The 144179-nt window shown below is 39.4% G+C and overlaps 2 protein-coding genes across 6 annotated transcripts; both read right to left on the bottom strand.

Moving 5' to 3' along the window:
• Positions 1–4964: 4964 nt before the first annotated feature.
• On the bottom strand, positions 4965–17280 carry C2H5orf47 (chromosome 2 C5orf47 homolog). The gene is made up of 4 exons (XM_058306345.1): positions 16944–17280; positions 7881–7969; positions 6396–6495; positions 4965–5036 (listed from the first exon to the last, which is right to left on the bottom strand). The coding sequence occupies exons 1-4, from the start codon at positions 17278–17280 to the stop codon at positions 5032–5034; spliced, it is 531 nt and encodes a 176-aa protein (XP_058162328.1). The 3' UTR covers positions 4965–5031.
• Positions 17281–49830: 32550 nt separating this feature from the next.
• CPEB4 (cytoplasmic polyadenylation element binding protein 4) lies at positions 49831–116190 on the bottom strand. Of its 5 annotated transcripts, XM_058282354.2 has the most exons (11): positions 114720–115984; positions 96630–96711; positions 78642–78683; positions 77637–77687; positions 66996–67019; positions 65076–65249; positions 60240–60329; positions 59742–59860; positions 58213–58327; positions 56783–56964; positions 49831–54269 (listed from the first exon to the last, which is right to left on the bottom strand). In XM_058282354.2, exons 1-11 carry the CDS (start codon positions 115842–115844, stop codon positions 54042–54044), a joined length of 2232 nt encoding a protein of 743 aa, XP_058138337.1. In that variant the 5' UTR covers positions 115845–115984; the 3' UTR covers positions 49831–54041. The 5 variants fall into 5 exon arrangements, with proteins under 5 accessions (XP_058138337.1, XP_058138341.1, XP_058138340.1 ...); XM_058282358.2 differs by lacking the exon at positions 78642–78683 and having other exon boundaries at positions 114720–116190; XM_058282357.2 differs by lacking the exon at positions 66996–67019.
• Between the last annotated feature and the right edge of the window lie 27989 nt (positions 116191–144179).

The raw sequence follows: 144179 nt of genomic DNA, 5'->3' as shown, positions 1-144179 counted from the left end.
TAAAGAAAGGGTGAAAAGACAATATGCTCAATTTAAAACAGGTGGCATTTAGGTAACTGAGAAAGGGACTAAAGAAAATTCAAAGGTACATGACCAGAGATTAGAAGTAGAATAGAAATTTAAGGGTCATACACTCAGAAGGGTAACTGAAGTTATAAAAATGGCTGAGTTATCTCAGAGTGAATATGTAAAAAGAGAGTAGGACCGGACAATCAGCAAGATGGCAGCAGAGTAAGGCGCTCCCAGAGTCAGCTCCTGCTATAGGGCGGTTAGTAATCACCCCGAGCTATCTAAAGCACCTGTCTGGGGGAGACCAGAAAAGCATCCTGCAACATCCTTGAAAGAATGGAAGGAGGAGACTGCCCACCTACAGAGCAAGTTTGTAAGTAGAGGCCACCTCGGAAGCTATTCTGTGGCTGGAGTTGGAAGCTCCATTTCCCAAAAACGGGGGATAGAGAGACAGTTGGCCACTGAATTCAGCTGCTGATTAGTAAATTCAGCTGGCTAAAGTATAACCCTAAGAATAGCTGAAGTTTGAAACTGTCCAAGTCAGAAAGAGATTGGTAGCCACCATCTTGTCTCTTCCCCCAGCATGAGGGGAAGCTGGGCTGCCTGAAAAATCACAGAGACGGTATGGACAAACTTCTTTCACCCAGATTGGACTGCAGCTACTAGGCTTCAGCCCTACCTCTAGCAGGGAGGAGGTTGGCAGGTCCTGCACCTGCTTCTTTGGGAACTGCAAGTACATTCAGCTGACACAGACTGAATAGTTGGAAGTCTACAGGGGCAACTATGGTCATTTTGGACCAGCATGGCATAGATTACTACCCACACCTACAGCTCCTTTTCCACCCCAGGAAAGGGGAAAAGGGGCATGAAATTCATCAGTCTCTCTGGGCAACCAGAGTTTAGGCCTGCATGACTTGGATTATTACACATGGCTGTGGCTCTGTCCCCACCCTGGCAAAGGAGAAAGTTCGGAGAGCTTTATAGGTCTCTGGGGCAACAAGGGCAGCTTAAGCCTCCACAGCTTACAGCACCAACCACATCCTTGGCTCCTACTGTACAACCAACAAGGGAGAAAGGGTAGGAAGCCCTAGGAAGCCCTAAACTAAACAGAAAAACTGCACCCAGAATAAATACACTAGTAAGCCAGATGACAAGACACCAACAAAAAACTACAATCCACACCAAGAAACAGGGAGATATGGCTCAGTTAAAGGAACAAGATAAGCCTCCAGATGACATAAAGGAGTTGAGGCAACTAATCATAGATGTTCAAACAAATCTCCTTAAAAAATTCAATGAGAAGGCTAAAGAGATTAAGGATATTAAGAAGACACTGGATGAGCACAAAAAAAATTTTAAAGCATATATAGAAAAATAGTAGATTTTATGGGAATGAAAGGCTCAATAAATGAAATTTTAAAAACATTGGAATCTTATAGTAGCAGATTGAGGAGGCAGAAGAAAAGATTCTTGAGCTTGAAGAAAAGGCCTCTGAAACTGAACATAGAAAAAAAACAGATGAAGAAAAGAATAGAAAAAATTGAACAAGGTCTCAGGGAACTAAATGTTAGCAAAAGACATGCACACATACATGTCATGGATGTCCCAGAAGGAGAAGAGAAGGGAAAAGGGGCAGAAGGAATATTTGAAGAAATAATGGTAGAAAATTTCCCAACCCTGTTGAAGGGCATGGATATCTATGTCCAAGAAGCATAAGGTAGTCCCATCTAAAAAAAATCCAAATGGAACAACTCCAAGACACATACTAATCAGAATGTCAAATGCCAAAGACAAAGAGAGAATTCTGAGAACAGCAAGACAAAAGCAATGCATACTATATAAGGGATACCCAACATGATTAAGTGCTGATTTCTCACCAGAAACCATGGAGGCAAGAAGAGAGTGGTATGATATATTTAAGATACAAGAGAAAAACTTCCAGCCAAGAATATTATATCCAGCAAGACTGTCTTTCAAAATTGACGGTGAGATTAGAATATTCACAGATAAAAGAAACTGAGAGAATTTCTAACCAAGAGACTAGATTTTCAGGAAATACAGAAGTATGTGTTAGAGCCTGAAAACAAAAGACAGGAGAAAGAGGCTGGAAGAAAGTCTAGAAATGAAGATTATATCAATAAAAGTAACTGAAAGTGTCAAAAGAGTGGTAAAAATAAAATATTACATATAAAAACTCAAAGAGGAATAATCTTAACCAATGATGTAGAAAACTCAGAAAACTGCAACTCAGTATTAAAAGAAATTTTAAAAAGTCTAAATAACTGGAAGAATATTCCATGCTCATGGATTGGAAGACTAAATATCTTTAAGATGTCAGTTCTACTCAAATTGATATACAGTTCAATGTAATCCCGATAAAAATTCCATCAGCATTTTTTTAAATTGAAAACTCAATTATCAAATTTATTTGGGGAAGCGGACTTGGCCCAGTGGTTAGGGCATCCATCTACCACATGGGAGGTCCGCAGTTCAAACCCCAGGCCTCCTTGACCCATGTGGAGCTGGCCCATGCGCAGTGCTGATGCACGCAAGGAGTGCTGTGCTATGCAGGGGTGTCCCCCGTGTAGGGGAGCTCCACGTGCAAGGGATGTGCCCCATAAGGAGAGCCGCCCAGCACGAAAGAAAGTGCAGCCTGCCTAAGAATGGTGCCGCCCACACAGAGAGCTGATGCAGCAAGATGACACAACAAAAAGAAACAGGGATTTCCATGCCGCTGACAACAACAGAAGTGGACAAAGAAGAAGACACAGCAAATAGACACAGAGAACAGACAACCGTGGCGGGGGAGGAGGGCAAGAGAGAAATAAATAAATAAATCTCTAAAAAAAAATTTATTTGGAAGGGTAAGGAGTCCTGAACAGTCAGAAATATCTTAAAAAGGAAAAGCAAACCCTCATCTTCAGACTTTAAATCATATTACCTAGCTATAGTGGTGAAAAAACAGCATGGGACTGGCATAAAGACAAACACATAGACCAATGGAACCAAACTGATGGTTCAGAAACAGACCCTCACATGTATAGTTGTTGGCCTCCGCTGCGGCACTGCAGGCAGGTTGCTGCAGGTGAGTCGCTGCCGGGGATCGGGCCTACGCCACGGCCGGACCGGGGCGGCAGCGGGCGGCTCAAGGCTTGGGGGACGCGCGGTTCGATGGAGGAAAAACCACGGAGACGAGGTCTATGCGCAGGTCTGATTTTATTCGGGAAGTACATGGGGTTTTATAGTGTCATGGAGGCGGGGAGGTTGTGGGAGGGGCATGTCCGCGGGGCAGCTGAGGATTGGCTGCAGAGGCAAGGGCGGACCTGCGGTTTATGACGTAAGCCATTGATGGCAGAGGGGGTTGTTTCCGAGGTTGTGCCGGGGCGGATACGGGATGAGGGCAGTTGAAATGAGGCTGGGAGAACAGCGATCGGCTGGGAGGGGGAAGATAACAGTGGCTGGGAGGAGGGGCAGAGGGAGGCAGCAGCACAAACTGCTGCTGAGAAGGGCCATAATACAGGGAGGTTACGAGGAACAGGCGGGCAAAGTATAAGGAAGCGAAAGGCAGGGTGGGAGCAGGGGACATATAGTCAAGTGATTTTTTGACTAGCTTGTCAAACCCACACAGCTTGTGCAGAACAGTCCATTCAACAAATGGTGCTGAAAGAACTTGATGTCCATAACCAAAAGAAGGAAAGAGGACCCCTACTCAAAATATATCCAAAAATTAACTCAAAATGGATAAAAAAACCTAAAAATAAAAGCAAGAACCATAAAGCTCCTAGAAGAAACTGTAGGAAAATATCTTCAAGATATTTGTAGGTAGGTGGTGGATTCTTAAAGGAGATAAGAGGAGGACTGAGATGGACTACTGATGTTTAATGTGTGTACAAGTTTTAACTAGCTTTACTGTAAAAGTGTGGAAAGTATAGAGTTGATGGTAACACATTATAGTGAATAACAGCTGGCTTATAAAAAAGAATGTACCTAAAAAGGGTAGTGTCTAGGGATTGACAGAATGCTAGAGAATAATCTAGGAAATGAATAGCACAGTAAACCAAGAGGTGGATATGAATTGTGGTTGATTGTACAGATGCAAGAGTGCCTTTGTGAGCTACAGCAAATGTACATCACTACTGCAGGGTGGCATGAATATTGAGAAGCATGGGAAAAATACAACCGGAATAACTTATGGACTGTGGTTAGCAGTAATAATATATTATTCTTGCACCTGTGCCAAAGATGTATTGTGTTGATAATGAGACAGTATGGAAAATGTGAGCCAAATGTACACTGTGGACATGGTAACAATCAGATGATATTATCTGTAGCAAATGTTTCACCACAGTGTGGTGTGTTGATAGAGGGATGTTGTTTGGGAATTCTGCATGTATGCATGATTGTTTTATAAGTTTACAACTTCTGTCATAAAGAATATATTTTAAAAATAATAATAAGGTGGATTGGGGGGAAAATACACCAAATATAAGATAAGGACTATAATTAGTAGTAAGATTTTGACAATATTCTTTCATAACTCATAACAAACGTCTCACAGCAATGCAAAGTGTTGGTGGAGGGTTGATGTGTGGGGGCCCCTGTATGATGTTATGCATGTTTGCTTTGTAAGTTCACAACTTATACTATACACTTATTGCTTATGTATGTTCATATATAAATTATATAAAATAATTATAATAGGGTGGGTTGGGGGAAAAATACTTTGGTTAGTAGTAATATCTTGACAATACTCTTTCATCATTAAAAATGTTTAACAACAATGCAAGGTATTGGTGGTAGGGTGAGTTATGAGAGTCCTATATGGTGTTATATATGTTTCCTTTGTAAGTTCACAACTATTACTATATACTTATTGTTTATGTATGTTTATGTATGAGTCATATTTCAATAAATTTTTTTAAAAGGGAAAAATGAAAAAAAGAGAAGGGGGAAATAGAAACTTTATCATTGTTAACAAAATGGATTCTTACCAGTAGAAGATAAGGTTCACCTTGTACAATTTTAGTCTAGGAATAAAATGTATAAGGAAAAAGTTAAATAAGCCTCTAGTACAGGTTTTCTTGATAATAAATACATATTAAGGACTAAAAGTTATAATCCTTTTTAAAAACAATTATTAGCTTAAAAACATTTTTGTAATGTGATTTAAAATTGTAATGCAACATAATGAATAATGCTTTTCTTCATAAGATCCTATTTCTGGAAAACACAGCATATTATTTTAAGTTGTTACATAATCGATATAAGGGTAATCTTTTGCTGAGAAACAGAAGAAACTGACAAGTTCAAGGTCATGCAGTGATTAGAATTAGCACTCAGAACAACAAGTGTTTTGCAAGTTGTTCTGCCTATTCAAACATCCTTTTCACTTAAGAAATCTGACTGCTTTTCTTTCTCCTAATCTCCCCTCCACATTGTCCTTCTTAGAAATGAAATTTGCTCTTCACCTATGTATAAAATTAGGTAAGAAAAGTGAAATAGAATATCACTAATCTGAACATTGGACTGGTTTATATGCCATTATTGCAAAAAAGTTATGCTATTACAGAGATATTACATGAACAGCAATTAGCTTCTAGTATCACAGAGCTTACAAAATAGCTTTCTATTTTAATTATGTTATAAAAATATTCTTCACCAAATTAGTATACTGAAGGTATACAGACTGCCAAATGTACTAAGACCCACAGAAACATTCATTATGGCAGCATGTACACTAGGACAGGCATGTGAAGGAAAGAAAATAGCTTATCTTGATTTATCAATTCATGTACCATTGCCAGCTACATAAATTTTGTCTAACCTAATTGTTTAAGAATCCAGAACTTCCCATTATTTTAATAAACATACTGGACGACATCTAATTTTGCTCTGGCCACAATATTAAGTCTATATTGATGCAGCTTTAGAACACAGCTTAATTTTTCACTTGTTTTCCACAAATAAAATGATGACATCAAAGCCTATTTTATTAAATACATTAAGTTGGAATGCAGTATACATGGAGAAGAAGTGACTATCTGAAGTGACATAGAATTTATTATTTTATATAGCAAAAAATATGGATGTTTTATAATTAAAAGTGGGCATTAAAATACACATTTAACAGAGAAGTGTGTTTCTTTTGCTCAAAGCATTCCAGTCAACATGCACCTTCTGTAATCCTCCATTTATACCTACTTACTGCTTTAAAATGTTTTGTGCTTTTAATTATGACGAACAGTTTTAATGTGGTAGCTCATTTCTATAGATTTGTATAATGAATGTGACAATTAGAAAAATTACTGGTGTAACATGATCCAAGGGTAACTTAACTATTACAAAAGTCAATCTTCTTCAATAAAATAAAAATTGTCTTAACTTACTTTCACTAGATAATTGTTGGCAATTCAGTCTGAGTCTGTACTTTTCATTTTCTTCAAGCATTCTAGAAATGACTTTGTATACTCTATTCCATACTAAATCCTTCAGAAGATAAGCACAGTTAAGGAACACTGAGCAGAGAAGTAGGAGGCAATTGGGAGTGACTCAACTGTGTCACAATGTCAATTGATATAATCATTATAAAGTAATATTAGCACTCAGAGAACTCAAACCTAAATCTAATTGTTTCCCCCACAATCACTGAATTCTCTGATCTCTTTTTCCAACTTTCCTAGGAGTTCCTTCCTATAGTATTTAAATTAACCATCCACATCCTTTGTAAGGCAATGTCTATACAATCCTACCTAAATGATTCTAACACATTCAAATTTGTTTTAAGAGGTAATAAAAATAGGGAATTTCTATTCCAATGTACAAACCACTGGGCGACAAATTGATTTTTAATGTATTTTATTCTAATAAAAATTAAACATTTATCCTAGGACATACAATAGCAAAATTATTGGAGAGCATAAATATAATAGAGTAGAAAGAATGAAGACTGTCAGACCACATAGATCTAGGTTCAAATTCTGACTTTGCCACTTACCAGTTGTTTGACTTTGAACAAGTTTTTAAATCTCTTCTAGGAATAACTTAAAGCACTGGATTATAAGAATTAATGAAATAGATATGTAAAGCACTTAGCCCAGTGCCTCACATTCAGTTTTTAAGTAAATATTGGCTCTGGCTCTTTCTTCCTCACCCAAGAATTGGTTCTTAAGAATATTTCTTAGTACTGTGGGAAGATTAGCTGTGCACTCAAAATACACTGGCTGCAAAGGAACATTACCTTAAATGCTATTTTATGGATTAAAAATCAAACTCAAAACTCAGAAACAATACAATTTTATGTGTCATTATCAACAATTTCTTTAAACTGAAGTATAAAAATATACAGTCATAATCAAAGATTAGTAAAGCAAATGACCTTTAATATTTTTAAAATATTCAAGTTACCATGACATTTGGACCACCAAGCAGTAAAAATAGTTCAGCAATCAAGGTTACAGCCTTGTCAGCTTTCCTTCCAGAAACCTAATATTCATCCCTTGTCTTTGAAAAGAGCAATATGACACCAACATTATTCTTTTCTGTGAAATCCATGATTTTCTTCCTATACTACATTACCTATCACAATTTTTCAAATTCTATGTAACACATATCACGCTTTGAAAAATCTTCCAGTGGGTTACATTTTGATTAAAATGTGTGTTATACCTTCAAACACTGGAAGGACTATTCTTTATGGTTAATAAATAGTTTCAAACCAAGTTCTATTTCTGCTAAATTACTTCCATTTTCTCATTTCAGTAAACTATTCAAAAGAGAATTATTTTCAATGTCTTGGGTATCTTCACACATTTATATTTAGAGAAAATGATCTAAAATTCAAATATTGCCCATTCTTCTTTACAATAATATACCTTTTTCTTTTTCGTCTTCATTATTTTGGAAGCTTCATTCCAAGGTATGGGAAAATCAAATTTTTTAGTTATATTCTTCTGTGTTAAACCTAATTTTTAAAAAAGAGAACGAGAAGGTGAAATGTCAAGATTAGCACATATTATAAAGGATCCACTATTCCAAAATAGAGACTATTGTAATTGTCTATCGAGCTTTCTTTGGGGGCTTTTACACTTATTGGTATATTTCCTATCATTAGATAATACCAAGTTACCAATTAGCTAACAATATGCAGAAAAAAAAAACAAAAAACTAGAGATGAACAATCTTGGAAGTACCTAAGAAATCATCTAGTTCAATCTCCCATGTTTTCTGATTTGAAAAGTGAGACCCCAAGATATGGTTCTTCTAGTCAGCAACAGATGAAACACATACCAGAAGTCACATCTTGCCTCAGTTTATATTTCCAGTTTCCATTATCGCCCCAGCTCCATATATACATTATGCAAAACACATTCCTCAAATATCTCATCTTTACTTCTCCCAGGGTTTCAATACACTGCTCTATCTGGCTAGAACCCATATGTTTGCATGTATATGCATACACACATGCACACGCCTCTCCTGCCAGTTAAATTCCTACCTACCCCTCAAGAATCAGTGCACATGTCACCTCTTCCCTACAGTCTTTCCTCAAACACGTACAGTCCCACACACAGTGCTGGCTCCAGTAATGCCTTGTTCATAGCACTTCACTTTTGTATCATGTTGTTTATGTTTCCTCCACTGGTCTATGACCTCCTGGAGGGGAAAGGTCATGTGTTTCTTATTCATCTTGTATCCACACTACCAGACACAAAGTAGGTACTAATAAAAATTTGCCAGAATGACTACACTTCCTCTATTCACTAAACCATGCTATTAGGACCTTCCCAAATGTTAATAAGTAGAAGAAACCTAAGGGCTTGTATGTCCAAAGACAAAAGCATAAAACAATGATCATGTGCTCCCAAAAAGCCTTCATGTTTATTTTCCTTTTGTCTGGAACATTCCCTTTTCTTTCACCCTTCCCCATCTCACTCCTGCCCTGCACAATGCTATACTTAGCTTTCTTCTACTCATTCAATATTTACCCTTCTGGGGGCCCTCTCTAATCTCTTAAAGCCCCCTAGGCTCATAGTTACAGCAAGATTTCTCACACTGTTTGTCAAGTGTGTTTTATTCTGCACTAGATATCCAGTATGCTCTAGATTGGCATTTACCAATTTGTGAGAAACATGCCACTAATCTGTGTGATACACAGACACAGCACTAAAAAGCACTAATTCACTTGGTGAGAAATTCATTCCCTTTCCAATTCTTTTGCATTCTTCTGATTACATCCAGGAGAAAGTCTCAGTTTGGTACTTTTATGTCATTAAGACTTAAGTGGCCATGGCAGTTGCTGAGGGCAGAGAGTAGGAAGAAGAGATGAGATGTGGGAAGAGATGAGATGTGGGGGCATTTTCAGGACTTGGAATTGTCTTAAATGGAAGATGCTGGACATTATATATTTGCCATAACCCACTGAATGTACCAGTGGAGAGTGTAAACTACAATGTAAACTATAATCCATGCAGTGCAGCAGTGCTCCAAAATGTATTCACCAAATGCAATGAATGTGCCACAATGATGAAAGAGGTTGTTGATGTGAGAGGAGTGGGGGGGTAGGGTATGGGGTATGTGGGAACCTCTTATATTTTTTAATGTAACTTTTTTGTGACCTATGACCTTAAAAAAAAAGACAATTTAATAAAAAATTAAAAAAAATAAAGACTTCTCTAAGATTTGCTCATCTCCCTTTCTGACTACAATCTTAAGCAGACAACCTTTAGCAAACAACCTGTTTAGCTAGAATTTAATAGTGTTCTTTGCCTTTATTAGATTTGTTATGACAAATGTTATGGATTTTCCACTGAAGTAATGATACAAAGAGTTCTAAAATGAAATTTAGTTGAGAAAAATGCATCTATTTAAATAAAAATATTTATTAAATGATATTGCATATGATATGCAGGCATGGCATAGAAAAATAACCCAAGTTTGGGAAACTCTGTTCTTCATATACCTATATCTATCCTTTCCTCGAAATACCTATAACCTTTGGAATACTATACTTACATCATTCCCAAATATTTCCTATTTGTAAATCTTAACTAATCCAGATATATACTCCTGGAGGATACGACCAGAATCAAGTCTATCTATAATTACTTAAGGATCTAAATATGTCAAGAAGCATATCAGGTGTGAAAAAGCAAAAGGACAATATTACTTCCTCCATTTATTTTGTTTATACCTCATAGAGGCCAGCTGCGGTGTTATGTCATGGATTTTGTCCCAATCAATATTTCATATCTTTCCCTTTAGTTCTCTGCTTACATTTTTTGATCCAGTCAAATGATAGTTCTAGTTCTTCCTTAATCATTGCCCAACACTGGCCCATACTAGCTGCCTTGTTCCCACTTTTTTCCACCTGTAATCTCAGTTCCATGTGTAAATCTCATTCTTTTAAAATTAGTTTGGGGAAGCAGACTTGGCCCAGTGGTTAGGGTATCCATCTACCACATGGGAGGTCCGCGGTTCAAACCCTGGGCTTCCTTGACCCGTGTGGAGCTGGCCCATGCACAGTGCTGATGCGCGCAGGGAGTGCCATGCCACACAGGGGTGTCCCCCATGTAGGGGTGTCCCCCGTGCAAGGAGTGCACCCCATAAGGAGAGCCGCCCTGCACAAAAGAAAGTGCAGCCTGCCTAAGAATGGTGTCACCCGCACGGAGAGCTGACACAACAAGATGATACAACAAAAAGAAACGAAGATTCCCGTGCTGCTGACAACAACAGAAGCAGACAAAGAAGAAGACGCAGCAAAAAGACACAGAGAACAGACAACTGGGGCAGGGAGGTGGCGGGGGGGAAGGGGAGAGAAATAAATAAATCTTTAAAAAAATAAAAAATAAAATAGTTTGAATGCTTCTTTCACAACTCTGAAGTTTTCCCTAATCCTATCACCCCAAACTATTCATTACTTTCCAAAACATTGATGTGTACCTCTACAATAGCACTCATCATCCTCTATTACATAAATATATAAATTATGAACAAATCTCCAAAGTTCTGAAAGGACAGGGATCTAGTCCTGTTTGAAATGTCAGCCGGATTTGCCTGCCCCTGGATCTATTATCAGCTGACAAGTTTATCGTCCAGAGGTTCACCTGTCCCTGATACCTTCACTCCATCAATCAAAATTATTCAGTAAGCTATAAAATGACACTCTTCAAGGTATTCCACATTCTAATTCAAAATTTATTTTTCATTCATTCAATAACTATTTAATGCATGCCCACTATAGGCTAGGCACTGTACTAATTGCTCACTCCCTCCAAGCACCCTCTGCTTAGTGTGTCAACATTTACTAAGCACTTTGTGCCCGACACTATGCTAGGCGCTCTGCATGCATGAACTCACTTAATCCTAGAGCAACCCTTTAAGGTAGGAACTATTAGAATGGTTAACAAACTGGGCCAGTATTAGACAGCTAATAAATGGCAGCCAAGATTGTATCCTTCTGATTGCAAAGCCAATGCTCTTGATAATCTCTACTGTGTCACTAACAATTTCATGCCCCTTGATTTCCTACCTCTATGTCTGTCTTCTCCTGAACAATCAAAGCCCTCAAAGGTTTCTCCTAAAGCACTCAGAGCTAATTGTTTCTATTCCCATTATTCATGTATAAATTCTTGAAAGCAGAATATTTGTCTGGCCCATCTGTGTCACTAGCACCTGACCTAGTGTCTACAATGTGACAGATATTAAATAAATGCTGTCCAATGAATAATTAATTCACCTTTGTTCCCTCCACAGAGAGCCAGGCAAAATTATTTGAGTGCCTGTTTAAAATAATATTAAAATTAAAATACATCCAAGACTGTGTAAAACCTAAGCACTTAAGCAATATACAGCTTAGTTTAAATATGTCTACTCCATGATCCCTTTTCCTTGACAATATCCCTGGTTTTATAAACACTGCAGAGTGGTCACTGAACTTAATGGCTCCATCACCAGCACTGTTGTACAGCACAGAAATTTCTAACTTGGTTTCCAAAAAAAGTACAAAAGGAAAACAAAGTAAAGCACATGTAAGAAAATAAAAGAGAAAAGTAGATTTTAATAACGAAGAACTAGAGAAACAATAGGTCTAATTAATAAATCAAAATCCTTTTTAAAAAATTAACAAAATACACAAAACACTGGCTAATTCGATCAAGAAAAAGGGATAAAGCACATATATATAAAAAAGAAATGATGAGGGGGAATAACCATTAAAACACAGGAAATTTTTAAAACCAGAAGACACTATTTTATAGACCTCTAGGTTAATAAATGTGGAAACCCAGACAAAATGGATTATTCCCTGAAACATTAAACAAGTATCCCTGAAACTTAGACTAATTTCCATAGAAGATATGGTGACATTTATTGAGGAATTATGCCACAAAAAGCACCAGTCCCATAGGGCTTTTCAGAGAAATTCCTCCAAATCTTCAAAGATTGGATAGTTTCCCAATATCTGGAATAATTAAATACAGAGCATTAAAAAGCAAAGTTCCTAATTTCTTTTATGAAGTATAACATTAATACTTTAGCCAGACAAAGAAGTACAAAGAAAGAAAAACTACAGACCAATATCTCTAATGAATGATGCAAAAATTCTAAACAAAGTATTAGCAAAGAGAATACAACACAATATTAAGAAAATAATGCAGCAAAACTAAGTAGGATTTATTACAGGAATGCAAGATTGGTTGAATATAAGGAAATTCATTTTAAATCACAGACCATATTAATAAACCTAAAGAAAATACATGATTATAGAGTTTAGAAAGTCATTGACAAAATTCAACATCTATTCCTGATAAAAACAGAGAAAAAAATAAAAATTGAGGAATACTTTCTTAATATTTTAACTATGTATGCCTTAATCCTACAGCCAGTATCTTATTTAATGGGGAAACACTAAAGGTATTTCCACTAAGATCAGGAATGAGGCAAGAATGCCCACTATCTGCACTACTGGCCAACACTGTATTTGAGGTATCTGCCAATGCAATTAGACAAAATAAATCAATTGGAAGCGTAAGAATGGGAAAATAAAATTATCTCTATATGCAAATGGCATAATAGTATATGTGGAAAATCATGAGACTCAATGATAAAACTAACTCCAACAATAAAAAAAATTCAGTGAAGTTACAGGATCTAAAATTAACAAAAACCAATATGCCAAGCAAAGGAAGTCAGTCACAAAGGACATATATTGTATATTTCCATTTATAAGAAATGTCCAGAATAGGCAAATCTACAGAGACAGAAAGTAGATTGTTGCTTGCTTAGTCTTGGGGGAAGGGAGTGGTGATGAGGGGGAATGGAGAGTAACTGCTAATGGGTATGGAGTTCCTTTATTGAGGTGATGATATTATGTTAAAATTGATTGTGCTGACTGCTGCACAAATCTGAATAAGCTAAAAACCTTTAAAATGTGCACTTTAAGTGAATTATGAATTATATCTCAATAAAACTTTTTTAAAAGCAGTTAGAGGGAAGCAGATTTGGCTCAATGGGTAGAGCATCCACCTACCACATGGGAGGTCCAGGGTTCCAACCCAGGGCCTCCTGACCTGTGTGGTGAGCTGGCCCATGCGCAGTGCTGATGTCCACAAGGAAAGCCACGCCACGCAGAGGTGTCCCCCGCATAGGGGAGCCCCATGTGCAAGGAGTGCGCCCCATAAGGAGAGCTGCCCCACACAAAGAAAGTGCAGCCTGCCCAGGAATGGCGCCACACACACAGAGAGCTGACATAGCAAGATGATGCAACAAAAAGAGACACAGATTTCCGGTGCCACAGGCAAGAATTCAAATGGACAGAACACCACACAGAGAGCAGACAACAGGGGAGGGAAAGGGGAGAGAAATTTTAAATAAATAAATAAAATAAAAGCAGTTAGAGGCTCAAAAGGGAGGCAAAGACTTTTTGAGGTGATGGAAATACGCCACATCTTGAATGTAGTAGTGCTTACTAGGGTGTATGAATTTGTGAAACCTCATCAAAATGTATGTAAATTAATCCTCAATAATGTTGATTTTTTAAAAATCAATAGGCTTCATACACACAGACAATAAACAGGATATACTAGAGAGGAAACCCCATTCACAATAACAAAGAAGATTAGGAATAAATTTAACAAGAAATATGCAAAACCAAACCAAATTCAAAAGCCCACTCAAAGAATTATACACCACAATCAAGGGGGTTTTATCCCAGGTATGCAAAGGTGGTTCAACACAAGAAAATCAATTAGTATAAAACCACATTAATAAACTGAAGAGAAAAATCACATAATCCTCTTGATTGACACAGAAAAGGCATTTGACAAAATACAGCATCCTTTCTTGATAAAAACACTCCAAAAGATACGAATAGAAGGAAGTTTTCTCAACCTGGTAAAGTGCATTTATGAAAAACCCATAGCTAGCATTGTGCTCAACAGTGAAAGTCTGAAAGCTTTCCCACTGAGATCAGATAAAGACAAGGGATGCTCTAAATATAGGGTATGTATAACATAATGATTTTGGTGGTAGATTAAGAGTGTAGTTACTAGTATAAATACGTTTTTCTTTTACAAAGCGTTAAGAATACGGTAATACAGAGAAAATCACAACTAATGTAACTTATGGTAATATATGTAATATTTTTGCAACAATGACAAAGAAGATATATCAATTTAAGGAAAAACAATTAGGAGGGTACAAGGGATTTTTCCTTCTGGAGTAATAAAAATGCTTTAAAATTGACTGAAGGTAATGACAGTACAACTCTGTGACGAACCTGAGAGCCACTGAGTGCACACTTTGAACGGACTGTACAAAACATGGGGATATATAACACAGGGAATCCAGTGGTGAAAGATAAACCGTGGTTAATAGGACAAGTATGAGAATGTTCTCTCATGAACTATAATAAATATATTAATACAAGGTGTTAATTATCAGGTGGGCTGGAGGGAAAATACACCAAATGTAAGATATGGGCTATAGTTAGTAATAATATTGTGATGATGCACTTTCATATTTTGTAATAAAAGTTTCATTACAATGCAAGGTGTTGGTGATGGGGAGATGTATGGGAGCCCTGTATGACAATATGCATGTTTGCTTTGTAAGTTCTCAACTTTCAACATACACTTATTGCTTATGTATATTCATGTATGAATGCTATAATTCAATCAAATTTTATTTTAAAAAAGAATTATGCAAAACCTATCTAAGGCAATTTATAAAATTTAAAACATTCCCAAAAGACACAAAAGTGGATTGAACAAATGGAAAGACATCCTCTGTTCTTAGATAGGAAGACTCAACATTTTAAAGGTGTCAGTATGCCTTAATTTATTAGTCCAATGAATCCAAATAAAAATATCAGCAAACTACAGTACCAGATAAATAATAAAGTTGGATAATTGAAAAGATTTGCATAGCCTCAAAGTATCTCCCCCAAGATATGTATTAACTACAACTAGAAAAATAGTAACTTTACTGTGGGGAAACCCAGTAGAACCAACTCAACCAAGTTTTGAAGGTTCACATCATCAGTAAAAAACATATCAATATCATAAATATGACACACGAGTATTTTTGCTAAAAATTCATAAACTCATTCCAATCATGAGAAAACATCAAACGCAAATTTAAGTGTTCTACAAATTAAGTGCATTCCTTGTCATGAAAAATAAGGAAAGACTGAGACATCTAGCAGACTGTCATCAGACTAAGTAGAAATAACTACGTACAATGTGGGATCCTGGAAAGGATCCAGAAATAGAAAAAGGACATTAGTGGGAAAACTGGTTAAATTCAAGTAAGATTTATAGCTTTAGTAATAGTACTATACCACTATTAATCTATTACCTTTAATCATTGTAGGATAGTTATATAAGGTGTTAAAGGAAGGAAGATGAGGAGCATATGGCAACTACTATTGGCTCAACTTTTCTAAGTGTAAAATTAGTTCGAAATTAATTTTTTTTTACAAAAAAAAACAAAACAAAACAAAAACAAAAACCCTCAATGCTTCCCCTTAAGATAAGGGGAGCTTTGGGGCGAGATAAGCAAAAGCATCAAAGGCTTCGGAGACCTGGCCTCTGACCAAGCAGTTTGTAACTTCGTACAAGGTCTTTCCTACATGGGGAATATCTGTCCCCTGCAAAACCCTGTCTTTTTGTTGTTGAAGACTCAACCCCAAAGTCTCTCTCAGGTTGGGAGGTAGTGTCAGCATTCTCCTCACTCTTAAACACCACTTCTGATGAGTACTCTTGCGCCTAGCAGCTTCCCACCCTTCTCATCTTCATTATAATCAACCACTGACTCCCAGGCATTCATTAGCCCACAATCCCCGGAGACTTGAGCATCTGGCTGACTTCTCCATGCCGAGGCCCCATCACTGCAGGAGACTTAGATGGCTCCGTCCAGTACCCTCTCCTCTCAGTTCTCTGGCTTATCCCAAATGGCCTTTTCGTTGCCACTTCAGCCACTCTTTCCCAGGGCATGCCTCGAAACGAATTTTACTTTCCGCCCCCAGCACACGGTCTGAAACCCCGGCAGGACGGCTGCGCCTGGAGGACGGGGTGACTAAGTCGGATGAAGAGAAGGCTTCATCCAACCACGGCGCGTTCGAGCCACTTGCTGGCAGGACGGCTTTCGGGGGCTAACCGGGAGGAGCGCGGTGTGGCTGACGCAAAGGCCGACTGTGGGCAGAAAATGCAGGCGGCTGCCTGGAAGCCCGCTGGAGCAGGATCGCGGGCAGGAAGGGAGTGTGAGAGGCTGCCTGGCTCCTGGGGAAGCGGTGACTCCACCACCAAGGCAAGATGGCTGACGGGGAGGACGCGCAGAGGCGGCGGGGCGCGCCGCCGGGAAGGCTGCCTGACAGGAAGGCGCCCCGCGGGAGACAGCTCCGCCCTCACCGGCCTACCCCGCCCTCCTCCCCACGCCACCTGCACGCGCCGCGGGGCTGGGCCGGCTCCGCGCCCTCGACGCCCTCAGCTGCGGGGAGGCAGAGGCCGCGGCGGCGGCGCTGGCGGCGGCGCGGGCCCAGGGCCGAGAGCCGGAGGGCGGCTCCGGGGTGGGGCCCCGCTCCCCGCCGCCCGGGGGCCCCGCCGCCGCCGCTTCCCGCGAAGACTCTTGGCTGCAGCCGGCCCCGAGCCCGGGGCACCAAGGGCCGCGAGCCCGGCGACTGCCCAGCTGCAAAATGCCGCCACACTGGTGGGAGCCGAAGCGGGTCACGTAGACAAAGCGCGCCGCGTCCAGCTCCTGCTCCCGGCCCTCCGCCATGACGGCCTTCATTCAGCAACCGTCGCCGCCGCGCGTTCCCTCAGCTCCCAACCGAGAGCACGCGGCGCAGGGAGGGGCCGCGGGGGGACGGACCACTGTTAGGATGGGGGGTAATTGCTGAGCCGGGGACCAGAACATTGTAGGTGAGTGGGGCGGTGGAAAGAGGCAAGCTGAGGGCCCGACCACACTGAGGGCACTGGGGGGGGGGGGGGGGGGGGGACTGATAAGCTAGGGGCCAGACCACCATGGAGGAGTGGGGGTAAGAGGGCCAGACCCCTGTGCCGGAGTGGGAGGAGGGCCAAGCTGGGAGCCATGCTTGGTTAGGGTCCTGGCGCCCTATTGCAGAAAAGTGGGGTGACCTTTGCTGCGAGAGGGCACAGGCTCGGGCCTTGACCTGGTGGATGCTGGTGGTGGGCCATGGTCCTCAAGAGACACCTCTAAGAGAGACCTTGCCCCTGGGGCCAGACCTGGTCCAGCTACTGACCGCTGGGGTTATTTCAGTAAGCCACTTTTCCTTTCTCAGCCTCAATTTCCTCAGATGTAATCTTGACATAATTGGATTATTAAGATAACCGCAAATAAGGCGTATTCATTATCTAATTCATTGTAGGAAGTAGTTCCCTTAGGCTTAATTTTCATTTAATGTTTACTGAGCATATACTCTGTCATGGACATGTCATAGCTTCTTTACATTTATACCTTACAAAGAGCTGTCCTGTAGATTAGCTCTTTAAATCCATACAGCATTTAGCAGCGGAATTTGGGCTTCAAAATTTTGGAGTGACTTCCTCAAAGTTACGTTAGGCAGTGATGGAGACATACGTTTTTAAAGTAAATTTTTAAAAATTGAACCATGACATATGTAGAAAAGTGTGCAAATCATCAGCGAACCGAGTATTTTTACAGTGAATTTGATTCCACCCAAGTGAAGAAACGGCACACTGCAGAAGCATCTCATGTCATCATCCAGTCACAATCCCTTTTCTCTCTTTCCTGATTTCAAACTCTACCAGTTGGATTTCCCTATTGTGTTTGACTTCTTTCACTCAAGTTACATATATAAGATCCATGTTGTTTCATGAATTTATACATCATTTGACTATATCACTATTCATGCAGTCTACTATTGATGGACATTTGTTTCCAATTTGGGGCTGCTAGGAACAAAAGATATGCATATCTTTTCTTGAACACCTGTTTCTAGGATACATACTTTGTCTGAAATTGCTTAGGGTATACATGTGTTCAGCTTCAGTAGCTACTGACAAACAGGTACCCAACATGGTTTTACCAGTTTCTGCTCCTACTGGCCAAAAATGAGAATTCCAGTTGCCCCACATGTTCAGCAAGACCTGACATTGTCAGTCTTCATTTTAGCCATTCTGATGGATATATCATTGCATTATTGTCATGTACATTTCCTGATAACTAATGAAGTTGACCTCAGTCACCAGTTGGATTTTCTCTTCTTTATTTAAATTTCTTGTTTATTTTTTGATGGAATTCTCATCTTATTTCATTCATTTAACGAGTTGTTTTTTTTCTGTAAGTCAGTCATTTGTAAGTTGTATGTATTACAAGTGTATGCTCTCATCTGTGGCTCACTTTTTTCCTCTTTCATTGGACTCGTTAAGTAAAAATTTTTAATTTTAATGTAATCCAATATACCCATGTTTTTCTTTAGAAATACACTTTTTGTATTTGGTTAATCTTTGCCTATTCCAAGAGATTTTCCTCTGTTATCTTCTGAAGCTGTTATCTTCACATTTCATCTTCAATCCACCTGCAATTGATTTTTATGAAAACTTATTGTATAGGGGGTCAAGATTAATAATTTTTTTTTCCACATGGATATCCAGTTCTCACTAGCTAGGACCTCCAACACAAAGTTGAATGCAAATGATAATAGCAAACATCCTTGTCTTGCTTCTGATTTCAAAGGAAAGTTTCAATATTTTACTATTAAATTATAATGTTTCCTGTAGGTTTGTTTTTTTGTCATATTCTTTATCACATTAAGGAAGTCCCCTTTATCCTTTGCCAAGAATTTTTAATAATGAATGGATGTTAAATTTCATCCAGTCCAATTGCTGTATCTATTTAGATGACTATATGATTATACTACTTTATTCTGTAAATGTGGTGAATTATATAGATTGATTTCTAGTGTTAAACCAACCCTGCATTCTGTAATAAATCCTACTTACTTGTGACATATTATCATTCTATATATTTCATATTATCTCTGGGTTTGATTCATTAATGTTTTGTTTAGAATTTTTGCATCTACATTCTTGAGAGAGAATGGCCTATGATTCCTTCAGTATTTGGTAGGATTCGCTGTTTGTTATGTTGTATTATGAGAAGCTCTTTAGTAGTTGTATGATTCTTTGTATTTTCTATTTATTTTTTGGTTCACTTTCAGTCAGTTTTGTTTTTCTTGGAATTTTTCCATCCCCTCTATATTTTAAAATTCAGTGGTGGAGGACAGCAAGATGGTTGCAAAGTAAAGTGCTCCTAGAGTCAGCTTGTGCTACAGGGCAGTTAGTAATCACCCAGAGCTACCTAAAGCACCTGTTTGGGGGAGACCGGAAGAGCACTCTGCAACATCCTTGAAAGAATGAAAGGACAAGAGTGCCCATCTGCAGAGAAGACTTGTGAGTAGAGCGCTCTACACCATGGAGGCCAGTGCCCATCCTCCACTGGTGGCACGGCCTCCTTGGAAGTTATGCTGCAAGTGGAATTGGACACTCCACTTCCAAAACGGAGGAGGAAGAGAAGGTTGGCCACCGACTTCAGCTATTTTTTTTTAAGATTTTAAAAATTTATTCCTGTCCCCTTCCCCCCGTTGTCTGCTGTATCCATTCACCGTGTGTTCTTACGAGTCACTTGCATTATCCTGCAGCACTGGGAAACTGCATCTCTTTTTCGTTGCATCATCTTGCTGTATCAGGTCTCTGTGTGTGTGGCACCACTCCTGGGCAGGCTGTGCTTTTTTTCACATGGGGCAGCTCTCCTTGAGGGGCACACTCCTTTTACAGGGGGACCCCTATGCAGGGATGCCCCTGCATGGCATTCCTTGCATGTGGCAGCAGCACTGCACGTGGGCCAGCTTACCACATGGGTCAGGAGGCCCTGGGGATCGAACCCTGGATCCCCCATATGGTAGATGGACACTCTATTAGTTGAGCCATGACTTCAGCTATTGATTAGTAAATACGGCTGACTGAAGTATAACCCTAAGAACAGCTACATTTGAACCTGTCCGGGTTGGAAAGAGGTGAGTAGCTGCCATTTTTATTCTGTCCCTGGCATGAGGGGAAGCTAGGCTGAGTGAAAATCACAGTGATGGTAGGGACTGGCTTCTTCCACTCAGATTGAACTGCAGTCTTGGCCTATGCTTCAGCCCACCTCTAGCAGGGAGAAGGCTGGCAGGACCTGCACCAGCCTCTCCAGGTAACTGCAGGGACATTCGGCTGGCATACACTGAATAGTTGGAAGTCTACCGGGGTAACTGCTGTCATTTTGTACCCGCATGGCTTAGACTGCTGCCCACACCAGCAACTCCATTCCTGCCCCAGGCAGGGGAGGAAGGGGCATGAAGCTTATCAGTCTTTCTGGGCAATTAGAGTTTAAACCTGCATGACTTGGATTATTACACAGCTGTGATTTTGTCCCTACCCCTGGCAAAGGAAAAAGTTGGAAGAGGCTTTATTGGTCCCTTGGGCAATGCAGGCAGCTTGAGCCTCCACAGCTTACAGCGCCAACCACACCCTTGGCTCCTACTACACAACCAGCAAGGGAAAAAGGTCAAGAAAGCTCTAAACTGAAGAGAGAAACTGCACCCAGAATAAATACATCTAGTAAGCCAGATGCCAAGACACCAACAAAAAATTAAAATCCACACCAAGAAACAGAAAGATATGGCCCAGTTAAAGGAAAATGATAGACCTCCATATGACATAAAGGAGTTGAGACAACTAATTATAGATGTTCAAACAAATCTCCTTAATAAATTCAATGAGAAGACTAAAGAGATTAAGGATATTAAGAAGATATTGGATGAGAACAAAGAAGAATTTGAAAGCATACATAGAAAAATAGCAGATCTTATGGGAATGAAAGATGCAATAAATGAAAATAAAAATACACTGAAATCATAATAGCAGATCTGAGGAGGCAGAAGAAAGGATTGGTAAGATTGAAGAAATGGCCACTGAAAGCAAACATAAAAGAACTGATGAAGAAAAGAATGGAAAGAAATGAATAAGGTCTCAGGGAACTAAAGGACAGCAAGAGACATGCAAACATGTGTCATGGGTGTCCCAGAAGGAGAAGAGAAGGGGAAAGGGGGAGAAGGAATATTTGAAAAAATAATGGCAGAAAATTTCCCAAGCCTACTGAATGGATATCCATGTCCAAGAAGCACAAGGTTCTCTCATCCAAAGTTAATCCAAATAGACCAACTCTGAGACACATATGAATCAGAATGTCAAATGCCAAAGACAAAGAATTCTGAGAGCAGCAAGAGAAAAGCATTGCATAATGTAAAAGAGATACCCAATAAGATTAAGTACCAATTTCCCACCAGAAACCAGGGAGGCAAGAAGACAGTAATATGATATATTTAAGATACTGCAAGAGAAAAACTTCCAGCCAAGATTCTTATATCCAGCAAGACTCTCTTTCAAAAATGAGGGTGAGTTTAGAATATTCACAGATAAACAGAAACAGAGAGTTTGTGACCAAGAGATGGGCTTACAGGATACACTAAAGGAAGTGCTCCAGTCTGAAAAGACAGGAGAGAGAGGCTTGGAAGAGAGTCTAGAAATGAAAATTAAATCAGTAAAAGTAACTAAAAATCTTACAATAGTGGTGAAAAGAAAATATGAAAGATAAAACCCAAAGGTCAAAATGGGTGAGATAAGAACTGCTTTTATAGTAATGACATTGAATGGTAATGGGTTAAACTCCCCAATCAAAAGACACAGACTGGCAAAATGGATAAGAAAATGTGAGCCACCTATATGCTGTCTGCAAGAGATTCATCTTAGACCCACGGATACCAATAGATAGAAAGCAAAAGGCTAGAAAAAGATATTCCAGGCATTCAATAAGCAGAAAAAGAAAGAAAGGAAAAAAAAAAAAGCCAGAGTACCTATACTTATATTAAATGAAATAGTCTTTGAAAGACATTAGTAATTCACAATCTGAGGAGGAAGTCAGGGGAAAAAATTCCACTTACAATAGTGACCAAAAGAATCAAATAATTAGGAATAAGCTTAACTAAATATGTAAAACTCTTATATTCAGAAAACTACAACTCATTGTTAAAAGAAATAAAAAAAGACCTAAATAATCAGAAGAACATTCCATGCTCACAAATTGGAAGACTAAATATCATTAAGACGTCAATTCTACACAAATTGATATACAGATTTGATGCAATCCTGATAAAAATTCCACCAGCATTTTAAAAATAAATGGAAAACATTATCAAACTTATTTGGAAGAGTAAAGGGTCCCAAATAGCCAGGAAAACCTTAAAAAGGAAAAACAGACTTTAATCATATTACCTAGCTACAGTAGTAAAAACAGCATAATACTGGCATAAAGACAGACACATGGACCAATGGAGTGGAATTGATGATTCAGAAACAGACCATCACATCCATGGTCAAATGATTTTTGACAAGACTTTCAAACCCACCCAGGTCAGACAGAACAGTCCATTCAACAAATGGTGCTGAGAGAACTGGATATCCATAGCCAAAGGGCAGAAAGAGGGCCCTTATCTAAAAAATTAACTCAAAATGGATCAAAAACCTAAATATGAAAGTAACCATAAAGCTTCTAGAAGAAAATGTAGACAAATATCTTCAAGACTTGGTAGGTGGTGGATTTTTAAAGGAGATAAGAGGAGGACTGAGATGGACTACTGATGTTGAATGTACGTAAAAGTTTTAATTTTATTGTAAAAGCGTGGAAATGTACAGAGTTGATGTTAACACATTATAGTGAGTAACAGCTGATTTATAAATTGTAATGTAGCTGAAAAGGGTAGTCTAGGAATGTAAATGGCAACTGAAAGAAACCTAGAGAATAATCTAAGGACTGAATAACAGTATACCCAGAGGTGGATGAGAATTGTGGTTGATAATACAAATGCAAGAGTGTCCTTTGTGAGCTAGAGCAGATGTACATCACTATTGCAGGGTGATGGGAATGTGGAGAAGCATGGGGAAAATACAACTGGAATGATATATGGACTGTAATTAACAGTAGTAATGTAATATTCATGCATCTATGGCAAAGATGTACTGTGTTGATAATGGGGGCGTATGGAAAGTTTGCCAAATGTACACTGTGGAATTGATAATAGTCTGATGATATTATCTCATAATCTATAACAAATGTTCTATAAAGATGTGTGTTGACAGAGGGGTGTTGTATGGGAATCTTGCACATGAGCGTGATTGTTTTGTAAGTTTACAACTTCTGTCATAAAAATGTACTTAAATAATAGGGTGGGTTGGGGGAAAATCCACCGAATGTAAGATAAGGACTATAGTTAGAAGTGAGTTTTTTTTTAAGATTTATTTATTTATTTCTCTCCCCTCCCCCCCCACCCCGGGTTGTCTATTCTCTGTGTCTATTTGCTGTGTCTTCTTCTTTGTCCCCTTCTGTTGTTGTAAGCGGCATGGGAATCTGTGTTTCTTTTTTTTTGTTGCTTCATCTTGTGTCAGCTCTCCATGTGTGCAGTGCCATTCTTGGGCAGGCTGAACTTTCTTTCACACTGGGCTCTCCTTACGGGGTGCACTCCTTGCACATGGAGCTCCCCTACACAGGGACACCCCTGAGTGGCGCGGCACTCCTTGTGTGCATCAGCGCTGTGCGTGGGCCAGCTCCACACGGGTCTAGGAGACCCGGGGTTTGAACCACGGACCTCCCATGTGGTAGACCGACACCCTAACCACTGGGCCAAGTCCGCTTCCCTGTTTCATATGGTTTTGTTTTTGTTTTCTAGTAAGTGCCAGGGATTAAACCCAGGACCTTATACATGCGAAGCAGGTCCTCAACTACTGAGCTGCATCTGCTCTACTTCATTAGAGGTGGTGTGGACATCACCATCCCAGAATCATCAGGATTGGGGAATGAACGATGGACTAGAACGATGAACTATGGTATTCTGCTGTAGACTTATTGTGATTCTCGCAATGGAAGAACTGACTGATGTGGAGGCAGTGGCCACTGGAGGTTCTGAGGGGAGGGAGAGGGAAAAACAGATGTAATATGGGGGCATTTTTGGGACTTGGGGATTGTCCTGAATGACATTGCAATGCCAGATACAGGCCATTATATATCTGGTCATAACTACAAGATTGTGTGGGAGAGAGTATAAACTACAATGTAAACTATGGTCCATGCTTAGTGGCAATGCTCCAAAACATGTTCATCAATTGTGACAGAAGTACCATGCTAGTGACGGATGTAGTTTATGTGGGAAAATGTGCAAGGGGTAGGGAGCAAGGCATATGGACATCCCCTATATTTTTTATGCAACATTTATGTAATCTAAGCATCTTTTGAAAAAAATAAAAATAAATGCTGTGTTAATTGGCTACACATTTAGAGTTGTTATATCTTCTGTTACTTTAGCCCTTTTATCATTAGGATATAGTTATCTTTATCTCTACTTTTATAATATATATTTAGATTAGTGTCTCATGACATACATTTTTCAATCTTTTACTTTCAACCTTTCTGTATCCTTATGTTTATGATGTCTGTTGTAAGTAGCATATAAATTTTTAAAAAACATTTTATTTTGAAATGATTTCAAACTTCCAGGAAACTTGCAAAAATAATCATTTAAAAAGCTATATAGAGAACTACAATATACCTCCTATCCAGATACCCAGACATATCAACTTTTAATATTTTGCCACATTTGATATATCTTCTTTCTAGCTAGCTCTCCTATTTTCAAAAATGTTTGAGAGAAGATTTTATTACTCCTCTACAACTTTATACTTCTGGGCATATTTCCTAAGAACAAGGATATTCATTTCTAGAACTAGAGTAAGTATGGTTATCAAGTTCAAAAAATTTAACATTGCTATAAAGAACACAGTCTATATTCCAAATTTTTCATTTGTCCCAATAATGTCCTTTTGGACATTTTCTCCTGCCTTATTAGAACCAGTCTGGAATGATGTATTACATTTGATTGTCATTGTCTCTTCAGTCTTTTTTTTCTTTATTGTAGTAACATATATCCCACATAAAATTTCCCATTTAATCTACTTTCAAGCCTACAATTCAGTGGTATTAATCATATTCACAGTGTTGTGCCACCATCACCACCATCCATTATAAACATTTTCTATCACCCCCAAACAGAATCTCTGTACCCAGTAAGCACTAAATCCCCATTCCCTCCCATTTCCACCTCTGGTAACCTGTAATGTACTTTTGTCTCTATGAATTTAGACATTCTAGTTGTTTCATACAAGTGAAATCATACATCTGTCCTTTTGTATCTGCCTTATATTTCATGCAACATGATGAGTTCAAGTTTCATTCATATTATAGCATGTACCAGAATTTCATTCCTTTTTATAGCTGATAAAATATACCACATTTTGTTTATCCATTCATCTGCTGATGGACATTTGGGTTGTTTCCAACTTTTGGCTATTGCAGATAATGCTGCTATGAACACTGGTGTACAGATAGCTCTTTGAATCCCTGCTTTCAATTCTTTGGGGTATATAACTAAAAGTGAAATTTCTGAGTCATACAGAAATTTAACTTGTCCTAAGTTTAACTTGTTGAGGAACTGCCCAACTATTTTCCACAGCAGCTGCACCATTTTACAATCCCATCAACTATGCACAAGGATTTCTCCACATCCTCACCAAAACATTTATTAGCTTCTGGGTTGTTGTTTGTTTGTTTGTTTGTTTGTTTGTTTAAATAATAGCCATCCTGGTGGATGTGAATTGGCATTTCATGATGGTTTTGATTTGCATTTCCCTAATGGCTAATGATGTTGAGAATCTTTTCATTTGCTTATTAGCTATTTGTGTATCTTCTTTGGAGAAAGGTCTAGGCAAGTCCTTTGCCCACTTTTAAATTGGGTTGTTTTTTTGTATTAAGTTGGGGTATATAAACAGATAGTCTGCATATTAAACCTTTATCAGATATATGGTTTCCAAATATTTTATCCCATTCTATACGTTATCTTTTTTAACTTTCTTGGTAATGTCCTTGATGCACAAAAGTTTTAAATTTTTATAAAATCCAATTTATCTGTTTTTTCTTTTTTTGACCTTACTTTTAGTCTCAAGTCTGTCTCCATTGCCTAATGCAATGTCCTGAAGTTATTTCCCTGTGTTTTCCTCTAATATTTTATAGTATTGCTCTTATTAGTATGGATCTTATTGATCCATTTTAAGTTAATTTTTTGTATGTAGTAAGGGATAGGGGTTCGCTTTCATTCTTTTGGATGTGGATGTTCAGTTTTCCTAGCACCATGTGTTGAAGAGACTCTTCTTTGTCCAATTGAGTGGACTTGGCGCACTTGTCAAAAATCATTTGACCATGGATGTGTGGATTTACTTCTGAAATCTCAATTCTGTTTCATTGCTCTACATGTCTGTCCTTGTGCCAGTACCACACTGCTTTGACTACGTATTTATGTAATAAGTCTTGAAATTGTCAGTTGTGAGTCCTCCAATTTGTTCTTCTTTTTCAAGAAGTTTTGGCTATGCAGAGCCCTTTGCCCTTCCATAACGAATTTGGTTATTGGCTTTTCCAATTATACAGAGAAGGTTGTTAGAATTTTTAATGGGACTGAGTTAAATCTGTAAACTGTAAATGCTTTGGATAGTATTGACATCTTAATTATATTAAGTCTTCCAATCCATGAACACAAGATATCTTCCCATTTATTTAGTTCTTCTTTAATTTCTTTCAGCAGTCATTATAGTTTCCTGTATATAAGCCCTTTACTCCTTGGTTAAATTTATTCCTATTGTAAGTAGAATTTTTTATTGGTTTCTTTTTTTGTACTGTTCATTGCTGGTACATAGAAATTCCAGATTTTTATGTGTTGATCTTGTACCCCTCCATTTTGCTGAATTTCTATATTAGATCTAGCAACTCTGTTGTAGATCTTTCAGGATTTTCCCTATATATAGGATCATGTCATCTGCAAATACTGCAAATACTGCAAATATTGCAAAAAATTACTTCTTCCTTTCCAATTTGGATGCCTTTATTTATTTTCTTTGACTAGTGGCTCTGTCCAGAACTTCCAGTACAATGTTGAATAGTAGTGGTGATTCATGCTACTGTGCTGGAGTTGTAGTTGGTGTTGGGGTTTAAAATATATTTAGGGGATCTGAATCTCTGGACTGACAATGTGATAGCCAGGCCCTGAGCCTCAACAGACTACAGCACCTACAATCTGATTTATTGGACTCACCTCACTCAGCTAAGATGGAGTTGAAGAAGGACAACCACCACACCATGGAGCCTAGAGTGCCTACAACTGAAAGCGGGAGGATTGCATCCAGTATCCATGTGGAACCTGAGCCTCCCCTTGACATAGAGGTGCAATGGACACAACCAATCCAATGTCCACAGAGAAAAGGTGGCATTGGAGTGGGAAAAGTGGACATGGTGGCTAATGGGTATGGGGAATGGCAGGAAGAGACAAGATGTGGAGGTGTCTTTGGGACTTGGAGCTGCCCTGGATGGTGCTTCAGGGGCAATCACTGGACATTGTAAATCCTCACAGGGCCCACTGGATGGAATGGGGGAGAGTATGGGCCATGATGGGGGCCATTGACCAGGAGGTGCAGAGGTGCCCAGAGATGTACTTACCAAATGCAATGGATGTGTCATGTTGATGGGAATGAGTGTTGCTGGGGGGGAGTGGTGGGGTGGGGGTGGTGGGGTTGAATGGGTCCTCATATATATTTTTTTAATGTAATATTTTTACAAAATCAATTAAAAAAATAAATAAATTTAAAAAAAATAGTGGTGAAAGTGGACATCCTTGTCTTGATACTGATCTAAGGAGGAAAATTTTCAGTCTTTCATAAATTTCTTAAGAAGTGTTCCTTCCTCTTCAGTTTTTTTGAAGAGTTTGGGAAAGGTTGGTACTGATTCTTCTTTAAATGGTTGGTAAAATTCACCAGTAAACTCATCTGGTCCTGGGCTCTTCTTTGTTGGAAAGTTTTTTTATTACTTTATTACTCCAATATCTTTATTTGTTGGTGTGTTGAGATCTTCTATTTCTTCTTGAATCAGTTTAGATAATTTGAGTGTTTCTAGGAATTTCTCTATTTCATCTAGGGTTCTCTAATTAGCTGGTGTACAGTTGTTCACAGTATACTCTTATAAACATTTTTCTATTTGTGTGTTTGGTAGAAATGTCCCCTCCTTCATTCATTTGTGATTTTTGTTGTTTGCATCCTCTTTCTTTTTGTCAGTCTGGCTAAAGGTTTTTTTTATTTTATTGGTCTTTTCAAAGAACCTTTTTCTATTCTCTGTCTCATCCATCTCTGCTAAAATCTTTATTGTTTCTTTCCTTCTGCTCATTTAGAGCTTAGTTCGCTCTTCTTTTTATAGTTACTCTGGGTATAAGGTTTTTCTACTGAAATGAGAAGTTTTCTTCTTTTTTAATGTAAACATTTGCTTACATTATGGATTTCCCTCTGAGTATTGCCTTTGCTGTATCCCGCAAATTTGGTATGTTGTATTTTCATTTTCATTTGTCTCAAGGTATTTCCTAATTTTCCATGTGATTTTTTTTTCCCTTTGGCCCATTGGTTAAGAGTGTTTTGTTTAATTTCCATATATTTGTGAAATCATTATTTTCCCTCTGTTATTACTTCTAGCTTCATTTCATTATTGTGGGAGGAAATACTTCATGCGATTTCATTATTTTTAAATTTATTGAGACTTGTTTTGTGACCTAACATATGGTCTCTCCTGGAGAATGATCCATGTGCACTTGAGAAGACTGTATATTCTGTGGTTGCTGGATGATATATTGCATGTGTCTTTTGGGTCTATTTGGTTAATGGTATCATTCAAGTCCTTTATTTCTTTATTATCTTCTGTCTAGATATTTTACCCATTAGTGAAAATGGTGTATTAAAGTCTCCTGCAGTCAATGTAGAATATCTCTTTCTCCCTTCAAATCTGTCGATGTTTGCATCATATATTTTTGGCCTTGTGGTTAGGTACATGTATTAGTCAGCCAAGGGGGTACTGATGCAAAGTACCAAAAATCTGTTGGTATTTATAAAGGGTATTTATTTGGGGTAAAGGCTTACAGATATAAGGCCCAAAGAATCCAATTCAAGACTGCTTTCTTACCAAAGTCAGTTGCCACATGTTGAAACAAGATGGTGGGCTCTCCTTCCATCTTCCTCTTAAGGCTCTGTGGGCCCTAATTCTTCCAATGTCAGCTGCAGGCTGGCATAGGCTCATCTCTCAGGACTTCCAATATCACTTTGGAATAGGGCTCGTTTCCTTTCCAGGTTTTCTCAACTGCTCAGCTGCAAACTATCAGGCAAATGGCTCGCTCTCTCCGGGGCCCCAGGATCAAATACAACAGAGCTCTCTCCTCTTCTGTCTTCTTCTTGAGTGACTGCCCCTTCATATCTGTATCAGCCCACAGGGGGGCAGGAAATCAGCCTGAGTGACATCCTACTGACATGGTTGACTCAAAAAGCCCTAAATTGGTTTTATCAAGTAAACTTAATATCTTTGAATTTAATACAGTCAAAAGGTATCACACACAGAGGAACAGACCAGTTTACAAACATAACCTTTCTCTTTTTTGGAATTCATAAATAATATCAAACTGCCACAGTGCATATATGTTTATAATTGTTAGATCTTCCTGATGAGTTGACCATTTAATCAATATATACCATCATTCTCTGTTCCCTTTAACAGTTTTTTACTTAAAGTTTATTTTCCGTGATATTAGTATAGCCACCCCACCTCTCTTGGTGACTATTTGCATGGAATATTTTTTCCATCTCTCACTTTCAGCCTACTTGTAATTTAAGGTGAGTCTATTGTAAATAATATAAGGCTGGGTCATGGTTTTTTTTTGCCATTATGCCAATCTCTGCCTTTTGAGTGGACATTTAAAGTAACTACTAGTAATACAGGGCTTTCTTCTAACATTTAAAGTAACTTTTGGTAGCATAGGACTTTCTTCTGCCATTTTGCTATTTGGTCTTTGTAATTCTTGTACTTTCTTTTCCCTTAATTCTTCTATTACTGCCTACTTATATATTTATTTTACTTTCTGTATTGTACCATTTTGAGTCCCTTCTCTTTTCCTTTCATGTATATTTTTCAGATATTTTCTTTGTGGTTATGATGGGGCTTAATTTTAACATGCCAAATCTATAACAATCACATTTGATTTGACACCAACTTAAATTCAATCGCATTCAAAAACTGTCCCTATATCTTTTCATCCCCCAACTCTTTGTAGTACTTATTACAAATTATATCTTTATAGATTGTGTGTCCAAAACAGAGATTTATCATGACTTTTTATGCATTTTCTTTTTTGATCCTGTAAGAAGTAAAAAGTGGAGTTACATACCAATAATACAATAATATTGGCACTTATATTTACCCCTATCATCATTACTTTACCAGAGACCTTTTTTCCTTCATGCAACTTCAATGTATTGTCTAGTGTCTTTTCCTTTCCTTCTTAGCATTTCTTATAGGAGCTGTCTAGTGGGGATGAACGCCCACAGCTTTTATTATCTTAGCCTGTGTTAGTCTCTCCTTCATTTTTGAAGGACAATTTTGCCAGGTATTAAATTCTTGGTTGGTAATTTCTTTATTTCAGCCTTTTAAAGATGTGATACCTCTGCTTTCTTGCCTACATGGTTTCTGATGAGAAAATGACACTTAATCTTATTGAAGCTCTCTTGTATGTGACATGTAGCTTCTCTCATAGTTTTTACAACTCTCTTTGGCATTCAACGGTTTGATTATAATGTGTCTTGGTGTTTGGTCTCTTTGAGTTTATTCTGTTCATTGAGCTTGAATGTGTATATTCATGACTTTTCATAAATGCAGGAGGTCTTCAGCTATTATTTCTTTGAATATTCTTTCTGCCCCTTTCTCTCTTCTTCTCTTGAGACTCTCATAATTCATATATTGGTACACTTGCTGGTGCCCCACAGATATCTTAGGTTTTGTTCACTGTTCTTCATTCTTTGTTCTGTCTGACCATCAGACAGTAATTCCAATTTTTTTTAACTTCAAGATCACAGGGTCTTTCTTTTGCCAACTCCAATCTAATGTTGCATACCTCTAGGGTTTTGTTTTTTTTTTTTTATTTCAGTTATTGTGGTCTTCATCTCTGGTTCCTTTTTAAGATTTCTATGTCTTTATTGAAATTCTCATTTTGTTCATATAACCTTTTCCTGTTATTTTAGTTCTCTGTGTTTTCCTTTCACTCTGTGCATATGTAGGATAAGTTTTCAAAAGCCTTTGGTATGTCTAAGATCTGTCTTCCTCACTGATGGTTTCTAATGGCTTAGCTTGCTCCTTTGCACAGGCCATCTTATCCTGTTTCTTTGTATGTCTTGTAATCTTTTGTTAAACACTGGAGTCTTAATATTTCAATGTGTTATTAATATCTCTGAAATTTAGTTACTGAGACATCTCTGCAGTAAGGTTGTATCTAGCAAGTGTTAAAACAGGAATTGCCTTGAATGCCAGGAGGTAACAAAAGGAAAACAAGAAAAAGAAAAAAAAGAAAAAGAAAAATCTTCTCCTAGTCTTTGCATATTAGTCTGTATAAGTATTCTCTGTCGGATCTTAGCCAGCCTAATGATGAGCCTAATGAACAGTTCCAGGCAAAGGCATAGAGCCCTGTCCTGTCTTTTCAGAGAATGCTCTTGTCCTGGGCATGTGCACAAGGCCTTATGAGTTTCCCCATTTACATTGATCTGAATGTCCTTCCTGTAGGAAATTGTCTTTTATCGCAGTCGCAGGTACTCTATTGTATGTCTTAAAGTCAATAATCGTTTGATGATTGTTTTCCTGTACACTTTCAGATTCACTGTGAACTGCTTCCATGTAAAGAGCAAGTTCTGGGTTGGTGAGTCAGAAATGAGTATCCTGGTTCAGTCTTTTAGGCTGCCTTCAAACAGAAATGTGCAGACATGCATACATGCATCCCAGGATGCCCCTAAGGAGTATTCTGCTTCCTCCAGAACCAGGACCAGGAGCCTGGAAGTATGGACCAGCTCTGAACCAAGCTGGGGAGGTTGTAGGGGAAAGGCCAGCAGAGGTGACACAAGGTTTTCCTACTGCTTTTAAGCTGTCTTTTTCTTGATTCATCTCTCTCCCAGTTACTGTAACCATTTAACTGTTTCTGACTAAGACAGTTCTGCCAGATTTTGCTTGTTTAAAAATTCTGTAGGGTGATAAAGCACTAGATCATATTACTCTGCCATCTTGTTGACATCACTACTAAGCAATCAGCATATAAATTTTTTGTAATTCTATAATATATTGTAAGCACCATGAGATGTCAATATTATTATTTTATACAATATTCATTTAGATTTACTGACATAGCTATACTTTCCATTTCTTTTCACTTATTCCTACATATCCATGCTTTCAAATGGAATCATTTTCCCTCTTCCTGAAGAGGAGCCCTTACTTTTTAGTACGGATCCACCAGTGATGAAAATCTCTTAGGTGCTCAGTCATATTACTGCTTCTTTGAAAGTAATGCATTTTTTGCCTCTGCCTATTTTTCAGATTTTCATCTGGGTTTTTTTTATTTCAGCAGCTCTATAGATGTGACTAGGTATGTTTTTCTTTGCTTCTATCCTACTTGGCTTTTTAGTGTTCCTTGAATGTGTGACTTGAAATCATTTGTCAGTTTTAGTATATCCTAAGCCATTATTTCTTCAATTATTACTACTCCATTCTTTCTCTTCCTTGGAGACTCCACAACACATATGCTGTATCTTTTATCTCTGCTCCATGTATCTCTTATGGTCTTTTTTTTGTAGTTTCCTTCCTTGTTTCTCTTGATGCTTCTGTCTGGTTATTTTCTACTTATCTAAATACCAGTTCATTTATCCCTCTTCAGTACTATCTAATTTGCTATTAAGCTCATCCATTGAGTTTTTAATTTCAGTTATTATGTTTTTAATTTCTGGGATTTCCATTTTCATTTTGCTAATATTCTTCCTCAGAATTTCTTCAAAATATTTTCTAGAACATCTTGATCAGAGTTATTTTAAAGCCCTTTATGTTAACTGGAATATTTTTCTTCTCATTTTTTTGATTATTTGATTTTTAATTCTGATGTGCTGGGGAATTTTTTTTAAGTTAGTGTCAGATATTATATAATAAAATTATAGAGATATTTGAGGCACTGGATGATATTAGCTTTCTCAAGAGAAAATCTACTTTTGTTTCTGGAAGGCAGTTAAGGTAGGGGAAGTTTATTTTACTCATATCTAGGATTGAGCTGATATACAGCTGGGCTTCAGTCTGTATCAAGGCTGGTGTGTATCCTGTTTAGTTTTATTCTTTAAAGAATAGCTTTCCAGGTGTCCCAACTTAAAGTCTGGGCTGTTTACTGGGGCCCCTCCTTGGTGTCCCTGCACTCCAGTTTCTGTCCCTTAATCCCCCTGAGACTGCCCAAAGCTCTGCTCAACCCCTCTGCCTCTAGGTTGCCATTCACAAATCAGCCAGTGCCTGATGGGAGAAAAGCTGTGCTAACCTTGAGTTACCTCAGTGTGTTTTTTCTCCCTGAAATCTTGGCCGCCTCAAGTTCATACCACATTGGTAGCTGCCAAGTTCTTATAAACAGATTTTTTTTTTCTTTGTAATCCAGTGTTTTAGTTTATCTTGGCAGGAAAGACAACAAATCTGATACAAACTAGCTCCCCCTAACCAGAAGAGCAGGGATGGGACAAAGTAGGGAGCTGAGAAGATGCAAGCTTCTCCCTCAAACCTATTTTGGCCTACCTAGGTGGACCAGTCACAGAGCTCATTTTCAATGTCCCTGTTAACCGGGACATTCCCTGTGCTCCACGGAATTCAGCAAGATCCAAGATCCAGCAACCACCTGGTTGCTGGCAGGACAACCAGGTGGATGACAGGGGAGACTGGTGGGTGAGAGCAATCATCCTAGGTTGCTCTCCAAGGCAGCCCTGTTCCCAGCCCCTCCCTCACACACGCCCTTGACAATGATCTGAAATCAACTCTTTTATTTAGTGGTTTTATGTTTATTGAGTGTCATCCTTTCCGCCCAACACCCACAATTGCTACATAAAAGCAGGGACCTTGTCCCTTTTGTTTCCCACAACATATACCCAGGCAGCTCACAGAGTGCCTGTCACACACAGCGTTCCACATTCGTTTGTCAAATAAATGAACAAATAACTGAATAAGTGGTCTGACAAATTACGAAAGGGTAAAAAAAATCCCTTCTCCTACGCAAGGACTGTCTCTTCCACATAAGACCTTTGTAAACGGCACATTTCCTCCATTCCTGACCTTTTCTCTCTTCCCAGCTCCATCCCCCCTCCACATGCAGCCGCTGCTCACATTCTTCAGACCCTATGTGAGAAGAAAAGCTCACCCATCCCCAGGTGAGGCTCGCCACTTCTTCCCTGCTTGTGTCTTTGGCATTTACCAGGCAGATGGAGGTCTTCTCTGGTCTGTCCTCACTGCTGGAGAGGTGGTGTCTGAACTTGAGTCTGGAGAATGAGGGTGAATGTGAGTGTTCCAATTCCAGTTTGGGTCTGACTATTAGCACAGCTGATTCTCTTTACTATATCACCTACTAAAGACAAATACTAATTTTCCTTGGCTATGCATAGCCCATGCTCCTGTGAAGAAGCTATTTCTCCTTCAATCGTGGTCCGGGTCTGACCTTTAAGAACACTCTTCTTGGGAAACGGACTTTGGCCCAGTGGTTAGGGCGTCCGTCTACCATATGGGAGGTCCGCGGTTCAAACCCCGGGCCTCCTTGACCCGTGTGGAGCTGGCCCATGCGCAGTGCTGATGCGCACAAGGAGAGCCGTGCCACGCAAGGGTGTCCCCGCGTGGGGGAGCCCCACGCGCAAGGAGTGCGCCCCGTAAGGAGAGCCGCCCAGCGTGAAAAGAAAGTGCAGCCTGCCCAGGAGTGGCGCCACCCACACTTCCCGTGCCGCTGACAACAACAGAAGCGGACAAAGAAACAAGACGCAACAAATAGACACCAAGAACAGACAACCAGGGGAGCGGGGGGAATTAAATAAATAAATCTTTAAAAAAAAAAAAAAAAAACACTCTTCTTGGGAAGCGGATGTGGCTCAAGTGTAAGGCCTCCGCCTACCATATGGGAGGACCCAGGTTCAATCCCTGGGACCTCCTGGTGAAAAAGAAGAGAAAGCGTGCCTGCACAGTAAGCCAGTACCATGTAGTGAACCGACTGCCCACACAGTGCCTACACAGTGAGCCAGGGCCCACGCGTTGAGTCAGTGCCTGTGCAAGAGTCACGCCAGCAATGTGATAATGCAACAAAAGAGAGACAAGGGGAAAGTGAAGGTGAAGCGCAGCAGAGACCAGGAACTGAGGTGGTGCAATTGACAGGGAACCTCTCTCCACATCAGGTGCTCAGGATCGAGTCCCTCTGAATCCTAGAGGAGAAAAATGAGAAGAGAAGACAAAAAGAGAATAGATACAGAAGATCACACATTGAATGGACACAGACAGCAAAAAGAATAGCAGAGCAGGGTGGAGGAGGGGAAAATAAATAAATCTTTCTTAAAAAATTTAAAAAATCAACAGTTTTCTCCTGTCCCTTATCCCACCTTTTGGTGTCATTTCTTTTTCTCTCTCTCTCTCCTTCCCCCCCTCCCCCCATTGTCTGCTCTCTGTGTTCATTCACTGTGTGTTCTTCTGTGTCCGCTTGCATTCTTGTCTGGCGGCACTGGGAAACTGAGTCTCTTTTCTTTTTTTTTTCCATCATCTTGCTGTGTCAGCTCTCCATGTGTGCAGCGCCACTCCTGGGTGGCCTGTGCTTTTTTCACATGGGGTGGCTCTCCTTGCAGGGTGCACTCCCTGCATGTGGGGCACCCCTACATGGGGGCGCCCCTGTGTGGCATGGCACTCCTTGCACACAGCACCACTGTACATGGGCCAGCTCACCACATGGGTCAGGAGGCCCTGGATATCAAACCCTGGACCCTCCATATGGTAGGCGGATGCTCTATCAGTTGAGCCACTTCCACTTCCCTTGTTACCATTTCAAAAGAAACCATATGTGATGTTAACTGTGTTTCTAAGGGATGGTACCAGCTCCCCACCTCAGCTCTCACCAGCTTCTCTTGACTCTAGTCTTCTAATAAAAGGCGGAGAAGACTTGCTGGTTCTTCATACCACTTACAGAGATCTCCTGGGGCTTCCAGTCCTCTCATTCACAAAGGGCCACAAATGGAGACAGTTGACATTATCTCCATGAGATTATGTGATAGCCTCAGAGATCCACAGATAGGTATGAGAATAGAACTGAGCCATCGTATACACACCTTTACATGCCAGCTCCATCATCACTGCCCTCACTGGTAACTCAGAAAGAATCAGGTTTTTTTTAGGAGGTACAGGAGATTGAACCCAGGACCTCTAACATGCAAAGCAGGTGCTCAACCAGCGAGCTACACCTCCTCCCCAGAAACAATCCGATTTTTAAAAGCAAGTCCTTTGATTTCTTTCTACCACCAGCCAGTCATCAGCCCTCAGTACCCGTGTGCGTGCCACCTCCATTGTCCACTGATACCGCGCAGTCTTTCTCTACTTCTGATCCTTGCTCTCACTACTTGAAAGCCCTCTGTGGCTCCCTGTTGCTCTAAGGACAAAATTAAAGCTGTTTAATGGGTCTGGATCTGGTCCTACCTGCTTCTCCAGACTCATCCCAGCTTTGCCCTTGGCCTCAGCACTGCTGAGCCCCTTCCAGTTCCTCAAAAGTTTGGGGTCTGATTTCATCTTTGAGCCATTGCAAACAGCTTTCCTACCTGCAACCATCTTCTCCTTGCTTCAGCTAATTTCTTCCCATCCTGCTGAAGCCAGTTTACATGCCCTTTCTTCCCAAAGCCTCCCCCCTTCGGGCCCATCCCCAGGTGGGTTACTTGCCCCTTATGTGCTCCTATGGCATTGGATAGCATCCCAGAATAACACTAAGTACAAGTTATAATCATCCATTTACAGGTCTGACTCTCCAGATAGACAGCGAGTGCCAGGGCAGCAGGGACCCTGTCTTCTTTGCTCTTCATGGATGGGATTTCTTGCTTCTGTCTCCAGACGCTGAGCTTGATGAGATCAGGGGCAGTGTGCATTTTTTGGTTTTTATTGTTTTCTATTGACAGTTATATCCCCAATGCTGCAGCAGAACACCCGACTCATAGCAGGTCCTCCATACATATTTACCAAATGGACGAAGCGGACTTTCTGTCTCTCGGGGCCTCCATTTCTACCCCTGTAGAACGGGTTCCCATTGTACATACCATCCTGCATACCACTCCCTCTTACTGAACACATTCCAGGATCCTGATCCACCCTATGCGTTTGCGTGGAGTATGTGATGCAATTCCCACAGCCACCTTGTGAAATAGGGACTCTTATCCCACAGGGGTTATATCAACCTCGCTTTACAGAAAAGGGAGCAGGGGTGCAGGGGAGGTTAAGTAGCTCAGTCCAGGCCACAGCAGAGAAGTCCTGGACTCAGCGTCGGTCACACTACAGGACAGTTGTCTCTCTCCTCCCCTAGGCTGAGGGTCTCCTGGGCAGAGACAACTGAACAGAAGAGTGAAGAAATCCGCGAACGGCTGACTTGTATTACGGAGCCTCTTTAGTTGCTCAGCTAACCTCATCCACCAGGTGGCAGTCACAGATCCCAGATCAACTAGTCTCTCTTTTTTTTTTTTTTCTCTTCCATTTCCCTTTTTGTCCTTTAAAAACAAGGGGGGAGGTGAGGGGCGGACAAAAGCTCAGTTTATTATTACTAAGGAGTAAGTAGCCTAAATTCACAACACTACTCTGGTTGGGTTTCTTGGACATGGCTCTCAGAGGAAGTGGGTTTTAAATCCTTCCACCCTTTGCTCAGTGAGAGCAGGGGTCCAGGCTGCTGGTGGTACCAGGGCGTGTGGGGAAAGCAGGGAGTGCTTGGGTGGTACATGGCAGAGAAGGACCCGGATCAGTTATGTAGGACGTAATTCCAGCCCACAAAAGAGATGGTCTGTTCCTCCCTCCCGCGCCCCTCACCAAACAGCTGCAGGAGCTGAGAGGCAGCCCCGAAGGAGACGTATTTCTAGTCACAAGTTCCCCTTGGCCCCAGCAGGCGTGGGGACATCTGGTCCCTCAAGGAGACCTCCGTGGATGACTGTCAGGAAAGGGCCTTCCCACCTCATCTGCTGAAACGCTGCCCCTTAACCCTCTGCTGGTTCCACCACACACTTGGGGCAGCTTCCACCACGCCCGAGCATGAAAGGGGACTGATTCCAAGGCGGTGGGGACACTGGGGGGGGGGGGGGGTCGTGGTTCCCAAGCCTCCGCAATGTCAAGAAGACCTCAGGACTTCTTGGAGAAGGGATGAGGCCCAGGCTAATTCCATGGGCAAGGGTCGGGAGGGCTATGGCTTTTTAAATGAAGAAATGAGATATATTTTTTACTGTTTGTATTAAGCAAATAAATCCTTTTAAGTCCTTCCAATGCAATGTCATATACTTATGCTTTTCTCAAGAAACTACAGGACTTGTCTTTTTAAAAAAAAAACAGATTCTCTCTGTGTTACTGGCCAGGGCCATGATAGTGGAGCTGGCATGTAGAGGTGTGTACATGCTGGCTCAGTTCTATTCTTGTGCCTGTTTGTCCATAATCTCATGGAGAGAGGCAATGCCCCCTGTCTCCATTCGTGAGCGAGGAGCCCCAGAGCCCCAGGAGATCTAGTCTAACGCTGAGTTTTCTGGAACCAAATGGATGGGGGTCACAAGCAAGACAGTTCTCTAGACCTGGTAGAAGAGAATCGAGCATTTTTCTCCTCCACCTCAGCCTCTGACCACTGCACCAGCAACACACACACACACACACACACTTTGGCTCCTTTTTAAAAAAATCAGCTCCTATTTTTTGAGCCCCACCTTCAATATTAATTAAGTTGTCTGCGTCATCATTCCTATGTCATCTTTCTTCCATAATTCCCCCCCCCAATTAGGGTAATGCTTAATCAGAATTAGAGTCTTGTTCAATGCAAGGAATCACGGTTTGTTGAAGCAGGGTCTTGTGTCCTTTCAAGTAAGCAACGAAGGTCAGTGAGGTTCCACGGGGCAGCCAGGGGACGGGGGTAAAACTCCCTTTGTAATCGATACCCTCCTTGTCAAGGTTCCGGGTCTCGGCAGGACCGGAACCAGCAGTGTTTCCTTCTGACGTACTCAAGGTCTTGCCTGTGCTGACGTGTTCCTAGGCAAAGGGATCGTTTCACCTTGGTAAATTCTCCTGACACGGGGGGGATTTTCTTCCTCACTCCCCGCGTTTCCTCCAAAATGTAGCCCTAATATGGTGACCTCCCCCCACCTGCTGCCCTCATCCTGGTCTGAGCCACCGTCAAGCTCCAGAAACCGCTGCCATCCCTTCCCAACCGGTTTCTCTGCTTCAACTCTTTTTCCTCTGAGATCTATTCTCCCTATATTAGTCAGCCAAAGGGGTGCTGATCCAAAATAACAGAAATCGGTTGGTTTTGATAAAGGGTATTTATTTGGGGTAGGAGCTTACAGCTACCAGGCTATAAAGCATCAGTTCCTTCCCTCACCAAAGTCTATTTTCACGTGTTGGAGCAAGATGGCTGCCGACGTCTGCGAGGGTTCAGGCTTCCTGGGTTCCTCTGGGCTCAGCTCCTCTGTTCTCTCCACGAGGTCAGCTGTAGACTTTCAGGCGAACAGCTCTGTCTCTCTCCCTGGGACTCCAGCGTCAGCATCAAACTCCAACATCAAAACTACAACATTAAAAGTCCTCAACTCTGTCCTTTGGCATACCTTTATCTGTGAGTCCCCACCCAAGAAGGGGTGGGGACTCAGTGCCCTACTGGCACAAGAGGTTTACCTGATTACTTAATCAAGGAAACTTATGAATCCAATATAATCTAATATACCCAGAGGAAAAGATCAGTTTACAAACATGATCCAATATTTCTTTTTGGAGTTCATCAATAATATCAAACTGCTACACTCTCCAACAGAAACAGTCAAGGTGAACTTCTCACAGCACAGATCAGATCGTGTTCCTGCCTGGTGGCTGCACTTCAGTGGCTCTCCATCTAACTTGAAAGAAGCCCAAGGTCCTACCCTGGTTAGCAAGATTCTGCCCCACCTGGTCCATTGGACCTGTCTGAGCTCGTCTAGTGACCCTCACCCCTTGCTCCCTGTGCCCAGCCATGCCGCTCTTCCCTGAAAATACCAAGCTCAGGCTTGCCTCAGGACTCCTGCATGTGCTCTTCCCTCTGCCCCAAATAGTTTTCCCTCAGATTTTGACGTGGCTTGTTTTTTGCAAATCAACTGAAATCTCACCTGTCAGGAGCCTGACCTAGTCAATTAAGGTTGTCCCACTCCCAGTCTCCACCTTATAATGCAGTTTTTATTTTCCTCGTATCAGCACAATAATTTCTTGTTTATGTACGTGTTTCCTTCTTGACTGCCCGATCTCCTCTGCCAGAGTGTAAATGCCAGGAGGACAGGCGGACTTTGCTGGTCTTGTCCCCACAGAATCCCCAGAGCCTAGAACAGCACAAAAATTAGTTGGATGAATGATTGAATGAATGAACAAACTCCTTTGTCAATTCTCCATTGCAATGTTCCTTTGCAGATGGCCACCTTTGGCTAAACAGGCATCGAGTTCAAAACTCAGGTTAGCAGTTTTGTGAGTAACAATAATGCTTTCTCTTTGCCAGGCGTTATCTCCTGAGATCTTCCCGATAACTCCCCATGTTGACTATGGACACCACATTTCATTAGGGCTCAGAGAGCTGAACCCACCTGCCAAAACTGCAGTGACTCAGCGACGCACACACCATACCCCCAGGAGCTCAAACTTAGGTCTCGGTCTCTAGAGGAAATGCCAAGAGGACAGGGACCTTACCAGGCCTGCCCCTCTGGTGGACTCAGGGCTCGACCACTTGTTGAATAAATGAATTAATGAATGACTGAATAAATGTGTAAACTCTTTGATATAATTCCCTCTCTGGGGCGAAAGCAAGCTGTACAAAATAGCAGACTGGAGCCGCTCAGCCGTGTCTGGGCAGGAGCCACTCTTCCCAAGTCCTCCCCTCCTTGCCTTTGGGGGCCGGCTTAGGAGCAACTTCCAGGTCCCGGGGTCCACGCACAACCACCTGCAGCCCACCCTCGACCCATACGGGCCTCTCCCACCACCTTTGTTCACTCTGTCCTCTTTTTAGTCCATGGTCCAAAAATCAAAGACATTCGAAGTTCTTGCTGCTCAAGTGTGTTCCAAGAACCAGCGGGGTCAGCTTCTCAGCTTCGCCTGAGAGCTTGTTAGAAATTCAGAGTCTCAGCCCCCCCACATCCCCACATACCCCCACACTCACCCCACCACCACCACCACTCCCAGAGCTCTTGTTTCAGAACCTGTATTTTAACAATAAGCTCAGAAGAACTTTTTGCACATTGGCATTTGAGTGCTCCTGGTTACTTCTATCAAGCATTCTTATCTTCACCTTGCTTGAGAAATGCCCGAGCCTCTGGGCCCCATTAGCTGCCCGGCCCTCCGCCTGAAGCAGAGAAATCCTGTGGGTGGCAATTTTGAGAGGAGGTATGGGAAAGAACTAAGGCTGGAGATCCTATCAGTCACTCAGTCAGCAAATATTAAGCATTCCCTATGTGCAAGGCACATGGTTGGCCCTAAGGACACAAAGATGATAAAGAAAATATTTGTACTTCCCACTCCCCTCAAGATAAATCAGGTGAACAAATTACAGAGAGAGATAATTACACATTGTAATAAGAGCTGTTAAGAAAGAAAGCTGTGGCGTGCTGAGATGTCAGAAAAACTGGTTTTAGGGGGCTTTAGAAAGAAGAGTGCTCTAGGAAGTTCTGAGGAGGTGAAAACGGGGATCCAGCTGTCTTGAGTTGAGCTGAAAGGGCAGGGGGAGTGGAGCAAGAGTGGGCAGATAACGTCACTGAGGAGTTACTCTGAGCTGCTGCTGGGACAGGTTTGCAATAGAGGTAATAAAAGTGGTCCCTTGGGAGGGACTGGAGGGTACCATCACGAGAGAGAGGAAAAGGAGAGGAGGTTGGGTGAAAGTCTGGGACAGATCCTGCAGGGCCCTGGGGGCTTTGGGAGAATGGCTGGATTTTATCTCCAGGGCCATGGAAAGCTGCTGGAGGGTCTTAGCAAGTGAACCGCCTGTCCAGATTTCTGAGACATACCAGCTGCAGGGGGAGAAAGCCTCACCGTTGTCCTGGGAGGTGAATCTCCTTCTCCCCTCAGTGCAGAGATGGCAGGGTTGGGGTTGGATGATTTATGTACTATCCAAGAGAGGTGAAGGAACTTTCCCGAGATAGTGCCGCCAGCATCTGCCAGATCTGGGACCCTGATACTAGTGATACTGAGAGCCTAAGGTCTTGAGAGCCAGAGTGCTTTTTTCATGGTTACCTCATTGAATCCTTACCTCAGCCCTGTGATGTAGTTATTATCATTTGCCCCTTCTGACAGAATCACAGAGGTTACCTAATGGGGTCAAGGCCACTCAGCCAGTTCGGGGTGGCACAGGGTCATGAAACCAGGCATTGTTATTACAACATAGCCCTGTTTCTTTGATGGTTAATTTCATGTGTTTCCTTGGCTAGGTTATGGTTATTTCCAGTTGTTTGGTTAAGCAAGCACCGGCCTGATTGTTACTGCAAAGGTATTTCGTAAATGGATTTGCATCTACAGTCAGTTGATTGCATCTATAGTCAACAAAGGAGATTGCCCTCAGCCATGTGGGGAGTCACCCTGCCCCTGCACTTGGAGATCTTAAAACCCGGACGGAAGATTTAGATCAGGAAGAAGAATCGGCCTTCACTTCAGTCAGCCTGCTTTCCCTGGGGGAAGGTGGACTTGCTAGACTTCAGAACCACATTTATCGGCATTTCCAGGCTTAAGGCCTGATGATGAAGTATGGGCCCATGGCTGCAGGAGCCCATTCCTCCTGAACAATCTCTCTCTCTCTGTATATATAGTCCATTCTGATTCTCTGGAGAACCCAGCCATGAGGATACCTGTCTGTTTGGGGTTTTGAGGCCAGCTTTCCCTGACTCCAAAACCCGAATCCTTTACACACTGTGCCTGGGTCCACCGTCACCTACAATTCGCCCTTCCCAAGAGCAAATGGAGAAATAACTGAGGAACTGAAAAATCGTATTTCCTCAAAGACAGCGTAACTGCACCGTCAGCTGAGGGACACAAGGCCTAACCTCCAGCGCACTCACGCGCCCCACCCCTGCGCTTCTCTCCCCAAAGGCAAAGATCCTTGGCTCAAACATAAGTCTCCGGAAAAGCAAAACCCCTGTGGAGTTCCGCCGCAGTGCCTGATCCCCCACCGTGGGAGGAGTGTCCCTGTTCCTAAGATGGAAGGAAAGATGGCAAGGATGGGGCCTCGGTGGCAGCGCTGCGCTTTCTCTGTCACCATGGCAACTGTGGGAGGCTGGAGGGGGGTGGGAACTGTGTGGACTCCCAGAGGGAAAATAACAAAGGAAAGCGGCATCCGTGGGTCCATACCTCGAGGCGCAGTGGCTCGGTATCATTGGGGACTGTGGCCTGCATCACCCGAACACAGGGCCTGGCATTGTGTCAGGGCATAGATACTAACAAAACAATAATGATGTACTTCCTCCACGGCAGACTGTGCTGCCATCAGAACCAGATTCAGACATGCAGAGACCTCAGCTTCTGAAGACTGTGGATCCAGCTCCACTTTCCATTTGTGATTCAAAGGATGATACATTAAATTACAAAACGTGAATAAGGAAACCCAGGAAACCCAAGAACGACTGATTTCTTTCCCCCTCATAGGTAACTACATCACTGCAAAGCTGCCTTGCCTTGGGGACGGGGGGGGGGGGGGGGGGGGGGGGGGGGGGGGGGGGGGGGGGGGCGTGTGGAAGGCCATCCCTGGATGGGGGAGGGCTCCTGGCTGAGGAACACAATTGCATTTGATCGTTGAATTCCACTTTCCTTCTTTCCCCCTCCTCTCTGCCTTCTCCCACTCTCTGACACCTCATACAGAAGGCTGCTGATCATGATGTAAGTAGGGCACCCTAAGGGACTAGATCTGAGTCCCCTTTGCATCTCATTCAATTTTAGAATTTCAGGTTCAGTCTTGTTCAATCTGAATTTGGGGGTTGACAAAGAAAACACAAGTTGCTGACGACTGTTTTTGGCCATGGCCTTGGTGGCTGCTTCAGAAGGACATTTTGCTGAAAACCCATGTTCAAACATTCTGAGTTGGTTCTTCCAGGCTTCTCCAGCATCACATCTGTTCAAGAGCAGCTGTTCGGGCTGCGACAGTGATCAAGGCTGTGCAATACTGAGTTCCATGCTCTAAAAATACTCTTCTTCCCTTTCTTTCTTGAAAAAAAAAATGTGTGTGTGTGTCAGGAATATAAATTCTCTGCAGAAATCTATTTTAATGCTCTGACATCCCACTCCAGAAGCAAAATGTTCAAGTGCTGTTTAAAAATTCACCAGGACACATCGGCAAGAAAGCCTCCCTTCCTCCTATGAATTTCAGGACTATTTTTGTGAGATTAAAGAGGCTGTGCAGAGTATCAAAGGATGAGATGCCTGAGAAGCGATTTGATTTTCTACGTAGAGCATGTTGTTCAAATATAGTTCCACAGAAGAGATAAAGTGCATTCTCCTTGGTAGGATTTTCCTTGAATCTCAAAAACAAATTATCTGATGTATGCATATGTATCTATACCTCTCTAGGCTATCTACTTCTGTATCTGTCAGTCTGACATTTACATCTATCGTATTTATCCAACCATCCATCCTTCTTGGAACCCATGGGATTTTGGTTTGTTGAGCCACTTTTTTTAAATTCCCTGACAACTGGGGACCACGTAATTACCACAGAGGGACAATGGTATGATGGTTAAGGATATCATTGTCAAAAACAACAACAACAACAAAAAACAACTAAATTTTTAGATGTGTTTGTAAAATTACATGTATCCTTTCGGTATAACTTCTTGGTGATTTCTTAGTCAGTGCAAGGGAAAAATGAATTTTAGTGAAACTTCTCCTTTCGGATTGGAAACTTATAAGGGGTTTGGTGAAACAGGACCTGGAGTCGGCATGCTTGGGTCTGAATGCTAGATTTGCAGGCTGGCTAACCTAGCTGAACCCCCCCTACAGCCTATGGACCTAATAACAGTACATACCTCATATGTACTGTTACGTATGTTTGTTGAGGTTGAAATGAGGGGAAGCCTGTGGCACCATGCCTGGGACTTTGTAGGCACTCCATGAATGCTAGTTATTGTCGTTATCCTCACACCCAGCACTGATTGTGTTTCTGGAGTTCTTGGGTTCACAGTACTGGACACAAGGGCCCTCCTTTTTCCTTGTATCCTGATGTGTGTCTTTCCCTGGTTGACTGAGTCAAAGAGAAAGGACAGACACTAAGAAGTCTATAGCTCCTCAAGGTGAAATGGAAATTACATTTCAACTCCCTCGCCCTGACTACTCCCGAAAAGATATGGCCAAGCCTGGCCACCAAGCCACAGACACAGGTTTGAGGGGGGCCAATAGGACAGCCAGCTGGGGTTGGCAGAAGTGAAGGCCTTGGCCTTGGCTTCCTCACCTGGCCCACCGCTATCCAACTCCATGACCTTGAGCAAATCACTTAACCAAAAATCAGTTCTTAGGGAGCAAGTAACCTCATTCCAGGACTCACAATCAAAACTTAAAGTTTTTCTCTTGCAACTTCTGCTTTATGATCTTATTTCTATTGTTTAATATACTATACTCTGGTACCTTGCACCAGGATTAGGCTTCAGAATGAAACTTTTTACTTTTAAAAGCAAGTTACCCAGCTTCTCCAGAAAACAGTTCTGCATTGTAAGGGTGTTGGGGGCTAACCCTGCTGAGGTGTCTGAGTACCTAACAAACAACAGCAATTACTCCTTTTTGCTTCCAGAAGCAAAACATTCCATCGCTGCAGAGTCAGCTGATGGATGAGGCCATTCTACTTCCCCACAGCAAGTTGTTAGAATCAAACCTTCAACCCACAGTTACACACGTAAGTGGCCACTTCAGTTTTCCCTCAAACGTGAGAGGTTCCAATAAGGAGGCTACAGGCCTCCACTGAATCCCACCTAAAAACTTTTGTGCATCTTCACAGATTTATACCTCCACCTCTCCAGTTTTTTTCTTGGGTAAATAAATTTATTTCAGAATAATTTTTAAAGCCACAATTGCCTTTAGTAGGTTTGAGGGAATCATTCTGGGGTACATTCAGTTTTTTTCTTCTTACTCTCTTTTGGTGTTGGAGGAGAGTGGGAGAAGAGTTGAAAATAATCTCTTTAAAATGGTGACATTTGCTTGATCACGTTGACATTTTTATGGTATCAAAGCCCTGCTTACTGAAATAGAAATCCAATGAAAAGGATAAAGAAAGCTCAAGCTTAGCTTTTGGCATTTGTATTCGCTGATTCACCACCTCCACCCCCCATATCCCCACAGACAGCTTTTCACTAACACTTAATCAGATTATACGCAACAGAAAACACTGATAGTTTGCTCACACACTGGATTTGGACGCTACTGTTCATTTTTAGCTTCCTCAAGACAAACTGTACTTTTCCAACTCTGATCACCACCATGAATCATATAGGACACTTTTCCCAGACAGCCAACAATGACACCTAATTTGACTAGAGAAAGATCAGAACTTAAAATATTCTGACAAGATTCAAAGCATGCCAAAACAAAATGTTCTCTAATAAAAAAGACCGAATCAGTGTTGCTAGATAGAGTTCATAGTAGGGCGCAATGATCATTTTCAGAATTCTTAGGTTCCTCAGAGCATGGGATGGTCATAGTGGGGGAGTCAGGGGTGGGGACAGTGGGAATTTTTCAAAGGAAAATTTTGAAAGCAGAAAACGAAATGAGTCATCATAAAGGTAGACAGCAGATCATGGGATGGCAGATTCAAAGCACAGGTTGCTTGCTTGCCTGAAGTGGTATTTGTGGCACTCACGCGCACGAGAAATAAGGGCTGGTCTAAACCAAGGAGTGGTATGATCAAAGCAGCTTTGGAAAATGATGGTTCATTCTGCAGAGTAACTTCTTTTTCTTTCTCCCCGGGGTGGGAAAAGAGAAATGGGGAAGAGATGAATTGGAAAGGGGGAAGTAGTTAGAAGCTAGGCAGCTGGCTAGAACCCCAGAAGGTTAAGCATGGACAATGGAAACAGCTTAGGATATGACCAAGACAGGATGGCAACGAGGGCGTCTGCAGAAGAATGCACGCATTTATTACAAAACCTGGGGTCCTATGGCCTCCTGACGAGCAAACGTACTGAAATGTTAGAGCTGTGTTTGTGTTCCATGGGCTCCTATGTTACCTGTAAAAAGAATCTGTAGTCACAAAAATTGGGAGGAGAAAGTAATTTAAATAAGTAAATAGGCGTCTTTACTGTAGAACTTCTTAAAGCGTTAATAAGCTAATGTGCCTGTTTTGACTTTCAAGAAAGAAACCTATCGTAATGAGAAACAGGATGCCTTACTTCCTAAGTTTATTTGATGACAGGTTTTTTATTTTTTCCTTTTCTTGTGGAAATTGTTCCATAAAGATCACATTTTGAGAGATATAGATTAGGGGATTCTTCATGTTCATTATTTTGCCACTACTGCATTCAGAAAAAAAAATATCCCTCAAATGTTTTAACTCACTTCATTGACACTCTCCATATTCAGTTTTTTAAAAATCAGCAATTTACTTTCCCTATGACTTTTAATCAGAATTTAAGTGAGTGTTTCTCAAACTTAAGGAAAAAAATCCCTAAAAATATATTACTTCTGAACTGGGTATGGATGCAAACCCATTACCAAAAGAGGTAACCTGATTGTTAAGGAAATAACCTGATAAAGAAAGGTGCAGAGAACTTTATTATTGGGTGGGTTTAGGTGAACCACCAGTGAGTAAAGAAATGCATGCCCAATAGCTTCTCACAACCCTCTCTAAATTCACTATTTTGTGATTTAAAATACCCAAAGTATTGTACCTATGCATTACACAGGAGCCTAGGTACATCAATAGTTGATATATCACTTGTCTAACATAAACATATCCTGAAATGAGGAAAGGAAAAAGTAAATCTATTCATGCCTTTCCCCACCCCACCCCCCTTTTGAAATACTGAGACCATCCCAGAAAGCCTGCTGGTATTGAGGAGTGAAACCAAAGGCGACCCAAATCTCCAGGGTCCCTGGAGCTTCCTCAGGGACTTGGCCCTCTCTTTACTTTTGAATATATGTTTTGGCTGTTGTCAGATAAAAGAAAGAGGGGAAGCTGTCCAACCAGTGTCCGCGACCTGGTGCTCCCAGGAATCCTAAGTACTGCTGCTTCAGCCCTTACCCTCATTAATCCCTAGGGCTGAAGAGCTGCATGTTGGAGAAGACAATTTAGAAGCGAAAGACCTGTATGTGCCATGTGTCTCAGGACAGGAACTGCTTCTTCTAGCTTTGAGAACACAGCACCCACAGTTCAAAAAAAAAAACAGCAGAATTTAAATATGACAAAACAGGACATACTGAGGCAGCACTCTATTTCAGGTTATTACAAACCCTTAAATTAAAAGTATGAAAATGCAATTTAAAATATAAATATTAACACATCACACTTGGTAGGCCATACAGTTAACAGATCAAATCAAAAGCAATACTTTCAGTTCACACACTAGAGCAATTATAATCCCAGAGGCCACATCCTATAAAGTTTGGCTCTAGGAAGGAACTGGGGGCTGAAACTCAAAGAGGTTTGTTAACCAAGATCCTCATGTGGACTGGCCAGAAATTGAGGCTCTTCACTGAAAAAGACTCAAAGCCAAACCTCCCAGATATTGTCTTTCATTATTAAAGAAACATCTGCTCCCTTACTTTCATTCAGCATGTGGCCTTAAGCAGGTGACTGAACACTCAGATCCCTGCTCACATACCGAAAGCCACAAGCAAAAAGAACTCTACAGGGCAGCATGTGAAGAGTTTGGGCCAAAGAAACAGCAGCCCACCACCATGTACAGGCTTATTTATAGTAGCAACACACTTGCCACTAGTACTTACATGACTGAACATTTTTTTCCTATCATTTTGTACTGCCTTGGCCCAAAAGTATATTCCTAATACTTTTTAAACTTTATATTCACGTCCACGGAAGTAGCATCTACTTATGTAGAAAATACACAAGTATATTAATAGAAATTTGAGTTAAAAGTTTTATTCATTCAACATCTCACATTACAAATATTTAAAAATTATATGCATACTGGTATAAATAGTCATTTGCAAACTATTTAATAACATTAATTTTCCACTAGCACTTCAACAAATGAACTCTTAAAAAAGGAACTGTGTTATATAACTTAAGAGTAGAACATACAAAAATAGGAACTTAACGTGAAAATGACTTTAATAAAAAATGAATTACCCTTATTTAAAATGCTATAATAAATACTACAACCTCCCCATACACAGTAAAAACTATATGGAAATTCAGCCAAGTAGTACAATTAACTGACATACTTAAATAACTTTTCCTTCTGATAATATGAGCAATACACTGGGGAAAAAAAAACATTAGGGATTAGTAAAAACTAGACACCCACTTGCTAAAAGTTTCACTTCCAAAAAATATAACAAAAATCTGATGAAAATTATAAAAACTAATTATACTTTAAATTTTAAAAATATAAAAAATAAAACAGTTGAATACAATATTGTCCCAATTCTTACAATGCTATCAATCACAGTAGCTTTAAAATAAGATAATAAAATAAAGCAAATGACCAAAACCTCTTTTATTCCATTTTTAAAAATAATCTCAAATTTACATTAGTAGAAAGATTGATTTCTGATTCTTTTCTTTAGAAACACCAGCAAGAAAGAGGATTACTCTTAACAGTAGAAAATGACATTTTTAAATGTCTGCAATTAAAAACAAAGAATTACACTGCAAAGATCTTTCAAAAGTTTGAAATAAGTATTGCACATAACTTGAAGTTAACTTGCCACAATTCATCACATTCAAGTTTTAAATCACCTTTTAACAGAAGATTCAACTCTTCAAAACAAAAGGGGTGAATTATCAAGTCTTTCCAACAGCACTCTCATAAAATGCTAAATTCATTCACTGCAAGTTTTATTTTGCATTCTGCAGAGGTCTGTGTATGGAGAAGTATATATATTATACCAAAGCATGGGGACCGGAAGGGGCCGAGGGAGGGTTCCTTTACATAGAAAATAATCAGAAACACTTTATTTTACATTGCAAAAATAACCATGTAATTACTCTGTAACTACATTGTAAGTACATGGCTAGTGCCATGCTAGTGCGCTGGAGCTACATGCTTGGTAAATTGAAGTGATACCGTACAATCTGTAAACTAATTACATGTTAATTATGTTTTGAGTTACATGGTAACTCCCAACTACAATCCCATGTAATCTGAAGGACGTGTTATCAAGAAAAGTTCAGAGTAATAGCTAATAATTGTTTATGCCCTGTAAATTGAAGTGTAACCAAATAATCTGTAAACACGCTGTCACACAATCACAAGTAAATATTAGTAGAGTAACAATTTCTTACATTAGTCATGCATACTAACATTACACACCTGACCCATGGCAGGCTTTTTTTCTTCTTTATATATAATTTAAAAGAGCAGACATCTCTGAATCAAACACTTAACATCAATTTATTAATATTAAAAATGGCTAAACATTCACCAAAAATGTCTGCGTTACGAATAATTTTAAAAACTTAGTAAGAAGCTGTAGACAATTTTGTTATTTTAAATTTCTACCCTATGCTTATGCATTTAATTTCTTTTTAAAGGAACTACAGTGTTATCTGTCATTTTCATGCGAATTTTTTTTCATTAATTTGTGACTTTACATAGACTATTTTCTTAAATTATAGGTACACCAATAGCTGGTGCTGGGGTAGGATGTTTAAGCAACATGCTTTCTCTTCTCTGCAGACTCTAAAATAGCATTGCCAGTGCACAACATTCATAATTTAAAATGTATGCAGAGCACTGAAATGTATAAAAAGCAGAATATAAGAAAATAAAATTTATTAAAATTATTTATATTAAAAAATGAAGTATATGAAGATCTCTCAGTAATAAAAGTACAAAAAGCTACTCTTTGCAATATGAAAAATTGAGGTATTGCATAAAGAGATATCCCGTCAGTGAAAAGTGTGCCTAAAAATGTTCACTGTTGGAAAAACAAGATATACAAAAGTAGTGCATAACAAATATACATTATGTGCATGACAAAATAAGTTAGCTACAAAAACACTGTACCGAAATTCAGCAGGTCATGTACAAAGGGAAAAATTATTATTCAAAGCTAGTTCTCAAACAGTGTTATTTCTGGTAATGTTAACTCATCACACCTGTTTACTGAGTAGGAACAGCACAATAGCACACCCCAAGCCACCTACAAGCATTTAAAAGAATAAAAGAGGCAAAAGAACATTCCAATTAGAATTATGTAGTTCAAGAGAAAAGAAAACAAAAGTCCCTGACCAGCTACACAAGAGCATCCTCAGTTCGCATGACTGCTTTTGATATTTGCAGGGAATTCCTTACAAGCAGCTCCCTTTCTATATTTGACTATTAGACAGCAAATGCCTCCATTTTGACCTTTGGAACTTAACAGGTATGGTTCATTAAAGCCTGTATTAAAAATAAAGGACTGCTTCTCCTAAAGACAATCAGTACGGGGTCATCAGCCAGGTGGTTCCACAGCGGTGCTGGGGCAAGTCTTTGGTTTTGAAGGATCCAAGATGGTACTGTTAGGTAGCACAACTAGCAAGATTGCCATTGATTTTTTTTTTTTTGTAATGTTCTGCACACTGATAATAATTATTTGAATGAAGAACAGGGCATTTAATAAGAGAATGTCAATTAAAATAAAAGTTACTTCTACAGCCAGGGCTTCAAGAGACTATTTTAAATTTACCTCTGAAGCATACTGTTCAACACACAGTAACGCCTTTCAAAGCTAGAATTTTATTTATAAGAAAGCATGCATTACTTGATGAAGTTGGCACTTCAAACACTGACTATGTCCCATGCTAAGTTCTGAAACTGTAATGTTATTTTATTTTATAGGAAGAGAAAGATAAACATACGTACCTTTGCACAGATTTACACAGTTACTTAGTTCAACAGTGCAAAATCACTTTGCAACTACTTAACTTTTTTTTTAACTTAAAAAAAATAATTTTCTATGTTACAACTAAATTACAGGATACCCAAAGTAACTTTAAATCTAGAAGTAAGCCAATCAGAAGCCAATTTGTATACTGGTTTCGTCTTCCCATTTTGGATACAAGTGTACTGTATCGCAAAATAAAAAATTGATATCCTTGAGGTATCTCTAATCTGTTGTGTTGTGTTTTTTTAATGTCAAAATGGAGAGCAAAGGCTGACACTTGATGAGCATTAGTAATTTAGGGTATAGAGTTTATATAGAACATCAAAAATAAAATTTAAACATTTGTTCTTCAGGAGAGGAAATGCTAGTTTTTCTACCAGTCATCCTTAATTCTAGCTTTGGTAGGTTTCCTGGGGCTGTGACCAGATAAGTAATTCTAAAAATAAGTAAGTGCACTCCCCTTAGTCGTAATTTTACCCAATTTTTGCATTCTAAGTTGTTTTTTTTTTTTTTTAGTTGCTTAAAAGAAAATAAACCTAGCTCTGCCTACTTCACTAGTTTTTTTTTTTTTCTGATGTGGTAGTACCTTTGAGACAGAATGAAATAACATTCAGCCTCAAAACCCTTACATTTAATTACAATGCTGCTTCAATCTTGCTCATGCATTTGTTTGCTTTAACATGCTCTTTTCTGTTAATAATTGTTAACTTCCTCCACTGCTGTTAGAAGAAAAAAGGGATGGAAAAAAGAGAGGGATGAAAAAGAGGAAAGACAAAGGCAAAAAGCACTTCCCTGGGGAAAAACTGTGTCAGGATGGGCTGATAGTGTTATTGTTATTGTGGCATGGTTATTTTAATAAAAGTATTCTTATATGTTATATTATTAACAATAATTTAATTAAAAACCCAAAATACTCTATTGTTTCATTTCTCTTTTAATATTTCTCTCTCTCCTCTAAGAAAATGTTGCAGGAAGTTTGGATCCTCTTGGTCTCCAGCACAACAAGAGAATAAAACTTCCATGCAACATGATGGCAATAAGAAAAGGAGTTCATACATATTGTTTTCAGTGACACAAGAATCTACAAAACACCTATATTATAGGTCATTCTTTTCATTATACTATTGTTAAGTTACAGACTGCTACAAAAGGACATGCCAGCGTGAAGGGGTTGAAGAAGGGGTCAGAATTAACAGAAGAGTGCACTTATTCTGAGGCCTGAAAATGAGCACTGTAGTTATCCTTTAGTTCCAGCGGAATGAAATATGCCGGGGGCGGTCACCGCCTTCCTTCACCAGGGGCTTGTGGAATTCCCTGCCAGCACGAGAATGAATAGCAGCCCAGCAATATTCACAGTAATACTGCAGACAGGTAACATTAGCACAGAAAAATGGAGCAAATTTTCCCGCGCAACGGGCCCCCTGACATTCATCACACAGTTGATCATCCAAGACATATGGCTTAACTTCCACCTGCAATCAAAAATAAAAGAAGGGAGTTTACATTTTTCAGTTACTGGACCAGGCGACCCTTACTGACCACATACATTTCTCCATCCACTGTCCGAATGAGTCTGTGCCAAGGTACTCAAAAAAGGCGGGGTCAATAATTCATTTACTGAAACTAAGGCAGTACAGTTTTTAAAGAAGCTGATAAAACTTTTACACCCATCATTTTACTTTTCTGTTTTATTTAATAAATACTTCCCCAAGAGAAAAAAAAAAGGATTATACCAGAAATCATAGAGTGAAGCCATCTTTTTAGACTAGAACATTATGAGATTAAACCCACAGATGATTTTTCATAGACACAAACCATCACTTAAATTAGTGAATCTGGGTTGTTGTCATATGTGGAATTATAATTAAAGTAAAACTAAGAGCTCCTAAGTTCCACAAAATAGCAATTCAATATTCTAATAGGTGGGGCGATGCCGACTTCGGTGTCAAGAGCTTCTGAGCGGTACTAAAGCCTGGCTTATGGTTTGTTTCTGTCTTGGCCTATGATTAAAATAAGAAGCAGCCATAGTACTCACAATCTAAAACCCTGCTTTTGTTCTTCATCGTTAAGAAAGGATTATGGAGTTTAAAAGCCAGAGGTGAATTTATACATCTGGGCCTGTTCCAGTATTCAATAGGCCAACCTGTCAGTTGAGCCACCGAGCATTAAAAATAACTGGCTATTAATACACCAGCTAGAAAAGACTTGGTTATTTTTAGTCTTGGGGAGATTCTTGGTTGAAAATCCCGCACACTAGGTTAGCAATATCACCAGTATCATCTAATCCTGGCAGGGAGTCCTGACAAAGGTTAGCCATGAACAAAAAGATAGAAGTGATATGGAAGACATGAAGAAAGGGAACAACTTAGAGCGTTAGGCTTCTGGCCCCTCGGCTGCCCCGTAACATCTGCAGAGTGGTCAGAACACTGATCAAAGGGTTTGATTGTACGATAAATTACATCTGAATTTCTAATGACTGACCTCACAACTCTGAAACATGTTGGAATGAAGCAGTGAGACAGAAGGAACCACATACTCATATGTACATACTTTTAGTGTGAATAAAAAATGAGTAGGCTCGTTAAAGTACACTGCAAGTAATCCTTGAAATACAATCTATACCTTTCTTTTAAATATATTCAGAGTAGGTTGACCACTATTATCTTAAGTTTTTACTGCACTGAAGTAGCATATACATGACATGAAACATTAACAGTAAGTGTAAACCACTATTGACTTGATAGTTTCCACATCTTGAATTGAGAACAAGAGAATGAAATCAATCAATAAAGAATATTTTTAGCATAATGCCTCAGAGTGTTGGATATCACAGTCAGTGCTAATGAAAGTGCCAGTCAGCCATGAAATAAGGAGCTCACCCCAGAATATAAATCAACACACTGCTTCTTTCATCAAGGTCTTTATATGAAAAAAAAAAGTCAGCTGAACTCAACATTGTGCTTAGTAATGTATATTAGTTGGTACATACACTGATATAAATTCCTTACCTTACCACAAACAGTAACAAACAGTTTGCAACCTGGTCACTGGTCCACACACCATACTTTGAGTGGCACTGCTATAAGATACAGGTCTAGCTACTAAAACCTAAGTTCATGAGGACAGGGACTTCTTGTTCAGTCTCCCAGTCCCTAAAACCTAAAACAGCATCTGGTTTGTCTATAGGAGGCACTAAAACATTTGTTGAGTGCATGGAATACAAAGAGAATAAATGAACCTATGAATGCAAAGAAATAAGACACATAAGGGAATACCGAGTTTCAAATGCAACAACTTGCAAAACAGTGGAAAGGGCTGTCTTTGAGGTTTTCTCTGATTCAGAGGATAAATCCAATAAAGAAGAATAAAGAAGTACTGAAAATTATGCTAACTAATTATCACTTAATTTCAGGTGATAGAACAGATTATAAATGAGGATTAAGATCTCTTTTATTTAATCTGTTACAATGAAATTATTCTAAAAGATACAGTTCTAGAAGTGAATTTATTCAAACTTATGTTACCTAGTACATTGGAAAATAGGGCTTGCTGAAGTATACATGATGTCTCATGATTAAAAAAAAAAGGTCAGGAGATCTTAAGGACATTCATGTTTGTATATCCAATATAACATGGTACAAAGGATGTGGTAAATACTTATTGAATGAGTGATTGAATGAATGGATGGATGGATGGATAGATGAATAAATGGATTTGATAGATGAAATGATAGCTTAAGAAGTATTAAGAAATACAGTCAAGTAAATTGATTATGGTGTTCTGGTTAGTCTATTCAAAAACTAAGAGACAAGAAACTCAAAGGAAATTCTTAGATGTATGAATCATATACAGCAAACACGTGGCCATTAATGCTTAATTCTCAGCTGTCAATTTATTGTCATATAAAATCCCCCATTCCATCCTCGGTAATGACAGCTTTAAAGGATCATTTTTAGAACTTTCCAGAATGTAGTCTACAACTTACCCGTTTATCTATCTCTCCGTGCTGCAGTTGAACAAAGCGGGCACTGATAGCAGCTATGTAACTCTGTTGATTAGAGAATGCAACGCGCCCAGCTCCTTTTGGGTATTTTAGCTCAGGGTCAGTATCAATCCCAGCATAACACACTCCTCCATACAGCCGATCCATTATCATTGCAAGCTCCACTAAATAAGAAAGCAAAGAGGGTATTTGAAATTAGGACAATTCATCTGGCTCACCAAAGGTTTCCTAAAAGCAGTTGATTTGTACTCTGAACTCAATTTCATTATAATGACTATTAAATCAAATTTATCAATACAATCGATTGGCCACTGTGTGAATCTTTTAACTATGGGCAGGAGCTCTGCTAGGTGTTTTATGTATGTGTTTCCTTTTTTTTTTCCCCCTCACTCTTTTTATTAGAAAAGTTGTAGGTTTACAGTTGTATATGTATCTTTTAATCTTCACAACAACCCAATGAAGTAGGTAGCAAAATCCTGAGGAAACTAAGGCACCTCTAGAAAGGATGTTCAATCTGTCCAAGGTCAAATTACCAAGTGACAGTGCTGGGCTTGGCATAGTTTTGCCTGCTCTACATCATGTTGCCATTATATATTTACCAGTTAACAAGGTATTGTTGAATATAAATAATTTTTTGAACACTAGCATTGTACTCTTTTACATAAAAGAGTCAATTCAATTACTCCAAAGAAAACTGATTGGTAGACTCTGTTTGGAGGCCTTCCCAGCTTACCTCTATCAACACTGTTCCTGTTCCCCACAGCCTAGTCACCTACCAATTTTTCATACAAAAACTTAAAATAATGAATGCATCTTCTTTTCTAAGAAATTTTACAATTCTTAAACTGCAGTTCTCTTTTTAGCTCATGTATACTATTAAACCTCAGATTACTTGAAGTTGGGCTGTAATTTCTTCTGAATTACTCTAAAAAAACATGATGTACTCCTGAGGACATTTATTATATTTCAACACTCAGTAAGTAGCAAATGAAGAAATGGAAAACAAACACTGAATGTCTCAATAAACTAAATTTTTATTCTTGGAGGTTTTTTTTTTACTCCTCAACACTGTCAAGAGTAATGATTAGCATTATAAGACAATACACTCAGCACTTTGCATTGGCCATCTCAAATAAGCCTTAAAACAACTCAGTGAAGTAGATACACTCATTATCCCCATGTGACAGATTTGGAAACTAAGAAATAGAGAAATTAAGAAATTGCCCAACGTCACTCAACTATTACCTGGGAGTAGAGCACAAGAATTCCAGCCCAGACACTCTGATTCTAGAACTCTCACTATTAGGCATTAACTCCAATGCTCATAGAGAATTTGTCTTGAAAACCTTTATATTTCTTACATTAAAGGTTAAATAGATTTTGCGGGGAGGGGTTTGCTTATTTAATCATACCAGCACGTAATGGTCTAGGAACACCACCCACAAATATAGTTTTTCGTGGATCAAGCGGCTGTGAACCATCCATCACAAAGTCACTGTCACTGAGATTCCAAGGTCGAATTTGTACCTAGGGAGTGGACAACCCAAAATGTATCATTCCTAATACAAACAATTCATAGGGAAAAAAAGGAGTTTAAAATTACTGCAAAATATTTTACTTTTAAGAGCAATAATCCATATCATTACAAATCAATAAAGCTGTAAAGCTAGAAAGGACCAAAAAAAATAGTGTATTCCAACCCTTCATTTCGTTTTAAGGAGCAAAGAGAACCAAGGTGGAAATTTCAACTGAACTGTCTATTATAAGTCAAATCATTCGATCAGCATATACTTGGTTATCTGAAAGTTAATTAGCTGTTTTTCAGCTTATTTGTACTTCTAACCTACCCAGCTATTCCCCAACATGCATATCATTTAAATTTAGCATAGTATCCTCTGCTGATTAGTCTACAGTGCTAGATAAACTAGGGCTGTGAGTTCAATCAGTGTATGTCCAGAAAATGCAAACCACTCCTGATATTATCAAATTTGTTCCATATTTCAAAAAGCATCTCAAAGTAGAAGTATCAATACTATTTATAGAAATTAACTTTTTTATGATATACACTTCAGTCTGTCCATCAGTTCAGTCAATCAAGAATCATGCACCTCATTTCAAATTATTTCTATTTATTCATTGGTACAAATGGCCATGCCAAGTTCTGTGGGTTGATATGGGGTATTTCCAGTATGCACACCAATAACTCCTAGGCCAGAGGTCCCAAATTCAGAGATCCATAGGGACTGGCAGAGAACATAAACAAGTGAAGTGGAAAGAGTCCAGGCCACGGGAACTCTGGAAAGAATGTTCCTGACCTAGATAAACCTCAAGACAACAAAAAGAGCTCCACGAATTATGGTTTGAGCTAGGCCACTGACAACTCCATTCTGTGTCATACCCTGCCACTAGGTGGTAGCTGAGTGATAATAAATTGTTGATTTGCCAGATTTGTCAAAACAGATCAATTGCTACTCTTCCTAAAGACTAAAAATTTATGATAAACTTTTCTAAAAAGAAAAAACAGTATGTAAGGTACGTATATATGTATACACAAACTTCATTCTCCCTTGGGAGAGTGCCACATACTGAAAGTGAAGGATGGTACTAGGTAAAGGCATATCTATATTTGAATTTGAGTTCTGTTTATCAGAGGAAATTCAGATACTTATCAAATATATTATCAAATGAAGCCTTTTAATAGTAAAAATTTACCAATATTTTAACTAGTCAAAAATTCAGTGTCAAAATGGAGTATACAGATATGCAGAATGATAATGTTAAAAGCTTAACAACAAAACATACTAAGTTTTGATTTACATTCTATTTGATAACTTTGTCAATTAAGTACACTAGACATATTGAGATGCTTGTAGGTTTTTCAAACAAAGCAGATGAAGGAAGACAAAACCAAGAAGCTATTTTCATGCTAGACTGTACTTACTGGCTTATCCTTGATAGTGGGACTTGATACACACAGGTAGAGTTTTCCATCCTCTTCTATGCATGCATCAATGAGAGCCTGAACAGAGCTTTCATCTTGAAATAAGAGGAATGCATAGCCTGAGAAAAAAGAAAAAAGGGAGGGGGCTTATTTATATGCTTTCCTATTTTTTTGCAATTCCTCTGGGGAAAGGAAGCGTACACTGAAACTCAGGACAGGAAAATGATTAGGAAAAATGAAAACAAAAAAAAAAACAATATTTATACCCCAAATTTTTTAATAGCACACAGTTCATTATGATGGTATCTTGAAACATCTTTTAGAGTAAAATTAAATTTGAGTTTAAAGTATAGTAGGTAGAAATTGTAAAGAGGCATTTTGGAAAATTTAAGTTTAACAATGGAAAGTTTTACAATGAAGGTAAACATTTATGAAAAGGCCAAACATTAAATAACGCTTTTAAAAAAGAGTACATGTATATTGAAACTTGAGAATTACCTTTAGGAGGAAAATAGGATTTGCTCTCTGCTTTATGAGGCCAATCCACAATCAAAGGGCCAAAGCGACGAAAACTAGCTGTGATCTCATCTAACAAACAACAAAGCAAAAAAGTAGATTTAGATATTTTATAATCATTTTTTGGAAGTACTTTTAAAAAAAATATTTTCAAAACTACTATATGCAAGAACAGAACAAAGAACTACTGCATCCCTTTATCCAGATTCCAACTACTAATATTTTACATTCTCCTTTACCTCTTCTCTCTCTCTTCCCTTACTTCCCTATTTGTACATATGACTCAACCAAACTATCTTTTTCTGACACGATACCCCATAACCCCAAAACACAATTGTTTGTACCTTCTCAAAGTAAGACCACTCCCTTATACTGCCATATAACCCTCCCAATAAGGAAATCAACATTGATACAATACTACTATTCAAATGCACAGAGTCCATTCAAATTTCAAACGATCCCAACAATGTCTCTTTTTTCTTTTCTGATCCAGAATCCTACCCAGAACACATTTAGTTGTCATGTCCCAAGGGCATCAGTCTTTATTGATTTAAAACAGCTCCTCCTTCTTTCCTGTCTTTCCTTTCCTTGACAGTCTTAAAGGGTGCAGGCCATTCATTCTGTTTAATGACCTCAACCCAGGTCTGTTGTTTACTCATCACCAGATCCACACCATGCATTCCTAGCAGGAATATCACTGTTACTGTTTTGTCATCCTGTTCTACCTTTGGACATGTCAACCTTGATCACCTGGTCACGTCAGTGTCTACCTGGTTTCTCCACCAAAAATAAACCAGATTTTCCTTTGTGTTTGATTTGTATTTTATGTATGTGGGATATTCTCTTATACACCAATATCCTGTTCTTCATCAGTCTTGGTATCCACCGAAGATTCCTACTTCTATCAACTATCACAACGATGGCCACAAAGTGATGATTATCTATTTCCATCATTCTTTCTACATTTACTAGTTTAGTATTCTACAGTAAGGAAGAGCTTTCCCTTCTCCCACATCAGTTTATTTATTTACTAACTTATTTCAATATGAACCTATTTTATTTAATGAACTGTAACATGATTCTTTCCTTATTTATTTTGATGCTTAAACTGTCCCTCAAATTGTCCCCAATTTGGTGAGTGAGAGCCCCTTCAAGATGGCGCCTATGTCCTTTTGACATGTCCCATCATTCTGTAAGCACTTCTTTATTTTCTGGCCCAAGAAGATACCAGAGTCTCATCTTGTCTTTTTTGACTCCAATCCTATTTTTCCCCATAAAGTCCTGGTTTCTTGTAGTGGCAGAAGATATTGAGAAACTAAGATTGGGAGCATCGTACCTTCATTACTTCATTATTTCTAAGTCTTCTCAGTGGAAAAAGCTAGGAAATATCTGAATATCCATGTATATACACACACAGATATAACTATTTCTACCTTTCTCTTTGTGTGTGTATATACAAAAAGAGTCCACATAGATACACTTCGGGGTTCTTTCTAGTTTTCTCCCTTTCTATGTTTGTAAATTCTCTTTTCACTGTGAAAAATCTGGCTTCTATTATCCTCAAAACATTTACTTACCTGTTCAATGTAACCAATCTTTCAATTACCCTGGTAGCCTTCTCCACCCTCTACCTCTGAGCCCAAATCATTGTTGCCCTAATTTCTTAGACACTGTGCATGCAAATTGCTGAGGCTTCTGAGTGGGCCCCCAAGTGTACTTTCATACACATACCCCTTCCACTTGACACCTTCTCTCCCCTTGCCAACCCACTTCCTTGGACAGCAATATATCTAAGCCTAGTGGAGAAGGGAAAGGAAAGGAAGATAAAATGGGAAGGGAAGATAGGAAGGGAAGTCTTGACTACATTTTACTAATAATTTAAACAATAGTAAATATGCTACAGTATGTATTTGGACAACTAATGAGTTAACTAAAAGAAAATAAATTTCCAAGAGACTTTAGGGAAGAGTAAGTCTAGGTAAGCATGTGTACACCAAACATGGGAGTAGTAAAAGAGACAGACAGATAGAAAAGAGACATGGGGCATATGTTCGAATTTCATTCTGGTACAACTATTTTCATCTTCCCTGATTGTAAAACAAAATCAGAACAGTCTGTTCTGCTTAGGACCTGTTTCTCCAGTACCTTTCAGCTTGTGTGAGGTTGGTAAATAGGGAAATGATGTCAGTATAATGTGATAGTCCATAAATGATTCTTCCTTAGCAAGATAGCTAGCAGAGTGGGAGTAAAAATTAAAACCTTTATCAAGAAAAGGAAAAAAGCCCCTAGCTTGATAACACAGCTACAAGTCCTCTCTGCTCTATTTTAAGGAAATTAAAAATGACCACAGCAACCTAGGCTCCCTCACCAGAGATGTGTACCCCCAGACTTTCAGGGCTTTCATCTCCTGACAGTTTGAACTCCCTCAGGAGCTCAGAGGACCACTTCCTCCCGCCTTGTCTCCATGCAGGCAAGCCAGCATTTCTACTCATTTGGCTTTGTGTATATTCACTATTCCTGGAGGCATTCTCCAACTGTGCTGAGCTACTTGCCTGAACTAAGTTATCTCTAAGGTGCCAATTCTCATTTTTGTTGCTGCTTCAGGTACAGAGTTCATTAGGTTTTAAGTGACCTACCTCTAATCCCATTTCCTCCATAAACGGTAATTTTTAGTGCACAATTCTGCAGAATACAGTATTTTTCAGGAATGCATCTTTCACATTCGAGTACAAAGTCTTGCATACCTAAATTGCTGAGGACGTAATATACTCATTCTTAAGGAAAAAGCAAGATGTCTATCATAACCCTCAATAATTTTGCTCAGTTTAAGCCACCTCCTCTGCCAAATTGGTCAAAACTGTCTTTTCCTTTGAGAATTTGAGGGACTGTCCTTCTTATCATTTAAGACTGCTCAGTAATTTTCCAAAAAGATGGACTATCTAGGCCAGAGAAGTTTCTCTCAGGAAAGGCTAGATAAAATTCAGTCATCTTTTTGCCTTTTTGTGTGCAAACATACAACTTACTCATCAAAGACCACCTAGAGCTGAGGAGTGCTGAAGATCTTACCTTAAAGGGTCAAAAAACCTAGAATCCACAATAGTAAATAAAACGAGGATTCCAGGAAAAGAAAGAAGGCTACCCAGGGGCTTACTCAGATAGCTAATCCTGTGATCAAAAAGACATCCCAGGAAAGTGGATTTGGCTCAACTGATAGAGCATCCGCCTACCACATAGGAGGTCCAGGGTTCAAACCCAGGGCTTCCTGGCCCATGTGGTGAGCTGGCCCACGTGCAGTGCTGATGCGCACAAGGAGTGCCCTGCCACGCAGGGGTGGCCCCACATGGAGCCCCATGCGCAAGGAGTGCGCCCCACAGGGAGAGCCACCCAATGGGAAAAAGGTGGAGCCTGCCCAGGAGTGGCATTGCATGCACAGAGAGCTGACATAGCAAGATGATGCAACAAAAAGAGACACAGATTACTGGTGCTGCTGACAAGAATGCAAACAGACAAAGAACACACAGTGACTGGACAGAGAGAGCAGAAATGGGGGGGGGGGGTGAGAGAGAGAGAAATAAATAAAAAATAAATCTTTAAAAATAAAAAAATGACATCCCAGGACCAACACCTTGAACATAAGCTATGATCTCTGAGGGAGGTGGGAGTTTGATTTTCGTCTAGCCTGAAACTTCAGCACAGCTTTCACCAAGACATTTTACTATGGCCAAAACAAAGATTATTTCAATGTTTGGCTTTTACAACATATGTGAATCAAATATTTATTAAAGTTTGAATTTTATATTAAATGGGTATATATTTATCATTCATCATATGATCTCAGGACAACTGGTTAATAACTTTTGGCTTTTTAAACCACTTTTATTTCAACCTCCAAGAAATTGATCATCTAAAGGAAAATGAAGGTGGCTCAAATAAGGTTGATTCTAAATAAGGTTGATTCTAAATGGGAAGTTATTAGACCATTATTAGACCATACACATACTTAGAGAAAACTTCCATTCCATTTCCATTTTGGAAACCAAGACAAAATAAATTAGGGGGAAAAAACAACAATGCATGATACATATAATTGCTTTAAGGTCAGCTACTTTGACTTTTATTAGGGTCACCTGAATCTCCTTAAGAGCACTCTTGGCAGGGCTGGCTCCATCACAATATTCAAGTGTCAGCTCAAATATCACTTCCTCAAAAAGGCTTTTCCTTAAGCACCAAACCTAAGACTCTGCATCTCTCTTACCACATCACCCTGTTTTCTTTTGAACACTTATTCTATGATACTTTCTTGCATGTTGACATTGCTTTTTATTTGCCTTCACCCACTAGAAAGTAAACTTTTTGTGAACAGGGACTTTGTATATTGTTTACCATTGTAAGCAAGCCTAAGAACAGTGCATGGCCTTTGGAAAGCATGTACATATTTAACGAATATAAAAATACTCGCAAAATGATACAACCCTGTCTTGTGGACAGTTACAGGCTGTATTTTTCAGAAGTCCATGCTTAATTTAGGATTTTAAGCTCTTAAACAATTAACTATATATTTATGGAGCATTCATAAAAGGTACAAAAGAAATAGGGAAGTACACAAATTGAATTCTTTTTATCCAATCCCTTACTTCAGCTGGTTCCCCTCCCTTCTGTGAAGTAAGTGGCTGTGCTGATACGAACAATGCAACCAGACTGAACACCTGGAGCCAGATCAGGCTGTTACTCTAATAACCACAACCACTATCTATGAGTTGCCTAATATGCACCATAGGCTGGGCAATGTGCTATAAACACTTCTCTCCTTCCTCATACCTTCATCAATGTCAGGAGGCAATCCACCCACAAACACCTTGCGAGAGTATCGTTCCACTCTTTCTCCATTCTGGTGCGTGAAGCAGTGAGGTGAACCCAGGCCACTATGAAGAGGTTGATCCCCACGGCCATCATCCAAAAACCCATCTTCCATTGGAAACAGTGAAGACTGACCTGGAATAAAAAGCAGGGAAAAAGCTAACAGAAACTATTCCTTGACACTGGTTATCATGTACAAGAAACAGGAAAATGCAGATTCAATAAAACTGCTGCTTTTATTTTTCTCACTGAATAATGAATAGGATCACTTAGATATGCTCTTGAATTCCCATCACTTTAAAGTCCCAATTGGTTAGAGAGAAAGTACATGGTTAAATAGCTGCTCAAAAATTTTATCGGAATCCAGTAACTTCAGCAAGGTGAAATGTAAGTACAGTAGGAGAGAGCATGCTTTTGAAAGCAGCTGGCAGCAGGCTGCACTGGCTGGAAGGCCCCATGGCCATTAGCAACCCAGACATTGCACAAAATATTAAATTTGGCTATAAAATGCCAAATTTAGATCAGTCAAATTTCTTTAAAACATTAAACAATATAGTCTGCACCATTTCCTCTAAGAATGTATTTAAAATGAACAAGTCAATTTTTAAAGTAAGCACTCATCTTAATTTACATCAACAGGAAATGATCAAAAACCCACTGAATGCTGTTAGCCAACTTCATTGTCTAGTTGTATATAATTTAAGATTTTTAAGCACGCTAAAGATATGTTGTCTTTTAGTTGAGTAATTATTAACTTGCTAAGGGTACCATCGAATTTTAAAAACTAGTAATTAAATTTGCTCTTTGAAAATCTTATCATTCAGAATATATAAGCAGAAAAGACCAGAGATGCCAATATGAATAATATTCATCCCATATTTACTTGACAGCAAAAATAGGAACTTTCAAAACATAAGCAAAACACAGAGCTACAAGTAACTGTAGAATCTCTCAAGCACTGTTCTGTCATTTTTTAGGCTGTCAATTTACTTCCATGTACTACATAAGGTATTTGTTAATGGATTCCTCTGGAAATATGTCTCAAATGTTCTTCCTTTACTCAAACATTCCAATGTCCTTTTGTTGCCACATTTATCTTTCAACTTTCATTACTAAAAACAACAGTATATTTGTTATGGATTCATCCTATAATACCACATCTCAAAGAGTTATATACAATGAAGACAAAAAGTGACCATAATATTGGAGGCTATTCCCTGAATAATCTTCAAAATCACTTAGGTTTTAAACCTGAGCTATATGGCTGTCCACACTCAGTTTCTTGTTAGGAAAAAAAAAAGCAAAACTATTACAGAAGGCAAACTAAAATCAGGTTAATTTGGGCACCCTGAAGAAATGAGTCCTCAAAATTTTCTAGAATATCTACAGTTTTCCCCAGTGTTTGAAATTTATAGGATTAGTCATTTATTTAGCTCATCTCATTTTAAACCAAATGTATTATGCTTAGTAGAAATATGGTATTCAAGTATAATTGAGCCTCCAAGATAGAATTATCTTGGGACTAGTTTGACTATATTTTCCTTTTTAAAAATCCTTAATATTTTTCTCCCAAGAAATTATTTTCCAAAAGGAAAAAAGGGAAGTGAATCTATAGACATAAAGAAGTTGAGTTTATAATAAAGCATAAGGAAATTCTTTTGACTCAAATCCCAACCCTATCATTCTGATTTCTTTAGAGTTCCTTAACTCCCTCAAATTAGAATGCCTAAAATGTTAATTATAACACATAAACTATGTATAGATCAAAACCATGTTTCATTCCCCCTCCCCCAATTCTGGACAAGGCTTAGTAATTGAGCAAGCGGGTGTCCTCTCCAAATACAACTAATACATTCAAAAGTTAGAAATAATAATTGTTACCTCTCCTTCGCCCATATGTCCTTGCTGCATGTCAAATGAGGAAAAAAAAAATAACCTTTCAAACATTGTCAAAAGAATCAACTGTGGTTTCATCTACCAGCTTTTGCAACAGAAAAATCTGTCTATAGTCCTCGTTTTCTGGTAAATGTCTAAAAAACAAGGAATTTGGATAGCGAGAGGTCAATCTAATGCATTTTTTTAAGTTCTTCAAGGACACAGTAATGCTTTATTGAATCTTACTTGTTTTAAAGGAAGCCTTTTACTCTAAATTGTTACCCAAGGCCCAAACTAATATGAAACTAAGGCAGCATGTAATATAATCTAAAAACTCACTACTACCATATCAATTTTATCTCAAAATTCCCTGCCAAGTAGCACTTTAGTAGATATTCCAATATTTAATTCAATACTTTCCCAGCACTACAAGAAAAAACAGCAATATTATGGTATTTATTGATTAATCCCTAATAAAAGAAAACCATAAAAAATGAAATATTTAGGTCATTAATAAACTTCCTTTTAACCAGTGGTTTCTGGTTCCTAATCAAAACTTCCACCCAATGTTGAAAAGAATAATGTTTTGCATTATCTTGCCAAGTAGGTTGCAGCCAAAGAGAGAAAACAAGGTAATCAAAAATGCAGGAATATATACCTAGATACTCAGGAACTGACAGTATGAAACTTTAAATCAATAAACCTTCAAGAAAACATCTTCCCTGAAACAAACCGGCACTTTATAAAACCAGTTTGTCCAAACACTTCAATTCACCCCAACAAATATTTCTGAATGCCTGATCTTGTTAAGCACTGTGGATAAATAGGATACGGCCCTGACCTCAAGGCATTCACAACCTTAATGCAAGATGGCCACATAGCAAATAAAGATAATGTAACCTATCACTGTGATAGTTATATGTTAGGCAAGAGGAATAGAGGAGGAACAATTGGTTCTGGTTAAAAGAGTCAGAGAGAAGGAATTGCGACATTTGAGATGGGCCTTAAACAAAAGCAGAGGAAGGGCATTCCACGCCTGGCAGTGCCACAGACAGGGATGCTGCAATGTTTAGGGAAAGATACCCAGAATGGAACCATAACGGAACATTGGGAAAGACACGGCTGGGAATGAGGTTGAAATAGGAAGCTGGGATAGGTTTTTGAGTTAAAAGGTATAGGACCTGTCACTGTGCAAAGTGGTCAGGGTTGTAATACTTGGTTTTCTAGATAAATGCTAAGCAAATATAACTCAGAAGTGCCATGTATATTCCAAAATGAAAATAAACCTTATAATAAAATACATTTTTACCATTACTAGAGCCAGTGGATTTCATGAAAGTATGTAAGCAAATGGAATCAAACAATATTACCTTTACACCAAAAGCATTAGCAACAGAGAAAAAATAATGTAAATTGGACTTAATCAAAATTAAGGATTTTTGTGCAACAAAGGGTATTATCAAGAAAGTGAAAAGGCAACCTTACAGAATGGGAGAAAATATTTGGAAACTGTATTACTGATAAAGGTTTAGCATCTAGAATACATAAAGAACTCCTACAACTCAACAACAAAAAAAACAACCCAATTAAAAAATAGGCAAAGGACTTGAGCAGACATTTCTCCAAAGAGGATATACAAATGGCCAATAAGCATATGAAAAGATGCTCAACCTCACTAGTTCCCACGGAAAAGCAAATCAAAACCACAATGAAATACCACCTCACACACACTAGAATGTCTATTATTTTTAAAATGGAAAACAATATGGTCTGACAAGAAAGCAGAGAAATAGGGACCTTATCTGAGTACATTGCTGATGGAAATGTTAAATGGTACAGCTGCCATTTAATAATTTGGTGGTATTCAAAAAGTTAAACATAGAACTACTTTATGACCTGGCAGTTCCACTTCTGCTTATATACACTCCAAAAAATTGAAAGCAGGGACTTGAACAGATATTTGTACACCAAAGTTCATAGTAGCATTATTCACAATTGCTAGAAAGAGGAAACAACCCAAGTGTCCATCAATGGATGAATGGATAAAATGTGGTCTACCCACATAACAGAATACTATTCAGCTGTAAAAAAGAATGAAATTTGATACATGCTACAATATGAGTGAATCTTCAAGTCATCATGTTGAGTGAAGTGAGACACAAAAGGACAGATAATGTATGATTTCACTTAAATGAAATAAAGTGAACATGCAAATTCATAGAGACAGAAAGAGTACAGATTGCCAGAGTGGGATGAGTGTGGGAGGGAAATGGGAAGTTAATACATAATGGGTGCAGGGCTTCTGTTAAGGGTGATGGAAAAGTATTGGAAATGGAGGGTACCACAACATTGTGATTGTGACTAATCCCACTGAATTACATGCTTAGGAGGGGCTGAGATGGGACATTTTATGTTGTATATAAGCTTCCACAAAAAAAAAAAAAAAAAAGAAGAAGACAGATACTAAGGAGACAATGGACAATTAAATGCAATACATTATCCTGGACTGTACCTCATAACGAAGGAGAAAATGCCCAAAAGGACATTATTGAGACAACTGGGAAAAAAAATAAGAAGGAACGTAGACTGCTTTCTATCAATGTTAAATTTCTTGAACTTAACTACACAAAATCAAGTTACATAAATGAATATCTTTGTTCTTAGGAAATATACATGGAAGTATTAGTTGTTCAAGGAGAATGATGTATGCAAACTACTCTCAAATGTTTAGAAAAGACAGACATTGTGGTAAAGTGTTAAAAACTGATACTCTGGGTATCTGGATAGGGAACATACTGGACTTCTCTTATTGGTTTTGAATTATTTTTGCAACTATTAGTTTGAAACTATTTCCAAATAAGAGAATTAAAAAAAACAAAACACCTTCCTCAGAGGTTAGGTTTTCACTTTAACAGGACTTAAGTGTGGTGGGGGGATTAGGATTTTCTTACTTAGTCAATCTGACAGAGGTTAGAGAGGCAAATGATATCACAAAACCTGACTTGTTTAAGACAAAGGAGTTTAGGGAAACAGATTAATGGTTTGAAAATCTTGGTTCTATCAATCTTAAAAAGATGATTAATGTGGCTTGCATTTCTGAGAAAACAGGTATTTGAAAACAGACATTTTAAAGCTATAAATTAACAAAGAAACTCATAGTTTCTATTATTTCAAAGATAAATATAGTTTAAGGGTCAAAACTAAAAGGCTATAGATCAAAAACTAAAAACTAATACCCTTAAAAACATCAAATGTATACTTTCAAAGTTTGATTTTTATAACACACATAAAAGAATATAGGTTAAAATCTGAAATTAAATTCTAAAAACTATTTAGACATTTTCCCATATTTCATTTTCTAGACATTTCATTTCCATACCCTGAAAACAGGTTATAGTTGTACAGTGTTTATAACTATAAATACTGTCCAGTCAAATGGAAAATTTAATGTTAAAAACACTGAAAAAAACAAATACAATGACATTTTGGAGCACAGAGTAATGAGAATGTTTAAAATTTTGATGTCCATTTATTTGATGCTGTTTATATTATGCATTATTTTACATGTAAATTCTGACACACCACATATATATAGAAAAGTATAGAAATCATAAGCGTACAATTGAAAGAATTCATAAAGTGAATATACCTATGTAATCAGAACCCAGATATGTGTGATTTAACAGAATGTTAAATGGTACCACTTTATCCTATATAATATGCTGGATGTACCTGGCACCTTTATCTTACCTATTTCAAATTATACTTTGCCCAAATATATTATGATGAAATATTTGTGAAATAGTTCCTCACCACTTTCCTGAAGAAAATGTTGAATTTCTAATCTCCTGATATCAGGTGTTGCTTGTTTTTTGATATTTGAGAGTGTTGAAGATGTTAGCAGAATTGGCAAGTAAAAAAAATTGCTTTAATTATGTTTAAGGAAATCTGTTTTAGAAAATTTCTAGCTAAGTCAGCTGAAATGCATACTATTATCACTGAATAAATATATTCCAGTACCTATCAGTGTTAAAGTAAATACCATTTCTATGTTTATCTGCTTTTATTTTCATTTCTTATTTTTGATTTAAAAAATTCCTCAATAATCTAATGTTCAGGCCATACATGATTCAAGAGAGTTATAAATGGGCTTGAAACACTATGGCTATAAATTTTTATAGCCTCTGGATCCATGAAGCTATTAGATTGACTCACAACAGTTTACTTCTAAAATGTCTTTATAGGTTTGTTTACAGCTGCCTCCCTTGGTACTAGCCCTATATTGATCATCAAATTCCCTCTAGTAAAAAATATTCCACTAGTCTGCTATGATAGACCTTCAATGAAGGTATAGAAAGACTGGGCAGGACTTAACAAAGAAATAAAAAATATTATTTATCTCTTAAAAAGCATCTTTTTGTGTTTGTTGAAACATTTGTAATAGTAAAAAACAAAAGAAAAACACAAAGTATCCATAATAGGGCACATTCATACATTCATAAGATGAAATACTTAGTACGCAGCCACTGAAAAATTGTGGTGCATAGTCATATGCCCATAAGTAAAACTCACTAAGATGTAGATTGTGTGAGGGGCAGAGGTGTGTACTATATGATACCTATGGCATATATTTTAAAAATAAAATATAAATAGATATGGGAACACATAAACTTTTCCTATCAACAACTGCAATAGTTCTTTGGGGAGAGGACCTGGAATGGGGAAAGAAAGAGGCTTTCACTTCTTATTTTACTACTCTCTGTACTATTCAAATTTATTATTATTATTATTATTTAAAGATTTCTTTATTTACCTCCCACCCCCACCCAGTTGTCTGTTCTCTGTGTCTATTTGCTGCGTCTTCTTCTTGGTCCACTTCTGTTGTTGTCAGCGGCAGAGGAATCTGTTTCTTTTTGTTGCGTCATCTTGTGTCAGCTCTTCATGTGGGCAGTGCCATTCCTGGGCAGGCTGCACTTTCTTTTGCGCTGGGCCGGCTCTCCTTATGGGGCGCACTCCTTGCGCGTGGGGCTCTGCCTGCGTGGCATGGCACTTCTTGCGCACATCAGCACTGTGCGTGGGCCAGCTGCACACATGGGTCAAGGAGGCCTGGAGTTTGAACTGCAGACCTCCCATGTGGTAGACGGACGCCCTAACCACTGGGCCAAGTCCGCTTCCCCAAATTTATTATTTTTATTATATACACTATTATTACTTTATTTGTTAATCAACACATTTTGGTTTCCTTCTTGGTACTTATATTGCAAACAACTGATATGTTAGAGAAAAACATTTCTTCCTACATGAAAGCACCTCATCAATTCTGTAAAGAACAGGAATTTAGACCATGAGGGATAAAGCAATGCGAGGTTTTTGTAGGCAGTTTAAAAAGTGATCATATTCAGGCTGCTCTGGCCTGCCTCAGGCTTTCCAACTACCTGTACCTCTTTTTTGCCTCCATGTTGACAAGGCAGATGGGGATTCTTTTGGGGGGGGGGTTGATTAAAAGATGCTATTAAATAACTGACTTTTCCAATAGAACTGAAAGAAAAAGAAAAAAAGTATGTAAGATGGGGGAACTAGTTAAAAAGGATATAAATCAAAGAGTGGAAGTTAAAAGGTCATGTGTTTAGAGAGCTCACTGTTACAAAATTACTTTAGATATATGCTTAACAGTTAAATTTCCCATATCACATTGGCTTGTGTTTATATTGGCTTGTTGGTAAAATAATAGTTGAACAATGTTCATAAGCTGTGACAAAAATCTGGTCCTATTATTTTTAAAGAGCTACATTAGAGAAGGGCAAATGTTACTGAATATCCCTAACCCTGAATTTATTTATTTATAAAAATGGAAAGCTGATGAGAGAATAACAAAAGATACTATATGTGGACAGATAGATGCTTAATAAATAATTTCCTCCCTTCCTCAAAAGTAAACTATTGTCTTCAACAATATGACACTCAGCTCTTCATTACTGTTTGAAGGCTAACAGTTGCTGAGCACTTTAGAGTCTACATTATATTTTCATGGAAGGGATTTTCTGCATACTTCTTATTATAAGATCTAGTAGCAACTAGAACCATAGTCTACAGTTTTCTTTGCTAAAATTATACCCTCCTTTTTGATAGATTTCTGCCCCCCCCCTCCTTAAGCAAACAATCGTCTCCATTTCAAAGAACTATATTTAAGAGATGTTGTTTTATGCTAACCTTTAAAACATCTCTTTCTAATCTCCTCTTCTGGGACAAGCAAATATTTACTTGATGCTTCTAGGTGCACAGACATCCTCAAGGAAACGAAATACACACATGACTGTTAAAACTTAATATGTTTTTTGTTCTATAACTTTCCTCTGCCACAAGGTTAATTTCTGAAGCAGTTACTCTTAAGAGCAAAAGCAGCAGAATGGAAGGTTAAAAAAAAGTACAATGAAAAAGCAATTTCATATGGAGGAGGTAACGTCAGTGGTTATATACTACAGTTTTTGTATGCAAAAACATACCAATCTTTTAATCTGATGTCTATCTCAGAGCTAAAGAGAGAAACACCAAAGAAACTGAGGTAAGTCTGGCCTTTACTTACTAGCACTCTCTTCTGAAAGTTACCTGCAGCTGAAAAATTGAGTTAAAGTTTCAGGCTTGCTTTTCATAACCATAAAATGGATATACTAATTGCATTCCTATTTCATTAAATTTACCAGGAAACAGAATTCTAAGAGTAGTAAGGAAGAGTAGTAAGTAAGGATTTCCCCAACCCTGCCCCTGTAAAAAATCTCTATAACTAGTAATACTGAAATAAATTGAATAATTCCCTAGAATGTATACAACATTCTTAGCAGGTATCAGTCATTATTTGTTGAATTATATTGACATTGCCTCTAAAAGTCACAAGTGGTATATGAAGGTCACTGCATAAGATGAAAACTGATGTTTATTCACGGCAAGTTAAAAAAAAGGCAATTTGCTCCCCTGAACAAGTAAAGCCCCCTTTATCCCTATTCATGCAAATTCTAATATTATGCTAACATAAACTGCTGTAAACTGGTAAATGACTCTGAATCTTTTTTTTCTTTTTTATATAGTTAGGATTTCTACTCCGCCTCTTACCCAGAAGCTTTGAGATTGTGTGAAAATTTCAAAACAAGTTACACAATAAAAATCAAACTCCAAATGTTCATGTTAAAATGTTCATGTGACAAAACGAGTAAACAGTTCTTTCTTTTTTTATCTAAACAAAACAAGAAATGGCTTTCAACTCAAGAGAGACTTAGAAGAAAAAGCCTGCAAGCTATAGCTGAAAAAAATTAGGGTGGCTACATAATTGTTTTCTAAACGTTTATAAAAGACTGGATAGACTATTTATGGACAGGGAAGAGCAGCTCCTAATACTTCCCTTTAGTTTTAAAATTGGATAATAAATATTACATGATACAATGTATTAGGCTTTTACTTTCAGTTTTAGAAAAAAGGCAGGACGATGTAAGACGTGAATGACTATAACTACGGTTAAGATTTAAGTTACCTATCTTGACAGAAAGCATGTTCAACAACCATAGACAACTTCCGACGAACTTCTTTGGTGTTGTGTTTTGTTTTCCTACAATTCTTTACAATAATAATTCTAACCAAAAAAAATGACTTATTCTAATTATTTAATTTGGCTTACTATGTGCCAGGTGCTATCCTGTACTAGATGGACAATATTCTTTTTTTATTTCATAAATGAGTATCCTGTGGTTGACAGGGGTTAAGTAACTCTCCCTAGGTCAGTAATAAGTAATACGACTGAGACTTGAATGCACATTCTGCATGGAACAAAGTCAAAGCTACTGCCTCTCTGCTCTGCATGTATTCAACAAGAAGTACAATAAAAAATGAAGGCTTAAAGGCAATTAAAACAATAGTAAGTAATGTGAATTTACAGTTAGATCATTAATGGGTTGGTTATTAGAGATAATTTGGTACTAGAGAACCTAGTATATAATCAGGAAAAACAAAAATGTTGAAAAACCCCCAGAAATTACATTCTTAAAGAAATGTAGCATTATACCAGACATGCAGTTTCAGTGGGAAATAATTACTTACTACATTATCTTTAAATAGCTTTTCACTCTTCAATCATATAGAAAGCTATTGATGAAGGATGAATAAAGAGGTGAACACTAAAGAAAACTGTGTTAACAAACTCACCATTTTGGATTTCTTCAGGGGAGTCTACTCTCCCCCTTAAATTTGTAATGCCCGTAGAGATTATGCACTAGTTTATGCACTAACACAGTACCTGGCCCATAGTAATTGAGCGCTCCATAAATAATGACTAAAAAAATGAATGTTCAAAACTAAAAGTTTATCTTCATTAAGCCCAATTAATTCATTATAGTCATTTTTCAACACCCACAAAACCTGGGCTAAAGTGAGAACAAAGGTACTAAGAATCAACACATGAATAAGATTAATTTCTCGAAGCAACTCACCCTAGAAGATGTTCATAAATACGATTAAAGAGAATTGGCAATGCCCCAAGTCTAAATCAGGGTGACTAAGGAATTGTCTCAAAATCCCTCCACCCCCACACCTTGCTTTAATTTTATGACTATTAAGCAACCTTCTCTATAATTTGGACTTTTTTTATGAAGAGAGAATGTGTCTATCAGTCAGTTGTAGCATCTGGTCCACCTAGAAGTTTTATGTCTCATGATAATGAAAAAATGGGCATCTGGTCCTACTTGGTTGGTCATTAAGAACTAACAAAATTTGATCAATTCTGACCAAATCCAGTTTTGGGGTCCTGTGACGTGAATACCAGACCTGAGACTATGTCAGTGTGAAAACCCCCCACTTTGGGGTCTGGAGCCAGCAAGTTCCCTCTCTTTGACATCTCTTTTTGTTTTCTTTTTATCTTCCTATCTTTCAGTTAGAGACAATATTAACCTCAGCCTATACACCTTTATAATAAACACAATTTCCACGTAAGTAACAGTGAAAACATTTAGTCCACTTCTACAGTTTATAATCCAGTAAAATTTCAAAACATAAATATGGGGGCGGGGGGAAATTACTTTTTTTTTTTGCCAAGTAAGGTCATTAAAAACTTATCTATTCATAAAAGAAAGGACATTAAGAGGGAATGAAAAATGAAGGACAGTCTCACAATAATGAACAGGGTTGTTTTTTCTTTTCATTAAGTGAATTTAGCTGTAAGAAAAATCCACTAGGGAGTGTTTATTTTTCTCTCTTCAACAAACATGGACCCCAGGTTCAAATGACCTAATTCAACCGCTTCAGGAGAAAATAGGGACAAAGAAAAGCTGATCACTTTGCCTAGGATTACAGAGCAGTAGATCTTGGTTCACTGCAATTTCCAGTGTGCGGACTAACTCTGGAATTTGTTCCACAGGAAAAGGTAAAGCAAACCCTGCCACATGGCATCCCTTACATTAGATCCCCTTATCCCCATGCCATTTTCAACATTGGGTTTAGTTTTCAATCTATATACGTTCATGCTGGAATATTATACTGTGGCATTATTTCTGGCCGCTATAGGAAGAAAAGACCAAAGTCTGGTGAATGAGTGAGGTTTTTATAAACTTTATTGTCTCTAGTAGTTCTGGTGTAACCAAACAACTCTCTCATAAATCAGATCTCCTCTTTTAACTTGTCCTGGCTCAACAATTCTATATTCTACAGCACACTGCTTTTAAATAATACCCAAAAGGAGATCTGGTCATAAAAATAATTTTAAATTCCCCATTTACAATATAGCATAGAGAAAGTGTAGAAGCTTTTTAAAATTTTTGTTTTTGCAATGAAGAGAATATATTTATTTAGTTAAGAATACTTCTTAGAGGTGGTAGGAGTTAAAATGAGTGTTGACAAATGGAAGGCATTATCAATACACTGAAATGTGAAATACACATTCAACAATAAATGCATAGAAAAGTCAACAAGACCTCTGTGTTCCATCCAATTATTTTAGACTATGGTACTAAAAACTGGCACTTTTAATTCAGTTCCCTGCCCCCCCCCCCCCACCACCCACCACCTTTCCCTGTGAAATTAAGCTTGGTTCAGCATATATATATAAAAAGAGAGTTCAACAGCACCTTAGTTAATATTTAGAACGGGTAGGAGAATTTACCAAAGGTACTGTAATAGCCACTAAAAGTTCATTTTTCTTGTTCTCCTGAGACAGCAAACAAATAGTGAATGACCTTGTCCTTTACAATGTCAAGCACTGTGGTCTCAGGCTGTTTTTTTCTGGTTTTAGATCTCTGATTACTCTCCCTTTCTCCAGGAACATTTTTCTAACTACATGGAAATGTTTTTTATATTGACATTTCAAAGGTCACTCATTCAACAGAAGCTAATGTTAGATAAAGCCATTCATTACAGGATTCTCATTTATTCCCATTGTCACCAACTTTAGGACAGAGAATCAGTTGGCTCTCATTTTAAAAAAGTTTCTGCCACAATTTGGAGGAAAAAAATTATTCTTAAAATAGCTGATAGATTAATAACTTGCAGTTATTACAGAACAAACTAATGTCATTTGTCAATCTGTCAAAGTGCAGCAACTGTATTTTCTCATCTAGTACTGGCTTTTTTCAGTTTTGTGAACTTCACTAGGGTAAATCAATTATCACTTACCATTAATAAGCAGAGAGCTATCGGATCCTGGATATGAATAATTTACACGACCTGAAGGTAAAAGAAGGCCGTTACTAAATTTATTTTCTTCATAGACAGCTTAAATGTATTCAATAACAGAGCTGAATTGATCGTTTCAATAGGAAGGAGTTTTAAAAGCTATGAGACAAAAATTTGCTGTGCTAATGAATACGAAGTCAGTGGACATATCAATCAACATAACATGTTTGCAAATATTCAAAGAGGGAATGTTTGAAGGTGGGAAAATAAAATAACCCTCGTATTTAACTATTAGGTCATTCTAATTTCCAAATCCCCATCCAAAGTAATTTCCTCAAACCATTATGCTCTAATACCAATTCATAATCTAATACCAACATTTTGTGCCTCATAAAATGTGATTTTTTTAAATTTGTGTAGGTTTTTTTGTTGCTTTTTCAAAGTATATAATTAGCAATAACATTTTTCTATATGACTTATAACAAAAGTACCAGGCTTATGCCTATATGTACAGACAAACTGGTGGGTTTAAAATTCACAGTTTGGGCAATAAGAACAGAAGATAAAGAAAAACATTTCATTGTACTTATACATGACAAATTATAGCAAAGCACTTAGCACAGTGCTCAAAGCACAGTAGGCACTCAATAAGTGCTGGGTGAGTAGTGTCCTTCAAATTTTGAAGTGGTTCAAACTTTAATTGTACCCAGGATGGCCATCAAAACAGAATTATGAAGGTACTAAAATTTTTGAAGGATGAGCCATCTTCCAAATTGGTAGTCACAAATAAAGGGGAAGTAGTACTGGGATTTCTCAATTTTTAAGGCATTAACTTAATGGAATTATATTTCTGTTTTGGAAGAGTTTCTACATGTAAGTTGAGGTATCTATACCACAAATCCTTACTGAGTGCGTACCATGTACCTAGTTCTATGCTATAAGCTATAAAAATCATTATAGCAATATTTTAAGTCTCCATACCCCCACATGTCCATCTGCACCCACCTTCATAAGAGTGGTGGAAAACCCTCAACAAGTCTTGCTCATCTAGGGAATGGATAGAGGAACTTGATTATTAATTATCTACTATAGTCCATCATTCTATAAATCAGGAGTAGTGTGAGAATTTAAAACGGACTCAGAATTACAAACATTCCATTGGGAAACAACAGTCTAAACTACAAACCCACAGAACCATGTGCAGACTCTCAAAGGCTGTGGAAAAGTATATAAAAGCAGAGTTCTCCAAAGCCTTGAGGCTTGGGAAAGCCTTCCATGCTGTTAGGAAGACTCTACCTCATTCCAGTGAACGCTATAGAGATTATATGTGGTCCAATCAATTCAACAGCCACAGATTTACAACTCTTTAGAGAGGAACTTTAAGCCTCTGGGGATTATTCTTGAACATCCCAAAATCCTGCCTCTTTGAAATATGCTCCACAAAAATGAACTCATACCACAGAAAGAAAACTGTTCTCTGCTACCAGCAGCTTTAATTAATCCATATCCAAAATTGGAGTCTAATATGAAACAAAATCTGATATTAAAATTTTCCTACTTTTTAAAACCAAATACAAGGATTTTTTTCTTCTAATTCAGTTGTTCATTGTTCTACTTGAAATTTCAGCTTCTTCCTGTCTAGAAGTGAGGATAGGATTGGAGATGGGGGAGAAGGAAGTAAAAAATTAATTTGTGATAGTTCAATTTCTTCCTAAAAATTACTTTCCTTCTTTAACACTATTGTACATAGTCAAGTATCCAAATCTAGTGAATCCATGTGAACTACTTTAAGACTGGATCTTGTGACCTAACACAAGTATATTTTTAAAAAAGGATAGACCTGAGAGGCTAGGAACAAGAACATGACCTTAATTGTCAAAAACTTGGGATGGGAGAATTCTATTCTGAATTCCAACTTAAAAAGTAGCAGATGATTTTCTGTAATGAAACTTGTGTATCAATTTTAAACCCTCTAGTTAAATGAACTTACAGAGCTAATATACATACTATTTTTATTTATAACAAATCATTTTTTAAAAATGATGGTCAACACAGAAAAACAAAAATGTTTAATGACATCAATTGAAGTTAAAGATTAAGAGGAAACTTTTATCATTTCTAAGAATATATTCTAAAATTTTTTAATGCTCACATCCTAAGGGCTTGAAATCATTGCTGTTCCATATGACAGGGTAATGTATTTGATACGAAGGAAGGATAATTAAAGAAAAGACGAATTACCAAACTGGCTAGCCCAGTTTAACAAATGAAGTTACACCTTATCAGAAACTCACCTTTTAGATGGCTTTTAAGGAGAGAGAGAGATAAGAATATTTAACTTGACAGGCACAAAAATGCCCCTTAACTCAGTTCTTGCCTCAATGCAATCCTCCTGAAGAGATCCCCTTACTTCACTTGCAAGGTAGGTGACCTTTGGCATTTTCTGTACTTAAATTTCTGAATACAGCAATTCTACCCCTCAGCTAAGATATAATTCAGCATTGAAAAATCATTGGCAAAGTTCATAGGCTAACTCTGTGAAAATGACACTTGTTTTTAATTTTTTGCCCTGGTTTTCTGATTTGACTGGCATCAAGTTTGGTGCCTGAGCAGCAAAAACACCTGTGACATTTTGTTAAAAAATCAGTATTGATTTCTATTTCAATTTTAAAACATAAGGAATGACATTTTAAAACTTTTTTAACTTTCATAATGCTTTCCCAACCTGTCAACCCCTCTGTAAATTCTCTCCACAGCTAAAATATCTAAAAAGTCATCGATTCATGACATCTATTATGGGATAACACGTATCACTTCTTTTTGGGAAATCTTCTGAAAGCTCTCAGTATCAATGCCATGGAACCTTAAATTCTTCTCTGAATTTTTTTTCATTCTCTATTATTTCTCTCGTTTCTGCTCACATATCTTCTCTGCTCTATGGATGGCATTTTATACCAACATTTTGGCATTTTCTGGTCCATAGAAGATCCCCTCCCACTTCTGAAGCAGTGGCTTTCATTTCACGTTCCATGAAAATTCCAATGAAGGGAATTTTTCAAAGCTGGTGTTCAAGTTTGCTCTTTTCCAAGACATCTTTTCCCAAAAGAAAAATCTTTTTAAAGAGTAACTCACAAAATTTCATTTCTAGCTATCTGGAGCAATAGCTAACCTTCTTACATAATCATTTCAGCTACTGGCTTTCTTATCTCTTTTTAATAATGCCCCCTTTAGGAGCTAGAGCTTTTTTACCTAGGCATCTTGAGTTTCCCCTTTGGGCACCAGGTGAGCATTCAAACAATTTCATTCCACTAAACTTAAAACACCAGCATTTTACAAATGAATAAAGTGTAATGAAATAAAAATAAGTGAGCTATCTGAATACGAATATATCTCAATCAGTGCTTGAGATTTTTATTTGTTTGGTTTGGGGTTTTTTGATAACTCATCTATTTGTAAACATAACCCAAGTTTTGGCACACCTAGAATCAAATTCCTCAAGGGAAAAGGAGTGCATTAGGATTTCAGGCAAGTGACCCTGTTCTGTGGGTAAAATTTAATCTTTGAAGGTCCTCGGTATTGATTATGTTATAAATATAAAGAAATACTGCCTAATCAGCAGTCCTAATCTTAAGGGATGTTATGACAAGGAAAGTAACAGTCTCTGGAGGCCAGCTGTGGCAACTGGAGCCAGAAGCCTGGCATACATCATGCAGAAGCAGCATAGGTTATATTTGGTGACATGACTCAATCTAGCCAAATATAGGCAACTGATACATACAATGTGACTCTGGGGAACTGGACTACCAAATTCTACAGCCTAGAAAAGATACAGACTCCAACTAGGAAATTCTGTGCTAGGTGTTTGTGAATTGAAGAGAATTTTTATTTATTAACCAGACTGACTGAGAATTGAGGATGGGAGGAGGTGCTCAAAAAAACAGTATGCATTATAATATTCCTTTAAGATCCTAACTAAAGGAACCTGATCAAAGAGATGAAAGGAGAGAAGACCAGAAGAAAATAGTCTAATATATTAGCCATATATTTACTCATAATTAGATAAAATTAAAATTATTGTCTAAAATGCCACCTATATCTTATAGCTGCTGCTGATTCAGTTGGAAATGATACAATAAATGCTGCCATTTCAAATACAGAACACTGAAAATTATCAAATGTTCTACAATGCTATTAGATTTCATGCCATGACTCCTCTTTTTCAATCATGCCAGCATTCTTGGTGACACGGTATAGGCCAAGGAATGATAATAGGGGATAACTCTGTAGGGTTGTCCAAAATGCAGCCATGCAGTCCTATAAGTAACAAGTAGCATAAAAATCTAAGTTAAATTTTATTTGATCACCTCCCAACATAAAAACTTCGATATTCCCCAAAAGAGGAGGTGGTACTTTTCAATGAACACTTTTAAAAGTTTCTTGCCTGGGAAGGATGAGTACGGGTTCAGGCCCATTTCTAATGTAAGTCAAATATTTATACACACACTCAAACACAAGTATACATACACACATATATCTGTGGTGGTTGTTTACCTGGGGGTGCTCCTCCTACCTCTGCCCCTGGTAGTTTAGTTCATTTCTAAGTAAATCAAAACCAAACTGTCATAAATTTCTTTTTTTGAAAAGAGGTGTTCCTCCAGCCTCTCCATCTGCTCTTTCTATCAACACTGCCTGAGAATTGCAATCATACAGTGCTGCAGGAACCTGGACAATGTTTAAGTAGGCTCCAGAAAGGAATAATAAATTCAGTTTTTGAATATCAACTTTATACTTATAAAAATGCAGAACACATATAAATATGAACTAATAAAAGTTTGTTTAACACGTTCTACTATTTAGTGACATAAAGAGAATTGTTTTTAAATATTTATTCTATGGACCTAAAAATAACTCCCCAAATCGAAATCAAAATCCGTCACTCTATTTTACCCCCCATCCTCTCTCTGACACAACCAACTTCCAGTAAAAACATTTCCCTACAAAATCTTGGAGGAGTAACTGTTATCAACCAAACTATCTTGCCTGCCTCCCAAAGAGCCATTTAAATTCATTAAACTCATAGGGAGATACACATGGTAGTTTAGGCTAAGCAAAACTCCTCTCTGGGACAGATTTGGCCTTCAGCTGAAAAGCCAGAGCTTGCAAAAATCCTTGCTCTTGCCATCTCTCCACACTGCCATTTCCCTTCTCCTATTAGGCCCTCCATCCTTTCAAAACTGCTGGTCCCATAACTTCCTTTTATTTTTGGGTTACTCCCTCTGGAATACTTTCTACTCTCTTTGGCCCCAATGTCTACTGCTTAGAACTCCACCCTTTTGCCCAAGTTCATTCCCTCTTAGACATCACAAATCCCATGAGTAGTCTTCCCTGATGCAGTCTAGTTCAGATAACTCTATGTGCTCCAAATAGCACCCATGGCACACATTACATCATATTTAAATTGCCTATTCTAAGCTATCTCTTCATCTAGGGCAACAAGCTCTTGAGGACAGATTTGGGGTCTTGCATCTCAGAACTTAGAGCAGAAAAAGGTGCTCAATAAATAGATGTTAAATGTATGAATGAAGCAAAGTCAGCAATTGGTAGCTTCTCTAGGGTGAAAGATGCCATCCTAAATAGGGCAAGGAGTCAGTCCAATCCCAACTGTGACAGTGGCAGTTTGAGATCATTTATGAATTCCAAAAATAGAAAGATTATACTTGTAAACTAATCTATTCCTCTGGATATGATACCCTTTGGCTATATTAGATTCACCTGAGATTTCTTTGATTAAATTACCTGTTAAGAACAGGGTTTTGATTCAGTAAGGTGTGACTCAGGTTGAGTCTCCATCCAGCTGGTGGACCTATATAAATAGACACTCAAGAAGACACACTAGAAGGAGAGAAGGAACTCTGTCATATTTGATCCTGAAGTCCCAGGGAGAGATGAGCCATTCTCCTGATAGTTTTCTGCTGAAGAAAACAGAGCAGCTGAGCAGCTGAGAAGGCCCAGAAAGAAATGAGCCCTATGCCAGAGACTAATATAAGCAGCCCTGAGAGACAAGGCAGAGTCATTCGCCATCTGGCTTCAACATGTGGCAACTGACATGCTGAGGAAAGTATATGTTTCCTCATAAGTATATGGTATGTACTTTCTATGGCCTTAGGACTGTTAAGCTTTTACCCCAAATAAATACCTTTATATAGCCAACAGATTTCTGGTACTTTGTATCAGCATCCCTTTGGCAAACTAATACAGTGACCTAGGTCAAATGACTTAGCTTTCCTGAACCAGCATAAACCAGAGATGTTTCTATTTACTTCATAGGGCTGTTGTGAGAAATTCATCAGATAATATTTGCAGAATGCCCAGAAAAGTCCCCCAGTACGCAGGAGAAGCTCAATTAATATTAACTATTGTTTCCTCCTCTTCCCTCCCCAAAGATAACCAACAATTTTCCAATCTGATAAAAAAGAAAGGGAATGGCAATCTGTGGGATTTTTTCAGCATCAGAGAAATGAGTTTACTAATAGCCTTGATCACAAACAGAGATAGAATTCTCCTCTGGGGGAGAGAAAAGAAAAGTCTAACTTCTTACTTTTATAATAGCCAAACTGACAAAGTTCCAGAAGGATTTTAAGAAATGAAAACTTTGGAAAATTCAACCTAAAAACTGTTCTTTTACTAAAACGAGGGAGCATCCTCCTTTTGTACCAAAACCCAAATTTAAGTTTTTAATTGTCATAATAGTTAGAAAAAAAAACAAAACTGTAATGGTGGCAAAAGAAAGTAACATTTATCTACAAGATAAATAAGTAGATGGGATAGGTTTCTATAGAGTGAAAACAGTTCAATATAATGAAAGGATCACTTTGACTACATAAGTCAGGTCAGGTACAAAGTTGCAAGATCTAAAAGCATCTAAGAATTGCAGGCAGATGGGAATGTCTAGAGAAAATCTAGCAAGGAACTGACCCAATTAAGGAATTCAAAAGATTTCCTACTGCCAGTAAACCTAACAACAAACCAGCAAGCAGGAAGGCTATTTTTATCCTAGCCAGAAGCCTCTGACTCTAGATGCTACATTTAGAGGACAGAGCAACAAGATAACTTGCCTTAAGAAGATGTTATGATACCAGTGATGAATGGCAATTTTTGAGCTTCAAAAAATTATGCATAGTTTTTGTCCAAACTAAACCAGCTAAGGCCAGTTAACAACAACAACAACAAAAGAAAAAGTGGGTAATATCATGGAAAGAAAAATGGAAAAACAGACACATGGGTGGAAAAAATGCTTTAAGTAATCCAGAAAAAAAAGGAAGCCAAGGTAGTAAATTGAAATTCTCCTACCTTGCAAAAAGGTTGATTAAAAGAAGCACGCATTATAAGAGGCACCTTAAAAAAAAAAAAAAAAAAAACAGTGAAAAAATATAAAGAATTATGAAACTGACACCAAGGTAAAAATGACTTTGGAAATGTTTTCTGCTTGCTCTTTCCTCCTGGGTTTAGTGTCATTAATGCTGATGCCAAAATAACTAAGGTTTTAGAAGAATTAAAAAATGAAAACAGGTGAAAATGTTTTGCAAATGGTCTATAAATATGTTACTTGTAAAAGCAAAAGAAATGGACAAAATTTTTTCAAAATGATTTTGAGAAATGGCTCTCTACGCTAACACGAACATAAAACATCAAGACAACTTACCAAATCTCTAGGAACCATAAGCTAAGTTGCTTGTAAATGACAGAACTTTACAGATAAAGATCTCAGATTTATACATATCCTAAAAAAGAATAATAATTAGACTTTTTATTGATTGACCCTAGAAACTAAAAAGAATTGAGAGTGATTTCCTTATTTATAACCATTATTTTAAAAAATTAAACATTACTCCCTACACTGATAAAAAGCTATCCTTAAAACTGGTAACTGAAGTTCAACCCTAAAAAACAATCAGCAAATTCACTAGTTGACTTTCTGCATACTTATCTGTCATCAACTCTAATTACTTAATATAAATTCTTATGATTTTACTGGAGCTTAATGAAGAATGTGCTTGAATTTCATACCTGACCAAAGAATTTCATCTTTTGTATTTTTCAGAAGGCCTAACCCAACTATGTTCATCACGGATACTTAAAGCGCTGGGCCTTCCTGTTTATTAGTCTTTCAAAACTAATAATAAAAATAAACAGGCTGCTCAAAAATATCTAATTATTTGGAGGATAAACTGCATGAGACCAGGAGTATTTGTTTTTCTCCTGATTTATTCCAAGGGCCTAAAATAGTACTGTCACATAGTAGATGCTAAATATAAATCCGTTGTATGAATGGCCTCAGGCAACTTTAGAATTTACACATATATCTAAACTGGTTCTTAAAGTGGAGTGAAGATGGGAGTGGGGAGAGAGAACTGTATATGTGAATCACTTGGGGAATGCACGCGCTTAAATCCCATGACAAATCTGATGAATCAGGGTCAGGGAAGAGAATAAACCAGCTTAGAAAAGTTCCCTCAGTGATTCTGTTTTGACCTCCACCCAAAAAGAGGAACTCTTAATAGGAAACCAGCAGGTATGAGATCTGAGTCTTTTACAGATGATTACAATAATAAAATATATTATATATTATATACCCAGTGTCCCGAACAGAAATTAAGAAATTTTAACCCTTACCCTCTATCTATAGCACACTAAGTAAGACAAAAAGGTTCAAGTTTTTTATGTTTATTTCCCCCTTAAAGGCTACGTAATAAATATCTACTCTAAAAATGAGGAGCCAGAGGCAATGTGTTCCTGCCTTGATCCTCTAGATACCAGTTAATTGACTGACTTTACAGAAGCTGTGGTATCTCTCTGAACTTCAGTTTCTTCAACTGTAAAACGGAGATCACAAAATCCACATAAAAAAGTTACAATAAGGATTTAAGTTAGAGATAATTCTCGGAAGGGGTATAGAACAAAAATTAGAGAAATGATCTCAGATGTAAGTGCCCTTTGACCTGGTAGTTAACATTGCGTTCTACACAGAATGTATCTAGGTTTGACTCAAACAGGAAAAATTGCAGTTCAGCATCAAATGAGCCCTGCGATCTACTACTACCTGGTACATGGAACATGCACAAATGTTAGTAGGAGTAGAGTATAAACAGAAGTTTTAAAGTCTAAAAACATAAGCTAATTCCAAATCCTTGTGGTTTACAGAAGGCTCTAATAGTAACAGTCCTCTCCTCCTAACAAGTGCTGCCCTGTTCCACAGCTCCAGGGTATACCTTTTGTCACCTGGCTCCCCCACCCTGGTGCTGAGCAAGGTGGAACCTTAATAGCCCACACTCCTAGCCCTGCCTCAGAGGGCAAAGCAATGGTTTTAGGTGTCAGAGATGAAGTTCCAAAACAATGTTTGGTGGCGATGGCAATCTAGGATAAGGGATAGTAAGCGTCCTGCCCCCACTTCCCTCTGACCATTTCCTCTAGTAAATTATTTTTCACTATATATTATACACTTTCTGGTAATGCTAGCGTTTCTAAATGGCAAAAGCTCAAAGCAAAACAATTAGAGAAGTTTTACAGCTTTTTATAACTATTAAGACATACTTTTGGTCAAAATATTTCATAAAGCCTCCCCTCCATGATAAGAACTGTGCCCCCTGACTCCTACCCCAGTGAATATTATAAGTAAAACAAAAAAAAATTAATAACAAAGGCTACTATGAATTCAGTGACACCTTTAAAAGTATTTTAAGTGCAATTACATCAACATTCACAGGCATTGGGAAGATAATCTTGCATAGAAAAGTGGCATTTCTATAATTTAACTGGTATGTTGGTCACTCATGGGTTCAAAGACCCCATCAAGTAATTTCCAAGGCTGAAGAGGCCCATGGTCCACAGCTTAAGAACAGAAACATTTCACATGGCCTTGCTTAAACAGCTGCATAATATTCCTTGGCCAACCTCAAAAAGAAAACTCTTGTAATCTAGAAGAAAAGTCTTCACTTAACCAAATTTGGTTGATCCCTTCTAGAGCTACACAATCCTGCCACACCCAGACTTCAATGACAATCATGGAACTATTTTCAGTCATTAAACCACAAAAACTGTAGATGGCAATTTAAAGATCACGTTTGTTACAGTTGAGGAAACAAAGGCCTAGAGGGAAGTGACCAACCTAAGGCCATATAATTGTTAGTGACAGAACCAGGTTTGAACACAATCCTAAATGTTTCTCTCCTTTTTACTTCTTACCATTTGGCTAAGTCTGTTGTAAGCAAACAACTTCTGACTGTTTACAACAAAGAAATGGAATGGCTGATCTAAACACCTATATTTAATCAACCATACCAGACAGTTAATATTTGGAATATTATAAATTGAAGAACAATTTAAGGCCAGCAGAAGCTAGATTTTTTTTTTCACGCCCTTTATACTTCAATTAATCGTGATTACTCTTCAAAATTACAGATGTGTACTTTCTGGTTGATTTTTCAAGAACTAAAAAATGTTTCGTAATTGGCTGATTCTTCCTTATCTCTCTGAATATATAGCAACTGGCATCAACCCAACTGGATTCCAAAAAGATCATGGAACTGCTTTCCCTTCAGAGTTCCACTAATGTTCTTAATTGACTGGTTACCAGGTAATACCAGGAATAAAACAAAGCCTTGATTTTAGAACTGAGTGCACTGGTGTGGGACTGAATTCAGAATCAGTTGATTAGAAAAAATAATGAAAGCTAGAGGCAGCCTGGCTATCTCAACTTCTGATTCCAGGGGCAGTAACTAGTTAGGAATTCTTTAAAAAGTATTCCTTTTCTGAATTTTTGCTATGAATCAACAACAAATTCACTGAGTTTTCTCTTTTCCCTCTTTAGCTTTGATAGCAAGAAGAGTAGCAACATGAGGGGGAAAAATTAAAGGAGCTATGAGTAAAGAAATGAACAAATCAGACATATACTGCTGATCCATGAAATCAACGGGATAAAATGCTCAGGTAGACATTCCATGCATATTAGGAAGTAATAATTTTGTGGTATAATTATGCAACTGTTCCCTCCTTCCTGTTGCTAAATTGCATTCAAAGAGAAACTTGGATATTTTTATGGCAGCTATGAATCAGGTGGCATGGCTTCCCCTCCCCCAAAGTCAGCAAATAACATATTCCAGGATTATATAACAGGATCAAGGAAAGCCTTAAGACCTTCAGAAACAACTCCCTATTGTCTTACTCCATCATCAAAAGGTCTTTCATTAAGTAGATAATCTCTATATAGAGCTGTCTGAAGACCTGTCAGGAAACAGGATAGCAAGTCACATCTTTAGAAATTTTTACAATAACACAGAAGGAAAAACCAGAAAAATAATAAGTAAATTTTCAAATGGTACACAATATCCTAGTAATATATTAATTTGGATGTGGAGCATAAGGAAAAATTACCTTTATAAATGTTCTAGATCCACTCTCTCTTTTTCTTATACAATTGGGAGAACTCTAATATTTATCATTGACAAGTTGTTGACGAAGTCTGAAAACTTTCCCACTTAGATGTCATTCAGATTTCATTTCTGAATGGAGAATATTATTTTTGTCTATCCTATACTTATTAAGCTGTGCACAATTCTTAACAAGAAAATGTAAAACATTAAAGAAAGGCACTTGTTGATTTGTTACCTGATTGCTGTTTTCTGATTTATCTCTAAACTTTTAACTGTCACATCTAGTTTATTCCTTTAACAATCCCTACACTGAATATGTATCCAAACAAAATTGTCATAAAGGACATTAAATAGGTGAGCTTTAATACAACTGAAAAGGAAGAAAAAAATGTTAAATGAGTTAAAAAAAAAACTTTTAAAGAAATGTTTAGCATCTTTAACCTTCTAATAACAATACAGAGCTTAGTATCACCTTCCCCCTCCCGCACCCTTTACCCTCACGTCTCACCCAGGTAAGTGCAGAGCTGCAACAACGTTTTAAGATGACTAGGCAATTTTTATGGACTCAGAATAAAATTACTCGTACTCAATGTTCAGGATTAAGATAAAGTGACTGCTTAAGTAATTACGGACCCACATCATGGAAAACTAAGACAAATCCCTCCTTTGTGACAACTGTTTATAGGCTTTTCAGCACAAATAAAACCAAGAGTCAAATATTCAATCACAAATATGTGGAAAATATAGGCAGGGGATCATTACTTTCGCCTTAACAGTGTGTGTTACGTAAATAAATAGAGCTGCTGAGGATCTGGCCAACACCAAGATGTGTTTGGTATTACCTAAATTAGTTTCAGTTTAGAGCCTAGAATAAGGAACTCTTCAATCCTATATATATATCTGTGTCCACAAACATCACATATTTTTCTCCCAAGCATTTCCCCGTCTCCTCCCCCACCTTAAAAATAAAAGAAAAAAAGCAACCAACAATACCTAATCTGAATGTAGTCACACATTTACACACTACCTACAATGTTGTGAGGAATCCCACAAATCCTGACCAAGAGTAAACCAGAAAGGAGACAGTTGTTCAAAATTAAGAATATGCCCTGCCCCGGTAATACAAAGAAATCATGCCCCACAACTTTGCTTTCCTCACAAAATTCGTTACCTCAACACAGAAGCCCTGGTCCCACCATAGGACACATCTAAGCAAAGGCAAAAGAGAGACTGTTTAGGATGTTCCATTTCAGCTGTCAAGAAAGGTAAGGCACAGAAGGAAAGGAATTGAATTTCACTCCTGAATCTCTAGATACAAAGTTAATTGTAGCAGCGTTTTAATTGTATTCTTTTCTATGTCTCTTACTTCACTGGTCATGAGACTTCTAGAAAGAAGGCAATTTTCAATCTTGAGACACCTCAGCTACTCCCCTGCTACGCAGCTCTGAATTACTTGGTATCATCCAAACCAGGCAAGAAGGAACTAGCGAGCTCAGGAAGGCTCCAACAGGGCATGCAGTGCAGCTGCCTGGCTGCCTCTGAATCCTAAAGGCTGGTCATATTAAAAGATCCAGCAATTAGCCAGAGGACACTGGAGATCACATAATAGTAACGTACTCTCTGAGAAATCTGATTATGAGTCCAAGTAAAATGAGTTGGTTTGCATTATCCATTTCTTCTTTATTGTATTTTGTATTATGCCCCATTAAATGTCTCTTAAAGGAAAATGTCCATCTAACCCTTTAAGGGGGAAGAGAGGAAGGGTTTCAGAGTAGTCCTTTCTCCAATTGCCAATGGGAAACTGATTTAAATGGAAAAAGGTTAAATGCTCTAAAAATCATTCCATACCTCTATCCCTATTAAAATACGTCATTCTAATTTTATAGCAACAGAACCTGTGAGTCCCTTTCATTTTTAAAATTTTATTTATTCCCAAGTTAATTCAAATTTATAACTGAATGACATGAAATTTAGACCTATTTTTAGCAACTTTAATAGATTTATAGAGAATCCTCAGTCTACATAGTCACTATTAGTATATAATATCTATCCTAAAACATCTGTAGCTAAGAACTGAGTGACAGTAATTTGCAACATAGTAATATCAGGAGAATTATGTGCCAAAGGAAAAGTTAAGCTTTCCTGGCTACTCTCATAAACATATATACATATATACATAAGTAGCACTAAATTCATTCTCTTCTTCCATACAGATATAAATTTAAATAATTGTCTCAATATGTCACTCTTATGGTGGCATAAAAAATCTTATATATAAAATTTTAAAAAGCAGGCTTTGTGAACTAAACTTTTTGTTGTGTTTCATGATTTGCTTCCAGAGAGAGTATTATAAATTCTTTTGCTTAGCAAAAAAGAAAAGAGGCACAGATGGATTCATCACTTGCCCACTCATGTACGCACTTGTTCAAACAAATGCAGGGTAATGAAAAAGAGTGGGGGTGGGGAGGGTCTCCAAATTTAATGTGTAGATAAGGAAAGAAAATAAAACATCAAAAATGTTCTTAAAATGCAAGGTTAATTCAGCAGTTAGGAATTAAATGCATAACATTTTTGGAGTAGATCTACAGCCCTTGAAATAATTCCCTTAAATGAACGCGGGAAGCAAGTAAGGCAGTAATGTGCTTAACATTGTAGCATACACTTCCCATTTGCAAAGGTTTCTGGGGCACCATGGGGATACATTTAAACACTTTACATTTCTGAATGTAATCATTATTGCTTACATTCAAATCAAGTATTTAAAATGCTTAAAAACTCAGAGATATTACAGTGGATAGGCTGAATACCCCCTTCTAAAAACTGAAAGCAAGATTCTACAACAATATTAATAGGAAAAGTTTCCATTTTCACAATATTCAAAAGAAAAATAGAATGATACTCTGACTCATAATTTAATTAGTATTCGAACAAATGTAATATTTGACCATTTATGGACTGCCTTTGTTCTCTCAATAATTTCACAGTCCCCTTTTGGCTTCCTAGTAAAATTAAACATGTTGGATATTAACTTGTTTTCATATACAGGATCTAAAATACTCAACCACTATTATGAAATTGTGTCTTTGTTATACTCAGCTAATACTGATACTTTACAAGCGCTATTTTTTGTCTCTTTATTCCAGAGCTATCTCCTTCTCCTTCCATTCCATAAACTACTACTTCTGCTTTTATAACGATATTCCCTTATTCTCTTCACAAACAAGAAAGGAAAAAGCTCTGTAATTTCCAGAGGTCTCTACTACTATACACTGAATATAATACTGCTGCCGGAATCATTATTTGACTGTGTCCAACCCATGCTTCAGAAGGCTAAAAACAGATGTACTCACATGTGGTTTTAATCTATTTCATGCGGCTTCATTTTGAAACAATAAGTACCAATTTCATAGACCAGAAAAAACACAAATAACAATAACATACAATATTCCCAAAATAATCATCTCAGCATCTACAATAGTAAAAGGAGATTTTTCTGTTCAGGTAAAGAAAATGCTTGTTATGCCTAAAAACATAGCAACGTGCAAGCTGCCACCTGGGAGACAGAAATTCAGAATCAACCTTTAGTCCAGACTCTTAGAGTATGAGAGAGAACTGAGTGTGCTGTACGATGAAGAAAATGAAATTAGTCTCTGGGGAAGAGCTTCTACAGATTGTCACCAGCGTTGGTTATAGGGGAGGCAACACATAATCTCATGGATAAAAATAACATGCCGACATGCCAGCTGACCAGAGAAAGGGCCTGAAGATAAGATGTAGGAAGGACCCTTTTCCTCCCCAAAGAACTAAACCCCTGTACATGGATAAAATAATAGTAGCCTTAAAATCTGTAGAAAGCAATTTTAAAATAAACTGCTTAAAAAAACAAAGGCCAGGTATTCTTGAGCAAGTGTGAAAAAAAAAAAAGTTTCCAACTGGCCAACTGAAATCAGCAACCACTTTATTTATTCATAAAGAAACTCATAACCCATATTTGAAGGTTCCTAAGTATATTACACATTTGTCTATTGATGGCAAAAATAAATATTAAAAGATTTTTCCCCCAAATGGAAAAGCCAAATTCAATTTTCTGTTGGTCTTCTTTTAAAATTTAAGTTAATAATATAGTCATGCCAATTTATCCAATTTGTTTTAGGCTTTTTTTACACAAATTACATATCTATAAGGAACTGAAAAGTAAAGATAATAATTGAAGTCACTGAACATATTTTATGAAATAATGTTTAAGATGAAAGCAAAGCTAAATAAATTTTACAATTTGCCTTCGCTTCATATGGGGAATCTTACGAAAAAGCTCTCGAATTCATCCTTTTAATTAAACTTTTATACTTTTTTTTTCCCTGAGAAGCACATTGTCCTCTGCCAATCTCACAGAAGTAATATCCATTTTTTTCTGTCTTCTCTGTTTCTGTAGAAACATGGCAAGGTTATTTATTTTCCAAATGGATGATAGGCAGGTTTTAGATACTTATTTTAAAAGGACAATGTGTTACTTTTTTTAAGGCTTTCAACTTTATCATCACCTTTTAACATGGCAAGGTTATTTATTTTCCAAATGGATGATAGGCAGGTTTTAGATACTTATTTTAAAAGGACATTGTGTTACTTTTTTTAAGGCTTTCAACTTTATCATCACCTTTTAACAGTCTCACAATAGAACCAGTGCTAAAATCAAGCATAGTGTCCCTAAATCAGCTATCTAAATCAGAATAGTTTATAACCAGAAATGAAGTATACCCCTGAGCAAAATAGCATTTTTGGTACTGAAATACTCCAGTGATATAAAGTTTATCAGCGTGGTTTTTTTAAAAACCAAGCATAGGGAAGCGAATGTGGCTCACTCAGTTGGGTTCCCATCTACAATACAGGAGGCCCTATGTTCAAATCCCAGGGCCTCCTTGTGAAGGCAGGCAAAGAGCCGATGGCACAACAAAAAAAGGGAGACAAGTTAAAACAAACAAACAAACAAACAAAAAGAGTGTGCAGTGAATGGACACAGAGATAAGACAACAATCAAGCTGCAAGGGCGTAAATAAATAAAAATAAAATACAGAGACAAGAATGCACAGCGAACGGACACTGAGAGCAGACAGCATGCAAGCTGCAAGGGTGGGGGGAATAAAAAAAAATCAAGCATAACTATAATCTGGCATTTTAGGACCTTGAACTCATAAATTCTTCATTGCTCTTTGAAGGAAAAAATACAAGAGTTCATTTAATAGGCTTAAGTTACCCTGGCATTTCAACATAAACTGTTAAATTCAAACTGGCTTTCTCATTTGGTAAACATGAAAACAAAATGAATAAATGGCTAATAATATTAGCTAGCATTTATTGCTTGGCTCCTCTGAACTAGACAGTGGGCTAGATTCTATAAATACATCATAACATTTAATTCTCATACTATCACAAACTGCAGTGGTAGAGTGGCAATCTGAATCCAGATCTATCTAACTTTAAAACCCATGGAAAAAAATAAAATAAAATAAAATTTTTAAAAACCCATGGTTTTTCTATTCTGCTATGCTGCCTCTAATTAAGCACAATTTTACAGAATCTTCATGTTCCAAGACTAGGACAATCAAACATATTTAATGTTTTCTGGCACAGACTTAACTTTTTATTATCTCTACAGAAGTAGCTTAAAAAAACTTAATTTAGATAAAACTTAGTACGCAGAAATTTAAAGCAAACTAGGAGAGAAGAAATAAATCTGAGATAGATGTCCTAACTGAAAGTGATAAACCAAAAAATTTCTACTGATAATTCTATTAGAATAGTATATGCAAACAACTGTATCTAAACCTAAACATTAGTTCAGCCACGTAAGCAAATTGTTTCTACCTGCTGCTGTTTTGTAAACTGTGTTTTCTCTGATAAAACCACAGGAACTTATAAAAAAATCAGTTCTAATTCCTTATTATCCCTAGTATCTGGCATATAGGAATTTTTTAAAAGTCCTTTAGCTACTTTTTTTTTTGCATGTAACTTTTAATTTTGAAATAATTATAGATTCATAACAAGTTGCAAAAAAGGTAGTACAGAGAGATACTGTGTACCCTTAAATCCACTGTCCCTACATCTTACATAACTATAGTACAAAACAAGGAACTTGACAGTGGTACAATCTACAGACCTTATTCAGATTTCTTCTCTAGCTACTTTTTAACAGTGTGCAAGTTTTCTAGAGTTTCTAGAAAGGGCCTTAGACTTTCCTTTTTTTTCTAATGAGAAAAAGAAGGGTCAAAGAGGCTAAATTACCACCTAAAGTCAGTGTGGTAAAAAGTGGCAGAAATAATGTCAATTCTGAGTGAGACATCTTTCAACAGAAACAGCTTGAATCAGGATTACAAAGTCATCCATCAGAATTCTATGAGGAATTCAGTAAAGACCTTTAAGATACTCTTACTTCAGTTACTTCATCAAATGGATGTATATTTTTTCACACATTATTTTCCATCTCTTCAGATCCCCAAAAGCTTTTCTCATGAAAAAAAGTTACCACCCTTAGTCTGTTGAAAAATGCAGTTTTCCTGTCATCACTAACATAATAAACCTAACTCAAAAGACAACTAGGCGAGGTCAGTCACAAACTTTAAGCATGGGCTACCTTGCCATCTTTAACCCCAGTACAAAACTCTATGTCTGGCACAGAGCAGTCATAAATGTTTAATGAATGGACAAGTGAAAGACTTAAATGTGAAATGATTAAATATACCAAACATTGCAAATTTCTTATTTAAAAAAAATAACAAAGAACAAAACCGTTGGCTAGCAAACTGCCATTTAGGGGAAGAAAAATTTTGTTTTGTGGAGTAGCTTCAAAAAAAGCATAAAATGACAGAGGTCCTTCCAGTTCTAGCGGTACATCAGAATAACCTCAGACATTAAGAAGTAATATACCAAGTCCAGGTGGGGCACAGGCATCTGTATATTTTACTTTTAAAGCTCTTCAGGTAATTCTAAGTCTCTTATTATAAAGGTGAGGAAACAGGCTTAGTCACACTGAATGTCTTATTCAAGAAAACATACTTAGTGACAGAATTGAGACCAAAATCCAAGTAGGAACAGTACAATTTTTTAAAAAACATAATACATATTTCAAGAATTACAAAAGCTAATTTTAACTTAGAAATTGTTGGCCATTTTTTAAAATGTGAAACTAGACGCACACACACATACATCTATCCGCACATGAAGTCTTCCTAGTTTACAGTTCCTGTCGTGGGTAGGTAGGCAGGTAAGCATATACATTTGGAGCATTAAGCATAGATTTTTAAAAATGAGGGTATATGGTCCATGTCTTTCCAGGTAACTGTCCATCCTTAGCAATGAGTACTCTTAGATTCTTAATTGGTATTGTGAGGGGCCTACTCTGGATGTCCAAATATGTTTGAGTATTTAATAAAAAAGAAGTAACATTGATGGAACTTACTGGACACATATTATAAATCCATAATATTTTTCATATTATTCATCAGATTACATAAATAATATACACTTGTTAATATTTACCAAAATCAAATAGCTGAATTTCTAACGTTACCTTTAATTGAATCATTTTCAGCTCTCATTATGTCAATGAGGGAGCTCTCCAGTGAGTGCATGTCAAATGTCCTGGGGCGATCCTGCAAACACAAATAGTCACAGACTTTTTAAAATAGCATTTAAACTTAGAAGAGGGCAATAAACTATATTAGATAGGTCACAGATCAAAATGTGGCCATTTGACTCCATCTATAGTATATATAAGATATTAATACATCACTTAGTAATTATTTTTATTACTACACTTACAAAACATCAAAAAACACAAAAGTGCACAGGGCTCAGCAAAGAGTGGTGTTGGAAGTGATTTCTAACAATAACTTCAACCAAAGTATTGCTTTTACTTATAAGACAAAAATAATTAAAATGAATTTCCATATTATTAATAGTTAAGAACATTAAACAAATGTAAAAATAAAATTCTTAATCTTTCTCTGCCACTTAAGACAGCAATAACATGGCAAAACTTTCCAAAATTGTTCCAGCAGTTACCTACTAAATTGACACCAATACATGCTAGTCATAATAGATAACTATACAAATTTTCTTATAAGCCAAGGTTCGAAAATAGTCATCGAAAGTCTGTAAGAACACTAAATGGCAAGTGATTCCCAAATAAATATCACTGGGAAATCATGGCAAGAGAAAGTATGCTATTTCTTTAAAAAATAAAAAAAATATGATTTATTCCTCTCTATTCTACCAGGGCTGTCTTCAGTTGTCAGTGATTCATTTTCTCTAAAGATTTATTTTTAAAACTAATAATCCATAGTGAAAGTAGACAAGACCTCTCTCTGCCCCTTAAAAATATAAAATTGGTAGAATTCCCCTCCCTTCAATATATAAATAAACTTGGAATAAAGAGTACAGGAGCTGTTCTCATTACTGTGATAAAACCTTCTTTAAGGAAAAGAAAGAGAATAGCAAGAGAGAATTGCTGAAGCAGGTTCTGTTAACCGTCCCAATAAGCTACTAATAGTTGGGCCTCAAACAACCTAGTCATTATTTCTCGTAAATAAAAGATAAAAAGATACTGATCAAAGTTAGAATCTGTTCAGAAAACAAAACAAAACATATATACATATATATATTTATATAGGTATTTGCTACCTCAACTTGCAAAGTAAGGCTTTATTTTGCTGCCATTGTAATTTTAATAAAAATATAAAGGGAAGAAGGGGTATGGAAGGTCTTGCCTGGCTAAAGCCCTGGCTTGAGTAGATACATGTCAGGAGAATGGGTGAGGAATCCTAACATATTCAGTGTCCAGACTGCTCTGGCATTCTGGATGAAGAGAGTAGAGAGAACTAAAATTAAAGTTAGTTTGATAAGTTAAAAATCGGAGATGAAAACACTGTAAAATTAAACTCTGAAAGGAAACAGTAATACAAGTTTGTAACCCATTTTAAAAATAAACACAGACACACAAGACACACAAGAGTATTAAAGAAGCAGGAAAAGGAATTTGGAAAGCAGGATGCTATATAACCTTTCCTTCAATCATATTTTCTCTTACATCACTTTTAAACTTAAAGCTTTGGCTTTAAAAAAATTTCATCTCCTAATTGGATCCTGTTTTGTAAAACTTGTTGGAATCTCCCTTCTCCACTTTCCTGGCTAACTTCTAGAACCTTCTGGTTGACAGAGCATTTCCTCCACTTGAAAGCACAAGCACTTAAAAAAAAAATCAACCTGGCATCTGTCCTCTGTGCTTTCTTAACACCATTTTCCCGATGATAGAGACCTTCCTGTCTGACCCCACACTACCACCATAGATAGTCAATAATGTTCATTGAATTGTTTTACGATACGAACTTTTTACCTCTGCAACTTAAGGAGGCCAAGGGCATTTATATTTGACTACAATCCAATATTGGAAGTGGCAGAGTATTGCAGGCTTTTATCTCGGGGTCGGCGGTTAGTGTCTTAACATGATATTCCTCTCCAGACCGCTCTGACTCACTCCAGAACATCTTTCTCACCTAACTCTTGCTTCTTTCCAGACTGTCCTCATTTTTTCTTCATGATTTGTACAGAGGCAGGAAGACATCTGGCCAGAATTGGACTTTCTAAGGGTCAGCATTCAAAAAAGGAGAGAGAATGTTCTCTCTTTATCCTTCCTTACCTCAAGCTCCAAATTAAACCCAAACCCTTACTGCTTATTTTTGGGAACAGCAAAGTAGCTTTGAGGCTTAACTTGAAGGGTTAGAGATGAATACAAAGTTACAATATCTCATTCTACGGTACCTGGATTTGTCTTCTTTTCAGCAATCTGTGAACTACATTCAGATGGGCCATCCAATAAAAACCAGTCTTGGAGTCCCTAATTCTCAGTCTGTCCACATTGCTGTCCGATGAACTTCCTAAGAGCAGGTACTATGCCATATATAAAATGTTCCCAACATCTATGCCTCAGATGGGTTACAGTGAGCTAAGATATCATCCCCTCCACCCTCAGGACTGTGCAGAAGAGCCTGACATGGAGGAGCTCCCTGGCAGATGATATCTGTTTCAATATGATCATTTTCTATGTGTGCCACAATGTGAAAAAGGTTGAGAAGCACTGTCCTACATTTCTGTATCACTGAGCTTCACAAAGAGCCTGGCAGGTAAAAAGGAGGCAAATGTTTCCTAAATGAATGAATGAATGAACTCCTTCAAGCACTTTTAAAACATTTAAAATATTTTCTTCTCTCTTATTTCCTTAGGGTTTTTTTTTTGTTTTTGTTTTTTTGTATTTCCCCTTTCCAAATGAGTTGTAGGCTTTCTTTTGCCATAATAACTTAACGGGGGAAAAAAAATAAAGAACTTGGCCTAGTAGTCTTTCTTAAGCAACTTAAGTAGTAAGCAACCTTGTGAACTTCTAGAACTTTCATTTTACCAATTGCTGAATAACAAGAGCATCAAAAAGAAGTAGTTAATAAAGAATTTAACACAGTGTTTTTGTTTTAGTTTGCTCTACTTTATGAGAAGTGTTTTCAGTAAGTCTAAAAGCCTCCTTTTACCTTAAGTTTCCAAATGGGGTAGTGGAATTCATACCCCTTAGCATATTGCCTGGACCATAAAAATTGTTTTACTAAATGAATAACCACTGACTTCTAACTGGTAGAGTACATTAAAGCGAAAATCCTAAATTAAATTTTAAGATCTCAGTAATGCTTTGTGGCATGCAAAACAAAGAATTCACTATCCTTTTTACAGAGAGCAATTTTTGCTTTAATTTGTCATGACTTAATACAGAAGTGACAAGTAAATGCCAATACATAAACTCTGATCTATGTGGTCTGAGAAGGAAACCATGGCTTGATACTGGTAACTGCCAAGTATAGAAAGCCCAATGGCATAAGTACTACTTTCTTGCCAACTCTGATCTAATATATATTCCTCTCCACAACCCAACCTTAATAGCAATTATAATTATTATGAACAATTTTACATTTATAAAATATTTAATTTTGTGCAATGCTTTGGCAATTCAAGGAGTTCAAGAACCACATATTTTGTCAAGTAAACATTCTGTTCTCAGAGAGAGTCCAAAGTTAATCATTCTTGATTTACTACCTCACTGATCTTTTTTGTCCATTTTTAACATCTTAAAAAAAACAAACTGGGGAGCAGAGGTGGTTCAAGCAGTTGGGTGCCTGCCTCCCATATGGGAAGTCCTGGGTTCAGTTCCCAGTGCCTCGAAAGAAGACAAACAATGTGCAGACATCAAGCAAAAACAACAAGCAGACAATGAGCAAAAACAAACAAACAGGGAGCAGATGTGGCTCAAGCAGTTGAGAGATCACCTCTCACATGGGAGGTCCCGGGTTCAGTTCCCGTACCTCCTAAAGAAAAAAAAACAAAACAGACAATGAGTAGACAATGAGCAAAAAAAAAAAAACAACGAACAGACAATAAGAGCAAACCATGAGCAAAAAGAGCGAGCAAAAAAACTAAAATCCAAAGGTCCATGGTATTAGGAAGTACGTGGAGAGACAGAGACAAAAACAAATAAACCCAGGGTATAAGCATAGCACAAACAATTCTGGTTTTCCTTCCTTAACCAAAGAGTAAACTCAAGAGTAAAGAAGTAGTTTGACTTCCATATACTTATTCTGTGATTTTGCCTTTTTTGACTGCTAATTGGGCCAAATATCATAGCCACTTATGAATGAATAATGATACATTTTTCAGGCTCTATTTTCCAGAAAATCAACTAAAATAGAAACCTTGTTAAGTGACAACTCTCCTTGATTGAACTTGAGCTGATGACCAAAATATGAACATTAGCATAAATGAGTAGAATAAGCATTTGAAACCACGTAGCCCAACTCTGCCACTGCAGGGTTAGGTAAGTTTGGGCACTTTTATCATCTAGACCTCTTCCTGATCTGTAAAATGAAAGGCTTTGATTAGATCTCTAATGTTACTTTCCTAGATCCAAAATACATTTGTATTCTAGCTTTAGAATCATATTTCTAATATTCTAAGGTGATCTGTGCTTTCCCAAGATCGATAGTTTAAATTATGACAGTTTAATCTATAGTTCAAATTATGGCAGGAATCAAAGTTTACCATTCCTAGTCCACAAAAAGGCAGGGGGGATGGGGGATGGGGGCCAGTGATAGAGTAATAAGAAACAGGATCCCTAGAATCTTAAAAGGACAGTAACAAACATTTTCATTAAGCTATACAAAAAGCAAAATACAAGCTTTTTAGAAAAAAAAACATTCTTTGGGGTGGGGTGGGGTCCTGATCTCAGATAAAAAGCCAAAGACTCTCATTAAAACAAAACACATGGGAACTGTGCTCACTTTAACCCACAGTGCCCAGTTTCTCCTGGCAGCCTAAAGGGAAAAAGCATAAGAAAAGCAGAACTTCTCTTGATTGAGCACCTACTAAGTAACTGACATAATGCACTTTAACCAAGTTTTAATTAACCCTCAAGCTTCCATATAAATTAAGATTTTATTATTCCCATTTAAATGATAAAAACTGAGGCTAAAGAATATCCTCACAGTTTACTGCATAGTCAGGTGACTACATAGCTTAGCAGTGTGACTAGTCAGGATTCAAAGCAGGTGATGCATTCATGGGTATGATCACAGCATTCAAAAGACCACACTAATTAAGGTATGCATATTAACAAATTAGGTACTCTGCTCTAAGGTCTAGGAAAGCATGAATGTTACTGGCAAACAGCAGGCACTCAAATTTATATAACGAGTGAAATAATAAATAAAATGTAAAAAGTACTAAAGGATGATGTCAGAAATACTAAAAATGTAAAAGAAGCTCCATCTTCCTTCTCCCTACTGACATGACAGATGTGTGCGGCACACAACCTATCCCAGATGCATCTCTAGGTTGTCTACTGCTTCCCATAGGGGTAGAAGTGGTAGTGATAGTAATAACTGTAATAGTAACACCAGCAGCTAACATTTATTAAGCTCTTCTGCATTACCTGAACCCTAAACAATTATATATAAGAATCCTATACAATTAGCCTTATTCAGTTATATCCTATTTTACAGATGAAGAAACTAGAGCTTACAGTGATTAAATAACTTTATCAATGTCAGGTAAATGGAGAAGACAGAATTTGAACCCTGATCTTCTGACTCTAGAATAAGAGAACTTAATTTTCATGAACGTAAAGAGCACCAATTATTTTCAAGACTCAGCAAAAGCAAACTTTATTATAGTGTCACACCTCATTTTATTTTGTACTTTTAATTGTTATATGTAATATATTGGGTTGCATGTCAGTAAGTGGTTTCTGTTTCTGTCATGCCCACTTCACAGGACAATTTGTAAAGGAAGAACCACACAATGACACTATGAAAACCAGAGTTGATAGAAACAACCTTCTGACAAAACAAATTTCTATTTCAAAGGGCCCAAGGATCCTTCCTTTTGAAATACACCTGAATAATTCTGCCTACCAGGGCAAAATAGGAAGACATATGGCAGTCTATCACTGACGAGATAGCCTTTCATAACATTCCAGAAATAGCCACAAGAAGCTGGTGAACCTGTTGGTCTAGTACTATCAAGAACAACAACTAAATTGTAATTAAGCCGCAAACCAAAATTGTCATGTGTGGCCATTTTTTTTTTTAACATCCCTATGGGTCCTGATAAGTCAGTGGTTCTCATACTTGAGAATGCACCTGGAGGCCTTGTTAAAACACAGATTATTGCCAGTCCCCCACCCCTCACCGCCTTCTCATTTAGTAGGTCTGGGTAGGGAGGGCCCAAGAATTCACATTTCTAACAAGTTCCTAGGTGATGCCAGGGGCCACACTTGGAGAACCATTTTGTTAGCAATTCCATTTAAAGTTAACTTCATTAGCTACTTGGGAGTGTAATTTGTAGCCTACATTCTGGTTGATCAGCTGTGACGCAGTCCAGCTTAAGTGAAATATTCCACAAGAACCATTTTAAGATTTTCTCAGACCCTGAAACAAAGCCCTCTCTTCCAAGCTCTAAGGTGCATAACTTGGAAAGAATGTTAGTCAATGTGGGTATTTCAACAAATACTGAGTTGCTCTGGGAGAAAAGCCTTGAGAGGTGAATGGTTCACCACTGAAAAAAAAAAAACCTATCTGGTGCTTACATTTTCAAATCAAAATATCACCTTTGATGTCTATATTCCTGGTATCTTAAGCATATGTCTCTTTCTTCATTCAACATAGAATATGTGTCTCCTCCATCTCAAGCAGTGGTCAAAAGCCTTAGAAAGCCATCACTTCTATTCAAGAAGTCTAAGCAAAGATTACATATATTACTCAAGCCTCAAGATTCTACTTATTTATCAAGTCACCATAATCAGAAAGTTATATTTTATACACTGGTCCATGCTGTTTTGCTTCGATAGAATTGTGACATTATGATCTCAGATTTTAATAAGTAGAAAATATTAATAACTGTCATCTGTTAAAAATATATATGGATTTTCTTGTAAAAGTCTGTTATAAGGGAACAATTCATTTTATCTGTCAACGCCCCACAGTTAGAGACCTACAGGCAAAATTCTCTCAAAAAGGTTTCACTCTTGTTCATTAGAGAATGACAGCTACACAACACACCACGTGCCTTTTTGTCTTGGCTGCTGGGATGTCACAAATAAGTTTTGTGCTCAGAGGCAGTAACTTTCCTCAGACTAATTTTCTCATCTACAATATACCCTATGCTACCTACCACCACCACCACTCTGCTATTGGTTTGTGCCTTTTTATACTGGAGTTTGTGTGTTTTGGCTTTACCAGACTGGGTCTAAAACACATTATGTAATTACATTGAATGTAATGACATTATTAAAAATCAAAGTAAAAAATTCAGCTACTCTCTACTCATTCTCTCTTTCTCTCTCTCTGAAAACATTCGTTACCATGATTGTCATCTCTCAGACACTATGTATCTGTAAAAGCCTGTGGAAATTTCTCTTTCTTGTTACACTTTCCCTGGTGAAGAAGGGAAAGGAACATGTTTTGATTAGGGAAAAAGTCTATGCCTGTATGTCAACTGCCAAAATAAATAGGAAGTTTGAGATGCCAGTGGAGGCCATAATTAATCAAAGGTAACCATGGGAGTTTTAATCCAAGACTTGCCAAGATATATTCTTCTTGGATTAGATAACATTTATGACCACAAATCATCAAGAGTTGACTAGACAGCTTCCAAGATTTTACTTCCAAGTGATCCTCCCATCCCTAGGCAGGCAATAAGTCACTGTTCTCCTATGCTCCCCTAGCACTTTGACTTGCCTCATGACATTGACACTTTCTGTTAAAACAATTCCCCACTGAACTGGGAGCTCCATCCACTCATATACTGCCAAAGACTCTTGCATATGTTTAACACGTAGCAAGTCCATAATCTTCATCACCACCATTATTAAAGTTGCGACCATATTCCTCCCGTCTCAAGCTGTGGATCCTAAAGGCACTGTATCACTTACATATATTAAATCCTCACAACCTTCAGGTGAATAGGTCCCATTATTATCCCCACTGTTGGCAAAAGCAACAATGACAGGTTAACTAATTACCTCAAGGTCATACAGTAATTGGTAGAGTTGAGAGTCAAACTTGGGTCTGACTTCAGAGCAGAAGCTAAGAAAAATGGTCAGTTTAAATGGGTCTTGTCGTGACCTAGAATTTTCACTCTCGTGACACTTGCAAAGTATGAAATCTTTCATTATATACATGACCTGAATGCAGAGAAAAAGAGTCAGAGGCTGAAGATAAAGAGGTACTTATCTGAAGTAGGAGTAACCACATTTAATAGCATCTCATATTTCTCCGCAGGTTCCCTCTTCAGTTACTACTTTCTCATTATGACCTCCTTAATAAAGGCAAAGCGTCTTACAAGATTTTAGGTTGCCAAGTGCTCCCTAATAGAATTATAAACTATAACTAAAGCAATGAATATCCTCAGAGTATTTACCCCATCTGGGTCAATAGTGCCGTTTGGTTCTTGTGTGAACTAATGAGTCAGATCTCTCAAGAAATCCTTTGAGAGGAGAAAAATGCATCTTATTCCACCTTCACTAAATAAACCACCCTCATTTTGAGCATTAGAAATCTTTACAGTGATAACAAAATAACATTTCTTAGCACCACTTATATGTATTAAACACACATGCACAAAGAAACAAAAAGGGTACTCTAGACATGATTGTCCAGATCCTAGATCAATAGATGCCCTTCTTCTTGTTGACTTATTTGTTTCATTCTCACATTGCTGAGCAGAGTGAAATAATAAAAAGTAAAATATATGACAAGACCTGAATTCAAATCACCACTTACTAGCAAGTGATCCTGACACTGTGCCATCTTTGTACCTTGGTTGCATCAGCAAAATGAGGATAATAATAATAGCTCCCTCCCAAGACTGTGGTGAGGGATAAATGAGATAAGGATGTGAAAGCATGTGCACAATACCTGGCAGTATAGTAGGCCCATTCAATAAACATTCCCACTGCCCCTTCTCTCTCTGGTGCAATGGCGTAAGAGCCGGAAATGAACCTTTCAAATTAGGTATTGGCTGTATCTGAATCATTCAGCTGGGTTCTGCACCATTTCCTGTAGCCCATTCCCAAAGATAATCAAAATGACCAAAAACCTCTGAACTCAAAAATAGCAGTGAAGTATAAATGAGTTTCTCTGCAGAGGTAGGTGAGATTTCTCCTATCTAATAAGCTATTTGGGGCAAGAGATCATTAGTTTAAGGAAAGTAGAAAGCTAGAACTAAAATTCAGCCCAAAGGAATGAAGCCATGAAGATCCTTCCAGCCACTCCTCTGTCTTTGGCAGCTTCCTGGCTTGTCAGGGTTCCAGAGTCAACAGGGCCTCAAACGCACAATCCTTGTTCCTAAACTGAGGTTTGTGTCCTGTAACCCTTGGCAATTATTCCGTGAGCCTTGACAGCAGTCTCAGAAAAGCAGGATGTCCCCAGCATTCTGGGCCCTCACAGCTCCCACCCCCCACATCCCACTCCTAAGCGCTCCACCAGGCAGAGAGCACTCCTCGACACTCCAGTGCAAAGCAAACGTCACCTGACTGCCCACTTCCTGGGGAGAAAGATCACGTCTGCCTCATTCGTATACTCCCAGCACATGGTCCACAGAAAGCACTAAACATTTGTGGGTTGAATGCGATGCAGCTCAAAGGCCAAGTGCTCTGGCCCTGTACTGCTCTCTTATTCCTCCTTCCAGAGGTTCTATCCTCAAGTCTACAGAAGCTTGAACCTAGAAGCAGACTGGGATGAAAGGAGGAAAACTGTACAAAATGCCTCCCAAATCTTTCCTCACCTGCTAATGCTTGGTGCTTTAGTTGGAGCTCCTTTTTTATTATTATTATTACTAATTTTGGTGGCCTTGGTGACGGCCAGAACCCTGGAGGAGATGAGATCAATAGTGATTTCCTTAGAGTTCAGCCCCCATTAAGCGGTGGAACGGGCTGAGCAGTGCAACAGAAATAGGGGCCTTGCTTCAGTTCCTATCTTTCTTTAAAAAGCAACATGAAAAATATTTTTAATGTTTTTAAGAAAGGAAAAAAAAAAAAAAAAAAAACCCTTATCTTTTGAAAGCATTTGGTGAACCATTTATAGATGAAATGCTATGATATCTGGGAATTGCTTCAAAATAATATGAAAGAGGAGCGAATATAGGTAGGGGTATAAATGAAATAGGACTGTCTGGGAGCTGATAATTGTTCACTATATTATTGTGTCTACTATTGAATATGTGTTTAAATTTTTCCATAAAAAATAAAAATCTAAAAAGAAGTGTGGAAAAAAACCTTATCAAAAAAATATATATATGCCCAGTTGATCACTGGGCATTAGTGTCTGAGAAAATGGAAGCATCACCTAGCCTGATTACAATATTATTTGCGCATAATGACAAATTTTAAATTAATATTTATACTTGATGGCATACTTTCTTTTAACAACAGAATCTTTCAGAAGAGAATTATTAGGCATACCTATATCATTACATCCTTAAAAAGGCCAGACAATAGAGAGAGAAAAAATGAAGGATCAGGAAGGTTAAGAAGCTTTGCCCTCAGTTACACAGCTAGTAAGTGGCAGAGCCATACATGGAATCCAGCTCTGACTTTCTTTACAATAGTTAGGGTATTTCTCAGAATAGCAGTATTCTTTTATTGAGGGGCTTTGTTTTGTTTTATTTTGTTTTTTAAGGTGCTTACCAAAGCTAAAATGACAGCTATTTTATTCATTAGCACAATGATCCTAGTGGCAGGATGCATTCCTGAAAAATACCTGGAAAAACTACTATTAAAAGTATATCATTTGTACAGGGGTGACACACTGTATTAAATGTGTAAGGTCTTATGTACATGGCTTTGATTACAGAAACTAATAAGGTATTCTCTAAATAATGAAAAAAAAGTATATCAGATGGTATTTTAAATATATGACTTTAAAATGTACAATACTGAGGAATTAACTATAACTTAAACTAGGTCTATATGGAAATAATGACTGGGTTATATCTGGTAACTATTCAGCAGCAGAAATTGCCCAATATAAATACTCTATATCAAAAGTACTTGTACAGTTTAAGGTCTTAAACTTTAATAATTTAGTTTGTAAACATGAGGAAGGACCTGTTAGTAGTGGTAGTTTTTTTTGATAGGTAATAGACCTGAATCCTACTACTAGGTTAAAGCTCGCCTTTTGTGATTCCCATTCTGTCACAAAACTTAAACAAGTGCATGTTGTATACAAGTGTACAATGCAGCTTGTACAAGTGTATACTATAAATGTGGTCATTGGAAAATATTTGGAAATGCCATTTACACATTCTTATACTTAAAGTCAAATCTGTTTATTTGCCTTAAACTGTAAACACCTCCTGGATTAAAATGAAATGAAACTACTGGGCTAGTTGATAGTTTATAATGTTGAAGAAGAAAATTGTATGTTCAGTATCACTTGGTGATTAGCACAGACCAGAAATACATCATAAATCAAGTCAAAATAATTTTTATGAGATATCTGGTGCTGTGCTCAGCCCATTTTATAGCAGTTGCTCAATAAATGTGTGGTAAGTAAATTAAAACCTAAAAACAATACCCCAATAAAAGCCAAAATATACCCAATTCAAATTCCCATGGTATCTTTTCCTCTTACAAAAAATCATAATTCTTCATTAAAATGTCATCTCTCTTAAAATATACAAAATCAATTCCATGTTCTAAATTTCTTAAAATAATTTTTCAAAGTACTAGCTGTCAAAGCTAATGAAAGTTAAAATATATATATACAATTATAAAACCTCTCCTTCAAGAAAATTAATAATTCTTCTAGTAAATATATCATCTTCCCTGGGCTATATCTATTATAGCTTGTTCAAAAAGAGTATTCTGAGACTATATAACACAGTGAACCATGTGGTGGAAGATGGACTGTGGTTAACAATACAAATATGAGAGTGTTCTCTCATGAACTATAACAATGCACAATACTAATACATGATGTTAATAATAGGAATATATGGAACAATACACCAAATGTACACTATGGACCACAGTTAGTGATAACAGTCTGACGTTCTTTCATAACCTGTTACAAATGTTCCATAACAATTTAAGGTGTTGGTGGAAGGGTGATGTGTGGGAATTCTGCACATTACGCATGATTGTTTTGTAAGCTCACAACTTCTCTAATAAAAAACATATGTTTAAAAAAAAGAATACCCTGAAAAATAAAGCATATATAATAAGATAAGCAATACTAAAGACTGCTCAAAATCTTTCATAGGCACCCAAGCTATATCTGTAACTAATTTACTTTTATTATTTTACTCAATTTAAATATTAGAGCCAGGTTTTAATTTTTTAAAATTAGATAAATTATAGGTTCACAGAAAAATCATTTAGAAAATACACAGATTTTAAATTTAAAAAAAAGCTACCTAATTTGACAAAATACTTAAGGTGTCTCACAATAATCCTTCAAGTTAGGTATTATCCTGATGAGTCACTGTCTTCCAGAATTTCAGTGATTTGCTCAAGGTCACGCTGCTAATTAGAGTTGACCGTCAAACCTAAGTCTGCCTGGATCCAGAGCCTAGGCTTCACTCTACTGAATTCTGGCCTCATAGAATAGCCTTTCAGTAATTACTGATGTTTCACCTTTGGAAGCTGATTAAAAAAAAGCATTATAATTTTACCTTTCTATCCACTATGGATATTTTGAAAACGATTAAGTGGAACATCTTGTTTCAATAATCTAAAATGTAGTGGGAATCTATATTAAATTTGAAGTAAAGAATTATATATTGCTCTAAATTTATCATGGCAAAAGTATACTTTAATTTCTTCAACACACCTTTGAACAATTAAATAAAAAATAAAATGAGTTTTGTAGGGAAAAATTAAAATGAATGTTCATGTTACAGGCTCCCTGCGTTAAAGAAAAACACTTCGTATACACTACCTTACCTATGATGAGACCAAAAACAATATGGTGCGAGCTGAAAAAATTTGAGAGTGGACCTTCAAACTAATTTTCCTTACAGTATGATAAATAAAAGTTATACGAAAAACAAAAACAAAACATAAAGTTCAAACCAGGTGTATGTAAAATACAGAGTTACTTTATCCATTTCTTTCTCCTGGACACCAAAATAAGGAGTATTCTCAAAAGCTTAAATTCATCAACTTCCTACTTGCAACTAGCAACAACCACATTCATTAGGCTTGCAATAAACAGGTTTTTCCTGAAAGATGTTGTAGCAATGTGTTGATCATATTCTGTGGCTACTATGAAGACAACAACAACAAATCTACCCCACCCACCCAAGTTTCTATTCCATCAGAAAAGCTATTAAACCAGTAAAAGGCCTTCTACAAAAAGAGGGAAAATTGCTTTTCCCAAAATTTTTCCAATATTTCAATTCTTTTAGAGCCATCTAACTTTATAGTTAAAACATTAGTTTCCCCCTTCTAATATAAATAAACACAAAGTCAAAGAAAATGTTTCCTATCCAAAGATCCCTCCTGGGATGATATTAAGAGACAAAATGCAATAAGGTTGCATTTTAGATAATTTTAATAATTCACCATGACTTTCTGCTTACAAATACAAGGTGCCATATGTAATTTTAAAGATCAATAAACTGGCAACAAAAACATTAAAGTGATATAAATTATCTGCCTGGTTAAGACAACTTAAATCTGTGGTGACTGTGTCTAAAGTTAAGAACAAGAAAGCTCTAAATCAAGACCTAAAAGTTCTAGTTGATCAAGTTTTAGAAGACAGTCCTCGTGACATACAGATTCCACTCTCCCCCGACCCCGACCCCCCCTTTTTTTGGCCTACTTCCTAGTTCTTAAGCAAATGGAGGTGGCAGCATTTAACTGAGCTACAGATAACAGGGTGTCAGCATATATGCTTGGCAATTCTTCATTACTTTCCTGTAAGGACAGAAGTAAATTCTAGGCATCCCTCCAAAGAAGTGCTAAAGTTAAATGTAGTTATTGGCAGGTCCCCCAATATTTTATTTGGTTTGAACATCCGAATTCCAGGATATGTTTGGTGGGATGGTTGGGTCAAATCATGCTTTTAGTCACATGAATATAGATCCTGTTTCTTCATTTTGAAATCAGGACAATAATACCAATCTTACAGGACTGAGAAATTCTATATATGAACTGAAATAAAATGTGAAAGCACCAAGCCCAGTGGCTTTATAGAGTATATTTTCCAAATTAAAAAAAAAAAAAGTATTGATTATGTAAGTTTAGCGTTTTAAAGTTGATAAGCAAATATATTCTATTTCCCATTTTTGAAACTATCATCATCACCATAAAATTGTTTCTTCTACCTTATATGCTTCTAGAGGCATCTACCCAACCACATTCGCTCAGTTGTGTTATGTCCATGTGAAGAAGCAGTGTAGCACAGCAGTAAAGAGTCAAATCTGCATCTTAATGTTGATGCGAATAATAATAATAATCTCTACTTCTCAGGGTTGTTGAATGAATTAAATGCATTAACACATATAAAACACTTAGAACTCAGCAGGCACTTTAGCTATTATTAAATGCATATTATGGGAAGTGGAGTTGGCCCAACGGGATAGGGCGTCCGCCTACCACATGGGAGGTCCAAGGTTCATACCCAGGGCCTCCTGACTCGTGCGATGAGCTGGCCCACGAGCAGGGCTGATGCGCACAAGGAGTGCTGTGCCACACCACGGTGTCCCATGTAGGGGAGCCCCATGCCCAAGGAGAGCGCCCTGTAAGGAGAGCCACCCAGTGAAAAAAAAAAGCACAGCCTGCCCAGGAACCGCGCACACAAGAAGAGCTGACGCAGCAAGATGACGCAACAAAAAGAGACACAGATTCCGGGTGCTGCTGACAAGAATACAGGCGGACACAGAAGAACACAGAGCAAATGAACACAGAGAGCAGACAACTGGGGTGGGGAATGGGAGAGAAATAAAAATAAATAAATAAATCTTTTAAAAATGCATATTACTTTAGTTGTATCTGAAAAACAGGATTTGAGGCATGCCAGCTGAATTCATATAATCCAAGCTCTAAACGAAGATAACTTCAATGGACCGAAAAAACAAAATAAAAAATATTAATTTCAATCTGTTGTGGATACCTAACCCCACAGTAAGCAAATGTAAAAATCACTGTGATTCATATAAAATTGAAATAAGCATTGTCCAGTATTATCTACATTTCAGGCAATTTATTTCCCTTTAATACATAGTATCATGCTAGCCTTTGCTTGCATACCAACATGAGAATGTAGTCAGATAAACTCTATTCTGTAAATTATGTGAGTGCTCTATAACACCTAAGGAATACTTTCTAATGGCAACAGAATATTAAATTGCTGGTATCTATAAGCTTTCTTTCCTAAAATTAAGAGCTCTTGTGAAAATAAATGTAAATAAGCCTCAGAAGTGTTTAGAAGGAAGAATGTGGACTGTGGTTTCAGCACTTTAACTCAATTTCCCAGGTGGTTACTTAGGATCACAAAGAACTTTAGGAGCTCACCTAGGTCACACTGCACATTTTATGAAGCAACAGAGGCCCCAAAATGCAACAATACTTAGAGCCAAGCACTGGGTCTCCTGGTTCCAAGTTAAACGTTCTTTCAATTCTTTCATATCAAATTTAACCAAGTAATTCTTATCAACTCAAAAGGAATTCTTTTTTTGCCAAAAAAGCTAATTCAAAAGAATTATTGTTTTTAAAAAGCCACACAAACAAAACTCCATTCATTTAAGTACCACAGTAGTCGGCTTACTTACTTCTTATGATTTTTTCCAAAAGATTAGGAATTTCTTGTCAGAAGATTTTTTCAAATCATTTCTTTTTCACATGACTTTCAAACCACCCCTACTGCTCTCCCTGTGCACACACACGCTGGCGCACACACACACGCACACACTCAACTCCTGAAATTGGGGGGTGAGGAAAAGTCAGCAAATTTCTTTATAATCCTATTATATTTTCAAGCCAGGTATAATGACCCTCCTTTTTCCATCCTCGGAATACAGAACAATTCTATGAAAGAGTTAGTTTCTAACAAGATCTTTTGGCATCGATCTTTGTCTATCTTGTTATTTCATAAATCAGCTTATGCTCTAAAATCACAGTCCGGTCAGAAAGATTTTCAAATGTTAAATACATTTCATTAGCCCCAAAAGGGAAAAAAAAAACATATACAAATAAACATTATTTATTTATTTTTCAAATTTTTCATTTTTCACAAAGCAAACCTTTATCAAAAGTCAGTAAGCTGAGAATGGGAAACAGAGCATAGGGTCACATAAGTTCATTCTGTCCGTGTATAGCAGCAAAACAAGAAAGAAAAGTGCATTTAATTTTGAGCCAAATCTTAATCCAATTAAAATGTATAGAATGCCATTTTATATTTTGCAAATGACCAATATATGAATAATTCAAAAGGTATCTTTGCACTCTTTAAATTAAGTCCAAAAGAATATCAAAAGAAATTTTTTAAAATAATAGACTTCATGGGAATTGCCAGTATCTTAAACAACCTTTAACCTGACTAATAAGGCAGGATAATTGTTCCTTAGTTTGAGTAAAAACACTTTCTAAAAACGAATGCCAACAGCTTTTTGCTACTTATATTAAAAAATTACATAGATTTAAAAAATCTAAAACTGAATTTAAGCAAATATGTTAAGATACATCATAACCATTACACCTGAATCCTTAAGGTAGGAATAAACATTAAAATCTTTGGAATGATGATATATAGGGTTCTCTTATCAAACTTCCCTTAAGCAAATTACTAATTAGGGTAATTATGCTTGTGCCAAGGTCATTTTTTTGGGAACACTGCAATTATTTTGTAATCTGCTTCAGCCCTTGCAGAAAGATTTCTAAAATAACCCTCTAGCTGTACCACAGGTGCACATGTACATATATATGTATGTAAACACACATATGTACATACATATTTTTAATCATTTCTTTTTAATCCAGAGTTTGTATTTTTATTAGCTATGTGCTCTAAGACAAGTTATACACCTTTCTAATGCTCAATTTACTCATCTGTAAAATGGGAATAAAATAACTCTTATTCTAAGGGGCTGTGGTGAGGACTGACTCAACATAGCTATCATTACCTTATATAAATTTCCTAAACACATATAAATTACCATACACCAATGTATACAAATTTAGCAGGGCACCTGACAATCAATTAACCACGAAATTCTCTCTATCCTGTGAGAAAGCCTACTAAACTGGCTGCTTGTTAATTTGAAAACATCAAAGTGATCCTTGCCTGAACCTATTTTTAGGAACTGTTTAATTTTCTACACCCCAAGTGTTAACAGTGAAAAAGAAAAACAAATGGGTGAAAGGCATCATAAAAGAGTCGTTCTCAGATCAACAGTTTCATAGTATAGGAAAAGAAAGTGGAATGTAGATATTTTTCTCTCCTTAAATGTCCTCATAGCACGTAACAGGCCAGAATTTGCAAAGAGGTGAAGAGGCATTGCTGAACTGATCAATTTACACTGTTCAGACTACAAGGTTCAGGGAGATTCCAGGTTTAAAGTGTAACGGGTGAGAAAACTAATCCAATGCTTGGTTTTCAGGGAATCACTACCTTACTAGAGGAGAAAGAAATGCATGTTTTGGTTACATAGTTACTGCAGACAGGCAGAGAAGGTCCATTAGGTCCACGAGGAAGTGTATTTAAACCTATATATTATTGATTCTCGCCGAAATAAGCAGGGAAGACCTATCCCTGATTCTCCAGCCAGGCCAGAAAGATATACTAGCTAATAATGACGGCATCATCAGCTTCCTGGTACTCACAATTTCGCCAATTCATAAAATTATCTATGGAAAGAGTAAGGCTACCTACCATTAAAAAACTGTCAAAGAAACAGCTGAATATTTTGTTCCAAATTCCACTCCTCTGCTGCTAAATTCATGCCTGGTAATTAATTCCTTTTCTATCTAAGAAGAGCCCTGAGGTGAATAAGGACAATTTAGAATCTCTTAGTTACACCATGACGATTTCCTAATTCATCTTAACCTATCGGTGGAACACAATCTTACCGGAAAAGGAAAAATGTTGTCAGCTCTGTTCAGGCTATCTTCCATCCAGGATTTAGGAGCAAAGGCAGAGCTGGGGCGAGCATACTTCTGGAGCTGAATATGATTGCTCGCAAAATTTTTCTTCAAAGGCGAGATGGAGTTCAGGGGCGTTATTCCTCCGTTCAGCCCTCTGCGATGATCTCGGCCTTGAGAGCCACCCCAGCCACCATATCCGCCCCCTCCCGGGCTCCAGGAAGAAGACGGCGTTGGAGAAGGACTCTGGTAGCTGCTCCACGGAGAGGGGGGTTTGTTAAGATTATTCGCCAAATGAGGCAGCTGGTTAAAAGCAGCATTTCTGTGTGTGAAAGGCGGGGGATGAGGACTGGCAGGAGACCTCCTCTGCTGCTGATGCTGGCTGTGATGATGCTGGAAATGAGGGTGATGAGGGTGGTGCTGCGAAAGGGCCCCGATCTGAGCGGAGAAGGTGCTTCCGAAGCCAGGGCTGACGTGATGGGGGAAATTTTGAAACAACAGAGCACCGTTATTAGCTGAAGCAGCAGGGACCCCTCCCTGGTGAAAGAAACTTGCATCTTCATTGATGATTGTAGAAGAAGAAGGCGCTATCGCTGCTGACCAGTTACTGAACCCAGTAAGAGACGATGCACTAGATGTCAAGGGTTGAGTGGAAGTACCTAGCCCGGTGGCTTCCTGGTAATCGAACCCTGTCAACACTGGCGACTCAATTCTTATTTTCTCTTTCCCATTGCCATTTTCTGAAGAATTGTCCCCTTGGTTTTCTTCAGATTTTGCCTTCTCGGTTTCAGGCAGTATTCCAGCTTCTTGACCTGGACTGGGGGACAGCTGCTGCTTTTCTAAAGGGTCTTGCTGTTCCTGCTGCTGACTTTTTGCTTTTTCTGACCCCAAGAGCTCATCCTGAATGTTATGGGTAGCCGGAGCAGGAAAGAGCCAGGCTGACCCAGCACTGCTGCCGTTGGCAGCTGTGTTATTATTTATAAAAGCAGCAGGGCTGGGGGTGGCATTTTGGTGATGGTGTGGAGGCTGCAGATGTGGATGGAATCTGACTGGAAAAGCAGATTTATTCCCAGTATTGCTTTGCACTAGCACTCCAAACCCGTAATCCCCCATTTATTATTTTTAAGGTCAGAATCTTACAATAAAAACCACAGCTCCGGTGTCTCACACTTTTGCCTCTACCCAAAATTTAAGTTGTTTTTGTTTTGTTTGTTTGAAATGTCTTATTTATAGCTAGCTCAAAGATCACAGCTTATCCCCACCCTAAATAGTTCTGATTTGGAATTCTGGTCTCTGGGGGGGGGGGGGGGGGGGGGGAAACCAATTGAAAAACAACAACAACAACAAAATCTCTTAAAATATAGACATGAATCCAATTGGGCTTATTTCTAGGAGGGAATAAAAATGAAGAGGGTAAAAATCAAGTCTTTGGTTAGTAAAATAGGTGCTTTCTTTTTCCAAAGGAAAATGCACATGAATGACAAAAGCACAGCTTCTCAAGCATCTATGGATGTAGAAGAATAAGCATTGCGCGGAGTAAAAATATATTTATATATATATTATTTAACAATCACATATGGTCTTCCTCAGCAGTTTAGATTCACTCACATAAAAATTAGAATAAGGGCTAAGGGGAAAATACGTTCTTTCCTTGGCAGCTTGGTTTAAAAAAATCAGGAATAATTTAAGAACATTATATATTATATATTTATATATATAGATTATATTAGGTTATCTGGGGGTGGGAGGTGAATTCCTGGTTGCGGGAGAGGAAATCAGCATTGACTAATGGAGGGATGACGGCAGGGTGGCTCCTGCTGTTCCAGGTCCTGTTTCTGCTCTTTCACAGGGTGCAGTTTTGGCCTCTGGGGTTGTTCCTGAGGCTCCGGGTGCAGATCTTGCAGCGGTCGCTGTTCCTGGGCTGCCCCCGGCCTCCTCTCCCCCATGAAATGGGTTGGAAACACGCGTTTCTCCCTCTTGCGGGGTTCGTGATCAGGAGGGATTTAGCGAGACTCGACGACGGCGAGCTGGCGCGCCGGGGGTGCGGGGACCGAGGGAATGACCTGGAAGGGCCTGCGGTTTCTGCCTCTTCCCCTCTCTGCGGCTCCGGGTTTTTTTTCCCTCATGGGACCCAGGGGCGGTTTGTTCAGTTCTCTCAGTTCGATTCTCCGCAGGGGGATTTTAAAAAAAAAAAAAAAAAGGGACAAGAAAAGGAAAAAAAAAAAAAAAAAAGGAAAAGGGGAAACACCCACTACTGCAGTTATTCTAAAGGAGAAGAGCCTCCCCCTTTTCCTCCCTCTCTCTCTCTTCCCCCAGATTTTTTAAAAACTATAATTTAGAAGGCTTTTGTTTCTCCTCACGGTTGTTGGGCCGTCGTCGTCGTTGCCGCGGTGGCTCTACCCCAGCCCCGCAGTACCCGCCGTCGTTGCTGCGGACTCCGCCTGGCTCTTCTTTTTCTTTCCTTCTTCCTCCTCTTCCTCCTCTGCTGTCGCCGCCGCCGCCGCCGCCGCCGCCGCCACCGCCTCCCGGTGCCCGGGTCCCGCAGCCGCGGCTGAGTCCTTCTCCTCAGGACCGAGCCGAGTGAAATGACAACCAGCTGGAAAGACCGAGAGACACTTCCGGTTCGAAGAAGGAGGGGCGGGGCACTGCAGACACCCCACCCACCGGCGGGAAGGCCAATCAGCTGTTCGAGTTTAGGTGAGGCCACGCCTCCTAGGTTCAGGTCTCCTCCCAGGAAGGTCGAAGAGTTACCTCGACTGACGCCCCTTCCGTCTACGCCTCGCCCAGTGAGGCCGGGCGCCTGGAATCCTGTCCCCGCACCCGGAGTGAGCGCCCCGGATCGCCATCTTTTGTATGGGCAGAGGATTCCTTCGATGTTTACCTTCCCTGATCCGGCTTCGCAGGAGGAGCATGTGGGCACTCGCGGAAAGGACGGAATCCTCGCGCAGTCCCGTAAAGAGTGAAGCTGGTGGGCGTCGTCGTGGCGACCCGTGAGGCTCCGGGTGAACGGACCGACTGCCCACAGTAAAGGTGGTTTCCCAAGCGTCACGTGCGACGGCCGGAGCTCCGCCCTAGAGGGATCTGGAAGGGGAGACGGGTCTTCCCAGCCGCTGTGCGGTGTCTAGGAGCCCGTATGCCCTGTCCTTGCTTGTAGAACTGACGCTGAACTTTCCCTTCACCTTCCATCCATCCGACCCCTTCCCCCAGCCCATCTTAGGCTCTTGCCTGATGCATTCTCAGTCACAAACAGCCCGTGGAGGCGACGATGGTTGCACCCCAATCTCCATCCCGTTCTAGTCCACCCTACACGCTATACAAAGGGACGTTTCCAAAACGAAAAATTTATCGTGGTCCTTCCCTGCTCAGATCTCTTGTAAGGCAGCCCATCACCACGAGGATAAAGGCCCAACTCTTTAGTCTGGCCTCTCGGCCTTTCTACTCTGTGGGCAGTATATCTTAACACGTCATCTTCCTCCGAAGGCCTCACACCAATCTGCTCCATGCATTCTCTCAGGGCCGTTTTACACTTCCTTTCCTCTTTTCTCCACTTGGTAAACTCCCGTTTAGTTTCAGGAATTAGCTCTGTCTCTGTATTCTCTTAAAGGAGTTTCCGCAGTCCATGTACACCTGCTGGTGTGCGTGTTCATGACGTCTTGCTCTTGTCACACTGTCTTGAAATGGCTGCTGACACCTCCAGGACCTGGGTTCCTCTGTGGACTGAGGAGAGGACCTTAGAGATAGGAGGCATCAGTGAAGGAATGCTGAAGAAATGAATGGACAGGTAACAATGAAGCCTTTCCTGAACTGGCTCCAGGTTTCTTTTTCCCTCACAGGACCCAAACCGTTCTTCATGCACCCCTGCATTTGGTTTGGAACTCACATCATATAGGTTATTTGTTTGCTCCTCAAGGGCTCTGGGGCTTGTTCCTCTTTGTACATTCCCACCGCTACGACTACCATCCAGGCCTAGGGTACTGCCTTGCTTTCAACACTGTCTCTAAAGATGTTGAGTAAGTGAATGTTTTCCTTTAGCAGGAAATGGAAGGTGGAAACAAAGAGATAAGGGTCGAGCCAGAACTGATTATGGCTAGATTAGGGGAAAAAAAGAGAGAGGAGATTAACGATTTTTAAGAAGAATTTGATGAAGAATGGTGGCTTTTGTTTCATTTCTCTAGCCTTGCCCCAATGGCCCCAGCCTGCCGAACTTCTACTGCCTCAGTCTTGCAGTCCTCTAACACCTCCATGCGGGATGACTGTCTGGGCCTTAACTGAATAGTGGTTTTATTCTCTTTCATTCTATCATGAACATCAGTCTTTTCTCTGTGACTCTTGCAAAGTAGGCCTCGAGTCTTCCTCTGTTGTTTATCTCCTGTACTGGACATGGTATGAGACTTAGCTGATTTGGTTAGGTGTCATTTCCTTGAAAATGCCTTCCCTGAGCCCCACTCCCCCCACCTCCCACACACTCCTCTCTGATCCCTTAGCATCTTATGTGATTCTTCTTTCTTAACTATTTCTAGTTGTCAGTGTGTTCTTGAGGGCAGAGGTTGTGTCTGATTTATCTTTGTGTCCCCAGTGTCTAGCAGAGTCTGGCAGAGAGCAAGATTGAAGACATGTTTATTGAATGAAAAAAAACTATGAGGGGAACAGTTGAGCACCCGCCTCCTATATGGGAGGTGCTGGGTTTGGTTCCCAGTTCTTCCTAAAAAAGACAAACAATGAGCAGACAATGATCAGACATCGAGCAAAAAAAACCCCAAGCAGACAATGAGAAAAAATGAGCAGACAATGAGAAAAAAAAACAAGCAGACAGTGAGCAAACAATGAGCAGACAATGAGCAAAAACAAATGTGCAGGGAACAGATGTGGCTCATGCAATTTGAGTGCCCCCCTCCCACATGGGAGGTCTCGGATTCAGTTCCCAGTGCCTCCTAAAGAAAAAACAAACAAACAAACAGAAAAAAAACAGATAACAAGCAAAAACAATGAACCGACAACAGGCACAAACAATGAGCGAAAACAATGAGCAAACAGACAAGTGAGCCATCTCAAAGGGGAGTAATTAAAAAAAAAATACATGAATGAATGTACAGTAGATAGCTGAGGGTCTTTTTGGAGCTAACAAGTTCTCAGTGGCTAAAATGGCGCCATGACTTGGGAAAAAGAAGACAGTCTTCGACCTGAATTTGAATCCCAGGTCTGGTATTTCCTATTTGTGCGACATTGGGCACCACCTCTACTTGCCCCTGGTTCCTCGTCTATAAAAAGTGGATGATATTTCCTCCTCCACTAGATTGGCCTGTGTAAATTACAGGAGCTGGGCTTACAGGAGGTGTTAAAAAATGTCAGTTCCTTATGAACATATTAAGTACAGAGAAATACTTCATAAATGCCTCTTGCCTGGAAGCAGCTTCATGCCTGAAGGAATCTAGGAAACTGTCTGGGTTTGCAGAGGGAGAAGGTATGCCCAGAGCCATTGTCAAGGTGCTGCTAAATCAGTCTGATCTTTCTGAGCAAAATCAAGGGTAGGCAATAGGTTTGAGCTGGGCCAAAGCCAGGATGCTCTCTGTAGACCTCAGCCAGATTTCTCGTTAGAAACTGGGAGCATGCGAGAAGGAAGGGGGAAGCAACTCTGAGGTTGGTTGTCTACTCAGAAACCCAGATACCCAGCCCATAGCTGCCCTCCTTGGAAATATTCTGGCCTCAGAAACTGCCCCATGGTAACCATGACAACAGCTCAGCAGCTCCAGTTAGGATCTCCAAAGGGATCTACAGTTGCAGATGAGTGCTGGCTTGAACACTGCTGGCAGAAGAGCTCCTCCCATGAAGCATGCTCACCAGGAAGCTTTATGGTAGCAGAGAAAACAAGCTCTGCCCAAACACTAAGGTAGTAGCAGATAGTAAAAACGCCCTCCCCAACAAACCAGGGCTGACACACCTTCAGAGAAGCTGTAGGTTAGGGAGTGCATGTACCCTGTTGGGTACTGCCCAGCCTCCTCTGAGGTTGGAGGTCAGCCACACCCCAAAACCGGAGCTTCCCAGGAAGCAGGGCCTTAATATCTCCTTCACCAACCTCCTTTCAAGCTTGGCAGGCAATACAAGTCTCACCAGGTAATCACACAAGGTGAACTCTACCCCACAACTGTTCTGATGTCCTCTGCCATTGCCCTTGAAGCAAATAGTATCAGCCCCCTCCCAGCAGCCCGCACCCAAGCTCCCCACGGGCTCGCCTGATCACTTTAGCAATCAGGGCCACCACCGGAGGCTGCCCAGGTTCTGTCCTGCCCACCTCCATAAGACCCTATAGGCAATCATGTGAATGCCGCCCCCTGGAGTTGAGCAGTGTCATGGCCCTGCTTCCATTTGTTCCCGCGAGACACTGGGGCACTTTATACAAATATGGCACCCATACAAAAAAGCCACCAGACACTACAGCAGATTGCATAAGCGCATGCTCATGCCGGGCAGAAATATTTAAAATGGCTGATTCTTTTAGAGTTGGTGGCTCAGGAGCTTTCTGTAAGGGAACTGAAGGACACAGTGTCCTTGGTGTTGGTGTTTGGTGGTGAGCTGTAATGAAAAGACAAGCCTGGCCAGGAATGGTCCAGGCCCCTAAGAGATTAATACCCAGCAGTTATTTTGGCAGTGTTAACAAGCATTCTAATGTCCTGGTAGAGTATGTATTTTAATGAAACTAAAAAATCATCGTCAGCAGCCAGCAGCATAATATTCAAGGGCAGTTTCTATGAAGATAGAAGAGAGAAGGGTGAAATCACTTTGGAATTTTTTTTTTTTTGTCCCCAAGAGTACCTGGAAGTTCACTACCATAAGGCAAGCTGGACAAAAACCAACCCAAGTCCAGAGAGCAGGTTTTACTAAACCCCACCTCTGCTCTTCATCCGGTTTCAGTATTAAAAATGTGTGTGCTTACAGAAGGCAGCCACAGTTTTTCTTAATAGTTAATTGCTGAGTTATATTTTCTCCTTTTTGTTTGTTTTGCAACATGTGCAGGCCCTCTGCATTTTTAATTTATTTTTCTTTCCCTCCCCATCCCCCCAGTTGTCTGCTGTGTCCATTCACTGTGTCATATTACATGTCCACTTGTGTTCTTGTCAGCGGCACCCAGAATCTGTGTCGCGTTTTGTTGTGTCGTCTTGCTATGTCAGCTCTCTGTGTGTGTGGTGCCTTTCCTGGGCAGGCTGCACTTTCTTTCGCGCTGGGCGGCTCTCCTTACGGGGTTCACTCCTTGCACGTGGGGCTCCCCTACGCGGGGGACACCTCTTCGTGGCAGGGCACTCCTTGCGCGCATCAGCACTGCGCATGGGCCAGCTCCACACGGGTCAAGGAGGCCCAGGGTTTGAACCCTGGACCTCCCGTATGGTAGACGGACGCCCTAACCACTGGGCCAAGTCTGCTTCCCTCCTCTGCATTTTAAACACCGTTTCTCCCGCCTTCCCATTCGTGGTATTATCACTGACGTAGAGTGTATAGTTAACAAGCCACTTGGAGGTTGGGGAGAGGGATGACGCTACCGAATAAATGGTTTGGAAAGGTGCCGGACACAGATATGCTGCATTTGAAATCGACCATACCTTGGCAAAGATGTAGGTGAGCTGAAGCAGAGGGTTCACTTGCCAAATTCTGATGCACATCACACGGGATGCTTTTGGATCCTTTTGTGGCTCCAGGTACCAATGTGGAGAGCTCCTGACCTAAATTACCCCTGGCTGTTGTGATTGGACGCACTTCACTTCCTATATCAAAACTGTGGCCATGCTGCCAAACAGCCACCGTCACACACCCCGTGGCTGGGCTGGAGAATTTTCACGTGTGACGCTGGAAAGACTGGCTTTCCAGAACTTGCAGGGAAGCTGCAAGGTCCAGAGGTCAGGGAGCCAAGAGACAGAGACCAAACTTCTAGCCCCAGTACAGCCATGAGTTCACAGACGACTGTTCCGCCTTGTCTCACAATTTCCATATGATCGTGTTTTGTGCTGTCAAAAGAGTTTTGTTTCTGAAACATTCAGCACAGGAAGTTAAGGGAAAGTAATTTATATTTGTTACCAAAAAAACCACTAAAGATGGCCCTTTCCTTATATACCCCACCTTCTTGCTCCCCTGTTCTGGGAGTATAAATACACTACTAAAGAGTAGTTGTGAGAGCTGATTCTATAAATGTCTGTCCTCAATTTTGTGTGGCACTCCCGAGGGATGACCAAAATGCAGATTCCCAGGCCCAACCCCAAGACATTCTTATTCTGTTTTCTCAAAAAATTATAAGGTATAAGAGGTTTTTCTTATATTCTCATATATAAGAGGATGGAAAAAATTAAGAGTGGCTAAAAACAAAAGCTTTTATTTCTTCTATACAAGGTTTTTGGGAAAGGCAGTCTCATAGGTTGGTTTCAAGATGTCATCAGACACCCAGATGTCTTTTATCTCATTGTTTTGCCCTCCTCGAAATGTGCCTTCTGCCTTTTGATTCAAGATAGTTGATCAGGCTCCAGCCATCATGTTTGCATTCTAGACCAAAGGAAGAAGGAATTTTTTCGGAAGACATGTACATCACTTCTGTTCTCCCATTGGCCAGAACCTGGCTACCTGGCCAGACCTAGGGGCAAAAGAAGTCTGGTCTTTATCGTGGGAGCTTATGCACTCAGTTAAAAATTGGGATTCTGTTTCTAACAAAGAAGAGGGAGGTGGATATTGAGAGATAATAAGCAGTCTTTTCTACAGAGCCTTCCATGTGGATCTCTGTTAATCATCCAATAACTCCACGAATTAAGTAATATTTTCATTTATCAGATTAAAAAAGAGAGGCTCAGAGAGGCCCCGAGATGTTCAACAACTGCTCAAAGTCATAGAGTCTACAGTGGTAGACTCAGGATCCTAAGCCAGGCTGTCTGACGGAACACCTGTACCCGCTCGGTACCGGCAGGGGGTGGGCAGCACTTAGACCCAGGGCGGGTTAGGGGCTCATCTGAGATTTTATGCCAAGCCAATGTTTTTTTACAACTGAGAAACTGAGGCCCCGGCAAGGCCCTTGTCTAAAATCACCCAGCTATTTTACTCAGGTATCTTGACTCAGTACTCGTTCCCTTACCTAGTGATTCTCAATTTTTGGCATGCACCAGAATCACATGAAAGACTAGTTATAATGCAGACCAGACTATCAGATTCAATTCAGTCTAAGAATTTGCATTTCTGAAAAAGTGCACAAGTGAGGCTGATCCTGCTGGGTCAATGAGCACAGAGAACCACTGGCCCACAGGACATCCCCACCTGGACTTGACAAGGAGCCTTCAATTCAGTGTGGCCAACTGAGCCCAAAACTCTCCCTCCCAGCCTTAGTCCTCCTCCCATTATCTCTAGCTCATTGAATGATGCTGTGGTTCATTCTCTTGGTCATCTAAGCCAAACCTAGAAGGCATCACAAACCAGTCCCTCTCTCCATCCTCTTATAATGAGTCCCCAGATTTTCTTGATTTTTGTCTCCTCAGCATTTTCCTCTTTCTCTCCATCTCTTGATTTTGTTCAAAGCTGGCCATTTCTCACCTGGATTTTTTTTTCTTTTTCAAACACTGTCTTAGGCTTAATGCCCAGCCTTCCCCATGAGATCTTTCTGAATGGAGGGAATGATTACATTACTCAATTGTTTAAACACTTCCAGTGTTTTTCAAACTTCAGTGATTTCTGTTCCAGCCTCACAGTTTTTACCACATTGGTGTAGCTCCTACAATATAGATTATTTAATATTTTCCTATAAATTGACTCACTTTTTAAAAACCCATAAATAAGTCTTCTTTCAAGGAAATAAAAATGAAAACCAAGTATCACTTGCAATAACCAAAAGGGAATTATCAAAATTAAAACAATGGAAACACAATAATGGTTTTAAATTTCTCCTTGGTCCTGTATCCTTCTCAAAGGCTCTGCGTCTGAGGCCTTTTCTTTGTTAAAAAGGAAGATGAAGGGAACCGATGTAACTCAAATGGTTGAGCGCCTGCTTACCATGTATGAGGTCCTAGGTTCAATCCCCAGTACCTCCTAAAAGCAAAAAGGAAGAAAAAGGAAGATGAATTACATTAGAAAGGTGTTAAAGACTATCATACCAATTTTGAAAGGCCTTCTTTATATGAGAAGGACTGAAAGAGAATATAAAAGCAACTAAATTTCGCGTTGTGTGATTCAAAGTTATTTGTCCCCTTTTCTTTGTGCCACATGCAAACATCTCATCTACCCCATTTGCAAAGTGCCCATTGTTTGGACAGCAATGCCAGATTCCTGAATGTGACATCCAGGGCTCTCTATGACTTGGCACCTGCCTGACATTTCAGCTTAATACCTTACATCTACTTAGGAGAGTTGCTCCAGGCAATCTGAAAATTTTGAGGTTCTACAAACTTAAAATCACTCATCGTATCACACATCGTATTCCAGGCACTTTTATCTCATCTAATTCCAACTAGTAACTCAGTTGTTCCTCTAGAGTTCAGAAAGATATACAGATAAACACAGATTACTTAAATGACATAGTCCTTATTAATGAAAAAAATGATGAAGAGAAAAAAATGCATAATCAAGTCGTATCTCACAAAACCAAACTCCAGATTCTTTTTTTAACCTTTAGCATTAATATAGTACCAACTTTGCTTTTGCTACAAAATCATTACGATGGTGTTCTTAAGCATAGTCGGTAAATTACATTATTCATATGTTTTGATTGTATCAGCACATTCTTAACAACGTGTAGAAGTCCATTCCTGTATTCCATAACTTGCTGAGCTGCGTTTTTCTGTTTTTTAATTCTTTCGAATTTGAAATGAAGTTATTAAAAATAGTAGAATTATAATAGTATTTTCTCATCAGTCATAACAAAGGTACCACACTAATGCAAAACGTTAAAAATGGGGATGGGTATATGGGAACATTTTCTGCATGCTCTTTCTGGAAATCTACAGCCTCTCTAATAAAAAAATGTTTAAAGTTGTATTGTATTGGTTTCCTAGGGCTTCCATAGCAAAGTACCACAAACTGGGTGGCTTCACAGGACAGAAATTTCTGCTCTCACAGTTCTGGAGACTAGAGGTCTGAAAACAAGGTGCTGGCAAGGTCATGCTCTCTCCAGTGGCTCTTGCAAAGAAGGCTTGCTTGCATCTTCCCAGCTTCTGGTGACGGCTGGCAGTGCCTGGCACTCCGTGGCTTAGAGCTGCACCACTGCAGTCTCCGCCTCTGTCATCACATGGCTTTCTCCCTATATGTCTCTTTTTTCATGTAGTCTTCTCCATGTCCATGTGTCCACGTCTCTTCTCTTCTTAAAAGGACAGCAAACATATCATAGTAAGGCCTACCCTAATTCAGTAGGACCTCATCTTAAACTTGATTCCATCTGCGAAGACCCTATTTCCAAATAAGGTCACATTTACAGGTACTGAGAGTTAGGACTTCAACGTATCTTTTTGGGAGAACAATCCAACCACAAGGTCATGAACACTATGTTCTGCCAGTAAAAGAATGCCTGAGTCAGAGAGACTTAAACAAGTACAGGTTGCTTTTCTCATACATCAAAAAGTCTAGAGGTGGGTGGTTTCTGGTGTTGGCAGGTCACTGATGTCAGGGCTCTGGGCTGGCACCTCTGGATTGTTCCTCTTCACAGCCCCAGCTGTACCACACAGCATTCAGAAGCAAGAAATAGAGGGTGGCAAGGAGTGGAGAGGTTCTTGTGAACTTTCCTCTGACCCAGGAGGAAAGTTCATATCCAAATGTCCTACTTACATGTCTTTTGGTAAGAACTGGGTCACATGCCCTGTTCTAAACCAGGACCTGGGCCCACCTTTCCCACCATCTGAGGATCCCGCCATGAAACACGAACAAAACCAGGGGTCTCCTAGCAAAGGAGAAAAGAAAGTCTTTGGAGGAGTCAATAAGTGTCTCCTACGCTCACCTCCACAGCTTCTGTAGGCCTTTCATTGCATGTCTGTTTGCCTGGGGAAGTTCCTACTCAAGAATCCTCCTGGCCTTCACTGTCCCCCTTCCCCACCCATCCCGCAAGCAAAGGTAGGCGTCTGCCAACAAGTTGGCTCAGCTCCTTGACCACATAATTGACTATGCCCTGATTGACTATTTAGATCCCACCCGCTAGAGTGGGATTTCTTTTCTCTTTTGTAATTCCAGGGCCTACCATCTTGCCCACCCCATAGTAGGCCTTTAGTGAATGTTTGTTGAATTAAAGTTGAATGAATCCCCTTTCTTTCTTATATACAAGCAAGTCCAAAGTAATAAATGTTAGGTTGAATCTACCAACAAGCACACTTCATAAATTGTGTAAATACTACTCTAGATTTTATTGTTTTGTTTTGTTTGGGGAGAGGGATATAGCAAAGTATACAGTATATGCAAAGTTACTGTTGGCATAAAACTTGTACCCCCTGCTGATCTTATGGCAGATCGGTCACTGTAAATCCTAGAGAGTAATTTCATCAACTTAGTAAACCATTTCAATCTTGTGTAAAACACATTACACAGAGTAATAGCTTCATTTGGCCGAGTCATCTTAGGTGCAGTTCCACGACTGCATTAAGCTGGTCTTTATTGATATATCCTCAATGTTAAACAGCTTCTTAATGAAGTGGCTTGCCTGGAAGCCATTGGATGATGCGTGCACACACACACACACATGCACACAAAGTTATCACCACCCCAAAACAACTGCAAAGGCAGTAATTATATAATATTAATGAGAAATATCCTATGTGATTGGATATGCCAGGTTCTAATGCAGCGGAGTTGATTCTCTGTGATGGGCTTCTTGAAATGACCTGGCCCCCATAGAAGTACCTTCCTGTTCAGCAGCCCACGTAAAATATAATAAATGCATCAATAATTCAGCAAGGGAAATAGGTAGCATTATGGCCACACTTCTGTGCGGTCATTATTTAAAAGCCTGGCAGCTTGGTAGTTAGGAGCCACTACATCCAGGGGTGTTGTAATTCAGTCCTAACCATTTGCTCCGAGTTGAAATGAGGCAGAGGAGAGCTCCAGGCACCTAGCTCATTTTTTATTTAGAGGCAATTTTTTTTTAAATCCATTTGGCCATTTAAGCTCCAAAAATAGAAAGGGGAAAATGAAATAAACATGCTTCAAATTTGGTAATTTAGAGATTGCTTGGAGTCCTCATTAGATAGAGTCTAGGATGCTTTTTTTTTAAAAAACAACAGTCTGTGCAATTTTAAGTAAGAGTATAAAAATTAGTTTCATCATGTGTGTGTTTCTTTTTAATCATATATGGAGGTCTATAAAGCAGTGCTTTTCAAATTTTAGTCCTTTCCACATACTCAGATACATAATTTTGACTGTATTGTATTACCTATTGTATTTATTATTTACCCAACATTATTTTAAATTTTTTAGAATTTGATGAGTTCAAAAAGAAAATTCTGCATCTCTAATGCTAAAGTCAATATGACATGCCATAAATGAATGCTGTCATCTGTTTTTTTCCTAATACACATTAGAATAACTATAGATTGATTCAAACAAATGCCTTGTGATTAAAATAAGAGACTCTTCCTCTGTATACTATTTAACAGCATCTCAAGGATTTTTGGTGGTTCATTTTAGGAAGAACTAGCTTACTGGTCAAGGACCCATTTCAACCCAGACAGGATTGGTTCAAACCCTGTCCCTTTCATTTCCTAGCTGAAACCTTGTGAGCAGTACTTTTTTTAACATCTCTAGGCCTCAGTGTCTGCATCTGGAAAATGGCTATAAATATGGTAAGCAGCTTGTTGAGAGGACTAAATGAGATGATACATGTCAAAAAGCTCTTGGCACAGTGCCTAGCATATGGCAAATGTCCAAGAACTGCCAGCTATGATTATTATTAATTTGTGATTGGTGACATGTGGCTCCTCACAGAGTACCAAGCATCAACAAATTCAGTTCAGATCAAACAAAATCTACTATGTGTCTACCCTGTGCCAGGTTCTGTGGCAGGTCCTGGGGATATGGAGATAATGCCAAGGGTGATAGACATGTAAAGAGATAATGGCAACTGCACACGTGGAGTGCAGTGAGAACTTTGTGCCCAAGTGATTGCAGCAGACCAGAGAAGCAGTGCTTGATGGAAGTCAGCATCAAGGAAGAAGAATGTGTGGATTCATACATCAGACCTGTCCTGACGGCTTACAGGGACATACATCAGTAATGGAAGGTACCAACTCAATTGGATTTCTGCTGGCAAACAGAACATGCATGAAATTCAAACACAGATGCAGAAACGGATATATATTATGGGCACAAGTGACATGAATGAAAAGCGATGAATATTTCCTTAAACAAATAGTGGCCTGGTAGGTCAAGCAACATGTAAATGGAATTTTAATTTTCTTTCCTCCCATACAGAGGCCACACACAGGTGGTTTTCAGATATTTTTAGTTTGGCCTGCTGTGTAATTTAAGATTTTTTAAACTTACCTGCCAACATGTAAGAAGCAAGAGATTTCAACTGGAAATGCAGATTTGTGTCTGCTCTTTAAAAAATGGAAGACGTGGCCATTGGGATTCATGTTCCCAGGTATGGCAATTTGGTGCTGGAATTGAGTAGCTGCTGCTCTCCTTAGGATGAGTCACCTGCTCTCTTCCTGGGTGACAGGTAGCACTGCCCTTAGACCCAGGCAAGCGGGACATCTGCCCTAGGCCCCATGCTTTGGTGGGCCCACACAATGGGCAGTCTGTAGGACGAAGGAACATGCCCACCCAGAGCCTGCCCTTTCTCCTAGACCACACTTCTTGTACCGAGGGGCTCTAGAATTCCCCACCCAATGGACCTGAGCTGGTTTTCGTGGCCCACAGAGGCCTCTTTCTTGCTTAGTTTTACCAAAGGCACAGAGCACGGCCTGGATGTATACCCTGGGCCTGATGGGGTCCAAGGGGTAAAGGAGAAGCCAAGGAGAAGTTGGGTGGTTTTTTGTTTTGTGTTTGTGGGTGTGTGTGTTTTGGGGGGGAGAAGAATGAAACTTGGATGTACAGACCAGTGTGTCCACCTACCTGCACAAGGCTTGCTGGGTGAGATGGAGCCAGGCATGGGGGAAAATAGGGAAGCAGATGGTGTGTGGGTGGGGGAACCTTGAGCTGGTGACCAGTGCTCCAAATGTCACCATCTTCAGGCAAGGAAATACAAGGAGTCTGAGAATTTTAAATGTGAGCTTTGTCCAGGTCATTACAAAGGTGTTATTTGTCAAGGTGGAAGAACAGAGAGGACTAAAGTTCATTCGTTTGATTTCTAACTTGTAAATACTTCAACATATGATACTATTTATACTCTTTCCCTGGGCTTGCAAATGTTAGCATCTGGCCAGCTGGTGGAATTCACTCTTTCTCCTGGCTGTCTGACCCCTGTTGATCTTTGAATCTGTGGCTCCTGCTAGACTGTAAACTTCGTGAGGGTGGGAAACATACCTGGCTCATTTAGCACTATGTACTCACCTCTGGTCCAAGCCTCAGTAAATCTCAGGGTACCCAATTAATAGTGAACAAATGAATATCTAATCTGATAGTTGATATTTCTGGTTAGTCCTGTTACATTTATTTTCTCCTGCCATATATGTACCCATATCATGGAGTATTTAAAAACTTCTCCTTAGACACTTTATTAGTTACCAGAGATGTTTTTGGTTGTTTATATTTTTGTGATTAAAATCGATTTATATGCAGGGTAAAATAATCCAAAAACTTTTTCTTATATTTATTTCCAGTCATTTTTTTCCCCAGACATTTCTTTTCATAGTTGAGATCCTATCCTGGGGTTTATGGCAATAAAGCTGCCGTATTCCAAGTATTTGAGCAGCTTTCCTGCTGCTGTTTTTTTGTCATTCCCCAGGATGCATATTCAAAGCTAAATTACACTAAAAAGCTTCAGATTTCATGAAGAAATATCGAAGTAAGGAGTGTTATAAGCACTTTTGAAAGAGGTGAACTTGGCTTTCAATTATTTTGCATGTGAGAGTCTTCTGTGATCTACTTGACTTACCGATTGTTCATCGTTTTTATCCTGATTGTGATTACCATCAAGGGACAATTGTTAAACCTCTCATTTTCTGCAACGTTTTTTTTTTTTTAAAGCTCTGTGTAAAGAAAGCTGCCTCCACTTGGTCCCTTCCCTTTTGAAGCTGACAGACAGCCGTGCCTGCATAGTTATCATTCGGTCCACAGTCCACAAGCTTTTATCAGGTGATGCCAAATGCCGAGCACCCTGAAACTCTATTCATGTGACGGGGAGAAATGACTAAATACCAAATTGCAGTAAGCATGGCCAGGGTGCCGCAGGGACACTGGAGAGAGGCTGCCTGGGCTCCAGACAGAGCTTCCAAGAAGAGGGGAAATATGAGAGCAGTCTGGAAAAATGAACCGGTGTTGGCAGGTGCGGAAGGGAATCAGGTGTCGCGTTGGGGCCCCGCGGGGGTGCAGCTTGGTGAAGGCGTGAGCACCTAACCCACATTCATTGACAGTGCGCTGCATATATCAGGGGCCCGCGGGATGCCGAGGAGACCGAGAAGGAGGCACTCATGAATGGTTATGTGAACTGACCTTTGAGTGACATCCTCTATAATCAAGAACTCCGTCCTTGACATTGAAGCCTAAATCCAAGGCATTCTAGAACGGCTCATAAAAGTAATTTTAAAATGTCTTTTACAGTTTGGTCATCTCTCTTAAAGTTACAAAGGTGCATATCCCTCTGACCCAGAAATTCTATTTCTTGGTTTCTCCTGTGGACAAAAACACGTTCATATCACTTGCTTTGGACATAAGATATGTAGTACAGCACTGTTCGTAAGAATGAAGAAAAAACCCAGAATCAATCTAAATATTTATGCATGAAGGAATGGCTAAATAAACTCAGTTATCACCATCCCATGGAAATTTGTGAAATGTTAGAAAGGGTGAGGTAGATTTATATATACGCAGGAGGAGCTCCCAGACAGACAGCTGAAGGGAAAGGCAAGTCACAGAATGCAAATATATCTCTCATTTAAAAAAATCTCACAAACATACCATCTATAGGCATAGAGATATACAAGTTTTTTTGGTTCATAAATATACAATTACATATACATACACAGATAACTAAGTAAATGTATGCATAGAGGACTTTCCCTAAACTGAAAACAGTATCTACCTCTGAGTGGTTCAGAGATTAGAGGAACAAGTTAAAAGAAATTTAGGCCATACCTTGAAAAAAAATTTTTTTACAAGGAAAGTATATTCCATGACCCACATGAGCAATTAAAGATTAATGAAAACAATGAGAATGTTCTAACTTTCTGGGTAAATCAGTACCACCTATTTGGAAACAAATCAAGCAACCTGAAACAAAACACTCTAAAATGTTCCTACCCTGTGACCCAGTAATTTTCCTTTTAGGAATCCATCCAAAGGCAACAACTCCAGATAGTCACAGAGATTTTCATATAAAGATGTTCAATGCAGTGTTATATATAATAGTGAAAAAAAGAATGGAATTGTCCAAAATGCTCAATATTGGGTGGAAGCATTAATGGCAAGTTTATAGAGCAGAATGCGGGGCAGCCATTGAAATGGTGTTAGAGAAGAATTTTTTTTTTTTTTAAGATTTGTTTATTTATTTCTCTCCCTCCCCCCGCCCACCCCTGTGTCTATTTGCTGTGTCTTCTTCTTTGTCCGCTTCTGTTGTTATCAGTGCCACGGGAATCTGTGTTTCTTTTTGTTGCGTCATCTTGCTGTGTCAGCTCTCCATGTGGGTGGCGCCATTCTTGGGCAGGCTGCACTTTCTTTTGCGCTGGCAGCTCTCCTTATGGGGCGCACTCTTTGCACGTGGGGCTCCCCTACGTGGGGGACACCCCTTCGTGGCACAGCACTCCTTGCGCGCATCTGCACTGCGCATGGGCCAGCTCCACACGGGTCAAGGAGGCCTCGGGTTTGAACCTTGGACCTCCCATGTGGTAGACGGATGCCCTAACCACTGGGCCAAGTCCGCTTCCCATAGAGAAGAATTTTTATTGACTTGTGAAAGTGTTTACAAAATAATAGTCAGAGGATAAAAATGTGCAGGTAGTATGATCACAACTATGATATGAGTGCAGATATACAAGGCCCGTGGGGTGGGTGGGTGTGGGAGAGCCAAGGAGGGCCATCTGACCTGGGGCTCATGTATACCTAAAGGTCTCAATTTGGGACAGCCGACTTGAACTGTAAATGCGGTTATACAAATATCACAGGGCTACTCCAACCACAGGGACACGTAGTCACTGAGACACTCTTGCCATTTATCATGTGATTCTGATTGTTAAATGTAAATATTTTCAACACAATTTTGCTCTTGCATTTCTTTATGCCAAGAGCTTCACCAATAGAGGAGGTCAGGCTGTTCTCACCTCTGAGAGGACCTGTTCAGCCACAGGCAGAGGGGGCAGAAGGAAACACCCCCAAATGTTGGGGCTTGTGCTGACTGTCTCTTGGTAGTGGGGTTACAGATTTCTTGTGAATGAATAATTTTCTGCTTTTTTCTGAATTGTCTATGATGACCATGTGTATTTTTTTCTAGTTCTAATGTGTTGGGTTTTTTTTAAGTTTTATTGTGGTAAAATACATAAAATAGAAAATTTGCCTCTTTAACCATTTCTTCCTTTTTAAATTATTATTTTAAAAGAAATTTAGATTACATAAATGTTACATCAAAAATATAGGGGATTCCCTATACGTCACCCCCCACACACTTTCCCCCTTTAACATCTTCCATTAGCATGGTACATATTTTACAATTGATGAACACATGTTGAAGCTCTGCTATAACCATGGCCTATGGTTTACATTATGGTTCACACTTTGCACCGCACAATCCTCTTTAACAATTTGAAGTGTACAATTCAGTGGCATTGACTACATTCACAATAAGCATGAGTGTTTCTTGTATCATTTAAAAATAGGTCCTAAGGTTTTAAAAAAAAAAAAAAACAGAAACAAGCAAACAAACAAAAAAACAGAAGAGGCAATGTCCTTTAAAACACAAAAGCAGCGCCTGGCTCTAGAATGTGCCACATCAGGATGTCCCCAGGCAGAGACCTCGGTAGGCTGGCACCAGCATGGCACAGAAAGAATGCAGCTAGACCCAGCTCCAGGGTGTCGGGGAAAGGTCAAAGATGCCTCCTGCCTGCTGCCCCCGCCCTTGCACTTCTAGGTGACGTCAGAGCAGCCTGTTGGCCAGAGGGGCAAGATTCTGGTTCCAAGCTGGCCCGGGTATTTGGAGGGGGTGGGGAGATAATCCAGGCTCCTGACAGGCTGGGGACCTGGGGCCCTGGCTCAGAGCGCATGAGAACCACTCAGAGGCAGGAGGAGCCCTGCATTTGCAGGAGCCAGTGCGATACGCAGGTTGGACTGATAAATAAATCCCTTTATCAGGGGACTTCAGAACAGAGGATTTATTTGCATGGCAGAAAAACTGCACTCAGGATAGCGGGCACAATAGGGCGAGAGAAGAAAAGAGCCAAGAGATTACAGTAGAATCTCTTTCTGGGGAGTTTCTGGGGAGTTGGGCCTTCCCCTTGACAGGTTCAGGAAGTGTGTGTGTGTGTGTGTGTGTGTGAGAGAGAGAGAGACTGTGTGTGTATAAGAATGTGTGTGAACGTGTGTGTGTGAGAGAATGAGTTCACATGCGAGTGTGAGAGTTGAGAATGCGTGTGAATGTGTGTGGGGGGTGGGTGCTTATAACCAGCAGAAGTGAACACCCTGCCCCGCCACGGCCCCGCCCTCCACCCTCACCCCACACGCCTGTTGCTTCCCCCTAACAAAGCGGGTGTAACTGGTTCTGTTGGCAGAATAAACACCAGGCCTTAGGTTTTTCCCCTTGTGACAGACTTGCTCCTGCCTCCTCACTGGGGGAGCACAGGCAGGGGTAGGTCAGGGAGCGAACACAGTGTCTTGTGCTGAACAGCTGGGGCTGGAGCCAGAACCCTCATTAGAGGAAGTTGCGACTATTTCCAGCCTGCCTCTATTCAGTGAAAGCAGGTCATTACCAACACAGTGCGTTTTTGCATATTAACCAAATTAAAATAATAATATGTTCTCTCCTTTCATGTGCTATGCTGATAAATCCCAATTTATGAATGAAACATGCTGATTAGTTAGTTGAAAAATAATTAGTCCCCGAATGTGCTTCGAAGTCGCAGGCTTAATGAATGCACACAAATACGTTTTTATAGAAGTCCTCAGCAGATTAGTCTTTTCCAGGAAAATATTCATAAAATGAGTTCATGAGAGACAAATTAGGAGGAAGCACGATTACATTCTTCTTGCTTCCACCCTGTGTGGGATAACTTTTTCGATGTTATTTCTGTGCCTTTCAAGCTGGGTCACTTTGCAAACATGGATTCAAGGAACGGCCGCCGTGCCCGATGGAGTTGGGTGCTGCAGTTGTCAAGAGAAAAGGTCTCGGCTCAGAGACGCCCTCCTGGTCCTGGAGAAGACCTTCTACATCTGCTATGGAGCCTTCGTTTCTGGGGCTCAACTGTTCATTTTGGAAAGGTCAAGACAGGGCTCCCACCACGAGATCATCAGAAGGAGACCCGAAGAGTATCTCTAGAACCAGAGTGGGATCTATTAGATTTTTATCATGTTTCCATAACTTGAGGAACCAATATTGGGTTGAAGCTTAAATCTGAGAGCTCTGGCCACTGAGAATCAGAAGGCCCCAGGCCCTCCAAGGACAAAGGGGTACAAAGACGGCTTTACCCCACAGGCCAGTTGACCAAGCTGAACCTGGGAGGCTGTCCACAGCACAATTGCATCTTCCTGGGGTTATTAAGATTTTAAAGACAGCTTATCCTTCAGTGTACATGGTCAAAAATCTCACTGGAAAATTCCTTAACTCGCCGATCAGGTGCACACAGCACAGTAAAATTATTTAACCTTCATTGTTGGGCCAGGTCGCTATTTCTCTGACTGAGCCCCAAAACGAAGTAGGAGACTTGAGTGTAGGGACCTTGCAACACGTGGAAATGCTTTTCCCATGAAAGGCACTCAGGAATAGAAATAACCAAAGGGAGGCTACATATTCAGGCTTGTGCCCCATATTTAATCCAGGGCAGCAGAGCCATTGACTATAAATGAGAAGAATAGCCCATGTTTTAAAATTTACTCCCCACCCCTAATCCAAGTGTCAGTAGTGGAATTCACATAAATTAAACAGTTTTATGCCCATCCAGCAGAATATGGGCTAAGAGAATGGGCTTTGGAGTCAGACAGACCTAGCTGTACAAATTGCTGGCTTATTTCTTGGAGTTTCGACGTGCATGTCTGTAACTGGGGACCAGGAATAGCTAATCCTAAATAATGCTTAGTCTGGACCAGGGACTGTTCTAGGTGTTTTGTATATCTTAACTCCTCTTATCTTGGCAATTTTACTGCCTCTGACAGGGAGGATGGAATAATTCAATCTGTGCCACGGCCTGGTACAGAGTAGATTACAAAAACTGGGAGTTAGATTATTGCCTTATTGCCGTGTTTTGGCCTCATGGTACATAACTCTCCATCACATTTCCTCCACTTCATTCATTCACTCATTCTTCTTTCATTAATTCAACAAATGTGTCCTGGCCAAGCTGAGTCATATATCTTGCTGGTCTCTTAAGAATCAGAGACAGAAAGACCCTCTTGCCAACCCGTGTGCCTTTCTTGCTCCCTTGACCTGGAATTCCCACCCCCACCCCTTGCTGTTTGCCTAATACAGGTGCCCTTCACGACTCAGCTCAAGGCCACCTCTTCCGTGAAGCTCTCGTTCCCCCAATTTGGTGTCAAGGCTGGAGTCTGTCCTGATGCATCAGGCAATCATTCTTCCTGGTCCTTCAGTACCCACCGTAAAAATTGTTGAGGCTCATCTCTGATCCCCCCCTGCCCCCTCCCCATTCTGTGGCCCTACAGTGCTCTGTGCCTGTGGCCTGTTAGCCTGGTATTGTCACTGTTGGTTTTGCTGGCCTCCTCTTCCCGACCTGACTGTGGAGGGCAGGTCTGTGTATCACTCATCTCTGTAGCCAGCAGAAGGCAGGTCCTTAGAGGGAACCAGTGACTGAGCGAGAGGGAGAAGGAGAGGAAGGTGGGCAGGAGAGAAACGTGGGGGGGGCAGTGCTGGTGTATTTCCAGCTGCGTGCTGATCACCATGACGATGTTGCCTTAGGCTATAAAGCTGTCTTTATATATATATGCCTCCCCCCAGCCATCTGCACCCCCTCCCCAAATTTTAGCCCAAGAAATCTCTACCTTTCCTACAAAAATTTCAGCTCCTATGAAAACTGTACATAAATGTTGAGCATTATCTGGGTTTTGCATTCGGAGAGGAAAAAAGCCTCTTGCTCTCACTGTGTCTGTTTCATTGTCCGGCCCTTTGCAAGTTTGGTCTGTGAGTGCCTGTGCCAGTGCGTATGGCTGAGAATGGATGCTTTATGTGCAAAGGAAGCAAGGCTTTTCTTTGACCGGTTCTCTGAACCCAGCTGCCAGTGACAGGGCTGGCTGCTTCGATCAGCTTCAAGGAAGTCTCACATCTATATTTTAGCTCTGGATTAAGGAGGCTGCTATCTTTCCAGGCAGACCTCTGGGACATCCTCTGAATTAGAAGTGCCCCTGGGGCCCAGAAACCGAGTGCCAAGAAAGTACAGAGAAAAACCAGAGGCTTTTATACGATTTCCTCCTTGGCTGGCCCTGCCCGAGTACTGTGGTGGAAAGGAGTCAGACAGACTAGGTGCAGATTGGGCCCCGGGTCCCCAGCTATGTGATCTTGGACAAGCTTTTTGACCTCTCTGGGCCTCAGTTTCCTCATCTGTAAAATGGGGAAAGCAGAATCACCATGTCACAGAGTTACCTCAAGGAATAAATGAGATGAGGCGTATGATCACATTGTGTGAAAACGAAAAGTTGAAGGCACATGTCGACTTGTTATTAATGCAACAGGAGGTTCGAAGTAATGTTTTTGCAGAGGCATCAAGAGGCAAATAACAGGTGCTGCATCCCACAGGAGGGACACACTTTGCAGGTACAGAACTTACAAATTTAGCCTTACAAATCCAAAACCTTTTGCACCCTTCTCAAAGTTCGTCACCTCTTTGGAGGGTAGAAAATGGCTGGGGTATTGACATTTAGGGAAGGTTTTGTGAAGACTGCTTTGGAAAAGGGTTTGTGCCTTCATCCTCCGCCCTAGTCCAGTGACTGGGGCTCCCCTGGGCCCCTCAGAGAGCTTGTTTTGTAAGGGTCTGGCTCATGGTCAAAGAAGCCACAGTGTTGGGTGGCAGTAAAGGAGAGGAAGTCAGAGGTAGATGAATAGGGGGGAGCAGGGGTCACATCAGATACACAGTAGGAATGTCAGCCCAGGGTTGCTGTGAAAGTCATCCTGTCCAGAAGAAAGTGCCTGAGAACAGAGACCAAAAGGGGGGATGGGAAGTCACCTGCCAGAAGAAAAGGCTGTCTCCATCAAGGGATTTGTAACCATACCTGGTCCGGGGTGGGGGCGGGTCTTTGCAGAAACCTACAGAGCACCCAGGAGAGAAACTGGCAGCTGAAAACATGTCAGAATCAGAAAGTATGAAAGCCACCCTTTAACACTACTAACCAAGTAAGAACTTTCCTATTCCCCTTATCTCCACCGCTTTATCCCCACAGGATCCCTGGAGGGACTAGAAAATAGGTTAGGAAGCTAAGGGAGGAGCAGAATTGCCAGACCTACTGGCTCCTGTGGGCAGGAGTCTCACAGGAAGAGAGGAGAAGGTGTAAGTAATGAGTTCAGGCAATGCGCCTGACTTAAAGTGACCAGAGACCTTTTATTACCTAAAAGTGATTAGAAAAATCATGTCCTTGCCCATTTTCCCATTCACGAGCAAGGAGCTGATGGTTCACACTGAAGAGGTTGAAAGGGAAAATGGGAGACAAAAAGAAAACGCTGCTTTATGAGGCGATGTCCTGAGTCCTGCTTGTTCAATACACTGTTTACGATAATTTCTACCTATCCCCTACTAACCCTGCGCCAAGAACTGTGAGCAGCTCTTTATTTTTTCAAAATAACCCCCGAAGGGAGATGCCAATGTAATTTTTTTTTTTTTGCAGAAGACACTGAGGCTCAGAAGGGTTCCTGCCCCAGGTTGCACGGTGGGTGCGCAGGGGCCAGCACTGGGTGGGGCTCCCCAGCTGGCAGAGATGCCACCTGCCCACTTCCATGTAGGCGGATCAGACAAGGTCACTGGGGAAGGATTAAAGTCGTCCCCTCTGTCTCCAGGTGCTCTCGGCTAAAAATACGTCAGGACCTCACAGCAATTTTCACCAGTCCCCCTCGGGAAGGATTGCAGGGAGAACACGCCGTTTCGGTTAGAACGATTTGATTTCAAATATCCCAAACTCACTCAAACTAGCTAAAGGAAAAGGGGAGCATCCTCCTAAGGACACAGCCATGTGTTCTGGAAGCCCGTCGGGACTCTCCCGTTTCTCTGTCTTGTCCTTCTTTCCGTTTCTTCTTTTTCCTCCGCACGTTCCTCAGTCCATTTTGCAGAAGAGGCTGCCGCCCACGGCTCCAGGGTTAGTGTGACCTCAGTTCCAGCCTTGTAGAGACCAGCTGGCCGAATCCTGATTCAAATCGGACCAGAAAAACTCAGTTACATCTACCCTGCGCACCCGCCAGGAATCATTTTCAGCACTCAAGATAAGGCAGGGGAAAAGGAGGGAAAACAAAGAAAAAACCCTGCCCGGCCGCAGCGCCCCTTCCGGTGAGATTCTGATTGGCTGCCTTGGGTCAGCTGACCTGTCTCCTGGCCAATCATCTGTGACAGGGGGCGGGGCCAGGGGTCACAGGGTCACAGGGTGCACGGGACTGAGCAGGGAGTGGAGTCCTGCGTTATCTGTACTTGAAGGCATCGCGGCGGGGAGATTTCGATGTACAGTCCGCAAGGGTTCCAGCACCTCCCCAGTGGTAGGGGCCTGCTCCTCTTGGCGGTCGCCTTCAGAGAGCCCCTACCTCCTCAGTTCTGTCCTGCATCTTTCATGTCACATAGCTGTCCTTTGTCCCATAATCCCTTTGGATTGGATGAAGTCAAATCTTATGGTCCCCGTTGCTTTTTTTTAAATGAAGTTTTAATTTAATAAAGGAAGCATCAGGGATTGAACCTGGAACCCGGAACATGTGTACATGGGAAGCAGACACTCAATCACCTGAGCACACCCCCCCCCACCCCTGTTGCCCTTTTGCCCTTTTTAGGGGAGAATAGGGAAGTCTCGCCCCGCCCTGGTGCAGGCAGCTAGCTGAGGCAGAGCTGGGCCAGGACGGAGCACAGAGACACGACAGACTATACCAGAGCTGTTATTCACCCAGCTGGTCTCCTCTGGGGCAGTGACACTGCTTTGTACAGCTGGCCCTGGATGAGGGAGCCCGGCACCTCTGCTGAAGGGGGCCTTGTCAGTGGGAGCCTCATCCTTCGCTGTCTGGCATGCTGGGGTCAGTGCCGACCTGGAGAGTTAGGGTCCTCCCTCCCCTGCTTCTAATGGCAGCTACTGTTTTTCAGTTGGCTGGGTTCCGGGCCTCCCCTCCTTCCTGCCAATTCTACGTCTTTTTTCTTTCCTTTCCTTTTTTCTTCTTCTTTCTTTCTTTTTTTCTTTTTTCTTTTTTTTTAATCAGGAGCCACTGCGCATTCAGTAATGGAATAGATTACATCAGATGCTGTGTTTACCAGCCTCAGTGCTAAGCTAAACTCACTGCCGCAGCAGCCAATGTCAACCTGGTTACATGGGGGTGGAGCTTGCGGTGCAGAATCCACTGGACAGGTTTCTCTGGGGTCCCTGCATTCTGTCCGTTGAGAAGCACGGTCCTGCGTCTTTACCTAGTGGTTAAGGGCATGAGTCTGGAAAGCCAGCGAACCGTCCTGCAGGAGCCACTTTCTCTGAGTGATCCTGTGTCAGGAAACTTAACCCTTGGTGCCCTAGTTTTCTCACATAAAATGAGGTTGATAATGGTTTCCGTGGGGCATCATTGTGAGCTGAAATCAAGAGATTGTATGCAAAGTGCTTAGCAGGGTTCCTGGCACATAGAAAGGACCTAATACACAACAACCCTTGTTCTTATATTTGCTCCACCCCTTCTTGAACCCTGTCCCCCCAACATCATTTCCAAGGCCATAGTGACAGCATGCTGAAAGTAGGCTGTGGAGTCAGGCAGACCCCAAGAGTTGTGACAATCACACACACACATTCTAGGGTTGTTAGGGGGATTAATGAACTGATATGCATGAGCATAATAAACACATACAAGTGCTTTACACGTCTTACTCATTTAATCCTCACGGTAACTCTAAGAGGTCGGTACCCTGCTTATATGCATTTTACACATGGGGAAACAGGTGTTAGCAGGGGTGTTAAGTAACTGGTTTAAGGTCATAGCTAGTAAATGGATAAGGCAGCAAGTGGATGGAGTAAGCATCCCTCGTCACTGAGCCAACTGCAACCCTCTACCATATGGTCACGAGTGCCTGGCACCTAGTAGGAATTCAAAAGTTCATGAATTACGCTTTCACACATTGCAGATGTATACATGACAGGGCTACAAAGCAGAGTGGGGTGTTTGGGACAATCTCTGTGCCAATCATTGGGAATAAAGCCAAGCCAATGGTTTCACCAAATAAGGTTACTGGTGCCTATGGGTGTCAGGTGTTCCCCTGGGGGCTTGGCACGTGTAAATGCAAATTAATCCTGACAGCCATCACGTGTGGTGGATGAATAGGCCCTAGCGGTTAGCGTGAATTATGTCCACTTATACATCTGATGTTCCTGATCTCACATCAGACCTAAAAACCATTTTTTCCAAAGAACTTGGGAGGAAAAGTGACTCTTTTGGTCTGGTCCCATCTGAACAGCAAACAGGATGTGTAAAGATTTGGAAGGGCAACCTTGCCATTGGCCAAATTTCCAGCCTTATTTTCCACTGGTCCAGAAAAATATATGCACAGAGCAAAACAGTCTCTAAGCCGAAAACCTGGAGGTGTCAGTCAGGGGTCTGGCAGGGAACAGATGGCATGCTCAAATTAGACGATTGGAAGGAAAGTTAAGAAGGGGCGAGTTACAGAGGTACGGTCAAGGCATGGGGGAACTACGAGGGATCATGCAGCTCCTTGGGGCTGGTAACAACCAAGGGTGACCTCGGGACAGAGAGTACTGGGAGGAGATGCCACCTGGACAGAGCTGTGGCCTTGGGTAGAAGGACTCAGATGACGTTCGGTGACCCTGCAAGGCGGAAGCAGGGAAATAAATACCCCATCCTCACTCTCCTGCCTCTTTCCCATCTCCTTCCCAGGCTCCGCATTGCTTGAGAGCATCCAAAGGAGCAAGGGAGCTCCACTGATGCAGTCCACCGAGACCAGCCTCCTGGGGCACAGGGCAGAGGAGCGGAGGGAGGAGTGTGAGTCTGGATGGGCAGAGGGAAGATTCTGGTACCCTGGCTCTCAGATGGGACCCCAGAGAGGCTTCTGCCTGCTCCCTGGGAATGGTGGTTTGAAGATAAAAAGAAGTTTGTAATCTCAGAGTTGATGGCCTATTTCTGGGCTTCCTGGAGAGGGATGGGTGGGGCGTTGAGTGGGCTTGTGCTGGCCATGCTGGAAGCCTTGTATTACCTTCTGTCCCTCTGCACTTTGGGTGGGGTCTCTAGCCAATTCTAAGTTGAACTAAACATTGAATTGAATGTTTCTCTATGGCTAAGCTGTTCAAAGGAAGAAATTGCCAACTAGGACTTTGCAAACTCCTTCTTGTCCTTCAAATTCGGCTTAAATTTCACTTCGTCTGAGATGCCTCCCCTGATGTTTGTGTATGTCCATCCCTCCGTGTAAAATATAGGCCCCACAATGACATATTTTATTCGTCTCTGTATACCCAGAACCTGACCCAAGGCTTGCCATGTTGTAGGATACCAATAATTATTTGTTAAATCTTATGTGTCCTATAGTACCCAGTAGATTCCAAAGTAAGGGACATTTTTCAAGCTCCCACTACTTTTCAAGCACTGTATCAGGCAATTTTCATATCAGTTCTTGAATTTAATATTCCCTATTTATACAAATGAGGAAATTGAGGCTTAGAGAGATGGAAGTGGCAGAGCCTAATACTCTTTCAGTACCTGCTCAGAAGCTGTCCTTTGATTGGTCATTTAACATTTACTTCATGCATATGCATGTGCAGACTGCATAAATGAGCCCAGGGGAACTTCTGTGTGTGTGCGCACGCACGTGTGCATGTGGCACGCACGCTTTGTGAAGCTCCGAGTGTATCGTGATGGCAGTAGCCTACTCAAAGAGCTCATCCAGCTTTGCTGGGTGCTGCCAGTGGAAATGTTCACACTCTCCCCATAGGGCTACCTAAAACCCGTCACGGAATATGAAAGGGCATCAGGTCCCCTTGAACTTGGCTTTAAGTCAGATGGTTGGATCAGGCTTTCATGTGCTGGGCTTTCTCCCGTTGATTCAGAACACACCTATTTCTCCCAGTTTACTCTGCTGACATAAAATTGTTAGGCACCTACTCTTTAGTTGTTCTACAGTGCAGTTGCTAAAATTCTAATTGGCCAATAAAAATCTACCTGTCTTAGAAGGGCACCAAACACACCTCCACTTACCAAAAAGAGAGCAAAAGCTAAGCGGATCTTTACGATAAGTATCCACATGCCCCCAACTAGCATTTCGTTCTCCGGATTAATAGTCACCATGGCCCCAAAGATAGGAACCGCTGCTAGCTATAGTTAGAGGGATGGGCTGGAGGCTTGGGGGGGGGGGGCGGGGAGGCTGCTTAAAGTCGCACCGCTTGGAAGTGGCTGATCTGGGACTGAGGGCAGAGCTGGACGCCTGGCTTGTGCCCATGGATAGGACGAGCCCTGGGGTGTCTTCTGCTGCTTCCAAGGTGCGGGCCCCAACCACAGGGAGTTTCACCTCTATTCCTTCTCATCCCCTTCTGCCCTACTTTACCGAGGATTCAGGGCAGATTCGCATCTGGCCTAGAAAAACATCCTCCTGACCCCTCTGAGAGAGACAGGGCTGTGCTTCTGGGGCTGCTCTGGAGAGCCGACGGCACGCTCATGACAAGCTTTTCTCCTTCCTCTTGGCCCCCAGGACACTTAATTCGTCCCTCTGTGTGTCCTTGCCTCTTTCTACCTTGTTTATTTCCGCCCTATCATCTATCAGGGGGCTACTCAAGGGCAGGGTCTGAGTCGGATCATTCTGCCTCCTTTCAAGCCTCAAGTCTCAATGTCCATCAAATATTCATCGAGGGTAGATTGTGTGCCAGGCACCGTTATCAGGCACTTTCACAGCTGTGACCACATTCCCTTTACCCGCAACCTTGTGGAGTCGACGGTAGGATTAGTCCCCTTTACAAGTGAAGGCACTGAGGCTGCGAGAGGTGAAAGAACTT

This window comes from Dasypus novemcinctus, chromosome 2, assembly GCF_030445035.2.
Source record: "Dasypus novemcinctus isolate mDasNov1 chromosome 2, mDasNov1.1.hap2, whole genome shotgun sequence".
Lineage (NCBI taxonomy): Eukaryota > Metazoa > Chordata > Mammalia > Cingulata > Dasypodidae > Dasypus > Dasypus novemcinctus.
This window is presented reverse-complemented; position numbering and strand designations above follow the sequence as displayed.

Coding starts and splice junctions, on each gene's coding strand:
- C2H5orf47 (XM_058306345.1), bottom strand. CDS start 17,280: ATGGCGGAGGGCCGGGAGCAGGAGCTGGACGCGGCGCGCTTTGTCTAC. Junction 7,970..16,943: donor CAGCCCCGCGGCGCGTGCAG/GTGGCGTGGGGA, acceptor TTTAAAAATTAG/GTTTAACACAGAAGAATATA. Junction 6,496..7,880: donor TGAAGACGAAAAAGAAAAAG/GTATATTATTGT, acceptor TATCTTCTGAAG/GATTTAGTATGGAATAGAGT.
- CPEB4 (XM_058282354.2), bottom strand. CDS start 115,844: ATGGGGGATTACGGGTTTGGAGTGCTAGTGCAAAGCAATACTGGGAAT. Junction 60,330..65,075: donor GCCTCCTGACATTGATGAAG/GTATGAGGAAGG, acceptor GTTGTTTGTTAG/ATGAGATCACAGCTAGTTTT. Junction 58,328..59,741: donor CCACTATCAAGGATAAGCCA/GTAAGTACAGTC, acceptor TCCACTCCCTAG/GTACAAATTCGACCTTGGAA.